The 144,179-nt window shown below is 40.7% G+C and overlaps 1 protein-coding gene across 1 annotated transcript; it reads right to left on the reverse strand.

Annotated features, from left to right (window-relative positions):
• Positions 1 to 25,394: 25,394 nt before the first annotated feature.
• LOC131228575 (alpha-L-fucosidase 1) lies at positions 25,395 to 77,829 on the reverse strand. The gene is made up of 3 exons (XM_058224330.1): positions 77,116 to 77,829; positions 36,436 to 36,675; positions 25,395 to 26,771 (listed from the first exon to the last, which is right to left on the reverse strand). Exons 1-3 carry the CDS (start codon positions 77,718 to 77,720, stop codon positions 26,018 to 26,020), a joined length of 1,599 nt encoding a protein of 532 aa, XP_058080313.1. The 5' UTR covers positions 77,721 to 77,829; the 3' UTR covers positions 25,395 to 26,017.
• Positions 77,830 to 144,179: the final 66,350 nt, after the last annotated feature.

Genomic DNA, 144,179 nt, shown 5'->3' on the forward strand with positions numbered 1-144,179 from the left:
ATCAGTGGATTAAATACTGATTCACATCTTCTCTTCAATCTCCTTCATAGTTGATTCTTCTGTACGGTCTTTCAACTCCAATTGCAAGATTTCCTCCTTTAGGAGAGCTATGCAATTCTGAATAGTTGTCCAGTTGTTAGCACGAGCCTTCAACTGTTCCTGAAGAGTTGACTGCTCTTAATTGAACTCAGAAATAGTAAAAGTGATGAGGGAAGCCTTCTCTTTGGAAAGAGCTAGTTGTTTTCCATATTCTAATATATTAGGAGCAATAGTGATATTTTCTGTTGATGCCAAAGAAATTATTGAATCACGAAATTTGAGAAGAGAATCACGTAGGACAGAAATATTGATCTTCGCCATCCTTGCAGTGCTTTTCAGGATTTCAATGGCAATATCCAAATCCAACCACTACTCGGGATCTTTAAAAATGTGAACTATCGCTGACATGGAATTCCTCATCAAAAGCAATTTATGTGAAGGAGCCTTCTCAAAAGATAATAGATCAGACACAGTACCTATGGAGTCAGAGCTTGCTACACTGCTGTGAGGAGGAGTTCCTGTAATATAAATAGGAAAAGAAATTAGAACAATGATAACAAGGCTAGGGGATGCAGAAATTCTGATAAAGCAAATGATCTGTATATACCTACTGCAGAAGCATGGGCAACTGGAGGTTAAATTTCCTGAATAAAAGAAAGGCCGGCTCCCAACATATCAGCAAAGGAAGGTGCTCTGGCCTCTGTGCTCGAATCCCTAGTAGTTAGAGTTGGTAGATCAATGGTCTCTATTGAAAAAATGATTTCGCGAGCTACTGCCTTCGGTGCTGCCAAAGGAGCCAAAGGGACCCTCGATGAAACCACTGGTGCAGCCGGAGGAAGATCCGCAAGGGAAGTATCACCTGTCCGAGTATTAACAACATGAGCACCTTAAATAAAAATATGACAATAATAATGAGATAACCATTGCAATATATATATATATATATAAGATTGTAAAAAAAAAAAAAAAGGAAGAAAATTCCTTACTTGGTGAATATCCATATTCTCCGTAATTTAGAGGTTCATCTTCTTCTTCCTCTATTACTGCAGGGTCTTCACAGGAATATCAGTATCAGGAAGAGCTTTAGAGGTTGACAGAAGATGTTCTTCGTCAATAAAAGTACCTTCTGCAATGACATCTTCCTCGCCATCGATGTCAACCTCTCCCTCCTCAAAGTCATCATTTTCATCATCTTCAGCATCTTCATATTCAGCAGAATTGGTGCCTTCAGATGAAGAGGCTGAACTTGCATCCTCTGAGTCTTCTTCATCTACTTCTTCGATCATAACTTGCTTCCCTTTAGAGGGAGAGGCCCGGCTACCTCCTGGCTGAGAATCTTTATTAACTGGGACCGAAGAAGCTAGAGAAGCCCGGCTACCCCCTTCTTAAGGAGAAGGGGGAGAAGCTTGAGAGCATGTCCGAGACCTTATCATCAGAGAAGATGGACTAGGGTGAGCAGTTCGAGGAGCAGGAGAAGGGGCTGGTTGATCTAAAGGTTCAGCAACATTTTCTTGAGCTAGAGAAGAAGCTTCTGTTACCTCTTCAATCACTCTCCCAGAATGATCCCGTGGAACCTTCTCAAAGTCCTTGATGACCCTATAAGCTATCCACCCTTCTAAAGTGTTAAAAGGTTTTCATTTATGAATGGGATCATCCACTGATATCTTAACACAGAGATGACTGGTAAAGGGGGCATGACTTGTTTCTAGCACGAAGCCTATCCCTTCCTCGAACTTATGGCCTCTGAGCCTTGGCGGCAAAATCCAAATAGGTTTAGTCACAGGTGAGCGTTTATTTACCAAATATGACTAATGAACCCACCATCTCATGTGACTATATGAGGCACGAGGGATGCGATTGCAGCCCGGGATAATGAAAGAAGATTTGACTCAGTCGCCTAAAAGTTGTTTCCATACCAGAGCCCAATTATAAGGACCTATTCGTAACTCCGCATTCGCTTGGTCACCAACCCGTAATCCTCTGGAATGGTTTGGTCAAAACCAAATTGACAAGCAAAACAGCTCTGGAAGTATGGCTCTCTTCAAAACTTTACTCCTTCTCTCAATGGGAGACTATAGGATCAGATCAACAGGTAAAATGCCCTCTCCCCGGGAGTAAGTGATCCAGTATCTATTTTATCTGTATCCTCTGTGTAGCGATACAAGCAGAAATGGAAGTAGTTAATGTTATCATCGGAAGAAATTGCATCAATGACCCAATCGTAAGATCTTTTCGCCATAGCTCTCTTCTGGAAAATCTAGAGTGGAATATAGGAGGGATGAATATAAGCATTCTCAGAAACTTCAAAAGTCCATGGAAAATTACACCGAGCTAGCTAGTGAAGTAATGCCATGGAGTGTAAGTGGAAGAAGAACCGACGAAAGGACTTTTGACATGCGAGGTAATCTCTCCAAAAGCCCTATAAATTGAGCATAAGACTAGAGGAGTGAGAGAATATTTGAACCCTTCAGCCATTACGTCGGCAACAACAAACACCGTAGGGCGAATATCATCTACCCGCTTCGAGTTGGGCAGGACCACTACACTCAGTCAATACACAAGAAATGCCACAAGTTCCCCGTCAAGAGTATACTCTGAACGTTCTTTTATATTTTCGCGAAGATCCTCCAATTCTCGCGAACGGCTGCCACTAAACCTAAAAAGAGAAGAAAAGATGAATAATAAGAAGTGTGTATCAGGATACAATAAGAAATTGATATTCTGTAAGAAAGAGAAATTTCCAGAGAGCTCTGTTGAAGTGCGCGAGCCATTGTAAGGGGGAAATCTTGTGAATGTTTAGAAATTTGAACATCTCCTTAAAAATTTTGGCAATTGTTTCTGAGATAGAAGCAACGTAGCCTGGTGAGGAGATATAAGCCAGTTCTTCATTAGTCAGCACAAACTCATCGTAGAATTTCCTAGTTATCGGAAGATCAACGATTCGATGAAGATCCCGGAGCGTGATACTCATCTCGCCCACAGGAAGATGGAAGGAGTTGGTTGAGGGACACCAATAATTAAGGAAGCCTTTTAAAATAGTGGGCTCCTTGTAGAAATGTTGTGATGTACCTTCTATCGCATTATAAAGATCAATCTTAACCAAGATTTTTGAATGCTTGGCTAAAATTGCTGCTACCCATCCAAGATATTAGTCGCGAGAAGTTAGGAGGCCTCTCGTCCTGAATTCTTCCAGACTCCAGATTGATTAACATTCTCTGAAATGTTGTTGCAGCGTCTCGTAAAAATGAGTCGAGAATAGATTGTGCAGATTATGAGAAGGGGTGAGGAAGATCATCTGGTGAACATTGCCAATCTGTTGCCTTGTCTTCTTCGGCAGCAAGATAACTTCCAAAATTCTGGGTTCCCTCGATGACCAGGACTCTGTGAAGGCCAGTTTCTCCCCATCGATTTGATCTGACAGTTCACAGTTGAGGATATACTAATGGCGGTGAAGGCTCGGTGGAATCACTATCATGCCTTGCTTATAAGGGTTATTAAATATCATAATACCCTTGATTACCCAAATGAACTCCCAGGAGTTCTGGAGTTTCTTTTTATTATGTTCTCTGATCTTCTCCTGGAACTCCTCAGCTTTGTTGTGACGGGTTTTCTTTGACCTAGATGATGGGGGAGTGTCTTCTCTCATCGGTGGCTTTTGGCTCATCGTCGGCAAATGAGTCGTCATTTTTAGCTACTCATCCCCATCAAAATCTCGACCGTGTCTCGATGGTTGTTCAATCTCACCCATGGAAATTGCCCTGTGGATAGGAGAAGGCAGTGTAGCGATCCGATCAGTGAAATCAAAGGTAGGAAGCACGGGTTCCTTTATATAAGTAGTGCACTTACTAGTGGTTTTGAAATGTTTACGTGATGGTTGGGAGGAGATGGCGATGGTTCAGTAGCTTCGAAAGATGGAGGATTTGACAGTTCTTGGTGGGAAGGTTGTGCAGTGGAAGGTTCGATGAGACGGAAAGTCCTTTTGGTGAGGGCCATGGTAAAGGGGTTCAAGTTCTAAGAAAGAAAAAACTAAGTCTAGAAAGTTTTCCAGAGAAGTTCATTACGCAGATCTTGTAAACGAAGTCAATTGCGCAGAGTCACACAATGCCTCAGTGCCTTGCGCGAACAGAAAATTTGTTGCGCAGGTCGCGCAGACAAAATTGATTGTGCGGGGAGACAGTGAAAAAGTAGGGCTTCGCTAGAAGGAAATGAAAGTGAGGAATGAAGGGAGAATTCTGATATTTATAGGGAATATGGCCTGGGTACAGTGCTCAGGCGCCCGTTGCGCAGGTCATGCAAATGATTACAGGATGTAAGAATCAGTGATTGATCCTAATTCTTTGATTCTAAAGAACAAAGAAAGGATCAAGGGGGCATCTATTAGGGCATAAGAAGAAGAAGAAAGATTGAAAGGTAGAAATTAGAAGAATGGAGTGAGCCAAAGAAGAAAAGTGTGAATTCATATGGTTACGCAGTCTGCACAACCAATATATTAGTTGCGCGGATCGCGCAATCAAACAAACCAGTTGCATGGATCATGCAAGAGTCTTATCAATTGCGCCAGCTACATAGACAATTTCACTGATTGCATGAGTTGTGCAAAGGGATAAAGGTGTTGTTTTGAATGGACGGTCAGATCTGATGCAAGGTGGGCCCCATGGCACAAAGATCGAGGGTTCACATGTGTGAAGGCCTATAAATACCCCACTCCTCCTCTCATTTGGTAGTTAGAAGATTTTGGAAGAAGATCAAAGCACTAGAATATTTTGAAGGTAGGAGAAGAGGGGCACAAGGGTTTGCGCAGGTCCGTGCAAACCATATTGGTTTCGCGGCCTATGCAACTGAGTTGTTATACATCCAGTAAAAGTTAAGAGCTATAATGCTGCCGAAATTGTTGATCTTAGCTTTCAGCATCTCCAGTTCTCCTTTTATACAAGACCATAAGCTCAAGAGAGGGAGATCAGATGGTCAAACCCGCACAATATTCCTCTTAAAGAGATGATCAAAGCACAAGTCGAAATGCTGCCGAATTTGATATTCAGATTCAACATTCGAACTTTGTCAATTTTTGTATTTTAAATAATCTATCTTAGAATCAAAGGATATTCGAGGATGTAAGTGAATTCAATGTTAATAATACAATGATTGCTCTTCATACACTCTCTCTGTTATATTTAAATAAGATAATCTCTTAAATCAAATGCATTTGTTTCTTGTTCGAAACATGGAGTCCATCACAAGGGACTTCTATCCAAACTAGTCTCACATATAAATTTGGATAGCTAGACTCAATGTGGTAAACTCCTGATCTCAGGTTAGTCGCGCGCCCAACCGAAATCTGGCATTGCAAAGGTACATATAATGATTTAGTTATGCACCACCAACCTGAGTGGATAGTGAATAAATGGATGAATGAGTCAAATGCTGAGTACACAACTCCTACTCAGTAAGTCCACATATAGCCACCATAATACTTCCAACATAGAATAAGGTTCTGCCCCACTGCATGCACAGTAGCCTGTCAACCACTGGTAGCTCGCCTAGGCCCTTAAGCACCACCCACATCAGCATTCGCCCACGTGTTCCTGCCCACGTGTGTAATAGAGATCGGATGTCACAATATCAGAACCGTGCACCTTTGGGATCATCACCAGGGTCTAAGACACTCCATACTGGTTGTCGCCTCCCTAGCCACACAACTCAACGAGTGGAAGAGACCTCACTACCCACCTGACCAGTAGTCTGCCAATACCTACCCGACACGTCGATAGCGGACCCATTTACGAGCTGGTCAAACTTAGCCTAGCTTAAAGCCCCCTCACTCGGGTGGGTAAGGCTACACCCCCTTCCAACCGACCACGACACAGTGGGAGACGCGGCCTACTGGTATTCAGCACTCGGGTGCTCATGTATCCACTTAGTCTAGACTTTGGAGCATCCCTTAACCACGGGGGTTTAGGGGCTTTCACCTACGGACATTGAACGTGCCCATATGCTGAGTCCCAAATATTTTCGGTGTCCCATCTACCCATCCACGATATGCCTGTGGAGGCCACGACCCTGATGTCGCTAGGGTACAAAGTGACCATGCCACACAAAATGTGAGATGCATGAGTCATAAGATCCAGTCATGCATCAAACCTACATGATCATGTGGGGCAACTCCGTCTCACAAGGAGTCTCCTGAACATCTCAGCCCAATGACATATGCTATGATCAATCATTCCTCATAACAGTCATATAAATGATGCATATGGGCATTTATCATGATGTAATACTAAGCATGTTCTCAGTGTGTCCTACTAGACTAAGTACACTAACATGATTATCAAATGTAGCAGACAATAACCGGCCCTAACCGGTATATTACATACAAGGAGTAGGAGCAGAACGATACGCCCCACTAAGTATGAAGCAGTCTATATGGTATGGCCCATGTTAGACTATCCTAACCTTCTCAAGGCACTAATTCATCATATATCCTAAGGCAGGGTCCACTGAAAGGACGGTGGATCTAACCCACAAATCCAGATAAGCTTCAACAGTGGATATATCAAATCTGATACCACATATTCTTCCATCTACGGCAAGAGGTGATGATGCACTCTCCTACAAATAATGGATGGCTTAGGTGACACACTAACGTCAAGGATGGGCCTCACACTCGTACAAAAGGGTAAGTGGACGGTGTGGATGATACATACATGACATCGATATCCTAGCACCTAATTACAAAGGTAGTACACATCTCACGGGGTGAGTCAAGCAGGTATACAACAAGGTGAGTTAAGAGGATGAGCATAAGTACAACAATGGGCTTCCTCACCCCCTCTATCATGTAATAATTAGGCTTTCTTATGGGGGCCCGATATGAATATAAGGTGGGTTTTGGTGGGTCCATACATCTAGGACTATATGTCCTTCCAAATGATCTGGGTAGCCCATTCAACATCTAAGTGGGCCTCAGGTTTGGTCTCTAAACTTAGGCAAACATATATATCTAGGTGGGCCACATTTCCTATGGGAGGCCCGATATGAACACAAGATGGGCTCCAAGGTCTGGGTACTCCTACAGGGTATGGTGGAAAGCATCATTATTAATGGGGGCCCAATGGTTTGGGATAGTCCACAAGGTAAGGTGGAAACTGCTGCAACAATGTGGGCCCAACGATTGGGATAGCCCACAAGGTAGGTGGAAACTGCTACAACAATGTGGGCCCAACGGTTTGTGATAGCCCACAAGGTAGGGTGGTCATCTCTACATCAATGGGGCCCAATGATTTGGGTTAGCCCAACAAGAAGGATGGGTATCACTAACACCAGTGGGGCCTAATGATATGGGTTAGCCCAGTAGGTTGAGATGGGTATTATCAGTGGGGGGCCAATGGATTTGGAATAGCCCAATAAGGGAAGATGTTAATCTCTACATCAATGGGGCCCAATGGTTTGGATTAACCCAACAAGATAAGGGTGGAAATAGGCTTAACAATGGGTCCTAGGGAGGTTTATAACATGGACATTTAACCACCATTGCTCCTAAGGTGTGACTCATTTAGAATATGGAATCTAGCTTATAATGGGGGGCCCACGGCCCTAATACTATTTAGAAAGTGGATGGGCTACATAAATATTATCATGTACATCATAGTGGAATCATACATCACAATTGGGCCTCACTCAAGGGCCTCATATACATCACGATGGGCCTCACACAAGGGCCTCACATACATCATAATGGGCTTCACACAAGGGCCTCATATACATGATATTGGACCTCACCACATGGGCCTCATCATGAGGGCCTCATATACATCACAATGGGCCTCACACAAGGGCCTAATGTACATCAGAATGGGCCTCATCACATGGGCCTCTCATACATCACAAAGGGCCTCATCACATGGGCCTCATACTCATCACAATGGGCCTCATCACATAGGCCTCATATACATCAACAAGTGGGCCCGTTGGGCTGGACAGACAAAGGGTGTAGATAAACAGAAACATCACGGTGAGACCCAATACTGGGTCCCACAGCGTTAGAGAACACGCTAGACAGCGTGCTATCCAGCGATAAGCTCCACCTGAGATTTGAATCTGCCTCATTCCCAGGCCCAAGTTTGGATGGACGGTGTGGATCCAATACAGCAAGGTGGGTCCACGTATGGGTGGCCCACCTGCTTTAAATAAGCTAATATTTGTGTTGTTCCTGCATCCAAATAGTCAGTAGTTTGGATGCTGTTGTTCTGCACCGTTACAGCAGATGGACGGCTGGATGAAACATATACATATCAAGGTGGCTCCCACCGTCCCACCGACTGGACAGTGTAGACACCACACACATAGGGCCCCACCATCCCTACGTGGACGGTGCTGGGTACACACGTGCAGGGTGGACCCTGCAGATGGTCAGGGAGGATAAAACACGTACATCACATGGTTCCCATGGATGCACAGTGTGGATTTAACACATATATCACGGTGGGTTTCCACCGTCAGATAGTTGGACGGTGTGGATATAAAATATATACAACACGTGGGATCCACATGTATGGACGTTGTGGATTACAACACATCCATCAAGGCAGGCCCCACCATCCGCTGTTGCTGGATGGTGGGAATACAATAGATACATCAAGGTGGATCCACACGTGTGGCCCACCAGCCTAGGATACAAGCTGGTATTTGTGTTTTCTCTACGGTCTGGGCCAGTCCAAAACAGACAACAATGGTGGGCCCCGGACATGGCAGTGAGGTGGACCCCGCTTTGGGACAGCAGTTGTAACATCCTGGATTTTCACTGTTTGAAATTCCAAAAACCCTTGAAAATTTTTCACTATAATTAGCTCGCATTGTCACTAACCGACCCATAATGCTCGTGGTGAGCCTATACGTGGGCGATACCAATAAAGAACCGCACAAATTTGATTAATCAACCGTAGGAAGCTAACGAATCCAACCGATCACTTAAACACCGAGCTCAGCCACATGATTTGTTTACATGGGGCCCAAATCTAGCTGACCTATCAGTGACTAATCAAGGCAACCGCAACTAAATGAAGACCTACCTAAAGTTGAGATAACTAGGGGTCGGATCTTAATTAACAAACCAAACTGAGTCAATATCCTTTTAGCCTAAGAATCGACGGTTTAGAGTGATTATAATCGAATTTTCATTTTCACTGGTTGCGAATAGGCCACACTATCAACTTAGGTAATCTAAACCCTAATAATTGTGTACAAGAAATCTTGACACCTAATTCATTCCAAAAATGCCTCGATTTTTTAAACAAGCTCTAGACCACTCGTTAATGGACTACTAATTCCAAAACTATAGAATAATGTTCGTCTAGCTGGGCTTGACATCCATCGCGGGTGGAGAATCAAGATAGTACCCAGAACTGCGCAACTTCAGTCAGAGGCTGAGTCTTGAAATGTGCAAATACCCTAGGTTGAAGCCTGAAACTTAAGTGAAATAAGTCCATTTGTTCTTTCACAAAGTTGTAGCTTTCGGACCATCAATTTATGGCCAAAGTCAGGGTACCGACTAAAGATATTTCTCTAAACATATTCGTATAGTCGCGGCCCCAATCGACTATCGATGACCATTGAACAGACTTCTAATCATATTTGTCAATCGGCGCATCCAAATGGTGGGCTGATCATATCCATTCATAGATCATCATTAGGGCTAACTATCCTATGGTGTATATCAATATGTACACCCCATGTGGGCCCTAGAGGTTAGAAAAATCCTCTCATAGGGCTAGAATAGTAAAAACCCAGCCCTTGGGGCCATTTACACCAAATCTGGCACTATATAAGGGCTTCATTTGGGCACCTCATCTCTCCATACGAATTTACATTTTCTAAATGAGAGAAAGAGAGAAAGAGAAAGAGAAAGAAGAAGAAGAAGGAAGAAGAAGAAGAAGAAGAAGAAAGTGAGAGTAGGAGTTAGAGGTTTTGATGCTTCCTTTCATCGGTCTCCTCCAACTAAGGCCCTAGCCTCGATCATTTTCCTTCATTGAATCCACCTCACTCGCGATTAGGAGGTAAGAAACAAATTCTACTTCCCAACCTAGGTTTTTCTATAATGAATTACATGAATCTCACATAGTTCTTGGTATTTATATAGAAATTTATGGTTTTCCTTAATCCTAGGAGTGCTTTGAGTCAAGCAAATCATTGCAAAGGTGTGGATCATTATCTCTAGGTTATCGTTCATCGACTCTTGAGGGTTTCAGTTAATGATTAAATGCTTGTAGATGAATTTGTGCATGCTAATATGTTGATATTTTGATTTTTCTATAATATATGTTATTGATTGCATATGGATGCTTACGTGTTTGATTAAAGGTCTAGGCGATTGAATGTGTTGTTTTATGGATGCTTATATACTTGATTGAATGCCCAACTGAATGTGTTATTTTGTTGACACTCACATATTTGATAAAATGCCTAAGTAGATGTGTTGTTCCATTGATGCTTACATGTTCGATAAAATGCCTAAGTAGGTGTGTTGCTTCTATTGATGCTCACATGTTTGATGAAATGCTTAAGTGATTGTGTAGTAGAACCCATGCTATAATTGTGTGATGTAATGTTTAGTCTGTAGCGATACTTAAGAGTTTTATGATGTTAGGTCAGTTGGCTAACTACCCGAACTAAAGGAGTGGCCCAAGTTAAGGCGACCACCGTAGGCTTGTTCGATCGACTCGAGTTGAACAAAGACGACCGACAGTAGCTGGACTACACGGGTTGCTTGCACCCAATGTCAGTTGTGTCATGGTTCTCCCAAGTCAATCAAATTAGTCCACTAGCCGATTGATCATGTATGTTCACAATGTATGACACGACTAAATGGAATCTAGGATACCCCGTTCCCAATAGATGTATCCATTCATCACTGTTAGTGCGATACGATCCCACTAAGACTCATAAGCCGGGCATGGTGGTATGGGACACCGTGTCCAATCTGTCGGCCTATGCTAGGGTGACGAGCCTCCCCATAGTGATCAGTGAGCAACTAAGACTCATGAGTCGGGCATGGTGGTATGGGACCCCATGTCCGAGCTGTCGGCCAATGTTAGGGTGACGAGCCTCTCCATAGTGACTAGTGAGTACTAATGGAGGTAATATATCATTGTTCGAATGGCTCCCCTCAAATTACCTAGCCGATGGTTCTGTGCCAAAGTACTGTTCTAACGACTTGAGCGTGAATGGAATTGGGTGACAAGCCCTTTTCCTTTATGTGTTTTGGTTTTATGTTACAAGCCTGTACCTCAGAGCTGAGTGATCATACCCAGTATTGGATGACGATTCATACCGAGTTGATCCTCATACATTTAGGTATCATACCGTACCTTTGAAATTATTGATTTTTGAGATAAACGGGTGATACCTAAAGTTGGATCAAGGGGCACTGGTAAGGAGTCGCTATATGCAGCAACGAGCCACATGGTCCGGATAAGGACTCGTGATATAACACCAGTATCCTAGCTTCGCCAATATGCTAGATGAATAGAACTTAATAATTACTCGGCTAATATGATCATTCATTGCATCGCATTAGTTTAAAATGTGGGAAGTGTTGTCATTTGCGAACCAAGTGGTCGGAGTCATGTGTGAGGGAGTGTTGTTTGGAAAGGGCATGCTTCATGTCATATCTTCATATCCACATTTAACAAGAGTATTTAGGAATTGTTTAATTCCTTGTCTATCATTAACTGCACTAATTAAGTCAATAGCATGTGTAACTTAGAACTAATGAAACACTGAGTTAGCTACTCACTCCCACCTGGGACGGTGTTTTAAAACACCCACCAAGCATAGCATTGATGTAGGTACTAGTGAGACCTCATACCGGTAGGTTTATATCGGGTTGTGTTAACGTCATTATGTTTTGGAGAATTGGGCATAAATTGAAAGTTTTACACTTTAATAATCTTAGGTATGTATATTGTGGCTTATATAATCCTCATTTTGGGCGATTATCACTACTGAAATTGTATTTTTGACTCTTAGTCTTATATTTCTGAATCTTTTATTATCTCTGCCTTGCTTTGGTTCCGCTAAGTTGATTGCGCAACTCTAATTATTCATGTGCGGACTTAATGTGAATTAGAACGAAGACACATGTGCATTTTATTAAGTTAACACCTGGGAACTCAAGACTGGAGTCCATGTGCTTGGGTGTCAATTTTTGGGGCATTACAGCGGTGTGGTCCACTAAATGGACAGAGTGAATAAAATACTTGCATCATGGTGGGCCGCAAATAGGGAAGAGAGAGAGAGAGAGAGAGAGAGAGAGACATGCGATGGAGGGCTCCGCCACTATGAGCCCTCCCTTAGAGATACAATACATACATCAACTTGGGTCCCAATTCTTGTAGGCCCACCAATATAAATCAATGGTGAAAATTTCTTTCCCACTAAAATTACAAGGTTTAGGTGACCTCTACATGTTGAGCATCAAATAAACATCATGGTAGAGTCCATGGAGAATGGCCTCATCATGGATTAAACATATGAATCATGGTGGGCCATTGACCACACCTTAGGTCTAAAATGAGATCCATACCATCAAACGGTAGGCCCCACTTGGCTCATCACTAAAATTACAATCTAATCCTACAAAACATCCACCAATTGAATCTTCTTCTTGGTTCCTTGGGATACTTAGCTCCTAGGCTTCTTCTTTGATAAAAGATGATGAAGATTGAAGGGTTGGATTATGAGATTTGGGGGTAGAAGTGGGCCACACACTTAGACATTTTCTCTCGTTGGAATGCTTGGACGGTTAATCTCCTTGGTTGCCTGGGGAATGGGTAGAGAATGAGAAAGAAAGAATGGGTTGTAAGGGAGATGGGATGGAGTGATGGGTGTTAGTGATATGAGAGTTGACTTTAGGGAGGGTTGCTTATAGAGAAACAAAGCATAGGTTTGTGATGGGATGTGTACTTGACTAGTGATATGAAAGATGGGTAGAGATTCTCTTGAAATTCGCAATGCACAGCGTTTCCTTGAGATATAAGTGGGCCCACTACTCCTAGCTTGGGTATCACATCAGTGCGTAAGATGCGGCGTTGGAATCGCCGCGACGGTGCGGTCGCTAAGGTATAAGTCTTGAGTTGAGTCGACGTAAATCTACAGGATGCGACTTAGGGTCATGCGCAAATGCCAAATATAGGTCACGGGTTGCCAAAATCTAACGGGGAGAATCGTGGAAGTCTAAGGAATGGTACGGTTTAGGATACGGGCCTTAAACAAAATAATCTTAAAAAAGTAAATAAATCACCTAACCTAAACTAATAAAGCAAGGGAAAACTACTCAGTCATGTAGCAAGGTTCCTCCTCTGGCCAATATCTCACTAAATTTCTCAGTAGGTTTCTCAACAAGATTATCTAAAAGCCCTTTTTTCAATAGGCTTGGAAGCCCTGGAGCATGAATGTCCACAGAAATTTATGAACCTTAACAACATATTTTCGATCCAAATTTTGAGGTTTCTTAGAATATATGATTCACCTATAATTAAAAAAAAAGTTTCAATGTTAGTACACCATGGTAAATCAAAGACTACAAGTAGATGAAATTCAAAAAAAATAGATGAAATTCAAAAAAAATCTCATTAAGTAGTGTAGTCTCAACACATTCCAAAGTTTCGGACTTTGGTTCAATTTTCAGATCCTTTAATGGTGAACATTCTCGATGCATTAAAGGAGGTGATTTAGAAAAATGATTCCCTCAGTCAGTATCAACTACTGAGGTATTGTCTTACAAGGCATCCACTATTTTCTTTATCATATTATCATTAGGATCCTCAAAATGTGTCAAGCAAACTCCTAAAGAGTCGAGAGATTCAGTTAAGAGGGGATCGTTTTCCACATCGAGGTCCATGACGATATGCTCAAGGACTCCTTCATCTTCTTTGAGAATGGAGGGAAGCATACTCTCTTGATCTTCATCTCGATGAGAGTAAATCATCACCAGATATATATCGCCTTACCCTACATAAAAAGATTGAGGATCAGTAGGTGAAGATTTAATGTGAAGAGTCGATTCTTTGATGCTAATCATTAAAGGCTTTGTATCATCCAGGGGTGGCTACTCAATTTGTGGCCTCCACCAGTTAGTTTCAAATACTGGAGTTGTATCAACCAAATCGCCCATCTCCCTAATCATATCATAATCTAAATTAAGGGAGTGAGCCGAGCATGCCTTAAGATAGTCATATGGTTCAATTAAAAGGGGCTCATCCTCCACATTGGAATCAAGTGTGTCACGTAAGTGGAGTAGGTCAACATCTCTATATTTGAAAAATACCCTTGTCTCTTGATTATTAATTTAGACAGTTATCAAGATCGACTCTTCAGGAATTTGAACCGTATACTCATTAACACAATCCAACTCCTCATTCTCAGTATTCTCCACAAGCGAGTTAGGATCACTCTCCTCGCATTGTGTTTTTAGATTGGGTTGAGGCTGGGATAAACTAGCCTCTTCCTTTTCATTAAGGCACAATTCAATCACTTCTAATGATTTTCTAATGTCTGGGACGAATTGGTTGAATTGTTCTTGAGTATCCATGAATTTTTGAATTGACTCCTCTTGGATTGTTTCCGATTCAATCTCATAAGTAGGGGATCCAAAGGAGTAGTCATTAGAATCGATTGTTGGTTCATCCCTCCAATGTTGATGTTTCCACTAATCATAGTCATATGGATCATATGTGGGAGGGTTTGATGGTTGTTAGTACGCATTGTCACCCATAATGTAATCACCCATTGTTTTCTTCTTGTCGGATGGTAATAATTGTTCTCACTCCAATAATCACATAATGTTTTCTTAATCAGTGGAGTGTAATAATTCTCCCACCTATGATCGAGTAGGGACTTCTTAACCGGTGGAGCATTATATTCTGGTTGGTTCTCAATAATGATTTCAGAAAAATTTTAAGACATAAGTTGTTTCCTAACATATCATCTGACAGCCCTTCCCGATATCTCTCATCATCTAGAAGTAGATTAGCATACTTACATGTTTGCTCTTGCATGTATATGGTGAAACCCTAATTCTGAATCTAATCCAAAAAGTTTTAAAAAAAAAAATCTACAGCAATATGGAGAGCAAGTAGAGGGAAGAAGTTACCAAAAGAGAAGAACTAGAATTGAAGATCCTACAAAAACAAAACAATCAAACTATGTTAGCAATGTTAGAAGAAGAAAGAGAAGAGAAGGAAAAAAATTAAGATAAATCCTAAACAAAATTTTGAAAACTGAAAATTCCTAAAAACCCTAGATTAGAAAAAAAAATCAGAAACAAGAAAAATCTAACTTAAAACAAAAATCAAACCTAAAAAAACATAATCCTAATTGTGTTCAACACCAGTTCCTCGGCAATGGCGCCAAAAACTTGTTCATAACCCTAAGTGTAGGGTCGCGATATAGTAATGACTCGGTGAGAACGAGGTTTAAACCACAGGGAATGAGGAACACAGTCTAGAACTAATCTAAATTTAACTTGGTTGTATGGGTTTTTAATCCAGCGAGATAAAAAGAGCTTTAGATGATAAAAGACTAAGGATCTAGGAATCCACCTATAGCAATCTCAATATTAATTTATTTGATTCAACGATAACTCAATCAGAATCAAAATCCTATCCTATCCAATCGGATGATGGAGCGGTTAAAACAGAATCTGAACTTTCATTGGATTAGTTCTCAAATATCCTTCTATTTGCAATGATGGCTAGGAATTCAATCATCCACCATGCCCAGGAGACGATGGTGAATAACGACTTATAAACATTACACAATTTAAAATAAGTAAGAAGATATTTAAAGTTCTCATAACATCTACTATAATTAGAGTCACAATAAACCATAGAAAACTAAAAATATTCTTTAAATCAAACTAGAAATCAATGAAGTTCAACATAAACTTGAATCAAAGCAAAATAAATATCAAAATAAACTACAGGTTTCATCCCTTAGTCTTATCTAAGAGATTAGCCTGAGAAGATTAACATCCTAGAAGAAAAATAAAAGAAAAACTAAAAAGATCTACTAGAACCATGAAGAAATCAAAGTGGAAGAACATTGTCGGCGCTCCACCTATGCCTTCTCTCCCTTTCCAAACCCTAGAAGATACTTTGGAACATCCTAGGGACTCCTATTTATAGTTGTGAAACTCCAACTTTGAAACCGCCTCAAATTTACATAAAAAGTTATGCTTCGTTGGACCGAAGTTGGGTTCGATCGGACTAAATTTACACTGAAAATCACACTTCCTCGCTAGACAATTCTGTGGGATTTCGGTCGGACTAAAGTTAGCTTCGATCAGACCGAATTAAAGCCAAAAATTTTGCTTCTCACTAGACTGTTTTACCCGATTTCGGTCAGACCGAAGTCTGTTTCAGGACTTTTCTGTTTTAAACTCAGAATTCTAGAATATGTTTTTTCAGGCCAATTTTCAAGATTCATTTTCTTCACTTCAAACCTTCAATTCTCTTCATTCCTCACTTAATTTCCTTGGATCTTTGGCATGTGAATTCTTCATTAATGACTTCCAAATCTCCAATTCTTCATTATCTTCTTTTGAGCTCTAAATTCCTCCTTTTAAGCACATATTTATCATAAGCTTTCGAATCACCTCACATGACAAAAATGTTTGTAATTAAATTAAATTATCAATTAAATGTCAGGAAAACTAATGTAATTGAAGGGTTAAATATGTAATATTTGAGTCTTAATACTTTCCATTTCCCACCTAAAGGTGAGATGATATATTTCTTGAAAAACATTGACTTAAAATCATTCCAAGTCTACTCATGTGTAATTGGGATAGATTACAATACATTATCCCACTACAAATTAGCTTCTATGAGACCTATATCCTAAATCGTACCGTTCTGTAGGCTTCCGCGATCCTCCTAATCGAATTCCGACAACCCGCGACCTATAATCGGCATTTGTGCGCGACCCTGAGTCGCGTCCTGTCAAACTGAGTCGGCTTGACCTGAGATTTGTACCCTTGCGACCGTGCTGTTGCCGCAGTTCCAACGCCGTGTCTCACGCACCGATTCGATACCTGGACCAGGAGTTGTGGGCTCGCATATTTTCCTATGAAACACCGCACGTTGTGGATTCCAAAAGAACTCCACAACCCATCACATCAATCTATCAAACAATCGAATCAAGTACAACCCATACCCTACCCATCCCTCTCTCACCCAAAGTCAACAAAACCCTTACTCATCCCATTCCTTTCTTACCAATAAGTCAACAAGCACCATACCTCCCATGTCATACACATCACTTCTCTCTCTCTCTCCCTCATTTCATACTCCATTTTCAAGTAACTCCCTAGGGTGGACGTCCAAGCTTTCCAAGAGGAGAGCAAGTGTGGCCCACTTCCTACACCTCTCATCTCTCATCCTAGCCCTTAAAAATCCATCATCCACCATCAAAGAGAGAGCTTAGGAGCTTGGAAGATCAAGAAGCCAAGAAGGAGCGAAATCGGTAAGTGTTCATAGTATTTGATCTCATTTTTTTATTTAGGGCCCACATGGTGGGACCCATCTTGATGTATGCATTGTATAAGAGGGGCCCATAGTGGCAGGGTCCCTCCGCTACTCCATCGCTCGTCTCTCTCTCTCTCTCTCTCTCTCTCTCTCTCTCTCTCTCTCTCTCTGACATGTGGCCCACCTGATCTAGATCGTCCGATCATGAGGCTCACCATGCTGCTGCCTTTTGGCAGGCCTTGGATGAAGGACTATATATATATATATATATATATATATATATATATATATCAGCTTGATCCAAATGTATGGCCCATTGGATGTGGGACCACTGTGACTTGTGAGGCCCACCCTACACGTTTTGTACGTGTGAGGTGTAGGGGCCCAGCATAACGGATGTGTTGTATCCTCACCGTCCAAGGACTAGACGGTGAGAGGTGGGATTGGCTGGAGTACCTCACACCTGCTTTCACCTGCTTAATGACGTCAGCAAGTTTTGACGGTCTGACCATGAGATTGTATCCATCTGTCCATCTGTTTAGCACGTGGGGCCCACCCTACATGTGTGACACGTGTGGGCTGGTGGGACCCACCTTGATGTATATGTTTTATATCCACACCGTCCATCTGGATGGTGGTGTGGGACGCACTAGGATGTATGTGTTCCTCCAACCATTCATATGATTTGAGGCGTGGACCCACCCCACGCGTGTGACACGTGTGGGTAGGTGGGACCCACCTTGATTTTTGTATTGTGTATCCACCACCGTCCAGACCCAGGACGGTGAGGCCTCACCATAAAGTATGTGTTTTCACCACGTTGTCCTCCTTTTTGCAGGACGTGGGACCCACCCACATGTGCTGTACATGTGGGGTGGGGCCCACCTTGATGTATTGTGTATCCACACCCCTTGTCAGGTTGGGACGGTGGGTCCCACGCAGCAAGGTGCTACTGTTTTGACGTCAGTAAGTTCTGTGGGTCCCACCAACTATATCACGTCAGCAAGCTCTGTGGGGCCTACCGTGATGTAGCGTTTTATCTACACCATTTGTCCAGGAGGTGGGGCCCACCTGCTGTATGATCTGGGCTCACCTGATCTATACAGGCCCACCCTTGATGGATGAATTCTATCTGGACAGTGCCACGTGGAGCCTACCATTGATATATGTGTTTTATACCCCAGTCGTCCATCCGGTCCACTAGACGTGGACCCTACCACGATGTAAGTGTTTCATACGTGCTGGCCTAGGGTCTACCATGATGTAGTGTTGAATTCACACCGTCCAAGTCTAGACGGTGTTATGTAGGGCCGACTGTGATGCATGGATCTCATCCACGATATCCAGCTGACGAACATGGATCCACCGTGATCTAAATGTTTTATCCACTCAGTCTAATCCAAGGACGTGGACCACTCTATGATGTATGTATTTCGTATCCACATCGTGCATCTATGGGACCCTTGATGCATGAATTCTATCTGCACCGTCCATTTACATGGCCCCCACGTGATGTATGTGTTTTATCCAAGTTGTCCATTTGATGGGCCCATTTGGAATGAGTAGGGCCCACCTTATTTAGATGTATTCGAGGCCCAAGTAAGGGGCCCACTGTAGTATGTGAGACCCATCTGAAGTATGTGAGGCCCATTTGTTGTGTGTGAGGCCCACTATGTATGTGTGTAAATGTGGGACTCATCGTGATGTATGTATTAACTGTCCATCATGTGAGGCCCGTTGAGATTGTACACGAGGCCCTGCTGTGTGGCCCATTGTGATGTATATCAGGCCCATGTGAGCGGCCATTGTGATGTATATCAGGCCCGTGTGAGCGGCCATTGTGATGTATATTAAGCCCATTGATTCAGCCCATTGATGCGGCCCCCTTGATGTTTATGAGGCCCATTGGTGTGGCCAGTTGATGCAGCCCACTTGATACATATGAGGCCCGATGTGATGTATTTATGGCCCATGTGACAAGGCCCATTATGATGTAAATGCGGCCCACTTGATGTTTATGTGGCCCATTGGTGTGGCCAGTTGATGCGGCCCACTTGATTATATGAGGCCCGATGTGATGTATTTATGGCCCATGTGCCGAGGCCCATTGTGATGTATATGCAACCCATGAGTGAGGCCCGATGCGATGTATTTATGGCCCATGTGCCGAGGCCCATTGTGGTGTATAACAGCCCATGAGTGAGGCCCATGGTGATGTATATCGGGTCATCGTGTGAGGCCATGGGCCCACTATATGTTTGGCTCTATGAGGGCCACTCCTTGGGAGCAATGTCGGTTAAATGTCCATATTGATGGGCAATGATGGTTACATTGTGACCTTCCCTTAGGCCCTTTGTTAGGCCAATTATCGAGGTTAATTCCAATTATTGAGGCCAATCATCGAGGCCGATTCCGATTGTTGAGGCCGATTCCGATTCTGATTATCGAAGCCGATTCTGATTGTCGAGGCCGATTGTCGAGGTAGATTTCCAATTATGGAGGCTGATTCCGATTAGTGAGGCCGATTATCAAGGCCAATTCCGATTGTCAAGGGCGATTCCAATTATCGAGGCCGATTCCGATTATTGAGGCCGATTGTCGAGGCCGATTCTGATTGTCGAGGCCGATTTCGATTATTGAGGCCGATTCCGATTGTCGAGGCCAATTTCGATTGTCAAGGCCGATTCCAATTGTTAAGGCCGATTCCGATTATTGAGGCCGATTCTGATTGTCGAGGCCGATTATTGATGTTGATTATCGGTACCAGTTGTCTATACCGATTATGAGTATGTGACAGCATAGCATTATGATACATCCTCATACGCATCATCTGCATGTTTGTTATGAGATGTGATTGACCATTGCATATGTCATTAAGCAGGTTGCTGTGAGACTCCCTAATAGGCGGAGATTGTCTCACATGAGCGCATGGTATGCGCAAGATTGATGCATGACTAGATTGTATGACTCATGCATCTTGCATTGTGTATTGTGATTATTGTACGCCCTAGCGACATTAGGGCCGTAGCATCCACAGGCATGTCGTGGTCGGACAGATGGGACATCAAAAATCTATTACTAGCATCGGGCCGCCATTGATGGCCCTAGGTGAAAATTCCTAAACCTTCTTGGTACCAGAGAATGCCCCAAGGTTGAGACCGAGTGGATACATAAGCGCCCGAGTGGCGAATACCAGGAGGCCGCATCTCCCATTGTGTCATGGTCGGTTGGGAAGGTGGTGTGGCCTAACCTGCTCGAGGGTAGGGGGCATAGATAGGCTGAGTTTGACTAGCTCGTGAATGGGTCCACTATTGACGTGTCAAGTAGATATTAGCTGACTACTGGTTAGGCGGATAGTGAGGTCTCTTCCACTTGCATGGTCACACGTCAGTGGGCAGTGATTGCATATAGAGTGTACTAGACCCCGATGATGATCCCAGAAATGTACAGTACTGATATGTGGACTTATTTATTTATTCATTATCTACTCGAGTTGGTGGTGTGCAACTATTTGTTACGTGTATCTTCGCAATGGCCACGATTTCGGTTGGGGCACACGACTAACCTAAGATCAAGAGTCTACCACATTAAGTCTGACTATCCAAATTCAGGTATGGGACTAGTTTGGATAAAAGTCCTTTATAATGGACCCCATAGCTTACGATACTGCGTATTATCATCCCGACTTCACAATCCAGCTTGATCATTTCATTTGTATCGCATATTGCATTACATCCACAAGCATATGGCATTTTAGGCTACTATGTTTCTGCACTTATATGGCCTAGGCGAAGTTTATAGGATTTACATATTGCATTGTACCCTCGGCATCTGATATTTGGCTCTCTATGACTCCTCATTTGCATAGCCGATCTGTATTGCATACTCTGATATTGTATGACTCATGGACTGGTCAGTATTTTCGCTTATTCTGATATCATATGATTCATGGTCTTGCCAGTATTTTTGACATTGTATGATTACGACATTATATTGAATACTTAGCACTTCCCCTGTGCACACACCCACACCACCCTCTAAGCTTTCTATAAGCTTATGCACAATAGATGCATGCAAGTGACGTTAGGTCGCAGCAGAGTTAAGCTTAGAGCGTGGAGCTGTCTTCTTGAGCTTTGATTTTTTATATATGTATTTCCCTTTCAGCACTGTATTCAAATGTTTATATTAGTGGATATGTGATGATGATGTTGCCTTTTTAATTTGGGTATACTTGTGGTTATGCTTCTTATGAAACAAATTGATATTAAAAAAAATCCTCCTTGTAGGATCCCAGGATCAGAACTTGGTGTATGCGCATTGGGAGCCGAGAATGGGGTACTATGGAGGCTGTCGGCACCGGATTCAGTGATTGAGAAATTTGTGAGCCCGGTTTCCAAGTTTGGGGCGTGACAGCTTCCTTCTCAAAGGCATACGTTATGGGTTCCACATGTTCGGCCTTTGAGCGTCTGAAAGGCTTAATCGATATTCTATGAAGCTAATGCTTAGCCTTAATGGGGTCACAAGAGCTAGCAAATGTAGGCAGCCTCAAATGCTGAAATCGATCGAACATCTAATCGCTACGAACTGAAGGATGACTAGGAACTGGAATAGCCGATGGAACTTGCTCAGCTGACGAAGCGGGCTCCGCTGATGGGGTTGGCACTGCCGATGGAGTCAGTACCACATATGGAGTCGATATTCTATGAAGCTAAGGCTCATCTTGGATGTGGGTCATTTATCATTAACGGTTGACCTTTGATGTGGATCATCCATCATGTGGGGCCCAACTTTAATGTCCATTTTCGATCATGTAGAGCTCACATTTGATGTGGATCGTCCATCGTGTGGGCCCTCCCTTTGAAGTGGGTCGTCCATAATACCCACCCAATTTGGATGTGGGCTATTTATCATTAGGGGTCGACCTTTGATGTGGACCATCCATTAGGTGGGCCCACGTTAATATGGGTGATCTATCATGTGGGGATGACCCTTGATGTAGAATATCCATCATGTGGACCCCACCTTCAATATGGACAACAATCCAACATGTGGGGCCTCCTTTGATATGTACCGAGAGAGAGAGAGAGAGAGAGAGAGAGAGAGAGAGAGAGAGCTAGAAAAGTGAAAAGCTACAAAGCTTAAAAAAAGAAACAAAACTTATGGGACTAAGTAGTTTTAATCATGTTTACCAAACTAACTTAAGTGAAAAAGGTAACTTAATGACTTAAGTTAAAAAGTAAATTATTTGGGGCCGTTTGGTTGGTAAATTACTTTACATAAGTTACTTATGCCTCAAGTCACTTATCTTAGCTTCTACTTATTCAATAGATAAGACATACATATCGGTCAAAAAAGTAGGAAAGTATGTTTGGTTTCCAACATCAGATAAGTACTTATCCCTCAATAGGGTTCTGGCCACCATTAATATCCACCGTCCATCATGTGAGCCAAACCTTTAATGTAGATTGTTCATTATATTAGGCCCACCTTGGCCCTGTATTCAATGTGAATTGTCCAACATGTGTGGCCTACCTTCAATGTGGACTATCCACCTTACAAGGCTCACCTTCGATGTGGGCAATTCTTGTAGGCCCACCTTTAACGTAGATTGTCCTTCATGTTGGCCCACCTTCGAAGTGGGTCGTCCATCAAGCAGGGCACACATTAGATATGGGTCATTCATTATTAGGGGCTGACCTTCGATGTGAATTGTCCTCATGTGGGGCCCACCTTTAATATCTACCGCCCATCATGTAGAGCCCACCTTTGATGTGGACCATTCCTTGTGTGAGTCCCACCTTCAATGTGGGTCGTTGATCATGTGGGACCCACCTTGGATGTGGGCCATTCATCATCAGGAGTCGACCTTTGATGTGGACTGACCGTTATGCGGGGCCCAACTTGATGTGGGTCATCCATCATGTGGGGCCCACCTTTAATGTTATTGTCCATCACATGGGGCCATATTACATATCCACCACCAAATGTGGGACCCACCTTTGATATGGACTGTCCATCATGTGTGCTCCACCTTCAATGTGGGTGGTCCATCTATGGGGCCCGCTTTAGATGTGGGCCATGCATCATTAGGGGCCTACCTTTGATGTGGGCAATTCATTATGCCACCTTGATGTGGGTCATACATAATGTGGGCCCACCTTGGTTGCAGACCCTCCATCGCATGGGCCCACCTTTGATGTGGACTGCCCATCATGTGGGGCCTCCTTTGATATGTACCATCCATCACATGAAGAGAGAAGTAGAAAAGCAAGGAAAAAAAACTTAAGAAGATAAATAACTTTTCATCACATAAGTTACTTTTATAATGATGTTTACTAAACTAACTTAAGTTAAAAATATAATTTATTAACTTAACATAAGCTAAAAAGTTACTTACTGAGTGGTATCCAATCCGGCACTTGGTAGTATCTAAACATACCCTAAAGATCATGCATGGTTGGAATTCTCAATGCATTCTGAACTAATCATCAAGGATCGAGCATCTTGGTTAGTTTCAATGCCCACCTGTATATCATATCACATAATTCCACCTCCCAAATTGTATATAATGCCAACTTTTACGCTGTCGCTTTTGCTTCTCTGTGATGGTGTATTTTGTTGGCCTCCTCACTAGTTGAACAACACCCATTGTCGAAATTTCTATCACGTGAACAACACCTATTCTGGCCTCCGAAACTCGACATGAGCTTGTTATTTATCAGAACATCGACAACGAGGAACTAAATTCTTCTTCTACCTTGTCTGGGTCTGTTTTCAAGAAAAGATTCTTTGTCAGAATGGTGTTCATCCACAACATTGTCCACATCAATCCATCCATCTGATAGAATGCTACTTGCATGATTTTGCAGCGAAAACTTTGAAGTCCCGTACCCAAAATCAATCTTATCAAGATTTCGATTCATGAGAGAGCACAATTTCATTAACAGCCCTCTTTTGCGATTCATTTTAGCCCAACCAACTCAGCCCAGCCCAGCACAGCCCGACTTTATATGTACATGTCAGACTTGGTCTCAACTCATTTTAGCCCAACCAACCCAGCCCAGCTCAGCGTACATGTCATATATCTTACAAATGAATCAAGATCCTCTGCTTGCCACAAACAAAAATTCTCATAACTGACGTTGTCAGCACTGCTGCATTAAATGCAGTGTAATGACATGGCCTAATAAAATTGCAACAAACATGAATTTTTTGTCTGTGGCAAGCAGAGGAAATAGATTCCTTACAAATATGCCATTCCAATAGTCGGTAAGTAAACTCATCCTTCTCAAACGTAGACAGTGGTTCCATTCCTTTAAAATGTCTATTTCTTTGTGCATGTCTAGCCCCCTCGATCAGCTGATACATTAATGAACATTCAAGTGGGAAATATTCAAGGTGGGTTGAGTCAGATCAGGCCCAACCCAACCAATTTTATTTTCAGGCTTGGGCTTGGGCGGGCATGGACCTTGTGCCTTAACTGTCACTATGGGCCTTGGGTCTAACTTGGCCCAGCCCAAACCTGGTCCATTGCCACCACTATTTATAATAGATCACCAATGAAGAAAATGCCAATCAAGTCTCATAATTTTTTTCAATATCAATCATCTCCAAAATAGTTTCTATTGTCAGTAACTCCTACATCTTCCCAAGACCAAAAAAAAAAAAAAAGAAGGAAAAATAATAATAATAATAACAAGACACATACTCATCAATCAAGCCCGATGCTCCACCAGGTAAGATCTATTGAGGTATCTTAGATTTTATTTCTCCAACTAAGAAAGATTTAATGATGTAAAATGGGGATGTTACTACCGTAAAGAAACCCTAAAAATTATCATGTAAATAGACTGTAGGTTAAAAGTATACAACAATAGCATTACAACCCAAGGGCTGACACCCATCACATTGATGGAACTGCAGAAAAATCACCACAACCTTATATCCAAATTGCCACACATTAAAGAAAACAAAACAAAACAAAAACAAAAACAAAAACAAAAAACAAAACAAACAATAATACATGAGACAAACAAATATTGGTCACGTGACGGTGGGATGTGAGGAGGAATTGTAGGGATCTACTCATCAACAACCATAGTCTTTGACGTGCTTTCTTGTGCAGGCCGACTGTTTGGTGATATCAACTGTTGATCTGATGAGCATTGCTTTCATGTGTGGGGCCAAGTGTTGGGTGATCTCAACTGTTGATCTTATGATCTCTCCCTCCCTCCCTCTCTCTCCCTCCCTCCCTCTCCCTCTCCCCCCTACCATAGACCACCATATTGAAATGATCTGGTCTCCAGTCTGGGAACTTTCCAGGGTATCCCCCATCAGACCAACAGTTTGGATAATCTAATCAGGAACCACGTGTACCAAATTCACCATTTCAGAAGACTATACAATGCTGGTAAGTAGGGTCCTATAATTCTCAGGAAGAAAGATGCAACTTTCTATAACTACATCGTGGCTTTGGTTGCATTGCTAGAAATGTCATATGCTTTCTGCTGAACATGGCTGCTGTCAAAATACCATGAAGAAGTGTTCAGACCAGAAAATGGGTCCAGATAAAAACCCAAATAAGAAATCAGTGGGTCTGCTCGGGACTTATCAATGACAAATCTTACCCACTGTGATTTTACCAAGGTAAATCGTATCAGCCTTTTGTATCCCACAGTCGTGCCATTTATTATTGTCCGCCATTCTCCTTCAGTTAGAAAATCAAGATGGAACTCAATAACTCGCTGCCCCATCTGAATCGGCTCCTGAACTTGCAGGACATTGAATGGTGACAGTTGCCCAAGGTCCATGTATATTGCCCAAATAGATTGACCCTCCTCAGGAGCCCAGTAACTGTAGATACCTTCTTTTAGGACATTGTAAGGGCTGAACCGAGGGTCTGCAATGCCTCCACGTGTGTTGTTTGCAGTAACAGAAGCGTTCTCTGCCAAGTTATTGGAGAATATGATGCGCCGGAGCTCAGCGAAATCTTGGAGCACTTGGATGTCTTCATCCGATATCAGACCGGAAGAATTAGGGGGCACGTTTAGTAACAAGAGACAGTTCCTGCCCACTGATCTGTAATATAGATCGAGCAGGGTGGCCGCAGATTTAGGGTGTTCCGAGCTGTGCCAAAACCAGCCGGGCCTAATGGACACATCACACTCAGCAGGAACCCAATCATGTCCTAGAGGATCTCCGTCACGTGAATACCTATTGCATACAAAAGGTCTTAGTTTCTTGAAACATTGTGATGGGTGTAAGAGTCTATCAACAACTGCAAGGATTACTTTTAGGGCCTGTTTGATTTTCCAAATCGCATGTAAATGCAATGGGACATAGTAATTATTACTACTTCACATGTTTGAAAATGCATTTGCATTTCTGTCTTCAAAACCGAGTCAAAAAGACTGGTTTAAATTTCTGGGCCCCACCATGATATATATGATATATCTGAGGTGTCCATCAGTTTTAGCGTCACATTTTAAGGCATGAGACAAAAAATGAGCCTGATCCAACACTCAGTTGGCCCACACTACAGGAAACAGTGGCACTGATATGTTTTTAACGGTAGATATTCGATTCCCTAAATCTTGTAGTGTGGCCCACTTGAGCTTTGTATCAGCCTCATTTTTTTGGTCAAGCCCTAAATTCAGCTGGCATAATAGATGGACGGTGTGGATAAGACACAGACATCATGGCGGGCCCCACATATATTTCAGTCTCCTCGGGTTTAGAGCTCAAAAAAGTAAGTGTCAAATCAAATATCAATAACAATGCTGTAATTAACCAGTAAAATAATTATTACTCACTTGCAGTGTATTTACCAAATCTTTGGAAAATCAAACACGCCCTTAAGATTAAAATGCACATATGAGGATATTGTCCTCTACTATTATGTGAATATGGTGCTTCCTTCTCACATATCTAGAGAGGAGGAAACATTCTCAAAATGGACAGTTTTAAGTACTTCTAAAATAAGATCTTTTACACGATATATTTGGCAACATAAATCATCAACGTCCATCAAATTCTAGTTCTTATGGATTTTCCTCACTCCCCAGATAGGTATTAGATACAAGCAGCAAAGATTACAAAGATGATCATGGAATTGGGAAAAATCAATTATAGATCAAGTGACTGCTACTATAGCATCGGATAAATAAAACATAGACATGCTCATTCACAGGGCAGCTTCCAATTAATGAAGAACTACTACGTGTAGAAGTACGAGAGAAGCACAACTTTCACTTTACTCTTGAAATGCAACGAGTGGATTACATAAACAAAATAACATACACGTGTACAGAATCTACCTACATGTTAGAACCATAGTTAAGGGGTTAATGGCTTGATATAACCATAGTGACAAATCCCATTCTCAGCAATTTCTTGGCATGGAAATTCTCAGGAGATTTTTCTAATATTGAGAGTTTTCTCAGGATATTATTGGGAAAATCTCACCAGAAATAAAATATTAAAAAATTATCTATCATAAATTTCTAAATAAGTTAAATATTTAAATATATTCATATAAAAAATTCCTAAATATTTTTATTATTTCTCAGGTTAATATCACGATAAAAACATGTTTTAAAACCTGCCTGGATTTTGAAAATCTGGTGATGTTTGTCACACTGGATATCACAAATGATTTAAGCTATTACAGAATAAAATGCTCAATACAAAACCATCCGAATAGGCAGATAATGGCTTCTCCAATCTTAAAAAAGGAGTTACGGGATCCTGCTCATCAGCAAAAGTACAGATTGCTGATATTCAGTCCATATATGGGCCCTGGTTAAGTGATCCAAATGGTCAATTTGATTGGTCCACAGTAGACATCAGATCCTCAGAAAAATCTTTCAGATTGAGATATTGTGACTCTTTGATCAATGTCCGGTATGGAGGTTTTAGGATAGTTTTAAACAGAACATAAAGGTTGCTTCATAACAGTATGAAAGTTTAGGGTATGGATGATGTATTCCCTCTTACGGCAAAGCATGGACTCATTTTTGAGATTGTGTTATGTTTGTGGATGCATTTGGTTGCACCAGATAGCATGAAATATCATGATATTTCATGATTAACAAATTCAATTTGGTACAAAATATCATGAAACTTAATGATTTTTGGTGTCACCAAATGCACCTGGAAACCCTTCTTTTTTCAATATGAAGATCTTTCCTATCCAATACTTCATGTGTAAATTCTATTATCAAATATGATTACTGGAAAATCAGTTTTATTAGAATTCTACATCTGAATGCTGGCAATCGGTAGAGGTGTACACGAACTGAGCTAGCTTGGTTAGCTCACTCGACTCGACTTGAAAAAGCTCAATTCGACTCGGTTCGAAGCTGAGTTCAAGCTGATTTTTTGAGCTCGGAAATGAGTTTGAGCCGAGCTCGAGCTGGCCCCAGCTCGACTCGACTCGGATCGAACCCAGCTCGAATCGAACTCAGATCGAACCAGTTCGCTGACTCGGTTACTTTGATATTGATGTTGCTCACCAAGTGTTTGATGAAATGACTCATCAAAGTGTGGCTGGTGGCAAGGAAGGTATGTATATGAAACCAATACCCTTTTTTTCTTGATTTTTATGTTGATTAGAAGGTGTTTGATAAAATACCTGTAAAACCATTGCTGCTGTCTTAAATATAGTGAGATTTTGAAGGTGCAGTCCAGGTTTTGTGAAAATGCTGCACAGGCGAACTCAGCTCGATTTTGGCTCGAACTAGCTTGAGCTGCTGAACGAACTGAGCCGAGCTGGCCAGTCAGGCTCGAGGACCAAGCCGAGCCGAGTTCGAGCTGAGGTCAGCTAGTGGCCGAGCCAAGTCAAGCTGAGGCCAGCTTGACTCAATTCGACTCGATGTACACCCCTAGCAACCGGTTCATCATCATCTAAGCCTTATCCCAACTAATTAGGGTCAGCTAAATGAATACTTTTCCACCATTCCACTCTATCAAGGGCCATAACTTCAAGGAGACCATAGGTCATTAAGTCTTTTAGCTTCTACCTAGGTTCCGATGCCAAGCGTCACTATAGGGAACACCCTAGCATGAGTTTGGAATGTCATTGTCTGGACTCGTGATGGAAGTTATGGCTTTAAGTTTGATACCGCTTGCCAACCCGAGGGGTCATTTGGATGCATGTAAAATCCTTAAGTTGTAAAGGGATTACGGAGACTGACTGGATAGCTGCATCTGCCTGTGAAAGCTTTACAGGCTATGAATACATTACAACTTTTGGCTGCAATCTGAAACCAGGCAAAAAGCCATGTTTCAAATTGTGGGTAAAACCTTTACAGTTAAAAAGACCTTATACATGCTAGAAAATAACGGTTGATACACACTCATGATGTGTGGTGGCCACCATAATATGTACCGTAAATCTAATTTGTCCATGTGCTTCCCTTGATGGTATCCTATGGCCAAAAAAAAAAAAAAAATCAGCTTGAATCATGGTGTGCCAAAACGGTTACGTATCGGCCGTACGTAACGGTAACGGTGGGAACCGTTACGCGTTTCGGGGTCGTATCGGCCGTTACCGGTTTTTGTACCCTTATCGGCCGATACGGGCCCGTTACGGGCCCGTATCGGCCGAATAATGGTAACTTTTTTTTTTTCATTTTAAGCTCTGTTTTTGCTGTTTTTTTGAAACCTCTTGCTTCCAAACTGTTTCTCACTCCCTCTACTACTAATTTCGACCAACCTTAGCTAGGTATTTGAGATAAAAACACATTATATTACGGATTTTCATGAATCAAAGCTCGGTAGGTCATTTTTCAGAAATTCGTCAAAAATAGGTATTTATATTATTTTTAATATGTTTTGCTGTTTTAATCTTGCCATATGATGTGTTAATCATAGTAGAACATGTTAATATGCATTTTACAGATTTGGGGTGCCATTTAATAATTTTTTTATATTTTTTTCTATTTACACATGAATTTTGGCCCTTTTTTAAAAAATTTGAAAAATCAATTTTTAATGGTTGTTTTGCTGTTTTAATCATGTCATTTGATGTGTTAATCATAGTAGAACATTTTAATGTGCATTTTACAGATTTGGGGTGCCATTTTATATTTTTTTATATTTTTTTCTATTTACGCATTTATTTTGGCCCTTTTTTTGAAAATTCGAAAAATCATTTTTTAATGATTCTTTTGCTGTTTTAATGATGCCATATGATGTGTTAATCATAGTAGAACATGTTAATGTGTATTTTACAGATTTGGGGTGCCATTTTATATTTTTTTTTCTATTTACGCATTTATTTTGGCCCTTTTTTGAAAATTCGAAAAATCAATTTTTAATGATTCTTTTGCTGTTTTAATGATGCCATATGATGTGTTAATCATAGTAGAACATGTTAATGTGCATTTTAAATATTTGGGGTGCCATTTTATATTTTTTTTAATATTTTTTTCTATTTACGCATTTATTTCGGCCCTTTTTTGAAAATTCGAAAAATCATTTTTTAATGATTCTTTTGCTGTTTTAATGATGTCATATGATGTATTAATCATAGTAGAGCATGTTAATGTACATTTTACATATTTGGGGTGCCATTTTATTTTATTTTTTATATTTTTTTTATTTACGCATGAATTTTGACCCTCAAAAATAATTGCAAACACCTAAATGTAAGATATTTTCATATTACATTCATTCTAATATATCTATCATTGATAGTAGATAGTTAGAAAATTAAATATATGATTTTTGTAGTCAAATTCAGGTTATCTGGTTCATAAATTCATCAGACAGTCCGATACAACTTCTCACCAAAGAGTAGACCGTTACACCACCATAAACATGTTCCAATTTATAAACGAATGCATATTTGGAATGCTTAGAATATTCCGGATTTAATCCATATTTTTTTCATATTTTTTTGGGAAAAAAAAAAAATTTTGCGCTGTTACGGGCCATTATGCCCCCATATCGCCGTTATGCCCCCGTATCCGTATCGGTTTCGGAGGGCACCGTTACACCAACCAATACCGATACGGGACACCTTGGCTTGAATGATCATCAAATGGACCACATGACGGAAGGATGGGACGTCCACTATTAAAAACTTTCAGATTGCATTTGAGGCCCACAGTGATGGGTGGAGGGCATCCAATCTATCCAGAGCATGCATGCTTTGATGCTCTCTTAGGGCCCCAAACAAAATTAAGTCATTTTCATGTGATTTGCCAATTTTGGCAGGATTTACCGTCCCAAGCTCTATGTGGTGTGAATACCTACTTTATATATTGTAAACACTTTACAGGTTAGCCAAACACATAATCTGTTTACCTGTAAACAGAAAGCCAAACAGAATAGCATGTAAACAGTTTACACCTGAAACTCTTTTCAGGTGTAAAGTGCTTACAACTTCAAACTTTACAGGCATCCACACGACCCCTGACACAACCCTTCTTTATCCAGGCTTGGGACAGGCAATGAGAACACAAAATTCTCACAAGCACAATGTAATGAGAACACAACCCCTTTTTTTGTCTGTTTTCCTGTTTATCTTGGGTTGCTTTGCTCCCTTGAATATTTTCAATCTTCAAAAAGAAAAATCACAATCAAGTTTTACATACAGTTGCACATGTACAGCTCTAGATGCATATCCTATACTCTAACATATCCTAACAGCTTAAACCTTTATTAGAACAAGAAGAAGAGAATACAAGGAAGGAGCATACACAAAACGGATGATGAGGGATCACTTTAATTACTCTTTATTATTTTTAAGTCCAGACTGATATGTATTAAGGAAAACCTTCACCTTCCGAAGAGACTTTTCCGCCATTAAGAAACAACAGGGTGTCATCAGCGTAACATGATCTGGCACAAATCCTTCAATATATATATATATATATATATATATATATATATATATATATATATATATATATATATCAAATTCAACCGAGATTGTCTCCTTTCTTGATTTCCTGCAATGGGAATACATCTGTACTGGTTTGACACCAAAGAATCTAGTGGTGCAATGCACTGGGAACATGTTGCTGTGACTCCTTCAGGCCTCATGTGATATGATCCAACATAGATAATCCTATCTCTTTTATGTCCTGTCTTATTCTGGTCTTGAATTTCAGATTTTTGCAATTATATTGTTTCAGTTCTGGTTGCACCAGGGAGACTCACAGATGCAGAGATAAAAATACCCTGCTCAAAGATGAGTTCTATTAGAACTGTGAGATCTGACAGGCGTTTCCTAAAACCAGGCCAAGCCAATGTCGGAGGCAAGGGATGAGGCCAGAAGCATGCAAGCTCACCTAAGCACATTGGGTAGAAGTACAAAGCTAGCCTGTTGAAAATAGCAGGACATGATTGAATCGGGTAAGCTAACAAGGAAGAAGACAACAGAAACAGAAAGGCTATTGTGAATCAGAGCAAAGCTTCTGCTTTATCTGGGTTCATTGTCTTAAAAGAAAAACAACGATCCTCATTTTATAGACAAATGCTTAATTCAATTAAGGGTGAATTCTGGTGCTCATGGCAGCCAAATCATTCAGTTGTGGCCTATCAAAAGCTCCCACACAGCACTAATGATGGACTCTCCTTGGTCAGCGACAAGCGTAACTAAGGGTGTACATGAACTGAGCTAGCTCGGTTAGCTTGCTCGACTCGACTCGAAAAAGCTCGATTCAACTCGGTTCAAAGCTGAGTTCGAGCCGAGTCGAGCTGATTTTTTGAGCTCGAAAATGAGTTCGAGCTGGCCCCAGCTCGACTCGACTCGGATCAAACCCAACTCGAATCGAACTCGGATCGAACCGGTTCAGTGACTCAGTTACTTTGATATTGATGTTGCTCACGAAGTGTTTGATGAAATGACTCAACGAAGTGTGGCTGGTGGCAAGGAAGGTATGTATATGAAACAAATACCCTTTTTTCTTGATTTTTATGTTGCTTAGAAGGTGTTTGATAAAATACCTGTAAAACCACTCCTGCTGTTTTACATACAGTGAGATTTTGAAGGTGCAGTCCATGTGTTTGTGAAAATGCTGCACAGGCGAACTCGGCTCGAACTGGCCCAAGCTGCTGACCAAACCGAGCCAAGCTGAGTTCAAGCTGGGTTCAGCTAGTGGCCGAGCCGAGTCGAGCTGAGGCCAGCTCGACTCGGTTCGACTCGATGTACACCCCTAAGCGTAACCTCTAGGTTAGCTGATCCAATCAGAATAACAATTCTGCATGGCTGGTACACATGGCAAGGTTGCAAGGTGACCACTTGAATGGAAGAAGCTCCCTTAAAGGTGACATGTACTTTGCAGCTAATAGGTTCAACTTTTCATGTGCTCCATCCATGTTGACAAGCTACCTGGAAAGACTGGCAAAGGACAAAATCATTATCTTTATCAAGAAAAGCCCAAGTACTAGCTGACCCACTCACTGAAGTACAACTAACCAAAGCGTATAAGATAGTGAGAACAAGCATCATCAGGTCTAGAGCACAGCTATAAGTCCCAGTCCATCAAACAAGAAAATGATGAGAATCCTCTAGGAAATGAAGAGATCAAAACTAAGGATCCTCAATGGAGATGGGAGCTAGCTGACCACTACCTCCATAACTCGACCTTGAAATCCATTGGAGGTGCAAAAGTACTTGCCTTGGTGTTGAGCAGCCTAGAGGTCCCCCTTTGGTACATAAGACACCTCAAGTATAAAGTCCCGAGAACAGAAGGGGATCATAGTTGCAGCAAAGAAGTGAAATGATAATTGCCTTAGGTGTTAAAACACAGCTTCATTCGACGCCCAAGGCAATGATGATTATGGTGAGAGGCCTTGCAAAGTAACCCCATCATTAGTTGCATGAGGTGTGAAGCGAAGCAGCAACAGATTTGGATGTGGGAGCATGAGAGCATTTGTAAATGTTATCAAGTATAAAAAGCTATGAAGCAGAAGCAGGATCACCAGTCAGAAGCACGATTTGAGCAGGAGTGGCACCTTGCTGGAAGGATCCTGCAGGCTGCAACTAAGTTTTAGACACCTTAAGGCGCATCAGCCACAGAGCCCCCACACTAATTGTTATTATTGGAGGTGATCCGTACGCCAAAGAAAAAAGCTAGCAGTTGACAGCTCTAGCAAGTAAACCAATTGAAGTAGGAAAGGTGTGTTGACGAAGAGGTACTGGGTTAATGAAGAACATGATAGAAGGGATGTAGGCTGACAACTTTTCGGCAGACCATACGATGGCCACTGCATGTTTAGGGTTGCCAACAGGCCAAGCCCAGGCTTAGCGGATGCCAAATTTTGAAGGCCCAGCTAGAAAGTCTTAACAACTTCAATTTAATAATAGATCCTGCAACCTGTCCATGCCCAACAATTGCCACCATACATGTCTGACTCGGAGAGACTGAGCTGATACTTATTAATGGCAGCTAGCTTCAGCACCAATGCTACTTTCTATATAAGGGTGAGAGGGAACCACTCACTTTTGCAACCCAACACTGAAGAATATGAAGAAAGGGCACTCCTGTCAGCATTCAGATCTCCGACGTCAATTTTCATCAACCCAGGCTTCTTAGACACTTCCAGTGATAACGACAGCCTACGGTGGAAGTAATATGCAGGTTAACTTTTTGGAGCCTCTTCATCAAGGCAAAAATAGTTTCTAGAACCTGAACAACTGCAAGTTTGTTTGCATAAAAAATGCACTGCGGAAGCATAAAAATCATCACTCGCCAGATTGGCCATGGTAATTTTCAAAAGACCATTCCAATGGAACCCCTATTGGTTGATCTCATCGCCATCTCCAATGTGACACTCCAAGATGTTAACTTTGAAGGATGGAGACTTCCTGGTGATGCAAGGAATGGATGGAGGCAGGCATGACCTGGCCTCGGATTGCAGAAACTCTTCAATAGGATGGGGTACTATCTATTGAATGCTGTGAAAAGGTAGATAGTTTGTATCCTGAATAATACCATGTCCATTTGGATAATAAGGTGCATTGGGGCACACCCACCGCCCATACATCATCAATGGCCAAGAAGTTGGATTGTCTTTTGAAGATGCACATGTCACCACTGATCTCCCTGTTGCTGATGATCAGATAGGAAATAGACCAAAGAGGCCAAAGCCCCTGAAGACCTCACTAGCATGGTGAGGTCGCAGATGGCTTTCAAACCTTCTCCTTTACATTCTAATGCTGTTTCCACCCCAGCCGCCATCCCTTGCATCATTTACTATTTATATTCCTTCTTCTTCTTCTTCGTTTTCTTTTCTTTTCTTTCTTGAGATACTATTTGTATTCCTTCAATCATCAGTTCCTTTCATCTCAAATCTCAAGAACAAATATTCATATGATGTTGGGTTCCGCCTGTCTTGATAATCTCAAACCATCTTCTTGATCACATCACACCATACATATATGAACAAACACACACATTTTGGATCCTTTAAAAAATGGAAGACTACAGCATAATAGATACTTTGTTCGAACCAGGCCATCATTTAGTCCTTCACCCTAACATAGAATTATCCACTGAATTATCATGTATATGATTAGGCTAACTAATTCATGGTCGTAAGAATGTAGGTCAAGAGAAATGCAATAATGTATCAATTGTGTATCAAGGATTGGTCATGGCTTAGCTAAAGACAATCTTCAAATGTGGATATAAGAATTATGCCTGTATGATTGAGAATACAGAGTTTGTAATAATGTACCTATATATCACATGCATGTGTACCATAAGTGGTGATTGCAAGATTGCTCATGTGAGGACATGCCATGTATGGTGTACATAAACAATGTAAGTCGGGAAATGCTTCCAAAGATTTGCATCCATGTGTCAATGTAAGATGAGAAAATAAAAAGGATGAACATCAGGAGAAAGATAGCAGCACTAACTGGTAATCATTGTTGCCACCTATGGTGACAGAGCTCTTATTGAAAAGAGACCAACAAGTAGAGCCAGCAATACCAGCCTCATCGCCGATCCATCTGCTGTCTGGGCCGGCATCGGAAAATATGGTAGCCTCAGGCTGGAGCTGATGAATGAGTTCAAACCAACAATCAAAGTAGTAGTCCATATTCTTCTCGCCTTCCCCCTTGGCACCGTCCAACCAGACATCCTTAATCAGCCCATACCTGCTCCAAACCCAAACCTAGATTTTGATCCTTGAAAGCATTGCTTACAAAAACAAATAATCAAATAAAAGGATAAATGAAATGTATAAGCATTGTATCCTATAGGAAGAACATAGAATAACAAATCAATCAGACAGTTAACAAAGCGACAAGAACCTAAACTGAAAAGGTAAATGAAGAAAAACATTGTTCCAAACTCAAGGTCATTCAGCCATGCAGATAACCCTTCAACAAAAAATCTAGGGAAAAATGATGAATTAATGTTGCCAAACCGCTTGACATAGGATGGATGAGATGAGAAAAGAAGAGGAAAACGATTTTTGAACAAACCACACAATTCAAAGAGGTTGAGTTTTGAGGCTTTCTCCCTTCACAGGAGTATTTTCTCAAAAAACTAGCACTCACGGTATTTTATTCCAATCTATATTCATCAACTCCATTCATAAATATGGCCTTAGAGATCTTATATAGACCAAAATACAAAAGATAAAGATCCAAAGAGATCTTATAAATCTAGACTATTAGTTTAAGATCTAAATCATATCCTAGGGATGGCAATGGGCCAGGCAGCCTGACCCGACTATCTAGGGCCAGGGCCTGGGTCCCTAAATTTGGCCCGAGAGCCAGGGCCCAGCTTGAAATCTAGGCATGAAGTCCAGGCTGGAACAGGTCAGGGCCAATAATGAATATCCCAGCCCATTCACTCATCCCATATATTTCCTTTGCAGTAACTAATATGTTTTATTCATTTTGGTAAAGAGTTATTTGATACTCTGGCTGCATATGATGCTTGATACGCAGGAACTTAGAAATGGTACATATGGCATATGTTACTCAAATTAAACCGTTTAAATTGTGGAAACCAGTCACGATAAGTTACCTTCCGAAAATCAGATTGGTTGAACAATCCTAACCTCTGATTCATGGACACTTGTTTGTTGAAATAAGACCATTGGACACTTTTCATTTTTCGCCATCCAAAAGATGTCCACCAATCTGATTGTTAAGTGTAATTTTGGTTATGTTACATCTAAACCACTAACAATAATTTAAACAGTTCTACCTTCCAAAAATAATAATAATAATTTGGCCAGTCTATTTAAGTAATTACTAAGTGTTTGTGCATCATCCATCAAACTGCCAAGTATCAAAGCCTCCATCTTTCGTGTGGCATACAGCTATCAGATTTGGTGAGTCAACAAGGGGCTTCAATGTACAAGTTAGTTCTATAGAGAATGTTAGTGTATAGTTTTTTTTAATGTAAGTGCATGTACACACTTTCCTCTACTCTTGCAGTGTACTATATGCTCTATTATAATAAATTATTGTTTGTTAGGGCATGTTAAGCCTAACACAACATCTTTCCCAAAACTCTCATCTTTCCTCCTCTCACACTTTTCTCCTCTTTTCTTCACACTACAATCATCAAACCATTCTCTACTTGGTATCAAAGCATAGATCCAAACATTCCGCATCCAACAGGTTGAGAGGCGACACGTCACCTTGCAGACGTCAGCGTTGTACGGACACATGGACTCCATTTGAGCTAAAAGTTTAGGGGTTTGATAGATCTTGATTTTAAAAGATATTTCATGATTTTTTCAGAATTTTTTGGACCTCCTTTCATGGTGTTTTGGGCGAAATAGAGAAATTTGAAAATCGGGTCCATCTTCCCTTTTTCTTCAATCTAACCTTAAATCGGTAAGCTTTTCTAGTTTCTTTGCTCAAGGTGGACCGAAATCTTCCTCCCAAGCTACTCATGGAGGATTTTTTTTACCTAAGATCTATGTTTGAGAGGGTTTTAACCTCAAATGGACGTGCGGCTGGGATGTTTTTTACTAGGTTTCGTTATATTTTGGATGATTGCTATTTGTTTCAGGTTCATCTCTTATTCCCTTGAAGGATTGAGTGAGATAGAGTTGTTTAAATCAACCCTTCTTACTGAGTCTCCTATGGCTAACAAAGGGCCCTCCTCTCTTGGCATGGAGTCTCTTGAATCCAACCCCTTGTAGATTAGCTCCACTAAGTTGAATGGTGACAACTATCTTCAATGGGAACGATCTGTAAAAGTGTTCTTAAGAGCCCGTGACAAGTTGTCGTATATTTTTTATGATCCTCGAAGCTCTACAAATGCTACCTACAAGTCTTGGACAAGGAGAATTATCAAGTCATTGCATGGTTGTTGAATAGTATGGATTCCTCGATTAGCCACTCAATGATGTTTTTATCATCGGCTAAAGGCATTTGGGATACGCTTCATGATATGTTCTCGAAGTCTCAGAATTTTTCACAGGTATTCCAACTTATTCAAGAAATTGGTTGGTTCCAACAAAACTCAAAATCATTAAAAGATTACTATTCAACGCTTCAGAGCATGTGGGATGAATTGGACTTGTATCAGCCTCATCCTTCCAAATGTAAAAAGGATCATGAACATGCCCATATGCAGCAGGATGATACTCGTATCATGCAGTTCCTAGCTGGGTTGAATTCCAATTATCTTCAAGTTTGAGATCAGGTTGTTATATAGGATCTTCTTCCCCTATTGACAACAATCTATGCCATGTGTCAGCGCGCTACTATCTCCGCTCTTCCTTCTCATTCATTCGTGCCACCAGAGCGTTTGGCACATCTTGCTGGTGATCAGTCCTCTCTTGGCCTTCGGGTACCATCCTTGAGTTTAGGGCGCATTTCTAGTTATGGTGGTCGTGGTAGAGGCCGCAAGGGAGATCGCAGTCATGACGGTCGTAATCTTCGTAGTCTTGATGGACGTGGACGAAGACATGATGGTTCCCGCATTTGTTCGCATTGCAATGGAACTAATCACACTATTGATTAATGCTGGCAGATCCATGATCGTCCTACGTATGTCATTGCTTCTGTTACATCCATAGTTGCTCCTAAAACACAGCCTTCCACTCCGACAGTTGAGCGGTTTACTTCAGGGGAGTCTCTCATCATTTCTCAAGCTGCATATGATGCCCTTATGCGGCTTCACATTCGTGATATTCCTGAGCCATTTCACGCAGCTTCAACCTAGTCAAGGGTTTGGTCACTTTGCCCACCAGTGTGGCACAAAAGAGAGCACCAATGTATTCTTTATTGATGGGCAAGTAGAAGTAGTGCCCCCAGAAAATGACGGTGAAGAGGAAGAATATGAGCCAGCGGAGAGCCCTAGCGATGAGGAAGAGAGAGCGCAGGAGACTACGACACTTACAATTGTCCATTGCGAGTTTGCACAAGCAAAGAATACCGACGATTGGCGCCACAACACGATCTTTTATACCTGCGCAAAATGTGGTGATAAGAGTTGCAAGATGATCGTGGATAGTGGTAGTTGTGCCAATGTGGCATCAACTAGCACTGTGAGTCGTTTGGGCTTGAAGCTTGAAGCCCATCCTCAACCCTATAGAGTGTCTTGGGTTGATGAGACTTTCATTCCAGTCTCGCACCATTGTCTTGTTCCAATTCAATTTGGATCATATAAAGACACACTCTGATATGATGTTGTTCTCATAGATGTTGCCCACATCATTTTGGGTAGGCCCTGGCTCTATGACAGGGATGTCACCATATTTAGTCATTGGTTTGAGGGCAAGAAAGTCAAGCTAAATCCTATCCCACCCAAGAACATGAATGGAAAGAAGTCCATCACAAAGAGTGGTGCGAGCAGCCCGAAGGAATTGAAGGAATCGGAGTCCAAGTCTAAGTCTCTCTATATTCTAAATACCAAAGACTTTGAGCGAGAGACTGAGTAGGACTCGATGGTGTACGCCCTTGTCGCTAGGGAGAGTGCACAAGAGGCTAGTGTAAAGTTATTCACTGAGGTTATTCCGATGGTGGATGAGTTTCGTGATGTCTTTCCTGATGATCTACCGGATGAGCTTCCCCCTATGACGGATATACAGCACGCCATTGATTTAGTCCCTGAGGAGACTCTACCAAACCTCCCTCATTACAGAATGAACCCAAAGGAGCATGCAGAGTTGAAGAGGCAGGTTGATGAGCTCCTAGAAAAAGGTTTCATTCGAGAAAGCATGAGCCCATGTGCCATGCCCGCCATTCTTACACTTAAGAAGGATGGCACATGGAGGATGTGTGTTGATAGTAGGGTCATCCACAAAATCATAATCAAGTATCGATTTCACATACCACATCTTGATGACATATTCGACAAGATGGCCAACGTAGTCTTCTCGAAAATTGACCTCAAAAGTGCTTATCATCAAATCCGCATACGCCCTAGCAACGAGTGGAAGACGGCCTTCAATACGAAGGATGGGCTACACGAGTAGCTAGTCATGCCTTTTGGGCTGACTAATGCCCCGAGTACCTTCATGCATGTGACAACCCAAGTATTGAGGTCCTTCATGGGGAAGTTCCTAGTTATCTACTTTGATGATATCCTGATTTATAGCATGACCAAGGAACAACACCTCAACCATTTGAGGCAAGTTTCTGGAATCCTTAAAGCCGAAAAATTGTATGTCAACCTAAAAAAGTGTGTGCTTTTGTCTAGCAGTGTTATCTTCTTAGGTTTTGTTGTGTCAGCTGAGGGTATATCGGCGGATCCGAGAAAGTCAAGGCCATTATCAATTGGCTTGAACCCCGCAATATTCATGAGGTGCACAGCTTTTACGGCTTGGCCACCTTCTATAGGCGGTTCATTTGAGGCTTCAGTTCTATTATGGCTCCCGTCACAGATTGCATAAAAAAAGGAGAGTTTCAATAGACGAAGGCAGCCTCAAAAGCCTTCAACAAGATAAAGTCTAAGATGACTGAGGCTCTAGTCATGTGACTTTCGGATTTTTCGAAAGTTTTTGAGGTCGCATGCGACGCGTCAGAAGTCGGTATAGGAGGAGTACTTAGTCAGGAAGGGCACTCTGTCACCTTTTTTAGTGAGAAACTGAATAAGGCGAAGCAAAAATACTCCACCTATAACAAAGAATTCTACGCAGTAGTGCAGTTGTTGCGCCACTGGCGTCACTATCTATTGTCGCAAGAACTCGTTTTGTTCTCAGATCACAAGGCCTTGAGATATCTGAACTCTCATAAGAAATTAAACCCTAGGCACGTCAAGTGGGTCCAGTTCTTTCAAGAGTACACTTTTGTGCTTAAGCACAAGGCCGGTGTAAAGAACAAGCCAACTGACGCGTTGAGTTGTCGAGTCACGTTACTCAATTCCATGAGTGTCAAAGTTACAAGGCTCAAGTGTGTCAGAGGATTATTTTGAGTGCCCAGATTTTGTTGTGTACGCATTGTTGTTAGAGAATTCGTCAGGAGCAAGCAGTGAGTATTTAATATTGGACGGATATTTGTTTAGGAGTAATCGTTTGTGCATACCTCACACCTCCCTCCACGATTTTCTTGTCTGGGAGTTACATTCATGAGGGGTCGCAGATCATTTTGTCGAGACAAGACCATTGCCCTAGTGGAGGATAGATTCTATTGGCCAAGCCTCAAGCGAGATGTGACCAAAATTATAGGACAATGTCGTACTTGTCAATTGGCAAAGCAGAAAAAGCAAAATACTGGGCTATACACACCTTTTCCAGATCCATTCGCCCCTTGGCAGGACATCAGTATGGACTTCGTGCTTGGGCTCCCCAAGACCATTCGAAAACACGATTCCATATTTGTTGTTGTGGACCGTTTTTCCAAAATAACCCACTTCATCCCTTACTCGAAGACCTTTGACGCATCCCATGTTGCCAAATTGTTCTTTAGTGAGATTGTCAAACTTCATGGGTTACCCAAAACCATATTGTCTGATTGTGACGTACGGTTCATGAGTTATTTTTGGAAGACAATATACGGCATATGATGAGTATTAGGCTCCAATTTTCTTCTACCTACCACCCTTGGACTGATGGTCAGACTAAGGTGGTCAATAGGAGCCTAGGAAATTTGCTCAAGCGTTTAGTAGGAGAGCACACCAGGACATGGGACAATGCACTACCTATCACCGAGTTTGCATTTAATAGTTCTATTAATAGATCAACAGGTTTAAGTCCTTCTGAAGTCGTTACTGTTTATAAACCTAGAGAGCCTATTGATCTTGTCCCTAGGTCCCTGTCCCATAGGCCATCAGAGTCTGCAGAGTCCTTTGCACATCATATTCATTCATGGCATCAAGAAATCAAGTGAAAGATCAATACTAGTAATGAACAATACAAATTTTCTGCAGACCAACATAAACAATTCAAGGAATTCAATGTAGGGGACTGTGATGGTTCGATCAGGCCAGAGCGGTATCCTCAAGGAACCATTCAGAAATTACATGTGCGTAGAGTTGGACCATTCAAAATTATAAAACGAAACGGTCCCAATGCGTATGTGATAGATCTTCCACCTTCCATGGGAATTAGTTCCACATTCAATGTGGAGGATCTAGTTTCATTTCAGGGGACCACTAATACATTGTCCAACCTTTCACCTAAACATCCCAATTCCCCAGATCTTTCCCTTGACCCATGGCCTCTTCCCGACCCATCTTCTCAGCCTCTACCTCCTATACCTACATTTCCCACATCCATAGAGGAGATAGAAGATATTCTAGACCATCAAATTGGAAGTCACGCCCAGCTTCAGACAGTATATAGCTCACTGAGGAGGAGCTTCAGAGACTTGATCCAAACCTCTTGGATCGGTTCAGGAGCTTTGTTTTGCCAGTGGCGAAACCTTCGCGGCCGGGGAGAGTTGATGGAGACATCATGCACACATCCCCTCTACGCACGTATTCGAGGAAGCGGGCTCCACTTTCAATTTGGATTGACGACAACATCTTTGGAGGGCTTCATAATTAGGGGGCTGCGTTATGGAGCATTGGAGTGGACCCGATCATCACATAGATTCTTCCATTGGATCTCATGATCGTGGCCCACTACTTTAGAAGATCTATGATTTTGAGTTTTGACTATTTTTGTTATTAGAAACATCATGAACGGCTTTAATTGCTTAGATTAATTATTTTATTTGCTTTAGCTTTGGTATTAGTGCGCGCACATGGCGCAAGGGTAATTGTCTTTTTTAGGTTTAGGGTTTTCTTATAAATATAGCAATCCCATGTAAGTATTGCAATGATATTTTAAAAACATTATGAACGGCTTTAATTGCTTAGATTAATTATTTTATTTGCTTTAGCTTTGGTATTAGTGCGCGCACATAGCGCAAGGGTAATTGTCTTTTTTAGGTTTAGGGTTTTCTTATAAATATAGCAATCCCATGTAAGTATTGTAATGATATTTTATTAATAAAAATTCCTGCGTTTCTTCCTCTCTCTTTGGGTTGAAGAATCGAATTAGGAGCGAAGCCCTCCCTCGAAGGGCTAACTATCGTGGCGCGAAGCCATATCCGCTCCATATCATCTCCACCTTCTTACGCACCACATCCATCACCCTCTACACCCCTTCCACCTTCAGATTCACCCACTTTCGTATCCAACTTTTCTCCTACAGCAATGCACAAACAGATTTTTAGATTCTGGCCCATCTAAGGGGCTGAAACTTCGGCGGAGTACTACGCACACACCTTGCAACAGATCAACGTGAAACTTGGAATGGAGGCAGCCCATCCCTGGTCGATCCCAACCTAAAAGTCGGTTCCCGACTTTATAGGCCCCACACACGTGCGGACGACCTGTCATGCACGTGCGTCTAGGCCCATCTGCTTTCCAACGCACGTGGCTCATCCCAGGTCCTCTTTTTCCTCTATTTCCTTCTCTTTTGACTAAAAAAATCCCTTAATCCAAACTCGTAACCCTAAAGAGTCCCAAATCCCAATTATCCCCAATTTTCAAACCCTAGATTTTTCCCCCAAATTAAAACTTGGTGAATCTCTTGAGTTGGGAACTATCCTTTGTAATGGATGATTCTTACACTCCTTTGGGCTTGTTTGGCTTATAATTTTATTTGATCCATCCCTTGAGTTGTTAGGCTTGGATCCCCATAGATTCCCCTTTTTGAATATTTGACAGTATGTAAGATGTGGAATTTTGTGACTATTTAAAATTGGTATAATCTCAAGCTTGATCTCTTACATTCCATATTTAATTTCATGTCCTACATCACAGTTGCTCCTAAGACACAGTCTTCCACCCCGACAGTTGAGCAGTCTACTTTAAGGGAGTCTCTCATCATTTCTCGGTTTACATATGATGCCCTTATGCGGCTTCACATTCGTGATATTCCTGAGCCATCTCACGCAACTTCAACCCAATCAGTTACTGCTCTTCTTGCGTCATCCTATCCTACATCCCAGGTCATAGACTCTGGAACTTCCTCCCATATGACTGGTACGTCTCAATTATTTTCCTCTTATTATCCTTCTCCCCACACTCAGTATGTCATAGTCGCAGATGGAATCCAAACTCTCATCTCTGGGATTGGTTTCATCCCTCTTTCTTCTTCCTTATCTCTGTCATCAGTTCTGCATGTGCCTCGTTTTCCATTAAACTTATTGTTTGTTAGCTCTCTTCCTAAATCATTAAATTGTTTCATTACCTTCTTCCCTTCTTATTGTTTGTTTCAAGACCTATAGACGAAGAGAGTGATTGGTGGGGGCATAAGAGAGGAGGCGTTTAGGTTCTTGATGATACACATGTTGCCGCTTCTAGTACCCTTTCTCTAGATCGAAAGTCCATGACACGATGGCACTGCCACTTAGGCCACCCATCAATAGCTAGATTGAGAATTTTATTTCCCTCCTTATCTATCACTAAACTGTTATGCTGTAATATTTGTGAATTGTCTAAACATCATCGTGCTATGTTTCCTCCAAGCTTTTTTGTGAGGAAATCTCAACCTTTTATTCTAGTTCCCGGACTAGCTTCAGTTACCTCCACTTTTGGATTTATATATTTTGTTACCTTTATTGATGATTATTAATGCATGACTTGGATTTATCTTTTGAAATTTAAAAGTGAAGTGTTTAAAGCATTTAAAGTGTTTTATTATGAAGTGTGCACTCAATTTCAACGTTCCATCAAAACCCTCCATCCTGATAATGGGGGGGAATACATGTTTATTACTTTTTTGTCCTTCTTGCAGGAACATGGTATTTTGTCTAGGACGTCATGTGCTCACACACCTCAACAAAATGGTATCGCAGAACAAAAGAATCATCATATTCTTGAAGTTACTTGCACCCTTCTTCTTGGTATGCACCTACCTAAACATTTTTTGGGTGATGTTATTCTAACTGTTACTTTTCTTATTAATCATATACCCTTACGTATCTTGTCTTATAAATCTTCCTTTACTATATTGTATCCTCATGATAATCCATTTCCTCTACCACCTAAAGTTTTTTGTTGCACATGCTTTGTTCAAATTTTAGATGAAAGTAATGATAAACTTAGCCCCAGGGTAATTAAATGTGTCTTCTTAGGGTATACTTGGAGTCAGAAAGGGTATAAATGTTTTGACCCATTAACTCGCAAGAAGTATGTCTCTGCCGATGTAACCTTCTTTAAGGATGTTTCTTTTTTCTCACCTTCAGGTCGATCCCTCTGTGATCCTCTTGCAAGTCGGGGGAGTATGACTCTTATCCTCTTCCTCTTTCTACTAGTGATCATGAAGAAACTTCTCTCCCCTCCGTTCAGCATCCTGTTGGTGATTTGGGTGACCCTAAGCCTCTACGGGTGTATCTTCGTCAAAATAAATCTTCACATGCTCAGCCATCCACCCTTCCGCCCACTTCGAATGTTGGCTCAGGTGACTCTCCTACATCGAGTTTAGATCTCCCTATTGCCTTGCGCAAAGGGTCACGATCTTGTATTCAACACCCCATTAGTAATTTCGTTTCATATGATCATCTTTCACCAGCTTTTCAGTCGTTTGCAGCTTTCCCTTCATCATAGACTATTCCTCGGTCTCTCTCACATGCTCTTCAAAGTCCTGACTGGACGAAGGCGATCATAGAAGAAATGTCTGCTCTTGATAAGAATCATACTTGAGACCTTGTGCCACTTCCTTTAGGGCATAAACCTGTTGGATGTCAATGGGTTTATACGATTAAGTTTCTTCCAAGCAGCTTCCTTGATCACTATAAAGCCCATCTTATTGCTAAGGGTTACACACAGACTTATCGTGTGGATTACTTCGAGACATTCTCTCCAGCAGCTAAGCTTAATTCGATTCGCGTTGTAATCTCCTTGGCCGTTAATTTATCATGGCCCTTGTTGTAACTTGATGTTAAGAATGCATTTCTCCATGGGGACCTTGCAGAGGAAGTCCACATGCATCAATCTCCTGGCTTTGTTGCTTCCCACAACCCTGCACTTGTATGTCGGTTGAAGAAGGCTCTTTATGGACTCAAACAATCCCCCAGTGCATGGTTCAAAAAATTCAGTCCTCTTGGAGTTAGGCTTTGTTCGTAGTCATGCCGATCATTCTCTTTATATGTCGTCAATCGACGGGCATCATGGTTCTCATTATCTGTGGATGATATTGTTCTATCCGGTAGTGATTCTATTGGAATGTGGGAGGTCAAAGAATTTTTTAAGACTAAGTTTGAGATCAAGGATCTTGGTCCTCTTCGCTACTTCCTCATAATTGAAGTTGGTCGCTCTTCATCCAGATTGGTCTTGTTACAACAAAAATATGTGCTCGATCTTCTCATGGAGATCGTCATGTTAGGGTGCAAGCCCACTACCACTCCCATAGATACTTCCTAGAAGCTTCGACCAAATGATGCTCTCCTTACTGATCCCGAGATGTATCAACGACTTGTAGGCCAACTTATTTACCTGACTATTACTCAGCCAAATCTCTCATTTGCGGTGGGTGTTATTCACCAATTCACGCAAGCTCCCCGTACCTCCCATCTCACGACTGTCTACCGCATACTTCGGTATTTAAAATCACCTCCGGGTCTTGGCCTCCACTTTCAATTGCATGGTCATACTCATCTTTCTGGCTATTCCGATGTTAATTGTGCTAGTAGTACTTATGATCGCTGCTTTACATCCGGCTTTTGTATCTTCCTAGGTGGCAATCTTATAACATAGAAGAGCAAGAAGCAACCGGTTGTTGCTCGATCCTCAGCCGAACCAAAATATCGGGCTATGGCTCATGCGACGTGTGAACGCATGTGGCTTCGCAATCTTTTTGAAGAACTTGGCTATCCCCCTTCGGATCCTGTTCCTCTTCATTATGGCAACCAAGCGGCCATCCATTTGCTCGTAACCCGGTTTTCCACGAGCAAACCAAGAGTATTGATGTCGACTACAAGGTGTTCCAAAACGATAACGGTGGCCGTAACAGCCATCACCGTTACCGTTATGGTATAGGCCATAACGGCCGTTACAGGCCCCGTATCGGCCGTTATGACCATTTTTTTATTTTTTTGAAAAAATTGTTACTGGACCGTTACACGGTCGTTACAATCCGTTACGGGGCCGTTATGGCCTGTTTTTCTGTAACAGTTGTTACGGCCGTTTCGATCCCGTAATGCATAACGGTTATAACTGTTACCATTACGTAACGACTGTTACGTAACCGATTTTGAATACCTTGGTCGACTATGCCTTTATTCGGGAAAAAGTTGGTTCTAAGGGAATCATCACCCATTTTATTCGATCCAGGGATCAACTTGCTGATGTTCTTACAAAGTCCTTGAGTCGAAATGCTCTTCATCGTGTTCGTGACAAGTTGGGCATGATCAACATCTATGCTCCAACATGAGGGGGAGTATAGAGAATGTTAGTGTATAGTTTTTTAATGTAAGTGCATGTGCACACTTTCCTCTTCTCCTGCGGTGTACTATATGCTATATTATAATAAAATATTGTGCTAGGGCATGTTGAGACTAACACAACATCTTTCCCAAAACTCTCATCTTTCTTCTTCTCTCTCACTCTTCTCCTCTTTTCTTCACACTACAATCATCAAACCATTCTCTACCGGTTCCTCTCTAAGTCCTTGAAGAAGAAGCTTATTCCTCATGTTACACGTGGAGCCCACACAAATCAAATTTGGTGGGCTCCATTGTAGAGGTCAGTTCCTCTCCAAGTTTTGTAGAAGAAGCTTATTTTGCACATGGGGCCCACACAAGTCATGTGTATGGCTTCCAACCCGTTCACAACAACAGCCCTGCCATGAAAGTTGGACAACCAAAAAAAAGACTGATCCAACCATCATTTGGGCACCATGTGAATTTAGCCCTTTTTGTATGGTAATCAATTGTTTTCTATGGTGTGGCTCACCTAATGATTTTATAGGCCTGATCTTTTAGGTATTCCATCATCATAGGGGGCTCATGTAATTCAAGGGTCGCATATATACACAAAATGGCAGGCCCCGCCACAAAAAACAATCGACAACCATCCAAAACCTCAAATTCACATGGTGGCCCACCTAATGGTTAGATTGACCTTATTTTTTGGGCATCCAAATTTCATGGTGGGGTGGCCCCGATGGACAAGTTAGATGTCACATGCACACCCCAGTGGTTCCCGCACGCAGCACTTATAGAATAAGCTTCTTCTCTGGAGACTTGTTAAAAGACCCGGCTTCGTCAATGACTCTTCGTCCTTGGAGAAGCTGCTAAGGTTTGCCAATTCAACACGCGCATGGGAGCCGTACATATACACACACAGACACACATGTCATATGTGACTCATGTGTGAGATATGAGCTTTCCATTAGGTAAGATAAGAATCAAAATCAGGCTATTTCATACCTAATGTGGGGCATAACATATCAAAACAAATGAAAAGCTAGTAAAGAATTTCGTGAGCATCAATTTACTTTGAAAGTTGAGGCCTACCCAATGAGAAGAAATTACTAGATTTGTTAGTTCAAAGATGTAGTCATTAGTCAATATTACCAACCTTATGTAAAGCTTAGATATCACACATTTTTTATGCTTCGGCATGTGCCCATGTGTAAACTTGTATGGTTCCACATGCCTTTGAAATTAGCAACCTCAAAAGTGCAATAACAACAAATGTCCCTTCATCTTTCTTCTTGCTGGATCGAGCTCGAAAATGCAATCATACATCATGTCTGATGACAACATCCGAGCAACATACCAGTGGAGGGCTGAGCTAGTTTCCTTATGGCTAGACGACCATTACATGGGGGCTACTTGGACCAATTCACATTCCTAGCCATGTCGAAGACCCAACGTGCATGTTCGTGCATCTTTGAAGACCACACACTGGGAAGATGCACGTGGGTTGCATATAGGGGCTTGATGGACACATCAGACTATTGGATCCAGTGGACATGATGATCGGACCGTTGAATCACATCATCGGACATCTTGATAATGGACCCCCTTGGACCACAAAATATTTTAGTTGTTTAGATTGTTTTGATGCTTCGTTATTTTTTATATACCTTATATTTGTATTAAGATTAGGTGAGTTAGAAACAACTTTTAATTTATTAAGCATCTTTATGTTAAGAATCTTATCTGAGAGCATCTTTTTGTCAAAGGTCTTTTCTGAGACTATAAAGAGAAATATGGGTGTGTGAAGCCCTAATGCCATTATTTTGGGGAAAAAAAAAAAAGCTTTGTGTTTTCTCTTCTTCATGTGATTTGAAGAATACTCCATATAATTTGGAGCTTGGGTGTGGTGTGATTTCATTTCCCATTCAACGGAGGTGTGAGGCTTCCATCTATCATCTTCCTTTTCTCTTCATTTCCATCCAAAAGAGATAATTTCCTAAAAACATCATCGCTCTTCTTCTCTCCCTATCCAAGACCATCCAAATCATCTTTTTCTTCAACTTTTCATCATCCAACTTCAACCCCAACTGAAATCAACTGTTAAGGACCCAAAAACCCTAGCCAACGACCCACATGTGAGAGCCCCTAGCCTAACCGTATGGGCAACCGCTTAATCCTTTGATTTTCAGATTACACTCTTGCTGAATTTTTAGTTTAGCACCCTCGGATTACCACCCTTCTGAATTTTCAACATAATATTTGAGGATAGCGACTTTCTGAATTTCCTGGTTAGTGTGTTCAGCTTGATTTCTAAGTTAGTTTTATCATTGTCATAAAATTGTCCTAGGACCTAGGTTTCCCTTTTAGAGTTCCTTTTTGTATGCCCACTCATTCTGGACGTGACTTTGGTTTACATCCCACTATGAATCTAGAGAAAATTGTTGAGGCTCTTAATGTTATCAACCACCATCCGACGGCCATTGAAGTGCGCGATAGGACCACCGCAACTCAATTGACTGTGACCAATGCGGGTGTCGATCAGCTTGAAGCCTCCCTTCAAGCGAACCCCGATACTAGGGAAGATGTCCAATCACAAATTGGGAATCAAATTGAAGGAGTTGAGACTGTGCCACTTGTAATTGTTATCCGTGCCTTAAGCCAGATTGTAGAAAGTGATGATTGGTGCAGGAATTCAATTTTCCACACTTATGCCAGGTGCAATGGCAAAAACTGCAAGGTGATCATTGATGGTGACGGTTGCATCAATGTCGTCACTGCTAGCACCATGAGCCACTTAGGTATGCTAGTCATTCCTCACCCTCAGCCCTATCGAGTCTCATGGGTTGATGCGTCTTCAATTCTGGTTTCTCAACGTTGTGCCATTCTCATCCAGTTTGGTTCTTATACGGACACGCTGTGGTGTGATGTTTTGCCTATGGATATATGCCACATCATTTTGGGCAGGCCTTGGTTGTATGACAGGAATGCAATACTACTCGGAGTCTCGGTCTCTCGAATGCATGTTCGTTTTTATATGAAGGCAAAAGGATTGTCTTGAAGCCTCTCCCACCCAAAAGCACCCCAAAAAAGAAGGAGAACTTCAAGTAACGTGGTCCTGAAGATGTGATGAAACTCCAGCTTGAGCCTCTTCCTATAGTTAATGCCAAAGAGTCTAAAAGAGAGACTAAAACTGATTTAACGTTGTATGCCCACGTGGCAAGTGAGGTAACACCTAAGGTTATTATGGAGATGCCAACTAAAGTTACACTCGAGGGTAGTGTAGACTATAGAGTTACCATATGAGGGGAGTCCGGTATTGGAGAAGTCTAGTGTTGTTATTTTAGAGGACATACCGGATGAGCTTACACCCGTGCGGAACATTCACACATTGACTCTACCAAACCTTCATCACGATCAAATGAGTCCCGGGGAGAAAGTGGATCTATAAAGACAAGTAGATAAGCCTAGGACCCCTAGAGATTGCATATCCATGTCAGTGTTCCATAGGCCTTCAGAGTCTGCACATGCATCTACACGACATATGCATGACTTGCATGTGGAGATTAGAAAAAGAATCAATATAATGAAACATACAAAATGATTACCGACTCACACCGTAGGTTTAAAGAGTTTGTTATGGACGATGAAGCCATGATTAGAATACATCCAAAAAAGTTTCAACAACCATAAAAAATTTACAAGCCCGTAGTGTTAGAACCATATAAAATCTTGAAAAGACTGGGTTCGAATGCTTACTTGATAGATCTTTCACCTAACATGAGTATTAGTTCCACATTTAATGTGGAAGATATTGTACCATTTCATGGACCTTCCCCTAACCCTTAAATGAACTTCGATGATGATGCCCTTGACTTGTCCCATAACCCATGGCTATTACCTGACCCTTCTTCTCAACATTTACCACCCGTACCATCCATACCTACAAGAAGAGTGGAGATAGAGGATATCTTAGATGAAGAAGCGGTTTCCATACAGCATGGAAGTTACTAGGAGTACCTTGTCAAGTGGAAGGGCAGACCAAAGTCGGACAATACGTGGATCACAAAGGCAGAGCTTCAGCCTCAAGCATCATTGCAACTTTATTTCACCAGAAGCGAAATCTCCTTAGCAGAGGGGAATTGATGAGGACATTCGAGCACCATACCAGAGGAGGAGGATTGAGTCAGTCTTCTTATGGCTAGACGACCATTACATGGGGCCCACTTGGACCAATTCACATTCCTAGCCATGTTGAAGACCTTACATGCATGTTCGTGCATCTTTGCAGACCACACATTGGGAAGATGCACGTGGGTTGCATATACGAGCTTGATGGACACATCGGACCGCAGGATCGAGTGGACACGATGATCGGACCGTTGATCATCATCATCGGATATCTTGATTGTGGACCCTCTTGGGCCACGAAATAGTTTAGTTGTTTACATTGTTTACATACTTCGTTATTTTTGGTATACCTTATATTTATGTTGAGATTAGGAGGATAAGGAACAACTTTTAATTTAATAAGCATCTTTATGTTGGGAATCTTATCTGAGAGCATCTTTTTATAAAAAGTTTTTTTTGAGAATATAAAAGAGAAAGATGGGTGTGTGAAGCCCTAATGCCATTATTTTCAAAAAAAAAAAAAAAAAAGCTTTGTGTTTTCTCTCTTCTTCATGTGATTTGAAGAATACTCCAAGTGATTTGGAGCTCGAGTGAGGTGCGATTGCATTCTCCATTCAATAGAGGTGCGAGGCTTCCATCTATCATCTTCTTTTTCTCTTCTTTTCCATCCAAAAGTGGTCTTTTCCTAAAAACATCATCTTCCCTTCCTATCCAAGACCATCCAAATCATCTTTTCTTCAACTTTTCATAATCCAACTTCAACCCCAACCGAAATCAACCATCGAGGACTCAAAAACACTAGCCAACGACCCACACGTGCAAGCCCCTAGCCTGACCATACGGACAATCGCTCAATCCTTTGATTTTCCCTTGCTTCCCTCATCAAAATCCCTTAATTCCCCATCCATAACCCCACCATAAACCCTAAATCCCCAATTTCCTATTTTCTCCAATTTCTAAAACCCTAATTCCAAAATCTCTAATTCATATGAACCCTAATTCCAAGATAGATCCCAAATTCCTAAACCTACAGGTCATTCCCTTGAGTATGGAACGTGCCTATGCTAAATTGGAAGGTCTATCCTTCCATCTGGCCTAGTTTTAATTGATTTATGTGATTTCTTAGAATGCGGGCATGTGATATAGGTTAAATCAGATTTTATTTCCTATTGTTTATTCTTAATTACTTGGTGGTGATGCAGGACATGAAATTCAAGTATGATGTGCAAGATTTTCAGGCTTTAAATCACACTAATTCAGAAACAGTTACACAAAATCCCACATCCCACACAAAAGTTCAAACACTCAATTAAGGGAAATCTTATGCGGATCCAAGCCTACACATGCTAGGGCCAAATCAATCAAAATTATAGACCAAACAATAATCGAAGGAGGGTAAATTCATTCACACTTGCACAGAAATAATTCCCCAATACAAGGGATTCACATATTTCAATTTGGGGAACACTAAGGTTGAAGAAAGGGCGTAAACTTAGGGATTTGGATAATTTAGGGTTAACGTTAGGGTTTTGAGTGAAATAGGAGTGAAAGAGAGAGAGACGAACTAGAGAAGCACCACACGCGTGGACAGCAGCGATGGCCCAAACGCACGTGCGTGTGATCCTGCCCGCATGCGTGTGGGGCCCACGAACCCAAAATCCCCCTCCTTGGGGCTGGTCGGCCAAGGGTGGGCTACAAAACCCCCGAATTTTAGCTCGATCCGATGCACGGTCTGTGCGTGATACTCCACCGAAGTTTCAGCCCCCCCTGCAAGGCCAGATTCCGAAAATCTACCGTAGAGAAAAAAAGGCTGCAATAGAGGGTGAATTTGAAGCGTAGATGATTGTAGGAAGAGGTGAATGTGAATATGGAAGGTAGGAGATGGGGCAATTTGGGATAGGTGTGGCTTCGCACCACAGTATTCAGCCCTTCGAGGAAGGGAGGGTTTCACACCCAATTGGATCTCTACAACTCGAAAATTTATAGCAGAAAAAAAAAAAAAAAAAAAAAAAACGCAGAAATTTTATTATTCTCAATGAGAAAAAAGACTACAGGGGGTGCCTATTTTTAATAAAACCATATACCCCAAAACTCGCGCCATGTGCGCAACCTATTACTTGGAGACGAAGTAATAAAAAATAACAACTAATCAAAGCAATCTAAACCGTCCATGATATTCCTAATAACAATAATAAGAAAAATCCAAAATACTAGATTAATTAGAATAGTGGGCCACAATCATGAGAACCCATGGTGGGATTTACATAACTATAGGGTCAACTCCAACGAACTAAAACGCAATCCTAACTAGGAGGCCCTTCCTGGACGTCGTCATCGATCCAGATCGATGGTAGGGCCCTCCTTGTGTACGTGCGTAAGGGGGGCGTACGTATGCTCATGATGTCCCCATCAACTCTCCCCAGCTGCGAAGATTTTGCCACTGGCAAAACAAAACTCCTAAACCGTTCCAAGATGTCAGGATCAAGTCTCTGAAGCTCCTCCTCAGTGAGCCACGTACTGTCTAAAGTTGGGCGTGACTTCCACTTAACCAGGTACTTCTAAAACCCGCCGTCCGACATTGATATTATCTGATGGTCCATAATATCCTCTATTTCCTCCCTGGGTGTGGGAAAGATAGGTATGGGAGGTAGAGGCTAGGAAGAAAGGATGAGAAGATGCCATGAATCAAGGGACAGGTTTGGGGAATCAGGATGGTTAGGCGAAGGGCTAGACAAAGTATTAGTGGTCCCCAGAAAAGTAACTAGATCCTCCACATTGAATGTCGAACTAATTCCCATGGAAGGTGGAAGATCTACCACATACGCATTGAGACCGTTTCATTTTATAATTTCGAAAGGTCCAGCGCTACGCGCCTGTAATTTACGAATGGCCTCCTAAGGGTACCACTCGGGCCTAATGCGGACCATCACAGTCCCCTACATTGAATTCCTTGAATCCTTTATGCTGGTCTGCAGAAAATTTGTAATGTTCATTACTAGTAGTGATCTTTCGCCTGATTTCTTGATGCAATGAATGAATGTGATGCGCAAAGGACTCTGCAGACTCTGATGGCCTATGGGACAGTGACATAGGGACAAGATCAATAAGCTTCCTAGGCTTATAACCAGTAAAGACTTCAAAAGGACTTAAACCTGTGGACCTATTAACATAACTATTAAATGCAAACTCAACTATAGGTAGTACGGTGTCCCACGTCCTGGTGTGCTCCCCCACTAAATTTCTGAGCAAACTCCCTAGGCTCCTATTAGCCACCTTAGTCTGACCATCGGTCTAAGGGTGGTAGGCAAAAGAAAATTGGAGCCTAGTATTCATCATGTGCCATGGTGTCTTCTAAAAATAACTCATGAATCGCACGTCATGGTCAGACACTATGGTTTTTGGTAACACATGTAGTTTGACGACCTCACTAAAAAACAGCTTGGCAACATGGGATGTGTCGGAGGTCTTAGAACAAGGAATGAAGTGGGCCATTTTAGAAAAATGGTCCATGACAACAAATATGGAATCGTATTTCCGAATAGTCCTGGGGAGTCCAAGCATGAAGTCCATACTAATGTCCTGCCAAGGGATGAATGGAACTGGTAAGTGTGTATAATCCTGTATTTTGTTTTTTTTGCTTTGCCAGTTGACAAGCACAACATTGCCCTATAATTTTAGCCACGTCTTGCTTGAGGCTTGGCCAATGAAATCTATCATCCACTAGGGCAATGGTCTTGTCTCGACCGAAATGACCCGCGACCTCTCCTGAATGTAACTCCCAGACAAAAAATCGTAGAGGGAGGTGCGAGGTATGCACAAGCGGTCACTCCTAAAAAAATATCCGTCTAAAATCAAGTACTCACTGCTAGCTCCTGACGGACTCTCTAACAACGATGCGTACACAACTCCAAAATCTGGACACTCAAAATAATCTTCTTTTATGCGCTTGAGGCCCGTGACTTCGATACTCATGGAATTGAATAACGCGACTCGACGACTCGATGCGTCGGCAGGCTTATTCTCTACACCGGCCTTGTGTTTAAGTACAAAAGTGTACTCTTGAAGGAATTGAACCCACTTGGCGTGCTTAGGGTTTAATTTCTTATAAGAGTTCAGATATCTCAAGGCCTCGTGATCTGAGAATAAGACGAATTCTTATGACAATAGGTAGTGATGCCAATGGCACAGTGATTGCACTACCACATAGAACTCTGTCATAGGTGGAATATTTTTCTTTCTCCTTATTCACTTTCTCACTAAAAAAGCGACAGGGTGCCCTTCCTGACTAAGTACTCTTCCTATGCTGACTCCAGACGTGTCACATGCGACTTCAAAAGCTTTTGAAAAATCTGGAAGTCGCGTGACTGGAGCTTCAGTCATCTTGACCTTTATCTCCTTAAAGGCCTTCAAGGCTGCCTTTGTCCATTGAAACTCTCCCTTTTTTATGCAATCTGTGATGGAAGCAATAATGGAACTGAAGCCTCGAATGAACAGCCTATAGAAGGTGGCTAAGCCGTGAAAGCTGTGCACCTCATGAATATTGCGGGGTTCAGGCCAATTGACGATGGCCTTGACCTCATTGGGATCTGCCGATACGCCCTCAGCTGACACAACAAAACCTAAGAAGATAACACTACTAGACAAAAACGCACACTTCTTTAGGTTGGCGTACAAGGGATCTCACAAACCTGCCTCAAATGGTTGAGGTGTTCCTTGGTCATGCTATAAATCAAGATATCATCAAAGTATACAACCAGGAACTTCCCCATGAAGGACCTCCACACTTGGGTCATCACACACATGAAAGTGCTTGGGGCGTTAGTCGGCCCAAAAGGTATAACTAGCCACTCGCATAGCCCATCCTTCGTCTTGAAGGCCGTCTTGCATTCATCATCAGGGCGTACACGGATTTGGTGATAACCACTTTTGAGGTCAATTTTTGAGAAGATAGTAGCATTGGCCATCGTATCCAACATGTCATCAAGACGTGGTATGGGTAACCGATACTTGACTGTGATTTGTTGATGGCCCTACTATCAACACACATCCTTCATTTGTTATCCTTCTTCAGGTGTAAGAAGGGAGGGCACGGCACACGGGCTCATGCTCTCTCGAATGAAACCCTTCTAGAAGCTCGTCAATCCGTCTCTTCAACTCTGCATGCTCCTTTGGATTCATTCTGTAATGAGGAAAGTTTGGTAAAGTCGCCCTAAAGACTAGATCAATGGCATGTTGTATATCCCTCATAAAGGGAAGCTCGTTCGGTAGATCATTAGGAAAGACATCACGAAACTCATGCACTACCTGAATGACCTCAATGGGTTAACTCTACACTAGCCTCTGGTACACTTTCCCTAGCCACAAGGGCATATACTATCGAGTCCGCCTTCATTTCTTGCTCAAACTCTTTGGCATTTAGAATGTGGAGAGGTTTGGACTTGGACTTCGACTCCTTCAATTCTTTTCAGCCGCTCACACCACTGTGTGGTAGCCTCATTTCCAGTCATGTTCTTAGGTGGAAGTGGATTTAGCTTGACTTTCTTGCCCTCAAACCAGAATATACACACATTCAACCGACCAAATATGGTGCCATCCCTGTCATAGAACCAAGGTCTACCCAAAATGATATAGCCAACATCCATGGGAACAACATCACACCAAAGTGTCTTTATATGATCCAAATTGAATAAGAACAAGACAACGGTGCGAAACTGGAATGGAAGTTTCATCAACCCAGGACACTCGATGGGATTGAGGATGGGCTTCAAGCTTCAAGCCCAAACGGCTCGCAGTGTTAGTCGATGCCACATTGGCACAACTACCACTATCCACAATCATCTTACAACTTTTTTCCCACATTTTGCATAAATATAGAAGATCGTGTTGCGGCGTCAATCGTCAATGTTCTTGGCTTGAGCAAAAGCGCAACGCACAACTGCGAGGGTCGCAGACTCATGCGCTCCCTCTCAATCATCACTAGGGGTTTCTACTGGCTCATATTCTCTCTTCGCCATCACTCTCTGGGGGCACTACTTCTACTTGCCTATCAATAAGGAGCACCTTGATGCCCTCTTTCGTGCCGCACCGGTGGGCAAAGTGACCAAACCCCTGACACCTAAAACACCTAGTTGCCCCACTTCCACGCGAACTAGACCTGACAATCTCTTTACCCTTATCATCCTTGGGCCTGGACTGAGAACTGTTGGAGGGTTTGTTTTGGTATCTAGTGTTGGGTTTAGCCTCAGAAGGGTTGGCCTTAGCATTAGAATCGCGAAAGTCAAACCGCCTTCCCACAGATGCTTTGAGGTATTGCTCGACCTCAAACACTACTTGATACATCTGTTTAAGAGTGTCTATGTCTTTGGCAAAGAACTCTCTCCTAATGTCAAAACCGAGGCCCGTCTTAAATCGAGCAAGGGTGAGTACAGGGTCCTCATCAACTTCACAACAGGTCAAGTACTCTTCTAACTTCTCAATATATTCAGCGACACAAATGGAATCCTGTTGAAGAGACTGCCATTCCTCAACCAACCTCAAGTGGTCAGAAAAATAAAGGTATTTTTCCTTGAGAATTTCTTTCATTTCTCCCCAATGGACTATTGGGAGCTCCCTCACTCTTTCTTTCTTTCGTTCTACAGTAGCCCAGAACCTCTTTGCTTGGCCCACAAGCTTCATCTTGGCAAATCAAACTCAAGGAGCATCCGACATGTCATACCACTCAAAATAGTGGTCCATATCCGCCAGCCAGTCTAAAAAGACTTTAGGGTCCAAGTGGTCATCAAACGTAGGGGCATCTACTCTAACTCTCTTGAGGAGTTGCACATCTGGGTCATAATGATCATGATGTCCCTCGTGGGATGGGTGCACGGGTGTGCACCCATGACCAATTCCTTAGCCATCTCCATTCCTTGGTCTAATCTCCTAATCACCTGCCTAAGATTGGGTATCTTCCCCAATGGTGGGGTTTGCCCGGGCAGAGGTCACTAGTTGGGTAACGTGCACATTAAGCTGCTCAAAGCGTTGGTCCATATGTTATTCCAAGCGCCTACCTAAATACTCAAACTGCTGGGTCATTTTGTTCATTGACTCTTGCAATTGCTTCATGTTTAGTATAGGGTGCAAGCCAAAACCATGACCCGTACGTGTGGGCATACAACTACTAACTCAAGGACCTTCTACTACGACTATATGCGCTTAGATGAGACTAAATGCTCCTATAGGACTCTATATGGGGGAAACGACACAACTCAATTTCCAGCAAACTATCTGCCCAAAGAATCTGTCAACAGAAAATCCGGTAAAGAGATATGGGGATTTTTTTATAGTAGAAAATTCAACAGATTATATTAGGAATTATGGACCTCTGAACAGCTCTATATGATGATACTTGATGCACACAAATAAACTAAACCCTAAACATGCAATGCATTCCCCTATAAGAACCCTAGGCTTTAGTACCAAATTTGATGCAGGACATGAAATTCAAGTATGATGTGCAAGATTTTCAGGCTTTAGATCACACTAATTCAAAAACAGTTATACAAAATCCCACATCCCACACAAAAGTTCAAGCACTCAATCAACGAGAATCTTATGCGGATCCAGGCCTACACATGCTAGGGCCGGATCAATCAAAATTATAGACCAAACAATAATCAAATGAGGGTAAATTCATCCACACATGCACAGAAATAATTCCCCAATACAAGAGATTCATAGATTTTAATTCGGGGAACACTAAGGTTGAAGAAAAGGCGTAAAATTGGGGATTTGAATAATTTAGGGTTAGGGTTAGAGATTTAAGTGAAATAGGAGTGAAAGAGAGGAGAGGGACAAACCAGAGAAGCACCACACGCATGGACAACAGCCCAGACGCACATGCATGTGATCCCGCCCGCACGTGTGTGGGACCCACGAACCCAAAATCTCCTCCTTGGGGTTGGTCAGCCAAGGGTGGGCTACAAAACTCCCGAATTTCAGCTCGATCCAATGCACGGTCTGTGCATGATACTCTGCCAAAATTTCAACCCCCCTACAGGGCCAGATTCCAAAAATTTGCTGTAGAGAAAAAAACAGCTGCAATAGAGGCTGGATTTGAAGCATAGATGACTGTAGGAAGAGATGAATATGAAAGGTAGGAGATGGGGCGATTTGGGATAGGTGTGGCTTCCCACCACGATAGTCAGCCCTTTAAGGCAAAGGTATCCCGTATCGGTATCGGTTGGCATAACGGTGCCCTCCGATACCGATACGGATATGGGGGTGTAACAGCGATACGGGGGCGTAACGGCCCGTAACGATGCAATTTTATTTTTTTTTTTGCGAAAAAAATATGAAAAAATATAGATTAAATCCGGAATATTCTAAGCATTCCAAATATGCATTCATTTATAAATTGGAACATGTTTATGGTGTTGTAATGGTCCGCTCTTTGGTGAGAAGTTGTACCGGACTGTTTGATGAATTTATGAACCAGATAACCTGAATTTGAATACAAAATTCATATATTTAATTTTCTAAATATCTAATTTATATACTTAACAATTTGATATCATTTCTCCCAATAGTTCTTTAAAAAAATGAAATTAAATTTAGGTAGATGGCGTTGCCAATTTGGGGCTGACTTAGAGGACCAATCCATGCCCTAAATCAGCCTCAAATTCATGCAATTTATTAGCATTATCCCACTTATGAATTGGTGGACATTTATTGGATAGTGAATCATGAAAAAAATCAAAAGGCCCTATTTTAAAAAATAAGCGTCCACAAATTAACAATTAACACTATTCAAACAATTTGATTTTGGCATTGTGAGTTAGCAACTACAGTCCATAATTTAATTGGTAAATTTTAAGTTAATACATGTCTCGTGTACAATTTTTTAAGGGCCTAAATTAGGCGGGACTTGGATTGTGAAGTGTAGCACATGAGTGTCAAAGTTTTTTGGGCCCCACCCGTGATGAATGTGTTATATCCACACCATCCATCCATTTTGCCAAATAATTTTAGGGCATGAGCCCAAAAATGAGGCAGATCCAAAGCTTAGGTGGACCGCACCATAAGAAACAACAATAATTAAAAGTCGACCATGAAAAATTTGTTGGGGGCTACAAAAGTTTTAGATCAAGCTGACATGTGTGTTTTCCTTTCATGCACGTTAGTGTGACCCAATTAATAGGTTAGATGGAAAATAAACATTACAGTGGACCCTAAGAAATTTTTAATGGTGAGCATTCTATAACCACTGTTTCCTATGGTGTGGTCCACCTGAGATTTGGATCTTACTAATTTTTTGGATCATAACCTAAAATGATGTGGCAAAATGGATGGATGCCATGGATAAAATACATACTTCATGGTGGGGCCCACGCGACACGTGGACCTTTTATTAACTCGTGCGATAAAAGCGTGCTACGTAACTCGTACGCAATCCGATTTCTTTTTCTGATACCAAATGAAAAAGAAGAGAGAGAGAGAGAGAGAGAGAGAGAGAGAGAGGGAAACCGAAAAGAAAGGAGGGAAAGAAGAGGGAGAGAGAGGGAAGAAGAAGAAGGCCCACAGCCGCAACCGCAGCAATCCGAGAAGAAGAAGAAGGAGAAGAAAGAAAGAAAGAAAAAAAGTACGTTTTTTTTTTCCTATTTTCTTTTTTTCTTTTTTTCCTATTTTCTTTAGGCCTGTAACAGTCGTTACGGGTCCATAACGGCCGTTATGGTCACAGAATCGGGGAGGTGCCCATTTCGACCCCGTATCGCATAACAGTGTCGGCCATTACTATTACATATCGGCGGTATCGTAATGGATACGAGACACCCTGCTTCGAGGAAGGGAGGGTTTCACACCCAATTGAATCTCTACAACTCAGAAATTTAGAGCCGAAAAAAACACAGAAATTTTATTATTCTTCAGTGAGAAAAAAGACTACAAGGGATGCCTATTTTTAATAAAACCCTATACCCCAAAACTCGTGTCATGTGCGCAACCTATTACTTGGAGACGAAGTAATAAAAAATAATAATTAATTAAAGCAATCTAAACCGTCCATGATATTCCTAATAACAATAGTAAGCAAAATCCAAAGTATTAGATTAATTAGAATAGTGGGCCACGATCATGAGAACCGATGGTGGGATTCACATGACTATCGGGTCCACTCCAACGAACTAAAACGCGGTCCTTTAACTAGGAGGCCCTCCCTAGACGTCGTCATCGATCCAGATCGATAGTGGGGCCCTCCTCCTTACGTATGTGCGTAAGGGGGGCATGCGTGTGCGCGTGATGTCCCCATCAGGTGGGTTAGCATCTTTTGTTAATTGAGTCTTTATGGACTCTTTCATAATCTTCATGTTGCATGCTAGCATTAAATCATGTGTCCTGCATCAATCTCCCTTCAATTTTTGTCTTGTTGGGCCCAACCCGGCTCTAACCTAGCCCCCTATAGGGCCAGGGCTACGGCTAATAAATAGACTAGGGGTAGAGTACGTCTAACCTTGGCCTGGCCCATTGACACCCCTTTCATATCATGAAATGACATCTGAATTTCAAATCCAAAAAGGGAAGAAACAACAACTAAAAATATTTTATATCTTAAAAAAGAACTTCCCAAAATAGAAAACTACTAATGACTTAATATCATGTATATCCTAGTACAGATTCACCCAAAACTTGATATCATGTTAAAATAATGGCTCCTTTTTTCTTTAAAACCAGCACCAATGGCCTCTTCTTCTTTTTTACTGTTTTTTTTTTTTTCATTCATCTTCAATTTCATTGTTCTTGAAGTGATTTTAGGCTAATTTTGACATACCTTGTGCACTCTTTGCTGATTAAAATATTCAATTTAGGCGATTTGGATGAATCAAAACTCCTTTAATCATTTTGGGAAAAAAACAAAATAAAATAAAATAAAATAAAAAATCTTATTGAAATAAATGTTGGATAAATAAATGTACAAATTCATGCCTTAGAATAATCATTTTAAACCGATTTTTTATTTTTTATTTTCTGATGAACGATGACTGTATAAAAAAATCCCAAAAAATGTGTTTTTGTTTTTTTTTAACATCGATTGTAAATGGTTGCAATAGATGTAGGATGAATGAATGTACAAATTCATTCCTCAGATTAGTCATAAAAAAAAAAAAAAAAAAACTTTTGGCTGTTTTTCGAATGAACAGTTACTATTAAGAAAAATCCCACCCACATGGCGTTTGGGTGAATGGCAAGCATCGTGGGTGTGCTCCCCATAGACGAGAGTTCGAATCCCCTCCCTAGGATTACCCGATGCACGTGGCTCGTAGGTGATTGCGTGCATCCGCATGGAATAGTCTCGCCTTAAAATGGGGCGGGGACACCATACGTCATAAAAAAATCCCAAAAAATAAAATAATTTTTAAAAAAAAATTGTTTTTTAAAGGCAACAACTTTATTGAATGACCACACAAAAGGCATAAAAGAATATAAAACACATGGGAAAATAATAATAATAATAATAAAACTTAAAAGATACAAAGCTACAGTCCTGAAAGAGTAATGAGAGTGCAAGTATCAAATCCTTGTTCCCAAATGCCCATTCGAGCACCAGGACCTAGCCTTTCAACAAATCATGCCTTTTGATTCCACCTTGTTATCAAAACAACGCCTATTTCTTTATCCCCATAAGGCCCAAAGGCAAGCCATCGCCGTTAGTCGCCACACCACCCTCCCTTCATTTCCAACTCTACCTTCATGCCAGAAATCCAAAAGAGAGGGAAGAGACTTCAGCATGACCCAAGCAATGTTAAGAGACAAGAGCAAGAAGTCCCACACCTTCCTCACAAAGGTACAATGCATAAATAAGTGATCCACCAACTCAGCGTCCCATTCGCACATTATACAAATGTTTGGAAGTACCATTCCTTTTTTATGAAGGTTATCCATGGTGAGCACTCTATTTCTTCCAGCTAACCACAAAAAAGCCGCAGCTTTCAGAGGGGCACCATATTTCCAAAACCAATAATAATGGGAGCCTAAGATGGGGGAGAAGGTTAGGGTGTTATGGAAGGAATAGACCAAGAATCTGCCCGAGCTATGAGCTTCCCAAACCAACGCGTCTTCCACCGCTTCATCGACTGCAACATATTTCATCAGTTTCTCCAACAAATTTGAGAAAGTATTTGCCTCCTTGTCCGATAAACCTCTATGGCTTGGAGGCGTCCACACAATTCCATCTCTAGCCTAGGAGAAACAACTAGCAACTGATATGTTTCTATCAGGAGCTAAGTTGGCTAAGCCCAGGAATGCATCCTTCAACAAACTATCTCCTAACCAAGGATCCTCCCAAAAACAGATGTGAATTCTGTTTCCCACAACATAGGAATGCCTTCTTTAAACTTAGCCTGCACCGAAAGAATAGCCCTCCATAACCCTAAAGCTTTGTATGTCGATGAGTCTTTGATCCACCAATCAATCACCCGGGCCCGTACCATACTTTGTTGCAACCACTACCCGACATAGACTCATACCTTAGCAAATCTCCACAACCATTGTCCCAAAAGCTCTAGATTCACAAGTTCCAAAACCTACAAACCAGCCCCCCCTTTCAATAGTCTCACAAACATACTCCCACCTCAACAAATGAAACTTCCTCTTCAATTCTTTGCTACTCCGAAGTAAGTCCAGACTTAGCATTTCGAGCTTCGCCAACACCGACTTAGGGCATTGAAAGAGCAACATGAAATATAATGGGATATTAGAGAAAGCCGTTTTGATGAGAGTCAAGAGACCCCCCAAGGATAAGTGTCGAGTCTTCCAAGATGATAGCTTTCTTTTAATCCTTTCGAGAACTGGATCCCACAAATTTTTGGCCAGTTTCCCAATGCAAAGCGGCAATCGCAGATAGGTTGTAGGAAAAGTTCCTATGCCACAACCAAACCTTTCGACTCGCTGACACACCTCCTCTTCCGATACATCGATTTCGAGTCGCTCACATTTAGAGGGATTTACTTTGGAACCTGAAACTACTTTGAAATACACTACTATTTTACTTCAGTTATCAACCATCTCATTATTCGCTTCACAAAAAAGGATCGTATCATTCGCAAACTGAAGATGAGTAATTGACTGACCCGACCGAGCCACTATAAAGCCCCTGATTTGCAATTGCGGTAATGACCGCTTTAGTTGAAGTGGGAATATGCCAATATATCCTAGAGGGGGGTGAATAGGACTTTTTAATATTTTATGGTTATTTAAAATCCTATCAATCTTATCCTAAGTAAATATGTATGCATCAGGATTTCTTCAGAGTAACTCTAATGGCTTCCAAGCCAAATAGAGGATCCAGTCATAAAACTATTTGTAAGATAAACAAGATGTCAATCATAGTTTATGATGGATGTGATTGTGTGTGAGATGTGATCTCAAATAATCAAATATGAAAGCATTCAAGGAAATCACACAAGTAATGGAAGACAATGGCAATCTCAAGCACAGTCATTTTTATAGTGGTTCGACTACTTGTCTACTCCACTTCCGGCGGATGCACTCAACCCTTGAGTGTAACGGATCTCACTAAAGGAGGTTTCACAACAGGTTCACCTCAAACCGGAGGTTTTAAATCAGGTTCACCTCTAACCAGTACAACCTACACTTAAGCCGACACAACATGTCTACACGACACAGTTTATGCTCCCATGAGCAAGGGTCAACATAAAGCACCCAAGTTTTAGACCACACAGGTCAAGGACATACACAAGGACTTAAGAGTTTATGCTCTCCACAGAGCAAGGGTCAACACAAAGCATCCCCACGTACACTCCCGCCAAAGGCCTCCTATGAGGACTTGCAAGGGGTGAGAAACACCTTAGACCCAATCCTACAAAAGGAATGACCACAAGGGTCCTCTGGACTCTAACGATTTACAGGTAAGTAGATGAGCCCCGTTTAGCACGTTGATGAAGATCTCCTCCTTTGATGACGAAGAATCTTCAGCTCCCTTGAACCGCAACTCAGAAGATGTACCAATACAAGGCGACGGGTTGGGTCAAGGTTATGATGGAATCCTACTCTATTAAATGTTTTCCTATAAGAAAGATAGAGCGATTCCAATCATCTATGCATTCAAGGCATCCCAGCTTAATGATTTGCCATTAAGGTAGTAGCTGCAGGATCCTTGAATGCGGAAGTTCATTCCCCAATCCACTCTATTGAATGTTAATGATGAGGGTGGATTGGAGGATGAACTTCCATGAGAGAAAAGGCTTAGGGTATATGATCTGGGGTTAAACACACACAAGCACTCTCTGTTTTCTCTACAAACAACCAAGGGCAAGCTCTCATTAAATAGGCAAAAGGTTCCAGTGGATATAAAACGGTCACATTTTTTTTTACAGAGTTCGATATCATCGAGCAGGGTCAATATCATCGAGCGTATACTCTCGATAGCATCGACTGGCCGCTCGATGACACGAACTCAACTGTCAAACGCTTTTGAAATCTTTTGCCAACTAGTTGAGGAAATCAAACGTGCGTCAATGTCATCGGGTTTCGAACCCCAATTTCATCGACACGAGGTTCAATTCCTTGACATTTGAAAATGTGAGAGCACTTGCCTTTGAAATATTTCAGGTGAATGATATGATCGAGCATCACTCGATATCATCGGAATTTGAATATCGATGATATCGAGGGCAGTGTCGATTCATCGATAATTCCAAGGAATTTTCCTATAAGCTTGCTGGACAGTTTTTCTCCACTTTCGATGACATCGACCATGCCTTGATATGATCGATATTTAAATATTGATTTTATCGAGTGACCCTCGATCTAAGAAAAACAACCTGAAATCTTGCTAGATAGATTTGTGTCCCAATCCGATATCATCGAGATTTGAATTCCAACGATATCGAGGAGCTCTTCAATATATCGAGGATTACATGATTTGCCTTAGCAGAACTTTGGACACAACAGTCCAAATGTCGATTTTATCGAGTCGGCTCGATGGACTCGAGATTCAAACTTCGATGATATCGATGAGTCCATCGAACCATCGATAATTCAGTCCAGATATCTTTGTGGTTGCTGGATATCTTAGGTCCTCATTTCGATAAGATCGAGTGAGCTTCGAGGATATCGACAACAGGGTTCGATTTCATCGAGCCATGTATCGATAAATCGACAAAGGTAGAAAACTTAAAGATTTTCCTGTTTTTTGAAAAAGTTTTCTAACTAAAAACCGTAGGATGTTCTATCCAATTTTAAGGGTTTTAATTACCTGGTGTTTTGAGACATGGGATGTGAGGCTAAGATTTACCTGTGGCGAGTTTGGGCACACATCCAGTTGAGGCAGACGCTTGATCAATCTTCCTATGGGGCTTCTTTGTCTAGCTAACTCAACACTCACGCTAATTGACAAACCAGGGCAATTTCAATCTACCCCTTTGTCAATTACGTGACAAAACACCAAAACACCCTAAATTGTGTGTACATGAACTTTACACAATTTTACAAAGCTATCTAGTTCATACACACAGATGACTCTATCATTCAGTAGCTGCTCCCACTAACAACAATCTCCCCCTGTCTTCTTGCAGCTACTCCCCCTAACACCTGCACCACCATCCACACACAGATACACAATTTTCCTTTGGGGTGTGGATTTGTTCTCCCCCTTTTTGTCAGTCATTGGCAAAGGATAATGTAACAATGGATATTGACTGAAGTTGAAGCATATGGGAGAACCACAATTCAGATAGCATAATCATAATAGATAGATGTAAAAGGACATCTCGTTACAAAAAAACATGTATGCATATTAGGGAAAAGAAGAGCAGTGTAGTAAGCAGATAATATGGAGATAAAAATCAAGCATCACACGGAGCACACACCACAGTCGATATAAACCAGATATAACGGGATCGCAAAACATAAACATGGCAGTAAATAGATACGAATTATAAACAGCCATAACCCAAAATATCCAAAATATATACTGCCCAAGGTTGGCAGTAGTATAACCTCCATCCCAACCAAAATAAAAATCAAGCCCATCCACGGGCACCCAAAAACAAACACAAGTATCTAGCCCATCCGTGAGCATATACATATCCAAAAAAAAAAAAAAAAAAACTGGTCAAACTATGTGAGTTAGTAATCTAACACATACACTCATGTGAGCATAGGGCATTCAACAAGATACCAATGCCCATACGCGGAGATGAGAGTGGAGTGTATGTGACAGCTCCCAGATGACAGCACTATGGCGAAGGAGCGGAGGAAGATGGTGTTGTGTCGTCGCCACGGCAGGTGATCAAATCTACCAATTGCTGCACGGACTGCTGCACCCCGTTCACCAGACGTTCCAGGACAGTGAACCTGGCATTCACAGACTCCTTTAGCTGGGTGACTTCTTGCAGCATTGCTCCAATCCTATCCTAATGTAGCTTGAACCGTTTAGCTTGCCCAGGGTCGGATGGAGACGGAGCTTGTTGGGGCGCGAGAGGGTCACCTTCAGCCATTCCGACGCCTTCGGCTTGAGCAGCCCCTTCACCACGTTCTCCTTCTTCGTGAATCCCTTCCTCGGGTAGGTCTGCGGGAAATTTGTGGAACTTTAAATCCATCCTTCTAATGTTGCTCTTGTTGAAGTGTTGAAGGGGAAGTTCCAGATCGTTTGTTGTTGGAAGACAGATCGCATTGCACACAGTGTGAATGATCCAATGATAGGGCAAGTGAACATCCCGAGACGTAGGAATTGCATATACTAGCTGATGCACAATCAGAGTAGGAAAGCAGATTTTGATCCCTGTAGCTACGGAGTACACTACCATGGCCATGAACCTGGTGAGATCCGAACGATTGGTGCTTCAAGGATATATGTTGGATGCAAAGATACCATGTAGAATACGGTACCGTGGTTCCATAAATTTTGCTTTTAGCGCATTGCCTTGATACCAGGGAATATCACGACCATGACAGAGAAATTTTGTAACCATGGACCAGGTTTCAACATTCTCAAGGTCCATGTCAGGGAGACCGATGGGTGATAGAGTAAGGCCAAGAATGTTTGTAACGGATGCAGGAGTAACTTCTACATCATCACCATCAACAGAAACAATGATGAACGGAGGTTCAAGCATGGGAGAGTAACTGGATGCAAAGAAGTTGTAGGTCCGTTCATAGTGACACGAACCGCCAAAATCAAGGAGAGGTAGCCAACCAATTTCGGCTAACAAGGGTTCCAGATTATAGGGTTTTAGACATTCCCTATCTACCCTCCTTTCAAGAACAAACTTCCTTCCAATGTATTTGGCCAGCGCCGAATTGACCCTAGCAGGAGGAGGGGCCGGTGCTTCAGATTGGGACCCGCCACGCGATGTCTGGCTTGTGCGTTGGCGAGTAGGAGTCCCATGTTCAGGAGCCCTTGCCCTTTCCTTCAAGGCAAGAACCTTTTGCCTGGAGGATCTCGAAGATTCTCCAGGACCGGACAATTTCCCTTTGTCCTTTCCCATTTGCTAGTACTCACAGAGAAGGGTTTGATGAGTTTGGAGATAAACGGACAGAACTTTTCTTGAAAATCAAGAAATACCCAAAAAGAGCAAGATGGAATCTTGATGTAAGGAGGAAATGAAAGGGCTATTACCGGATCTGAGTGACGTCTAGGACTCCCTGGTGAAGCTTCATGCAGACCTGCTGAGAGGAACGAGCGGGGAAGAAAGAAAAATGATTTTTAGAAGTGAAATGCCATTTTTCCTCTCGACCGCCTTTTATCGGGCACACTTTGATATCATCGAACATTGTTTCGATGATATCGATAGACTCAATTCGATGTTATCAAGGCTGTCTTCGATAACATTTTCGATCATGTGACTCTTCACATTCCAAAGAGGCGTCGATGATAACGATTCTTGGTCGATTTAATCGAGAGTCTACATGATTTATCGACAGACATATCGAAGGTGTATATTTTTCATTTTTCAGCATTTCGACAATCTTCCATGCATAATATAGTATATCTTTATATCAACCAGTAGACATAGCAAAAATTTGTACAAGCATTGTACAATTCAAAATAATAAACATCAAGATGTTTATATACAAAAAGATTGAGGTGGGGAACCTCAGATGTATCGTTAAAAGTTCATCAAAATTGCATCTTTTCAACATCTATCCAGATCCAGATGCATGATCTGGACATGTTTTTCCATGCTCAAATGTTTCTAAGCATATGGATTAGCCCTTCCTTTGCCTGTAATGACATAGCAGTGGTTATTTGTGCGACAACCTTTCATCACTGATTTACCTGATAGGTTTAGGATTTCGCATTCCTGCTTGTTGAATGTAACCACATGCTCACTGTCACATATTTGAGAAATGCTCAGAAGATTATGCGTCAATCCTTTTATGCAAAAGGCATTCTCATTTTTGAGCAGATTTATTCCTTTGATAATTGCTTGTCCAATTACCTTAGCAGTGCTTCCGTCTCCATAGGTGACTATCCCATCATCAAGATTTGAATAATTTCTAAGGAGAGATTTGTCACCTGTGAAATGTCTAGAGCACCCGCTATCCAAGTACCACTTAGTATCATTGCTTGTTATATGATTTGAGTGAGTAACAAGGCAATTTTTCTTTTCTTTCACTATCTATTTTGTGACAGGATTTTTTTATTATGGTAGTTTGTGTTTCTTTTATCAAGTTAGGTAACTGAATCGTGTTTCCTTGTCTCATACATTCATTAGTTTTCTTGTTTAATTCAGCCACTTGATTCAATAACTCTTTCATTCTGTTAGTCATCCTGGGTGATGATGGATGTGTATTTCCTCTATCCATATTCCTATGTGGACTCCTGACATTTTGTATTGTTCTTCTGGTTGGTCTGTATTAAGCAGTATGATTTTGACCAGAATCGTGTTGAGTCCTCCTAGGAGACATGCATTCAAACTTATAATGACCAGAATCGCCACATGAATGACAAGCAGGAGTAGTTTTTGTTTTACTTCTTGAAGCCGCAGATTTTTCAGCCATTGGTGCTGCATTTTCAGATTTTGTCTTGAACTTATCATATCCTAAGCCACTTTTGTCTCTTCCGGGTCTTCCCATCCCTAAGAGTTTTTCTAATTTCTCACTACTCTGGGAAAATTTATAGTTTAACTTAGCAGATTTTCTGGATTCTTCTAAATCAAACAGGAGTGTGTGATTTTCATTTTGAAGGAGCATGTTCTTATCTTTTAATAGCTCAACCTATTTGCTTAGTTTTTCAAACTTGGATTTAAGGAAGATATTGATTCTTTCTAGTCTATCATTATCTGAGTGGTACTGCTGTAAATCATTAATTAGGTGTGTATTGAGTTCCAATGTTTTATCCAGATCTTTTTGCGGCAATTCATTTTTATTTTCAGTTATTCCAAGTCTTTTAAGGATATTGATGCTATGAATGTACAGTCGATTGTAAGCATCTTGTAGTTTATCCTGTTCTACTTCGTCCTTCTCAGTTTCCTCATTATCTGATGAAAATGATTCAGTGGCCTGCAGTTCTTCATCGTTCTCAGTTTCGATAGGAATAGTTGAGGCAGTAAAGACCATAAGAATTTTCAGAGATTTATGGTCTCCATCACTCTCTAAGTCGCTACATTCTGAGTTTGACTCTTCCGTGTCATCCCATGTGGCTGTCATTGCCTTTCCTTTGGTTTTTCTATTTGGGCATTCAGTAGACAGGTGTCCAAACTTTCGACAGGTATAACATTGTGGATCCTTGGACTTTTTACCAGATTTACCTGTGAAATGTTCGTTGTCCACCTGTCTTCCTTTAAATGGACGGCCACGATTTTTCTGAAAGAACTTTCTGAATTGTTGTGCCAACAAGGCCACTTCCTCATCTTCGTTTTCTCTTTCACTTTCAGAGTCCTCATTTATTGTATTCTTTGAAGTTTTGAGGACAGTAGTTTTGGATTTAGGGGTTTGTTTGAAGTGTAATTCAAATATGTGCAAGGAACCTACTAGTTCTTCTACTTTCATTTCATCTATGTTTCTACACTCTTCAATGGTCGTTACTTTAGAATTAAACCGTCTCGGTAATGATCTTAGTATTTTCCTACGGATTTTTGGGATCGGAACTTTTTCACCTAATCCACCCATGGAGTTGCAAATGATGTTCGGTTTTGTGAAAAACCCCATGAAGGTCTCATGCTCTTCCATTCTGAGACTTTCAAACTGTGATGTTAGAAGTTACAATTTGGATCTCGTCATAGTGTTTGTTCCTTCATGGGTTGTTTCCAACAAGTCCCATGCTTCTTTGGCTGTCCCACACATACCCCATGCTTCTTTGGCTGTCCCACACAAACTAATTTGATTGAAAACTTTTTGAGACACAACACAGTAGATAGCATTCATAGCTTTAGCTTCAGATGTTTGTTTTTCTTTATCGAATGTTGTCCACATCTCTTTGGATTTTGGTTCAGTGATAGCTGTGCCATTTTCAAGTACTATTTGTTTAGTTGGTGGCACATATCCTCTTTCAACAATATCCCAAACATCATGATTCAAAGATCTCAGAAAGTAATGCATTCTAGCCTTCCAGTATGCATAATTTGATTCATCAAATACTGGAGGTCTAGTGACCGATGAGTCCTCTCCTTTGGCCATATTACCAACTTCAGTCAAGATCACTTTCTAGGCAGTGAAGCCCTTAAGAGAGACCCACTCTGATACCAATTGAAATTGCAGTAATGACCACTTTAGTTGAAGTAGGAATACGCCAATATGTCCTAGAGGGGGGTGAATAGGACTTTTTAATATTTTATGGTTATTTAAAATCCTATCAATCTTATCCTGGGTAAATATGCATGCATCAGGAATTCTTCAGAGTAACTCTAATGGCTTCCAAGCCAAATAGAGGATCCAGTCATAAAACTATTTGTAAGATAAACAAGATGTCAATCATAGTTTATGATGGATGTGACTGTGTGAGATGTGATCTCAGATAATCAAATATGAAAGCATTTAAGGAAATCACATAAGTAATGGAAGACAATAACAATATCGAACACAGTTATTTTTATAGTGATTCGACTACTTGTCTACTCCACTTTCGACGGACGCACTCAACCCTTGAGTGTACCGGATCTCACTAAAGGAGGTTTTACAATAGGTTCACCTCAAACCGGAAGTTTAAAATCAGGTTCACCCCTAACCAGTACAACCTACACTTAGGCTAACACAACGTATCTACACGACACAGTTTATGCTCCCATAAGCAAGGGTCAACACACAACACCCGACTTTTAGGCCACACAAGCCAATGATCCACACAAGGAACCTCACCAGTTTATGCTCCCATGAGCAAGGGTCAACACAAAGCACCGAAGTTTTAGACCACACAGGTCAAGGACATACACAAGGACTTGAGAGTTTATGCTCTCCACAGAACAAGGGTCAACATAAAGCACCCCCACGTATACTCCCGCCGGAGGCCTCCTATGAGGACTTGCAAGGGGTGAGAAACACCTTAGACCCAATCCTACAAAAGGAATGATCACAAGGGTCCTCTGGACTCTAATGACTTACAAATAAGTAGATGAGCCCCGTTTAGCGCGTTGATGAAGATCTCCTCCTTTGATGACGAAGAATCTTCAGCTCCCTTGAACCGCAACTCAGAAGATGTACCAATACAAGGCGACGGGTTGGGTCAAGGTTATGATGGAATCCTACTCTATTAAATGTTTTCCTATAAGGAAGATAGAGCGATTCCAATCATCTATGCATTCAAGGCATCCCAGCTTAATGATTTGTCATTAAGGTAGTAGTTGTAGGATCCTTGAATACGGAAGTTCATTCCCCAATCCACTCTATTGAATGTCAATGATGATAGTGGATTGGAGGATGAACTTCCATGAGAGAAAAGGCTTAGGGAATATGATCTGGGGTTAAACACACAAAAGCACTCTCTGTTTTCTCTACAAACAACCAAGGGCAAGCTCTCATTAAATAGGAAAAAGGTTCCAACGGATATAAAACAGTCACATTTTTTACAGAGTTCGATATCATCAAGCAGGGTCGATATCATCGAGCAGGGTCGATATCATTGAGCGTATACTCTCTATAGCATCGACTGGCTGCTCAATGACATGAACTCAACTGTCAAACGCTTTTGAAATCTTTTGCCAACTGGTTGAGGAATCGAACATGCGTCGATGTCATCAGATTTCGAACTCCGATTTCATCGACACGAGGTTTGATTCCTCGAGATTTGAAAATGTGAGAGCACTTGCTATTGAAATATTTCAGGTGAATGATGTGATTGAGCATCACTCGATATCATCGGAATTTAAATATCGATGATATCAAGGGCAGTGTCGATTCATCGATAATTCCAAGGAATTTTCCTATAAGCTTGCTGGACAGTTTTTCTCCACTTTCGATGACATCGACCATGCCTCGATATGATTGATATTTGAATATCGATTTTATCGAGTGACCCTCGATCCAAGAAAAACAACCTGAAATCTTGCTGGATAGATTTGTGTCCCAACCCAATATCATCGAAGGGCTTTCGATATCATCAAGATTTGAATTCCGACGATATCAAGGAGTTCTTCGATATATCGAGGATTACATGATTTGCCTTAGCAAAACTTTGGATACAACAGTCCAAATGTCGATTTTATCGAGTCGGCTCGATGGACTCAAGATTCAAACTTCGATGATATCGATGAGTCCATCAATCCATTGATAATTCAGTCCAGATATCTTTGTGGTTGTTGGACATCTTAAGTCCTCATTTCAATAAGATCGAGTGAGCTTCGAGGACATCTACATCAAGCCATGTATCGATAAATCAACAAAGGTAGAAAACTTAAAGATTTTCCTGTTTTTTGAAAAAGTTTTCTAACCAAAAACCTTAGGATGTTCTATCCAATTTTAAGGGTTTTAATTACCTGGTGTTTTGAGACATCGGATGTGAGGCTGAGATTTACCTGTGGCGAGTTTGGGCACATATCCAATTGAGGCAAACGCTTGATCAATCTTCCTATGGGGCTTCTTTGTCTAGCTGACTCAACACACGCTAATTGACAAACCAAGGCACTTTCATGATTAACCCTACTTCTTAACCTTTCAAAAGCATCCTACTGAGAGCCTTGGCAACAACCATGAACAAAAATGGGGATAAAGGATCACCATGGTGCAAACCTCTTGTGGCTTTAAAAAAAGCCTTTAGGAGATCCATTGAAAAGGACCGAAAAATGTACCGAGCAAATAGATTCCCGAATGTAAGATCTCCACTTGTGACCACATCCAAACCGCCCCAACATATAGTCCAAGAACCCCCAATCAATATGATCATAGGCCTTCTCAAGATCTAACTTGCACACCACCTCCGGACTACCATATTTGTACTTAGAATCCACGTATTCGTGCGCATATATATATATATATATATATATATATATATATATATATATATATATATATATATAAAATAGACTGTTGGAATAGATGTAGGATGAATGAATGTAGAGATCCATGCCTAGAGTCATTAAAATCCCATTTTGTATTTTTTTATTTTTTATTTTCAGCTGACATTCAGGCGAACAGGGGACTGTCAAGTAAATTCCCTAAAAAAATTACTTTTTATAATATTTATTGTAAAAAGTTGAAACATATATAAGATGAATAGAAGTACAAATTCATGCCTTATATTAGTCATTAAAATCCCATTTTATACATTTTTGTATTTTTTTAAAATTTTTGTCTAATTTTTGAATGAAAAATTCCCAAGAAACTTTTTCTTTCTTTTTTTTTTTTTTTGCTTCAATATTGTTTGTAAATGGTTGGAATACATGTAAGATGAATAGATGCACAAATTCATGCCTTAGATGGCTCATTTTATTCTCTTTTTAATTTTTTTTATTTTCAGTTGATTTTCAAATGAATAGCGACTATAAAGAAAAATCCTTTAAAATGAATGTCTTGATTATGTAAAGGTAAATAATCACTCTCTCATTATTAGTATTATGCTTATGCTAATACAATCTTATCATTGTTGTTAGATATTTAAGAAATTAAATATAAAAAATTTGCAGTCAATCTAAGCCTGTCAAGTTCAAAAATCATGAGACAAGCCGAGAGAGCATTCTCACTAAGAGTATACTGTTACACTAACAAGACTACGATAACCTCACATAGACAAGCTGCCCAAGACTAATCTTTTGCTGCGGAATTCATTCCCCAGTATTTATCTTTCCTGGAGAATGTTAGAGTTGGCTTAGAATTTCTTGGGAAATTATTAAATTTTGTTAGGTTGATTCACTCTGTTCCCCAAAAAATCTAATTTTTTTTTTTAAATTCTCTATATTTTACATTCCCCAGCTAAAAGCTGGGACAAGTTTTTTGAAGAACAGCTCTGGAATGTTAAATATAGGCCGAATTAGAAGCAGAATATTGTCAGTGCGCTGCCCACTTGGGCGGCATGCAGGATGCCTTTTTTTCTGTCTTTTATGCCCAAATCAATATCCGAAGAGTTTCAGGTCAGAAATGAAATGCAACCAATATTGATTTAGGTCGTAAATCATTCCGTCTAACCCCAAAACGACCTGAAAGATTAAAGAAAAATAAAGAAAGAAGATGGAAGAAGATATGTAGAAGTCAGTCCACCTAGCTGCTTACCCTGTTAGCAATTCAGTCATCTGCCCTATATAGTACTCATTATACGCCAACGTTTTCCCATAACACGCCTCGTGCCGGTCCCAAGGAGATAGGTAGAGCCCCAGACCGAGGTCGGCTTCCCTCGCAGCAGCTGCCAGATCAGCAACGACATCACCCTTCCCGCCTCTCCAAGGGCTGGCGGCGATGGAGTAATTGGTGTAGGAGGAGGGCCAGAGGCAGAAGCCATCATGGTGCTTGGCAGTGAGGATGATCCTTGAGAAGCCAGCATCCCTGGCGACCTGGGCCCACTGGGAGGCGTTAAGGGTTAGCCCCGGATCGAAGATGGAGGGGTCGGCGTGGCCTGTACCCCATTCGGAGTCAGTGAAGGTGTTAGTGCCGAAATGGAGGAATAAGGCCATCTCTCCCAGTTGCCATGACAGCTGAGAGGATGAAGGGAGAGGCAGAATGGGAAGAGGAGGGGGTATTTTCGTAAAATGGTAAGAAGAAAATGAGTCTGCAATGCTGGAAAGTGAGAAGATGATGGAGATTACTAGTCTTGCTATTACCAAGGGAGGGAGGAAATCGGTACCCAAACTACCATTACTACTCTTCCGAGGATTCCTCATTGAAATGGGTGATGGTGTTCAATCAAGGAATCCGCGTGAGAATATATTTTTTCATCTGCTACACCACTGTGCCATTGCCAGATATATCAATTCTCCGTACTCGAATAGCCTGGGCACTGTGCCACGGGAAAATCCACTCCGTCCATCAGTTTCTGAAGATCACAACAGGATTCTAAAATTAAGGCGGATTCAAAACACGGTTGGGCGATATCACAACAAACAGTGGATATTGAACGTCGACAATCGTATCAGGATGATATTTGTGTGCGCAGTTTATCTGAAAGGTAATAACCCTATTAACGGTTGGATGGCATATAAACATCATGGTCAGGTTTCAACAGTGTCGTTTTGCTCTCACTGTTTCATGTGGTGTGTCCCAAATGAGTTTTGGATCTTCCTTGTTTTTGGAATATTAGTGAAACTAACCGAGTAAGCTCCGTTGACTCGGTCGACTTGACTCAATAAATCTTGATTCGGTTTGAGCCTGAGCTCAAGTCAAGCTGATTTTTGAAGCTCGAAAAAATTTCGAGCTAAGCTCAAATCGACTTGGATCGAACCTCAACTCGAATCAAACTCAGATCAAACTAATTCAGTGACTCAGTTATTATGATATTGATGTTGCTCACCAAGTGTTTGATGAAATGACTCAACGAAGTGTTGTTTTGAGTGGATACATTTTTCGTAGGATCGGCCCGTGGCGAGGAATGTATGGATGTAAAATAAATCACTACCAAAAAAACAAACATTACATGATAAAACTAACCTTAGATCTTGATTTTGATGCCGCCTACTGAGTGTTTGATGAAATACCTGTAAATTGTTGTTGTTGTTTTGCAAACTATGAGAAATTGAAGGTGCACTTCATGTGTTTAAGAAAATGTCGCATAGGCTCAAATTGGCCCGAGCTACTAACTGAACCGAGTCGAGCTGGCCAGTTAGGCTTGAGCACTGAGCCGAGCCGAGTTCGAGCTAGGGTCAACTAGTGGCCGAGCCGAGTTGAGTTTTGCCAAGCTCAACTTGGTTCGACTCGTGTACAACTCTAATCCCAACTCCTTGGGTTGTACTACTTTCCTCAACGAAGCGGATTACTCATGACTCTGTGGCCCAGGGCCGCGTGGGGTACACAGAGGTGTCCTTGACAAATCAGTTCCGTCCATCTATTTTTCAAGACCATAATATGATAGGAATTTAAAAATCAAGCATATCAAAAACTCATGTGAGTCATACCACACAAAACAGTGGGGAGTGATAAGTTTTGTATCAAAATGATATTTATGCATACATTTTATCTGAGTGGTATTAACTTTATGAGCGGTTTGGATGACATACAGACATTATGGTCAACTCCATGAAGGTTTCAAAGGTGGAGGTTTCTATTCCCACAGTTTCCTTGGTGTGGCCTACATGAGTTTTGTATCTACCTGCTTTTTAGAATCATGTTCTATTATGTTCTTTCAAAACGAATGAATAGAGTGGATTTGTCACGGACATCTCTGTGGAACCCGAACAGCCCAACCACAGGTATCTCTATGGGTCATAGCTAGTTGCGTTTTGGTGGAATATGATAATCCAGATACATGCACGCTGGTTAGCAGAGAAAAGGAAAAGAACAGATGGAGTAACTATAGATGATCATTTGAGATGAAAGAAAACGATGCATATACCATAGTCGACGAACACATGAATATTAGATCCAATTTAGTCGCAACAGTTTAAATCCAAAGGAATGCCACTTGCACTTTTTAACTTTAGATGCGCCGTCGTCCCACTCCTACCATACCAAATCCTCTCCAACAACAGTTTTGCCACCCAAGCTCTGTTAGGCCACCGTGTTGCTCACGTGACTTCCCTCCATTCTGAAAGTCTGTGCGAAAGAGTGAGCCCTTAAGATCTGACGGTCTACACGATATGAGACTTCCATAAAGCCAAAGATGAACGGTCCAGATCTAGCGGTCCGCTTAACCACTACTGGAGCAGATGGGTCTAATCACCCCTCTGATTCTATGATACAGATGGCCTTGAATTACGCTCTATGGCTTAGATCATCCCCAGGACAAACTAAATGGACAAACATCAATCTATCACTTTCCTTTTTTTACTCTCGTTGTTGCTTAATGTTTGATTCACGAGAGAGCCTCTTCCCATTTATAAGGAAGGATAGGGAGTTTAGATGAGACCAGAAATTATCCGGTCTTATCCTTATCTCCTCATCTAAATCTTCATTTAAAGTTGAATTTGAAATTCAATTTCAAACGGAATAAAGAAAAATTATTAATTAAAAAAAGGCAAAACCTCATGGGACCTACCCATTAGTAATTGCCCACCAGTGGGCCCCACTAGCCTATGTCCAACATCTCTAACTCAATCACATTATGGGATAGGCACCAAAAAAATTTGTCCATCTAACTCGCCTAATAACAATCAAAACCAAACATCGTGATCAAAAGATTCAGAGGCGTGAGACCAACTGGATCACCATAATCTTCTCATAAGTGTTTAAGTACTAAGTGACCACTTAACAGTATTTAATAACTCAAGCTTTACAATGCTTGTCCTAGTCCGCATGATCACACCAGATGGAGTTAACTCCCGATCTGGAGTACTCGGCCAACATACGCACTTATCCAACTTATCGAGTTATTTTAAAAACTTGGTTTTCATAAATTTCGACTTAAATCAATTTAAAGCAATACTTATATATATATATATATATATATATATATATATATAACACCCCAAAAATCGGCACCCAAGTACATAGACTTTGATCTCGAGTTTCTAGGTGTTAACTTAATAAAATTCAAATGTGTCCTGATTCAAATTCACATTTATTTCACATATAAATAATTAGAGTAACGCATTTCAATTTAGCGGAACGAAAGCGAGATAGAGATGGCAAGATCAAACAATATAGGGCTAACACCTAAAAGTTACAATTCCAAAAGTAGCAACCACCCGTGTGAGAATTATACAAATCACAACAATTACAATAGGGACAGAAGGACAACTATCAGGCGGGAAAAAGCTAGGGATCTACTCGCCCCGAGCACACCACCAACTAGTCTTATTTCTGAGTTATCTGCATATGTCAAATAGGAGGCATTAAACGCCAACATAGAGAAGAAATATCCCCAAGATTGTTACTTGGGACATTTCAGTGATTAGCAGGTTTACAACAAATACATATTAATACATATTATACACTCAAGCATGTTATCTCTAACGCAAAATTATTAAACAAGTTACATATATTACTAACACAACAAAGTGCAAGTAATGATAGCATAACAAATAAATAATTTCTTAATATATATGGTAAGTATATTAATGCGATGATGAAATGATACGTGCTCCTCATAATCCAACACTCCCTCACAAGTGACTTTCATGCCTATTTCACAAATGTCAACACTCCCTCACAAGCGACTCCAACGCCAAATCACAATCTATCCAAGGGTATGCATGATTAGCCAAGTGATTATTAATCACAGTTCATACAGCAGGTTGGCGAAGCTAGGATACTGCTATTATATCACGAGTCGTTATCCGGATCACGTGGTTCATCACGGTATGTGGCGGCTCCTCATCAACGTCCCATGATCCAAATTAAGGCATCAACAAGGTACGAGTCGTTACCCAATACCGAGTATGAACCATCAATTCAGAGGTATAGGCTTGTCACTCAAACTAAATCAATACAAAGGAAATAACTCGTCACCCAATTCCATTCACGCCCCATCGTTCGAACGGTACCCTGGCACAGAACCATCGGCTGGATAATTTGACAGGGGTCATTCAAATAATATATCATCACCTTTATAAGTACTCAATGGTACTATGAGGAGGCTCGTCATCCCATCATAGGCCGACAGCTCGAACACGGTATCTCATACCACCATGCTCGGCTCATGAGTGTTTGGGGATCGCAACGCACTAATGATTATGAGTAGACTAAATCAATGGTAATGATGGTATCCAAGATTCTACTAAATGTTATACAATCATAAAGCACAAAAATGATTGAGCTTACATTAGACTGATGCGATCGACTATGGAGGATCTCGGGCAAACCGGCATTGGGTGTAAAGCATCCCACGTAGCTCCAACTACTGTCGATCATCCGTGTTCAACTCCGTCAGCCGTATAAACCTAGGATAGTCTCCCTAAGGCAAGCTATTTACATATTTAGATAATTTTCGAAGCTCGATCCACTGCAACAACACAATTCAATCATATTAGCATTTGTAAGCATTTAACATCGAAAAATTATAATATTAAGAGTTTCATATTATTCAAGTATTTCATTGAGCATGTTATCAATTGAATAGAAAATAAATGCATTTAATTATTCTAAACTGCTACGTAGAAGCTTGGGGGGGTGGATCTTCACCTTAGAGTCAAAATCCTTGACTCGGATGGGGCCCTAGCATTAGAAATTTGGGAAAAATGCTCCAAACCCTAATTCATTGACAATTTCATTATTAGTGATGTGAAATTTAATATAATTAAGTTTTAACTAAGGTTTAAGGGTTTTACCTAACTTAGTTTAAGCAAATCCCAACTCGATTAGATGAGTCGAGGCCCAGGATTGGCGTACTATGGTATCCACATGAGGTCATGCCCAAATACGGCTCTCACAATAGCATGAGTCAATCCTAATCCATTTTCGAGACCCCAAATCCTAGCATGATTAAACCCTAGTATTAGGATTTTTGAGAAATGATGACAATGAAAGAGGGTTTCCAATCCTAATGGCTCATCGGCATCCTATCCCAAGACAGACGGCTTGTAAGGCCTCATGCATTCGATTCTCAAAGAAAAATCTTCATGAAAGGATTTGCTATTTACCTCAAATTGTTGCTGGTGAGATTTCGACAATACGATGTGGTGTGGCGATGTCACCGGCTAGTGACGGCGGGGAGGATCCTCCAAACCAATCCCTCTCTCACACCTTCTCCCTTCTCTCCTCTTCTCCCTCTCCCTTTCTTGCAACTCAAAATTATTATGGGAGTGAGAAAGAGAAAACGGGGGGCTATTTATATTGTCAGAATGTGCACAAATAGCCCTAGTGACCCTTTCTCCAATAAACTTGCCCTATGGTAGGTTGTTTTTGACTTACACGGCCTTACGGGGGCCCACTGGCTTATCTACACCATGGGGCAGGTGCCCCATTATGGGATTGTTAAGGCATAAAAATAAAGGACCAAGAATGTATTAGAAAAGGGAAAGATAAAAGAAAGAATCATGAAAAGCTGTGAAGAAAATGCAGGACAAAGGGAAAAATCATGGCATTGTGCTGACCCGCGCAAAGGGTGTTAGTTGAGTGGGCCTGCACAGAGGCCTTTCTCAGAGGAGCGAGCCTGCACAAGCGACAAGTTGATTTAGAAGATTGAGGCCATTATGTCAGACCACACAATACTATGGTGTTGCGCGGACCTGTGTAAAAGGTGTGAGGTGTTGCGCGGATAGGCTTAAATGAAGATCTGGGTATGCTGATGTGGACGGCTGAGATTTGATGAAAAGTGGGCCCACGACACGAACTTTGAGGGTTCACACGTGTGGAGGCCTATAAATACCCCACTCCCCCTCTCATTTACACAGATTGAAGATTTTGAAGAAGATCAAAGCTCCGAAGAAGAAAAGAAGACTGAAGGTATTAGAGGAAGAAGGAAAGAGAAAGAGAGGGCTTTGTGCCAGGCCGCACAATAGTACACTGTTGCGCGGTCATCAATGCTCAAGGGTCGAAATGCTGTTGAAATTACTATGGATTAATCTTCGTAGCTTTCATAGTATTCAGTTTTCCTTCTGTACAAGAACATGAGCTCAGGAAGGAGAGATCGGATGATCAGATCCGCACAACATTCCTCTCAATGAGATGACCAAATCACAAGCCGAAATGCTGCCGGATTTGATATCCAAATTCGATATTCGAACTCTTGCGATTTTTTGAATTTTAAATAATCTATCTTAGAATCGAGGGAAATCAAAGGATGTAGATGAACTCAGTATGAATAAATATGATGATTGTTCTCCATACACTATCTCTGTTATGATCGAATAAGATAGTCTCCAAAATCGAATGCATTTGTTTCTAGTCGAAACAAAATGACGACTCTGCTAGGGAACATCCTTCCCTTCATCTCTAAGATAGAATGTATTATTATCACCATACTAATTGTAATTTTATGTTTTGTCTGAAGGTTATTAAATAAAACTGCAAATTACGATCAATGGCAAGCGCAACAAAGATGTAACGTCCTGGATTTTCACTATTTTGGATTTCCAAAAAAAATAAACCCTTGAATTTTTTTATATAATTAACTTATATTATCACTTACTAACCATTAACACTCAATGTTAGTTTATACATGGGTGTTACCAGTAAAGAACTGCACAAATCCGATTAATCAACCGTAGGAAGCCAATGAATCCTGCCGATCACTTAAACATCGAGTTTAGCCATATGATTTGTTTACATTGAGCCCAAATCTAGCTGACCTATCACTAACTGATCAAGGCAACCGCAACTAAATGAATACCGACCTAAAGTCGAGATAACTAAGGGCCGGATCTTAATTAACAAACCAAACTGAGCCAGTATCCTTTTAGCCTAAAAACTGACGGTTTAGAGTGATTATAATTGAATCATCATTTTCATTGATTATGAATAGGCCACACTATGAACTTAATTAATCCAAACCCTAATAATTGTGCATAAGAAATCCTGATGCCTAATTTATTCCAGAAATGTCCCGATTTTCCGAACAAGCTCTAGACCGCTCATTAGTGGGCCATTAGTTTCAAAACTATAGAATAATGTCTGTATCGCTGGGCTTGACATCCATCGCAGGTGGAGAATTAAGATAGTACCCATAACTGCACAACTTGGGCCAAAGGTCGAATGCTTGAAATGCGCAGATACCCTAGGCTGAAGCCTGAAACTTAAGTGAAATAGACTTTCTGCTCTTTCACGAAGTTGTGGATTTCTGATCGTTAGATCACAATCAAACTTGAGGTATGAGTTAAGGATATTTCCCTGCTCATATCCGTATAGCCGCGACCCCAATCGATCACCGACGACCAACCATCATAAGCGGGGACCCCACGGTTGATTGAAGAGTCCGATTGCCGTCTGATTCTAACAAACTATAGATCCTATAGTGGGACAACTTTCTCCTGACGTGGATGAGCCAGTGGGCCCCCAGAAAGACCCTATAAGTGGGAAACAACCTCCCTTAGGGTTAATATAATGGATAAAGGGCCAATAGAGCCATTTGCACCACTTCTTTCACTATATAAGGGCCTCACTTGGGCACCCCCTTCTCCCATACGAATTTCATATCCTAGGTTGGGTGAGGGAGAAGAGAAAGAGAAAGAGAGAGAGAGAGGAAGCTTAGAAGTATGGGGGTTTGTGTACCTTCACCCTCTCATCTCCTCTATAGTAACATTGTCCTTCATTGGTGTCGATTCAGCGACGATTGAAGGTAAGTATTGAGTTATGTTTGTAAGTTTAGGTCTTGTTTTTCATTCCTTCAAATTCTTACAATCTTGCATGCTTAGATAGGTTCTTGATGATCTTTCCCCAACGCCCAAACCTTACGAACACCGTGAATTGGGTGAAACGTCACAAGGTGTGGACCATTATCTCTAGGTTACCATTTATCGACCATTGAGGGTCTCAGTTAATGATGTCTTATGTTGAATGGATGGTAGTAGCTAGCATGCTCATATTTAATGTCTGATTGTATTATATGTTATTGGTTTGATATGGATGCTCACATGTTTGATGAAATGTCTAATGGTAGAATGTGTTGATTTGTTAATGTTCACATGCTTCTTTTATTTCCCAAGTGATTGTATTACTTTATGCATGCCCACATGTTTGATTTAATGCTTTAGTGAATGTGGTACCCTATGGATGCTCATGTATTCGATGAAATGCCTAAGTGGTTGCATAGTTAAATTTACGCTATAATTATTGATATAAAGTTTAGTCCATAGAAACCCTTAAGATTGCTAAGATGTTAGGTCAGTCAGTAAATCACCCAAATAAAGAGGTGGCCCAAGTTAAGGCGGTTACCCTAGGCTTGTTTGATCGACCCGGGTTAAACACGGATGATCGACAGTAATTGGACTACAGGGGTTGCTTGCACCCAATGCCGGTTGTGTCGTGGTTCTCCTAGGTCAATCAAATTAGTTCACTAGCCGACTGATAATGTATGTTCACAATGTATGACATGACTAAATGCAATCTAGGATACCCCGTTCCCAATGGATGTATCCATTCATAACTGTTAATGCGATACAATCCCACTAAGACTCGTGAGCCGGGCATGGTGGTATGGGACACCGTGTCCGAGCTGTCGGCCTACGCTGGGGTGACGAGCCTCCCTGTAGTGACCAGTAAATAACTAAGACTCATGAGCCAGGCATGGTAGTATGTAACACCGTGTCTGAGCTGTTGGCATATGCTAGGGTGACGAGCCTCCCCATAGTGACCAGTGAGCACTGATGGAGGTGATAGACCATTGTTCGAACAACCCCCGTCAAATTACCCAACCGATGGTTGCGTGCTAGAGTACTGTTTGAACGACTCGAGCATGAATGGAATTGGGTGACGAGCCCCTTTCCTTTATGTGTTTTGGTTTTATGTGACAAGCTCGCACCTCGGAACTGAGTGATCATACCCTATATTGGGTGACGATTCATACCGGGTTGATCCTCATACATTTAGGTATCATACCGTACCTTTGAAATTGTTGATTTGTGAGATAATGGGTGACACCTAAATTTGGATCAAAGGATACTAGTAAGGAGTCGTTACGTGCGGCAACAAGCCACGTGATCTGGATAATGACTTGTAATATAACGTCGGTATCCTAACTTCGCCAATATGCTGAATGAATGGAACTTAATAATTACTCGGCTAACATGATCATTCATCGCATTGCATTAGTTTAGAATGTGGCGAAACAGGCGTTGAAGTCGCATGTTAAGGAAGTGTTGTCATTTGCGAACCAGGTAGTTGGAGTGGTGTATGAAAAGGCCAAGCTATATATCCTAGAGAGGGGGTGAATAGGACTATGCCAAATTAAAACTTAACAGCGGAATTTAAATAAATTAATATATAGATAACAATAGATAATCCCATAATGCTGAATTTAAAGACAACCTCAAAAGAATGAGTATTAATAGGTTGATACAAATGTTGTTCTAATGACAACCTTACACCATAAAAACCAAGGGTTTATGGCAGGACAACCTTACTAGAACGGTTTGTGTATCAAAAACTCAAACTTGATATAGAGGAATAAATAAATAAATAGCAAGAAAGGAAATTTAAGCTATTATAACATTCCCACACATCCACATAAGGATTATAACATTCTCCACAAATGTAATAAGGGAAATTACAACCATTCACAAAAAGAAATAAACATTCAAACCACAACACCAGAAATTATAGTCGTTCGCTTGTGTGTACACCAATTTTTTAGAAAAACAGCCACACAACTACTTCACTCCTAATATCCTCGCATAGTGGATATTAGCGTTCACTATGAAAATAGGTTTTTCCAGGTTCACCTAAAACCCTCACAATTGTGTCTTTCAAGTGGGCTTACACAATTCAAAAACCCCACACTCTGAGTTTTCTGGATCACCTCAGACAAATCAAAACAGAGATTTTTCTTGTACAATCTTAAAAATCAAAATAGAAATTTACAATAATGTAAAATACCTGAATATTCTCTTTTTGATGTCGCCCAGTAGAACCAAATCGGAGTAGAATTTCAACGTAGAAGTTTAATGTCCAAACTCACTTATGAAATGGTTATAAGTTCTAAATTGATTTTAAATTAAATCAAGTTGGGCTAGCTCTATTTGATTTTGATTCCAAAAAGGGTAATCCTCAATCCCTTCTTCAAATATGAATGGAATATAAAATACAAAATCAAATATAATAAAGCTAAATTAAAAGAATATTAAATGAGCACAATATAGCATAAAAAAAAAACACTAACTTATCTCTCAGAGTCGCATATTGATTTATCTTGAACTGAATGAAAAACTTTGAAATTTGTGTTCTATTTATAGGTGAAGAAATTACGTTCACGACTAGTCTTATAAACACTATGACTAGTTGTAGGACCAACTAATTTTTGAAATTTTGAGCGCGATAAGATAAAGCCGTTCCATGACTAGTTGTAGGCCTTCCACGACCGTTCGAGAGACCTCCACGACTGGTCGTGACCTGTCCACGACTGGTCCTGTGGAACCTGGAATAGTTAGTGGGCTCTGAGTCGTAGCTGTAGGACTGGTTGTGAACGAGTCGAGCACTGTTCACACGACTGGTCGAGCAGTCTCTAGGACTGGTCGTGGCTTAACAAAATTTTTTAAAAATCTGCAACAAACTTAGGACTGGTTGTTAAATTTCTTCGACTGGTCGAGCCAGTGCTAAGACTAGTCATACAGAGTCCAGGACTAGTCAAGAAAAAGTCTATTCACTTATAAAATGATATAATTGAATTATGTATTCAAAATGACCTACCCTAAGGTCAATCTAAGGTCAGTCATACCTTAACCATGATGTATGAACATTGACATCTCTTTTTCTTCAGTTGATAGTCATTCTTTAAAGTTCACGAAGCTTGAAATCTTATTAAAGGATGAAGCTTGAACTTGAGACCTTTTGAAGAATATTCAAACTTGAATTTGTAACCTTAAGAAGCTTGAACTTGAAATATCTTGAATCTTGAGCTTGAGGTTCAAAGTACAAAGACTTTGTCTTGACTTAGAGCTTGAATTATGAATCTTGAACATCGAACACTCACTTGATGGTGTGCTCGAACAAGACCATGTAATATTGTCTTTCTTGAAGTAAAGACCTTTGTTCTTGAGTGATGCAAAGTCTTCATGATGTAAAAGAGCTACACAAGACAAATTTCAAGAGAGGTTTTGGCACTACCAAATTTGACAATTATTGAAGCTAGAAACCATAGCATTTACAATCTCCCGCTTTGTCAAATTTGTGACAAAACACACTCCATATAAACATAAGCATTATATGCATAAAGAATCATGCACCAGTTATAAAAAGAAAGCAAGCATTGCATTACTTCCACCAACAATCAATTTCACAATACTCCCCCTTACTTAACTAGCCTTCACAAAAATAGAATCATTCATAATCAATCTAGAATCATTCACAATCTAGAAACCATCCATAATCCACATGCCATACCAATATATCACAATCACCATATATTACGCATGCCAAAATTCTCCCCCCTTTTGTCACAATATGACAAAGGAAGGAAGGAAGAGATAGAAGTGGAATTATATAAAGAAGGAAGAATAAGAAGAGTATTGATGAATAAATGATCAAGAAAGTCATCATATGAAATCCATAAGCATGTCATTGTAAAACATACGGAACCAAGTTCAACCATGTACTTCAAAGTTAAGTTAAGTATAACCTCACAAGACAAAATCCCGCACATAGGGAGGATCATCTTCGGGTGACCGAAGGTGGCGCCTTGTGATAGGTGTCAATCTAGATGTTGAAGGACCACGAGTATTTTTCTTTTTACCTCTACTATCTGTTTGCAACCAGGAATATAGGAAATCAAGAGGTTGCAAAAGATGTAGAGTGGGTTTTCTTAAAATCAAATTTTAGAGAAAAAAACCCCAAAAACCTCAATGAAACAAGAAATAAATCATTCCAAGGATGAAAAAGAAGTGATATGGACTAGAATCTATAAGGAAAATAGAAATAAGCCACTAACCATGAAGATCAATGGAGATGGGTTCGACCGGTCGTACTTAAACCCGTTGGAGAAGAAGCCCAAATGAAGAAAAGAGGGATTTTCCCCCAAATATAGTCAAACCCGTGATTCCACGACTGGTCGAGTACGTGCTCGACCGGTCGTGCCATGACTGGTCGAGCATGTACTCGACTGGTCGTGCATAGCCAAAAATATGCATTTTTCACAAAATTTTGAAATTTAAACAAACAAACTAACAAGTATATACATTATAATACAAAAATGCATGAATAATTAATTTGAATTGCACATACCAAGCTCAAATTTCAATTTAAAAAACCTACTTTTGTCGAGTGGTTTTATGAATATGTCAGCAAGTTGAGTCTCGGTCGGAATGTATTCTAAAGAAATTGTCTTTTCTTCCACTAATTCACGAATGTAGTGATATCTAATGTCAATGTGCTTGGTTCGTGAATGCTGGATTGGATTTTTAGATATATTAATTGCATTGAAATTATCACAATATAAAATCATAGAGTTTTGTGCAATTCCGTAATCGCTTAACATTCTTTTCATCCATACAAGCTGAGTGCATGCATTACCAGCAATAATGTATTTAGCCTCAGCAGTTGAAAGCAATACGGAACTTTGTTTCTTACTTTGCCAAGAAACTAGACAGTTCCCAACATAGAAACAACCACCACTGGTTGATTTCCTATCATCAACATTACCAGCCCAATCAGCATCAGTGTAACCAGCTAATTAAACATTAGTATCATGTGGATACCAAAGACCTAAATTAGCTGTACTTGCAACATATCGCATAATCCGCTTAACATCAGTTAAATGTGACTCTTTAAGGTCAGATTGATATCTAGCGCAAATTCCTATGCTAAATGCAATATTATGTCAGCTTGCAGTTAAATACAATAAACTACCTATCATACTGCGATATACTTTAGGATCTACTTTCTTACCTGTAGAGTCATTTGAGAGTTTTAAAAACGTACTCATAGGAGTATTAAAAGTTTTTCCATTCTTAAATACGAACTTTTTAACTAAGTTCAGAGCATATTTGGTTTGAGAAATGAAGAAACCATCAGGTTGCTGTTTAACTTGTAACCCTAGAAAATAATTCAATTCCCCAACCATGCTCATTTCGAACTTAGATTTCATAAGATCTGTAAACTCAACAGTCATATTAGCACAGGTAGATCCATAAATAATATCATCAACATAAATCTGTACAATTAAAATGTGATCATTGTGTTTTTTTACAAATAAAGTTTTATCAACACTTCCTATTATAAAGTTATGACTTAATAAAAACTTAGTCAATTTTTTATACCATGCCCTGGGAGCTTGTTTTAAACCATAGAGAACTTTTTTTAGGCGATAGACATGATCAGTATTCTTAGGGTCTTTGGTTGTTCAACATACACTTCTTCATGCAAATCACCATTTAAAAAAGCACTCTTTACATCCATTTGATAAATTTTGAACTTTTTAAAGCAAGCAATGGATATAAATAGTCTGATTGATTCAAAACGAGCTACTGGGGCAAAGGTTTCATCATAATCGATGCCTTCAATTTGAGTATACCCTTGTACAACCAGTCTAGCCTTGTTTTAAATTATATTACCAAGTTCATCAGACTTATTTTTGAAAATCCACTTAGTTCCGATAATATGTTTATCTTTTGGCCTATGAACTAAGTACCAAACATCATTTCTTACAAATTGATTAAGCTCTTCTTGTATCGCAACTATCCAGTTTTCATCAGTAAAAGCTTCTTTTACGTTAGCCAGATCTATCTGAGATGTAAAGCACACGTAGTTACATCTTCTAGTTGTCTACGAGTGCACACACCGGTGAGAGGGTTTCCAAGAATCTGATTAGTTGGATGATCTTTAACAGTTCTTAGTTCAAAGTTGTTTTGACTTGATGAAGAATCTGGTTTATCAATTAGAAGTACTTCATCATTATCTAAACTTGAACAGGTGTATTCAAGTGTGACCACATTAATGGACTCTTGAATAACCCGATACGCTCGACTATTCAGAGCATATCCTAAAAATATCCTTTTATCACTTTTGGTGTCGAACTTACTAAGATTTTCTCGGTCACGTAAAATGTAACACTTGCTGCCAAAAACTCGAAAGTATTTGACAATAGGTTTCTTATCAAACCACATTTCATAAGCCGTTTTACCGTTTGATTTTCTAGTGCAAACACGGTTAATTATATAATATGCAGTATTTACGGCTTCAGCCCAAAGATTTTTAGGGAGCTTCATACTGTTTAACATTACATTTGCCATTTCTTGAAGCACTCTATTTTTTCTTTCTACTATACCATTTATTGTGGTGTTTTGGGCGTAGAGAATTCATGTGATATTCCCTGATCACTGCAAAACTTCTCAAAACTACTATTCTCAAATTCTGATCCATAATCACTACGGATCTTACAGACTTGATTCTCTTTTTCAGTTTAGATACGTCTAAGTACCCTTTTAACTTCATCAAGAGTTTTTGATTTGTCTCTTAAGAAGACTACCCAAGTATACCTAGTAAAGTCATCAACGATTATCAGAACGTACTTTTTGCTACCTCAACTCTCCATTCTAGTTGGTCCAATAAGATCCATATGGAGGAGTTCAAGCGGTTTAGATGTGACATTGGAGTCCACTTTTTTGTGAGAACTCCTATTTTGCTTGCCAATCTGACATTCGCCACATATTTTATCTATTTTTTATATTTTGGGTAAGTCTCTTACTAACTCTCTTTTGCTCAATCTATACAAATTACGGTAATGTACATGTCCAAGGCGTTTATGCCATAACTCAGTCTCATTGGTATGAACCATGTAACACGATAAATTAAATGAGCTAGAGTCACAATATAGCAGCTTTCAGAAGTTCTGCGATTAGTTAATATTACAGAACCGTTTTTATTTAAAATTTCACACCCTAGGTTAGAAAATTTTACACTGATTTTTATCACATATTTGAGAAATGCTTAATAAGTTGTATTTTAAACATTCTACATATAAAACATTTTCAAATAAAGGGAGGTTAGAAAGTTGAACCGTACCTTGGCCAATAATCCTGCAGTTGCTACCATCACCAAATTTGACTGAACCATCAGTCATGTCTTTAAGATTGGTAAACAGACCTTTGTCACCAGTCATGTACTTGGAGCATCCACTGTCTAGGTACCACTTTGAATGGCTTTATGCTTTGAAAGACTTGTGGGCAACCAAGCAAGTAACCTTAGGAACACATTTCATAACTGTTTTGGGTTTAGGAGTATAGTTGGTCTTTTTATGATTGTAGTTGTTATAAGACCGACCCATTGAGTTAGATTTTAAGAGCTCCTTAAGTAAATCAACAATTTTCTCATCTAAAGGATTACGATTCTAATTCGTATAGTTAATGTGGTTGCTTTTAGGTTTTAAGGATAGAAAAACTTTAGCATTTTTAGAATAATTTTGATTTGAACTTTTTCCTTTTAAGTTTGAAGACTCTCATTTCATAAACTTAGGAGGAACATTCTTATATTTGGGAGAAATATTTTTGTCGTAGCCCAAACCGGATCGGTCGCCATATTTTCTGGATCCGGATAATAGTTTTTCTAACTTAGGATCTCCTTGGGCATACCTCCATGTATCCTTTAAACTCAAAAGTGAAGAGACTTCAAGTTTTAGTTTTTCATTTTCAGATTTTAGATTTTCAATAATGGAGGTTTTGAAATCTAACTCGCATTTAGTTTTTTCAAAAGAATATGAAATATGGGATTTTTCTAAAACAAGAGTATCAAATTTTTCTTTAAGTTTCAAAAACTTTTCTTTCTGAAGTTTTAGTTTTATGCCAATTTTACAACTTTCCTTGTATAGGGCATTGTAAGCATCTTGAAGATCTTCTTCATTTTCATGATCATTATTTAGATTTTCTTCACTAATTGAATCATCATGATCTGCAAAAGTGAACTTGGCTAGAGTTATAAGGGCTTTGACTTCATTCCTCGACTCGGTTTGAGAATCTTCTAATTCAGAAGAGGCTTCAGAGTCAGAAGATTCATCCCAAGTAGCCAACATACCTTTCTTTTTTAGGTTTGTCCTTTTTAGGACACATGTTTACTAAATGCCCATATTCATGGAAGTTGTAACATTGACTATCTTTTAAAGATTTCCAAGTTTTAGATTTTATTTTTTTCTTATCATTAGAATTTTGAAAATTAACCATCTTTTTACTTTTGAAAATCTTATAAAACTTTTTAGCTAAAAGGGCCATATCATCTTCAGAATTTTCTAAATCAGAATTACTATTTTCTTGAGAAATACATTTAGAAGACTTAAGGGCGATGGATTTGCCTTTAGGAGCTTTAAAGTTTAACTCATAGGTTTGTAAAGAACTAACTAACTCTTCTACCCTTATATTATTCGTATCACGAAGTTCCTGGATCGCGGTCACCTTTGAATTGAACTATTCAGGTAGTGAGCGTAGTATCTTTGCACAGACTTTACTTTCTGGTATTTTATCACCGAGACCCCACATAGAGTTAACGATGTCATTTAACCTAGTATAAAAGTCCATGAATGTTTTACTTTCCTCCATACATATTTCCTCAAATTTAGTTATGAGGATTTGGACTTTAGATTTCTTGACGATTATTGTTCCCTTGTGTGTCATTTTCAAAATATCCTAGGCTTGCTTTGCAGTATCACATGATATAATTCTTTTGAATTCATCCAGTGATAGTGCGCAAGTTATGGCGTTTAAAGCCTTTGCATTGACACTACTTTCATTTTTCTGAAGATTGGTCCAAGAAAAATAAGGTGTGATTTTCATAGTTTTAGATCCATCGATACCAATTACTTCAGTGGTAGGAGGGGTCTATTCAGTCATTGTGGCTTGCCACACGCTCTCATCCATGAATTTTAAGAAAATCCTCATTCTGGCATTCCAATATGCATAATTGGAGCCATCAAATGGTGGAGGCCTAGTGACTGAAAGACTATCAAAATTTGACATCTTAAATAGCTCAGATCGATTAGCTCAAGAAATAAATCCAAATAAATTAATTAAAAACGAGCTAATAGGCTTTGATACCACTTGAAAAAGCTGAGCTATATGTCCTGGGGGGGGGGGGGGGGTGAATAGCACTATGCCAAATTAAAACTTAACAGCGGAATTTAAATAAATTAAATATAAATAACAATAGATAATCCCACAATGCTGAATTTAAAGACAACCTTGAAAGAACAAGTATTGAGAGGTTGATACAAATGTTGTTTTAAAGACAACCTTACACCATAAAAACCAAAGGTTTATGGCGGGACAACCTTACTAGAACGGTTTGTGTATCAAAAACTGAAACTTGATACAGAGGAATAAATAAATAAATAGCAAGAAAGGAAATTTAAGCTATTACAACATTCCCACACATCCACATAAGGATTACAGCATTCTCCACAAATGTAATAAGAGAAATTACAACCATTCACAAAAAGAAATAAACATTCAAACCACAACACCAGAAATTATAGTGGTTCACTTGTGTGTACACCAACTGTTTAGAAAAACAGCCACACAATCACTTCACTCCTAATATCCTCACACAGTGGATATTAGCATTCACTATAAAAATAGGTTTTTCCAGGTTCACCTAAAACCTTCAAAATTGTATTTTTCAAGTGGTCTTACACAATTCAAAAACCCCACACTAAGTTTTCTTGATCACCTCAGACAAACCAAAATAGAGATTTTTCTGGTACAATCTTAAAAACCAAAACAGAAATTTACAATAATGTAAAATACTTGGATATTCTCTTTTTGATGCCGCTCAGTAGAACCAAATCGGAGTAGTATTTCAACATAGAAGTTTAATGTCCAAACTTACTTATGAAATGGTTATAAGTTCTAAATTGATTTTAAATTAAATCAAGTTGGGCTAGCTCTATTTGATTTTGATTCCAAAAAGGGTAATCCTCAATCCCTTCTTCAAATATGAATGGAATATAGAATACAAAATCAAATATAATAAAGGTAAATTAAGAGAATATTAAATGAGCACAATATAGCTTAAAAAGCACACTAACTTATCTCTCAGAGTGGCATATTGATTTATCTTGAATTGAATGAAAAACTCTGAAATTCGTGTTCTATTTATAGGTGAAGAAATCATGTTCATGATTGGTCCTGTGGACACTACAACTGGTCGTAGGACCAACTGATTTTTAAAATTTTGAGCGTGATAAGATAAGGCCATTCCACGACTGGTCATAGGCCTTCCACGACCGGTCGTGACCTATCCATGACTGGTTGTGTGGAACCTAAAATAGTTGTTGGACTTTTAGTCGTAGCTGCAGGACTGGTCGTGAACGAGTCGAGCACTGTTCACACGACCGGTCAATCAGTCTCCAAGACTGGTCATGGCTTAACAAAAAAATTTAAAAATCTGCAACAAACTTAGGACTGGTTGTGGAATTTCTTGGATTGGTCGAGCCAGTGCTAGGACTAGTCGTGCAGAGTCCAGGACTAGTCAAGAAACAATCTATTCACTTATAAAATGATATAATTGAATTATGTATTCAAAATGACCTACCCTAAGGTCAATCTAAGGTCATTCATACCTTAACCATAATGTATGAACATTGACTTTTTTTTTTCCTTCAGTTGATAATCATTCTTTGAAGTTCATGAAGCTTGAAATCTTGTTAAAGGATGAAGCTTGAACTTGAGACCTTTTGAAGAATATTCAAACTTGAATTTGTAGCCTTAAGAAGCTTGAACTTGAAATATCTTGAATCATGAACTTGAGGTTCAAAGTACAAAGACTTTGTCTTGACTTGGAGCATTTGGGGCTTAAATTATGAGTCTTGAACATCGAACACTCACTTGATGGTGTACTCGAACAAGACTATGTAATCTTGTCTTTCTTAAAGTAAAGACCTTTGTTCTTGAGTGATGCAAAGTCTTCATGATATAAAAGAGCTACACAAGACACAGATTCCAAGAGAGATTTTGGTACTACCAAATTTGACAATTATTGGAGCTAGAAACCATAACACTTACAGCGTGTGAGGGAGTGTTGTTTGGAAAGGGCATGCATCATATCATATCTTCATATGTACATTTAACAAGAGCATTTAGGAATTGTTTGATTTCTTGTTTATCATTAATTGCGCTGATTGTGTCGATAACATGTGTAATTTAGAACTAATGGAACCATTGAGTTAGCTACTCACTCCCACCTGGGATGGTGTTTTAAAACACCAACCAGAAGTATCATTGATGCAGGTACTAGTGAGACCTCAGACTGGTAGGCTTATATCGGGTTGTGCCAACGCCATTATGTTTTGAAGAATTGGGTGTAAACTGAAAGCTTTATACTTTAACCGTCTTGGGTATGTATATTGTGACTTGTATAATCCCATTTTAGGCGATCATCACCATGGAAATTGTATTTTTTGACTATTAGCCCTATTATTTTAAATCTTTTGTTATCTCGACCACGCTTTGGATCCGCTAAGTGAATTGTGTTACTCTGATTATCTGTGTGTGGAATGAATTTGAATATGAATGAGGACATACGTGTGTTTTCATTTGGTTAACACTCAGGAACTTGGGATCGGGGTCTATGTACTCGGGTGCCGATCTTCGGGGTGTTATAAAAGAAGATGAATTTCTACTTCACTGTGACCGAATTTGTGGTGGAATATGCAACAAATCAGCTTACAGGCAATAAAGCCTAATCTCCTGCAAGCAAGAATGACAAACCCCAAGTTATGGCCGAAGTCATATCCACTTAGCCACTGGCACAAGAAAATGACAATGATTGGATTGTCGTAGCATCTCGAAGAACAAGGACCCGAAATACAGTAACTTTCAAGATGAATTCATCTCCACATAGAATCAGGAGACTGATAACACAGAATGCTGCTAAAAATAATCCTGAACTCGCTCTCCCGGCTCTGTATCCAGGGATATCTCTTCCTTCTCTGACATCACAAGATTTCCTAGTGCTACCTATTATGAAGACTCGATGGACGAGAAAAGAGAAAGGAAAATCACCGATGAATAATGCAGTTTCTGTTTCACCTCAAGATACACCTCAGTAAGAAATCTCACAGTCGACCGAATTTTGTGGGAGTACGGAAGGTCTGAATGGAACCCCTCTCTCAATAAGTCCCATCATACCAAGATATTCTACTTTTGCGACTGCCTCTTCAAATAATGTAGAAGCCACTGTGCACATGGTAGGAATCAGTCAAGGTCCCCCGTCAAATGTTGATGAACGTATGACTGAGATGGCCGAAGCTCAAAGAATCTTAATGGAGGAGTGTCGAAGCCTCCAAGAAGCTTTATGTCACTCCCCAAACTTGGAAACCGGGCTCACAAACTTCCTAATCGCCGAATCCGGTGCCGACAGCCTCCATAGTACCCCATTCTCAGCTTCTAGCACCCATATTCCAGATTCCGATCTTGGGATCCTACAAGGAATATTTTTCAATGTACGTTTATCACATAAGAAGCATAACCACAAGTTTACCCAAATCACAAAGGCAACATTATCATCACGTATCCACTAATATAAACGTTTGAATACAGTGCTGAAAGGGAAATACATATATATCAATAATCAAAGCTCTAGAAGATAGATGCACGCTCCAAGCTCAACGTTACTGCGACCTAACGCCACCTGCACGCATCTATTTTGCATAAACTTATAGAAAGCTTAGAGGATAGTGTAAGTGTATACGTAATGTAAGTGCCAAGTATGCAATATCAGAGCAATGCGGAGACATGCTAGTAAGTGCATAAATATCATCAGCCTTATCCAGGCTATGCAATGCAAAAACATAATAAGCCAATATCATATACTAAGGAAGTAATGTAGGTCAACTATACAATGCGGAGACATAGTAACCCAAATTGTCATATACTGCGGATGTAATGCAATATGTGGTATGAATGAGATGACCAAGTTGGGGTGTGAAATTGGGATGATAGTACGTAGTATCGCAGGCTATGGGGTCTATCATAAGGGACTTTTATCTAAACCAGTCCCATACCTAAATTTGGATAGTCAAACTTAATGCGGTAAACTCCCAATCTCAGGTTGGTCATGCGCCCCAACCAAAATTCTGGCCTTTATGAAGGTACATATAACAATTAGTTGCGCACCACCAGCCCGAGTGGATAGTGAATGAATAAATAAATAAGTAAGATGTTGAGTATGCAACTTCTGCTCAATAAGTCCATATATCAGTACTGTACATCTCTGGGATCATCACAGGGGTCTAGTACACTCCACACTAACTGCTGCCTTCCTAGCCGCACTGCTTAATGAGTGGAAGAGACCAAACTATCCGCCTACCAGCAGTATACCAATGCCTACCCAGCTCGTCGATAGTGGACCTATTTAGGAGCTAGTCAAACTTAACCTAGCTTATAGCCCCCTCACTCGGGTGGATAAGGCCACACCCCCTTCTAACCGATCATGACACAGTAAGAGACGTGACTTACTGGTATTCGGTACTCGGGCGCTCATGTATCCACTCGGTCTAGACGTTGGAGTCTCCTCGAGTACCAGAAGATTTTGAGACTCTCACCTAAGGACATCCTATGTGCCCACAATGCTAGAACTAAATATTTCTGGTATCCCATCTAGCCATCCTGATATGCTTGTGGAGGCTACGACCCTGATATCGCTAAGGCGTACAGCAGTTATATCACAAAATGTGAGATGCATTAGTCACATAGTCCAATCATACATCAATCCTGCGCATACCGTGCGCTCATGTGGGACGACTCTGCCAATCAGGGAGTCCCATGAACCACTTGCCCTATGACAATGCAATGGTCAATCACATCTCATAACAAACATGCAGATGATGCGTATGAGCATGTATCATGATGCTATGTTATCACATACTCACAATCAGTATTGATAACCGGCACCAATAATTAACATCGATAATCGGTATCGATGATCAACATCGGCACCGATAATCGGTATCGATGAGAATGGGCCTAATAAGGCCTAAGAGAAGGTCACAATGTGGACATTAATTTAACCATCATTGCCCATTAATGTGGACATTTAACTAACATTGCTCCCAAGGAGTGACCCACATAGAGTCAAACGTATAGTGGGCCTACGGCTTCACACAAGGGCCTAATATACATCACAATGGGCCTCACTCAAGGGCCTCATATACATCACATCGGGCCTCATCATATGGACCATAAATACATTATATTGGGCCACAACAGATGGACCACAAATACATCACATTGGGCCTCACTCATGGGCCTCATATACATCACATCGGGCCTCATCATATGGGCCTCACATACATCAAGTGGGCCGCATCGCATGGGCCTCATATACATCAATGGGCCACATCGCATGGGCCTCATATACAATCTCAATGGGCCGCTCACATGGGCCTAATATACATCACAATGGACCTCATATGCATCACCATGGGCTGCATCACATGGGCTTCATATACAATACATCGGGCCTCACTCATGGGCCACATATACATCATAATGGTCCTCGGCACATGGGCCATAAATACATCACATTAAGGCAGGCCCTGCACACTCCAAATGGGCTACAAATACATCACATTGGGCCTCAAATATGGGCTGCATATACATCACGATGGGCCTCAAATATGGGTTGCATATAAATCACATTGGGCCTCAAATATGGGCTGCATAAATGGACGACATAGATATACAATACATTCATCACGGCGGGCCGCACAAATGGACGACATAGATATACAATACATACATCACGGTGCATCCCACGACACGTCCAGATGGACAGTGCTGATGTACAAGGTATACATTAAGGTGGGCCTCACCTCAGAAAACAGATGGGCGGCGTGGTGAACAAATACATACATCAAGGTGTGCGCCACATAGCACACACATACATTGCAAGGGCGGGGGGCGGGGGGGTCCCACCATCCTGGACAGATGGACGGTGTGGCTGAAAGTCACATAAATCATGGTCGGCCACAGAACTTGCTGGCACCTCTGCAGTGGGCCCACCATCCTAACATTGGACGGTGTGGATTTAAAATACATACATCAAGGTGGGTCCCACCCCACACGTGCCACATGTGTGGGGTGGGCCCCACACCATGAAAAATGGATGGACAGTATGTATAAAATACATACATCATGGCAAGCGTCCCACCGTCCCAATCCAGTGGACGGTGTGGATATAAAGTAAATACGTCAAGGTGGGTCCCACCCCCACATGTGCCACACGTGTGGGGTGGGTCCCACTCCTCAAATAGATGGAAGGTGTGGATACACGCGTGCAGAAATTTTGAATCAAACTGGTATTTGTGCACCCCAGTGTCCAGGCCTGTGTCAGGGTGGAATCCACCGTCCAGTAAATGGACGGTGGAGATATAACATCTACACCATGGTGGGTCCACACGTGTGGACACCACGTGCCATCAAGGCAGGCCCCACCATTGATGGCAAGTGTGGATAAAACACATACATCATGCAGCCCTATGGCCCGAATAAGGTGTTTGCACCTGGTGCGTTCAACACCGTCCAAACATCTGGACGGTTAGGATGATACACATACATCATGGCGAGCCCCACCGTCCAGCTTATCTAGACGGTGGATACAACAGATGTGACAAGGTGGGTCCACATGTGTGGCCCACCAGCTTCTAATACAAGCTGATATTTGAGTTTTCCTTCATCTAAGCCCACCCAAAAATGGGCAGCAAAATGGGCCCCTAGATGGACAGCGCCGTGGTCCATGTGGTAGATGGCATGGATAAAAAAAATACGTTATGGTGGGCCACAAGATGGGAAAGAAAGATAAAGAGAGAGAGTGGTGTAGTTGAGGGATCCCGCCACTATGGGCCCCTCTTAGATCACAACACATACATCACAGTGGGTCCCATCATAAGTGGGCCCTAAATCAAAATCACGATCTAAAGCTACGAACACCCACCGATTGTAAATCTTCTAGGCTAGGGAGTGGGCCACACATGGCTCTTCTCATGGAGAGCTTGGACATTTCCTCTCCTTGAGTAGCTTGGAATAGAGTGAGAAATGAGAGAGAGAGGAGTGGTGTAAGGAGAGAGGGATGGGTGATGGATGGAGTGATGGGTGATGGGTGATGGGTGTACTTGAAAGGTATGATTGTGTTAACTTTTGGGTGAGAGAGGGATGGGTGTGATGGGATATGTACTTGAGTTGTACATTGATTGATTAATTTGACATTTGGTAGAGATTCTCTTGCGCGGCATTTTTCTCAAAATAAATGCGGGCCCACATCTCCTGGCCTGTGTATCGCATTGGCGTGCAAGACGCGATTGCAAGGGGACAAGTCTCGGGCCGAGCCGACTCAGTTCTACGGGATACGACTCAGGGTCGCACGCAAATGCTATCTACACATCGTGGGTCGGCGGAATTCGACCAGGAGGACCGCGAGAATCTAAAGAATGGTACGGTCTAGGATAAGTGCCTGATACTTTAGCTACTCTTACTCAAAATGTGGCTCAAGTGATGGCCCCGCCAGTAGTGGCCACTATGAATGAATAAGAGCAACAACCCGAGGGTTCATTGCCACATAGAGTAGGATCGTACGGATCTACTCTAGCTGCTAGGGCAATAACACGAGGAAATGCGACAGATGGTTGCGGAAGTCGTCAGAGAGAGCGAACATACTAGGAGATTCCGATATAGAACACCGTATCCAAGAGAGATAGAAGATGTTCCCTTCCCAGTAAACTTCAAGCAACGAGATTTTTAGAAATTTAATGGAGAAGGGTGTCCAGAGGAACATCTCATACACTTCATCACTACCATGGGGAACTTCTCTACTGTTTCACAATACTGCTTACGGCTGTTTGGTGCTTCCTTGACTGGCAAAGCATTTCGATGGTATTATAATATGACACTGGAATTAATAAGAACTTGGGAACAGATGCAAGACGCATTTATATCCAATTTCTTCTCATTAGAACACAATGTTAGTGTTGCAGAATTCACTTATTTCAGACAGAGAAAACGAACTCATGGAGAAATTCATTTATAGGTGGAAGACTTTGGGATCCTCATGCAGACAGTTGCCAGAAGAGAAAGAACAAGTAAACGTGTGTTTAAATTCTATAGAGATAGGAATTGCCTTCAGGCTCATAAGTGCTAATATAAAGACTTTTCGTGATCTTGTAACGAAAGCACATGCATTGGAGTTGATGGCCAAGAAAATGCCAGCATTTCAGATAAGGACAAAGAAGAGGATCCAACAGATTAATGGTGAATACTATTGATCAAGAAAAGAAAAAGAATACTTTTTACAGTAGGTGAGAGACAAGGAAGAGAGAGGATTCAGATCGGTATAAGGATCGAGTAAATGATAAGCGAACTCGATCGTACGACTATCATAAAGAATATGATTTTGAAAAAGAAGATGTCATACTAATGATGGAACAATTACTGGCCGCTGGGATCATTCAATTACCTCATCCCAGGTGTCACTAAGGATAAGAGATATTGTCGTTATCATCGTTATGTGGGACATCCAACGGAAAATTGCTTTACGCTAAAGGATATGTTGCAAAGGATGATAAAAAAAAGGTGAGATAGTAATGACAAAGAATGAGAAGCGAGATAAGAAAGTGACTGTGAATGCAACATTTGTAGGAAATCCATTGAAGATGGGAAAAGATAAAGGGAAGGCTATTGCGACAAGAGAATGGCCGGCATCATGTGATTCACTCAGAAACTCTCATTGTGATTCACAATTGTTGAATTATCGTCTAAAGAAGTTAGTAATGGTTTAACTTCTATTCGACAAAGAGAAGATGAACCAGTCAAAAAATTTATTAATCGATGGAGAATACTGGGGGCATCGTGTTTACAATTGGTAAAAGAAGATGTAACGCCCTGAAATTCGGGGGTCGAGCATAACTCAGCTCCCGAGTTCCAAAACATCACTTATGCAACATATTTAATGATGGATGTATGTTGACTGTATTAGTGTATAAAACATGGAATAGATTAAGCCAAAACACAGATATGATTCAGGGACAAGTGAATAAAGCAAGCGGAAGACTTATAGTAAAATGTGTACAAGTGTAAATCCCTGAATTACATATACAACCAGATCGTGTAAAAGTGTTATTTAACAAAATTATAAGTATCAAATTACATCATTTCAGTCCCCAAAATATATCCCAGAAATCCCGCGCATCAGACCGAGGCTCGCTAGAACCCGTCTGAAAACTGCATATAGGAGAAGGCAGCCTCGTCGTCATCCAGCTCCCGCTCTGCCTCAGACGTCGCATCCACATCTGCAACATCAGGGCCTAAGACAGAGTCTGGTGGGTGTTTAACACCGCCCCAGAAACGTGGGAGTGAGTGATCAACTCAGTGAAACAATAAGGCACTGGTTAACATGTTATCAGTTCAATCAAACAGTAATGATAAAGCAGAACAATTAAATAAATCCTAAGTACTCTTGTTAATGCAAGGATGAATGCAATATGATGCGTGCCCTCACGCGTACACCCTCAGCGTCTTCATCTTACGTTACGCATGACATCGCCTCAAAGTGCGCCACATCTACAAAGCACATGCAAATGCGGTGCATGGATATGATTACCAAGTTGTTATTAGTCCAATTCATATAGCAGGATTGGGAAGCTAAGATACCTTCCTCATATCACCATCCAAACAGTGATCCATACTAGGGTCGTCAATCCTAGATATCTCATACGATCATATAGTTGGGGTCGTAGCAAAGGGCTAGTCACCAATCAATGCACGCCTTTCATGCCCTTACTACCACAGATCGACTCGTCACCTCCTTGCGGTATCCAGGTATGCTCGAGGTCACTACAAAGGGCTCGTCACCAATCAATGTAGGCCGACAGCACGAATATAGTGTCCCATACCACCATAATCGGCTCACGAGTTTAGTTGCTCACTGGTCACTACGGGGAGGCTCGTCACCCCAGCGTAGGCCGACAGCTCGACCACGGTGTCCCATACCACCATGTCCGACTCATGAGTCTTAGCGGATCAGGTACCATGGTTATTAAGATTTCACTGGTAAGTTCGGTATCCTAGATTCAAACAGTAGCGTCCATACATGGTTAACATACATCGGACAATCGGGTTATTTGACGAACTCGACTAGCACGAGCGCACGTTGAATTGAACGACATAGAGTGCGCAAACACTCCGCGTGGCCAAACCACTGCCGCCAACTCTAATACGGCTCGGGTTTGTCTAATATGTCCTACGTGGCGAAAGCAATCTCAACCACGAATATAGGGTCAATTACCGATCTCCTGGACTAAGGCATAGTCCCAAATATCCTACACTACTACAGATATTCATATGGAATGTAAAACAGTAATGGAACAATAACTCAAATCATGGCACAAACGCATCTGAAGAATATCAACTTAACATAAATGTAAGCATAGGAAATGCTTGAATTTAAATAACTTAGAATGTAACTGCATAAAGAAAATCATGTGCATCAATAGGAGTATTGAGAATCACTTCTCAACGCCCACAATAAGTGTAATTAGTTACACTTAGATCATTCATGCATTTCTACCAACACTTAACATACATGGAACAACATACATGGCGTATGTTGGAATACATGCACTTAGACAATTCCTTTTACCAAGGAGTCGTCATACATGCATCTAGCATACATACATGACAAATAATCATGGCAAACATAAGTGCATAATATATACGTATACGGTACTTTATAAATACACCTAGAATACACAAATCTCAATATAGCACATGCGTATCAGGAAAGCAATGTAAACACAACATTTGGCATGTGAAATGTCATCCATAACAAGAATAAATCACTAACTGGGATTGAAAGCCTTGAAAACCATAACCTATACACTTAAAGTCCGCACCTTAAGCGAAGAAAGAACCGCCGAACTGATTTAGACGAGTAGTCTTTGTCAACGGCGCTAGAATACCCTAAAATAAGGATAGAAATGAGATACAACAACACCAAGTCTAGTCTAAGCTCTAACACAGGTTAGGGTTAGGTTAACTTACCCCAAAGGAACTCAGAATCGTCAGAAGAACGATTCAAAGTGAAGGTTCAAAGGTGAAGAAGAACAAGGAAGAATCAAGATGAATCACCAACCAATCTCTCTCACTAACTCTCTCTTTTCCACTCTCTTTCCAAGCTAGGGTTAGAGAAAATTCGTATGGAAATGAGAGCTAGGGTTTAAGGACTATATATAGGCCTTAAAATGATGGAAATAACCCCAGGGTCAAGGTATACTTAGGTTATAACCAAAATAAGCCTTTCTCGATCCAACGAAGCACTTCTGGTGGGCCTATAACCACGAAAGGTCGGACTTAAGCTCATTGACCATGGATCTAGGTCAGGCTGAGTTTTCGTACTGACCGGCTCTTCAGATCAGCCGTGGCGGACCACACTCAATTTAACGGTCACGGAAACTCGATCAGGTCCACAAGCACTAGGATATGCCTGGGCCAACTATCCTGATCAGAGGGTGAAATTGGGTCAGAATCCAACGGTCAGATAGCTTAAAATCGTCGCGCAAGCGACACGACTCAGATTTCAATAAAGCTTAATAAATTCCAACCGTTCTCACACTCTTCACTCCGAGCTCAACCAAATCGACCCAGAACATCAGATCGACTTTATTTTCGAGGTGAAGATCAAGCCCAACTCGGTGACCGCAACAGCCTAAGATCATCGCTATCGGACTTTTGACGCGCGGTCCAGGTCCGATCCAGATCCTCCAAAAATTCCCCAGAACAACTGGATTTAGCGATGGATCCCAGATTTCAGAGTAACGTAGCGCTCACTAATCTACACGTTTAGAGCCATGCAGATACAATTTAAAGTGATTGATGCGAATTTCACAAGCAATCGAGTAAAGCACTAATTACCCCAAAACAACTACTTAAGGAAAGATTAGCACAAAAATTCCAAGGTCGTTACAGAAGAAAAGGAACAAATCAAATTATGTATAGAATGAGGCCAAATACTGCATTAAGTCTTTTCAGTCTGAATATACAGACATTTCAAGATTTGATTGAGAAGGCTTGCAGTTTAGAAAGGATCAGTGCGAGAGTGTTACATTTCTATATAAGCTAACTATCCCAAAACTTAAGAGAAATTCGGCCAATACAATCGAAGAAGAACAGAAAGTGAGGAATCGACAAGATGAGCAAAGAAAATCTAATAGAGGAGACATGAACAAGCCTGCGGTTAAGAAAATGAAGAAAGAATTCGGATAGTCCAAGGATTATGGAAGGTATTCGTTCGAACAAGATGATATACTTCCTATACTGAAGAAATTGCTGGCAGCAGAAAAGATCAAATTGCCATGGCCAAAACGTCTAAAGGAGATGAAGAAAATAAGTGGAGGTGATTATTGTTATTCTCATCATTTCCTCGGACATCAAACTGATAATTGCTTCAGCTTGAAGAATAAATTGTAGAAAATGATTAATAAAGGCGAAATTGTCACAAGGAAAGTGTACGATATAAGAGAAGAGATAAGAGTACACAAGCCTGATTATTTGGGAACTGGGGGCAATTCTAATCTCAGACAATTCGTATGAGGTAATGCGACATCAATATATTTGTTAAAGATCGCAGCATCGTGATTTTAATTACAAAGATTGTTGAGGCATAAAAAGAGAGAGACTCTTGTTGTGCACAGGAGCATTGTGCGCTACATCAGGCTGGGCTACACAAAGGTGGTCCACATGAAGGGTAGTGCATAAAGGTGGTCCGCACAACAGGCAGCCGCGAGGGTGGTCCACACAAAGGGCTGCGCACATGGGATCGCCCATAGAGGCGCCCACACAAAGAAGTGACCGTGTACTAGGGTTTAGCGCACAATGGACGCGTTGCACGTTCGCATGTGTGGAAAGGCTATATATACCCCATCACCCCTATATATGAGTCATTAGTGCAAGGTCCAAGAAGAGGAAAAGGAGAGAAGAAGATATCGAGTGGATACACATATCATCCACACCCATTGTGCGGAACAAGTGTTGTGCGGCGCACAACTATGCCAATGCACAACACATGTGAGCACACATTGCATATCAATGCACAGTGTGTATGCCAGTGCCCATTGATAATTATGTACGCATGACTCCTCCAACATTTAGAGAATAGTGAAAAGCTTCAGGTCAGATCGAGGAGCCAATTAAGACATATGTCATGAGGGAGCATTGATGTCAACATATCAAGAATTATTGAAATCATAATTCAATTGTGCTATGTTTTCATATTGTAATTTTGTAAACATTCTACTTTGGAATTAAAATAGAGAAAGGATGTGAACGAATTCGGAATGAATAATATTGTGATTATCCTCTTTATCTTCTTTTGTTAACTATTGAGTGAATGAAATCCTTCGAATCAAATGCTTTTGTTTCTTATTCGAAACAAAATGGGGACTCTGCTGGGGATATCATATTCACTTAATACTAACTTATGATTATATAGAGGATAGTCACTATTGTTTGGTGCCATCAAGGTGCCAAAATGGCGACTCTCAGCGGGAACATCCTCATCTCCAAAGTAGAACGTAATTTAATTCAAACATTGACTTATGTTGTCTTTCATGATCAAACAGATTTAAAAAAATTATTACAATCAATCAATGGCAACCATTCAGAAGAAAACAATCTTCTACTTCACTGCGACAGGGTTTGTTATCGAATATGCCAATAAACAGGCCAAGTGTCGCATAGGAAAAGCAGTGTCAGTCAAGTGCATAGAACTATGAGCAGCTATTGCAGTCATAACCGCTTCGCCAGTAGCATAGGAAGAAAGAAATGACTAGATCGTTGTCACTCGTAGGAGGACAAGAACCCGGAATGTCACTGCTACCGGGACAAGTTCACCAACGAGAAGAGCTAGGGGATCGATAATATGAAATATAGCCAAGAAACACCCCGAATGCGCCCCGCCGGCAATTTACCCTGAGCGAACTGTCATCCCCTTAGTGATACGTGATTTTCCTACTCTGCCTACTAGAAACTCTCGGTGGACAAGAGAACAGAAAGGTAAGTCGTTAATGACAGGCTCGCCAATCTCCGCATCACCAATCTTCATATCGCCCCGATCAACTGCTTATTCTGGAAATACAAGGAGATCAGACGAGTCTCCTCTTTCAGCAACCCCCATAACATCGATGCATTCTTATTCGGCCTCGACTACCGCTTCATCAGGGAACAGAGAGGCTGTTGTCTATATGGTCGGGACAAATCAAGGGTCCTCCCCAACTACAGAAGATCTCATAGCCGAAATGGTACAAGCACAGAGAGCGCTGATGGAAGAATGCAGAAACCTTCGGGAGGCTTTGGGAACTCTTGCACATAACGTAGCCCGAATGGCGGTGCCCCCAGTGGCTGATAATGCGAATGAGCGAGAACAGTACCCCGAAGGGTCACAGCCGCCAAGAACAGGATCACACGGATCTGCCCCTACTATGAGAGTAATGACTCAGGAAGAAGTACGACAAGTCGTTGAGGAAGTGGTCAAGTCAGAAAGGGAACGTGAGGGTATAGGAAGGTTTAGATATCGGACACCATACCCAAGAGAGGTAGAAGACCTTCTATTCCTAAATAATTTTAAGCATCCTGATTTTCAGAAGTTCAACGGGGATGGATCACCGGAGGAGCATCTAATGCATTTTATCACCAGTATGGGAAATTTCTCCACGGTGCCCCAATATTGCCTTCGACTGTTCGGGTCTTCCCTGATGAGCAAGGCATTTAGATGGTATTCCAGTTTAACACCCAGATCGATGGGGACGTGGGAACAAATGCAAGATGCATTTATGTCAAATTTCTTTTCTTCAGAACGTGATGTCAGTGTCACGAAACTAGCTTCAGTGCGACAAAGGGAAGGAGAGCCAGTAGAAAAGTTTATAGATAGATGAAAGACCTTGGGGGCTTCTTGCAGGTAGTTGCCATAAGAGAAAGAACTGGTGAAGATGTGCCTGAATTATATGGAAATAGGAATAGCATTTGGTCTCACTAGCGCTGACGTCAAAACTTTCCTCGACTTGGCCACAAAAGCGCACACTTTGGAGTTGATGACTAGAAAAATGCCGACATTCAACTATGAAATAGCTAGAAGAGGACCTCAGAAATTGAATACAAATGTGGTCGATCATGAGAAAAGAAGCCAGGATATGAGAGAAATAAGGGGCAAAAAGACAAAGAAAATAAGAGTCGAATCGTCCCAGAGGAAAGTTATATGACAAAAAAGCTCCAATTGTTGAATTCTCACGAGGGTTTTGCATTTGAGAAAGAGGATGTACTCAACTATGAAATAGCTAGAAGAGGACCTCAGAAATTGAATACAAATGTGGACGATCATGAGAAAAGAATTCAGGATGTGAGAGAAATAAGGGGCAAAAAGACAAAGAAAAGAAGAGTCGAATCGTCCCACAGGAAAGTTATACAACAAAAAAGTTCCAATCGTTGAATTCTCATGAGGGTTTTGCATTTGAGAAAGAGGACGTACTCCCTATGATGAACCAGTTGCTGAAAGCCGAAACAATCGAGCTACCTCTGCCGAAGTGCCCCGAAGAATCGTCGAAAACAAAAGAAAGATATTTCTGTCATTATCACTGCCTAGTAAGACATCCGACAGAAAATTGTTACACACTGAAATATATTATAAAGAGGATGATAAATAGGGGCGAGATAATAGTTGGAAAAGAGAAAGAAAGAGATAGAAGAGCGACAACAAATGTGCTTACTATGCGAGAAGACTCTTAGGGAAGAACGAAGGCAAATAATCAGAAAATAATGGGGAAGGTTGCAGTGACTACCTTGTGATCGGGGAAGAAAATAGTCAGTCGGCCAAATCCGAAAGGTGAAAAACCAAGAGTAAAAGCAATCAAGAGCCATTCCAGCAGCAACAATGGCAAGGAAGAAAAAGAGAATGAGACAAGGAAGGTGACTTACGATATCATAAGCCATTTGAAAGGCATACCAACTCGGTTGAGTGTCTATGATGCACTAAGATTGTCAGAAAACTCCTGATAAAGCATGATTAGAGCCTTATCTGACAATGATATTAGGGAAGTATTACTGACCAAGATGAAGAACGAGGAACAGGGAGATTATATGCCAGTTATCTCCTTTTCTGATGATGACCTAATTTGTGATGGGGAACATAATAGGCCATTGATGATCATGGGTCATATCCGCGGTAAACAAGTCAAGCGAATAATGCTTGATAATGGGTCAGCAGTAAACCTATTACCACTAACAATGTTGAATGAATTGGGTTATCGATGTTCGAACCTGCGCCCTAGTGGAATGATGATACAAGGCTTTAATCAAGACGGACAACGTACACTTGGTAAGATCACAATAACACTGGAAATAGGAGAGTTAACTACAAATGTTGTCTGCCACGTTATAAATACAGTGATGACATATAATCTCCTTTTGGGAAGACCATGGATGCATCAGTATGGCATCATACCTTCCACCTTACACTAGTGCTTCAAATACTGCAAAGACGGGGTGCAACATAAAGTGCTAGCTAATGTGAGGCCGTATACAGAAGCTGAAGCCTTCTTCGCAGATGCCAGTTATTACGATGAATTTGCTAATAGAGAAGAAAAGAGAAACGGTGAGAATAAGGGCCTATAAAATGTTTGTATGGAAATAGTAAAGGAAAAAGGGACTAAATCGTCTGGAACAGAAAAGATGAGAAAAAAGTTCTATTTTGTACCAAGGCATTTGCGATAGCCAGGACAACCACTGTTAACATTATTGTCACCGGAATAGTTGGAAATTTTACAGTCTAATTACATAGTGCCACTCCCATTTGCTGAAAGGAGTAAACCGTTCCCTCTCATCCCGAAAAGATTTCTTGTCAAGCCCAGTGCAGAATACCCAGAGCCAATTGAATTCTACACCCCCTCAGAAGTAAAGATAGAAGAAACAGTCGACATTGATGTGAGGCATGAAAAATTAACATCCGAAGATATTGAGAGATATAGTCCGACAAGTAGGAAAATCATGAAGAATATGGGCTTTGATTACGAAGAACCAGTTGGCTTAAACTACGGAAAGGGAATTCAAATTTCGATCGAAGTTGATCAGAAAAGGCAAGAAAAGTTTCGAAGAGAGGGGACAGAAACTTCAGTAAACATGGTTACAGTCAATTAGGTAGAAGAAACAGACTCTGAAATGGTCAGAAATCCCGAAACAGCATTGAAGCAAATGGAAGACGAGGGGCAACCGACAATTGACAGTTTATGAGAAATAAATTTGGGAACATAAGAAGAAATTGATTGGTATGTCATGCTTCTGAAAGAGAATAATGATGTCTTCGCCTGGACATACGTGGAAATGCCAGGCCTAGAACCGTCAGTGGTAATACATCAATTGAATATCTTCAAAGATAAGAGGCCGATCAAACAAGCACAAAGGCGATTTCATCTGGACTTGGTCCCTCGAATAGAAGAAGAAATAAGAAGATAATAAAAGTCGGGTTCATCAGAGAAGTCAAATATCCTAAATGGATATTGAATGTCATCCTAGTAAAGAAGAAAAGCGGACAGATCAGGGTTTGTGTCGAGAGATCTAAAGGAAGCTTGCCCGAAAGATGATTTTCTTCCATTGCCGATTACTGAACTGTTAATTGACAGTATGATACAGTATGTTGTCATGTCCTTCATTGATGGCTATGCTGGTTATAATCAAATAAGAATGGCCCCCGAAGATGAAGAAGTAACAACATTCAAAACTTGGGAATTTATTGTTACAAAGTCATCCTATTTGGTCTTAAGAATGCGGGCGCAACATATTAGAAGGCAATACAGAACATATTTCAAGATATGATGCATAAACATGTTGAGTGCTATGTGGACGATTTGGTGGTCAGATCTAACAATCACAAGGAACACTGCGAGCATCTGGCTTCGGTATTCTGCAGACTCCAAAAGAAGCAGTTAAAGATGAATCCAGCCAAATGTGCATTCGGGGTATCGTCAGGAAAATTTCTCAGTTTCATTGTAACACAGAGAGGAATCGAGTTGACCCAGGGAAAATTAAAGCTATTCAAGATATGCCACCCCTGAAAATTTTGAAGGAATTGAAAAGCTTGCAAGGGAAATTAACATATATTCGCCGCTTTATGTCAAATTTGGCAGGAAGATGCCAATCATTTTCTCACTTAATGAAGAAAGGAATGGAATTTATATGGGACAAGTCTTGTCAGCATGCCTTCGACTTGATAAAAGAATTGTTGAAATAACCTCCAATGTTAAGAGCTCTGGTGAAGGGTAGACCTCTTATCCTGTAAATATCAGCGGCTGAGAATTCATTAAGAGCCTTGTTGGCACAAATGAATAAAAATGGGAAGGAAGCAATACTTTATTATCTGAGTCAAACTTTAATAGGTGCGGAATGCAACTATACGTCGATTGAAAAAGTATGCTTGGTATTGATATTCGCGGTCCAGAAGCTAAGACATTATTGTCTGTCTCATGACATAATCTTGGTATCTCAAGTAGACCCCATCAAGTTTTTAATGACAAGGCCGATGTTATCAAGAAGATTGGCAAAGTGGATGTTGTTGCTATCAGAATACACGATTACGTACGAGTCAGCGAAGGTGATAAAGGGGCAAGTAGTGGTAGACTTTCTGGCAGCTCACCCAGTAACAGACAGCGAAGTTATTCTTGATGAATTTCCCGACGAGCAAGCCGTGATGATCGAATTGTCAAATTCATGGGAAATATTTTTTGATGGTGCGTCACGAGCAACATGAGTAGGTGCCGAAGTGATATTTATCACCCCCAAGGCGATTTATTGCCCAATTCTTTCACGTTGGGTACTGCATGCACGAATAATGAAGCTAAGGTGCCCTCATCATTAGAATGGAGATAGCCAGCGAATTGAAGATAAAGACACTACGAATTTATGGGGATTCTAAGTTCGTTATAAATTAGCTGCGACTGAATTTGAAAAAAAAAAGAGCTTCTGTCGTACTATCGAAAAGTGCAACATTTGTTAGAACAATTTCTACACGACGAAATCAAACACGTACCACGGTGCGAGAATGCAAAGGTAGATGCTTTGACTAGTTTAGCAGCGGTGCTATCTTGCCCAGATCGAAGCCCCTTACATGTGACAATTGAAGAAAGAAGATTTTTACCCTCAGCAGAAATCATCAGTGAAACCATTAAAGCACTCCCCATATCATGTCTAAAGGTGACAACAGACAATTGACGTAAGCCTTTTGTTGATTATCTCAAGTATGATATCCTGCCAAAAGATCAAGTGTTGAAATTGCAAATTAAATAGAGATTGAAAAGATTTATTATGTATAGCGAGATGTTATACAGAAGATCTTATAATGAAATATTGTTGCGATGTCTGGACGAGGAGGAAGCAGGTTAAGTATTGCGAGAGGCACATTCCGGGGAATGTGGGGCGCATCAGGCTGGGCGAAATTTATTCCATCGAGTGCATCGAATGAGATATTATTGGCCCACAATGTTTAAAGACGTTATAGATTATGCGAAGCAATGCCACAAATGTTAGATTCATGGGGATATTATACATATACCCCCTCAAGATCTTCATCAGAAGGTTACTTCCTGGCCTTTTACCACGTTGGGACTTGATGTTATTAGCCCCATAAATCCACCGTTGTCCAAAGGAAAACAATACATATTGGCAGCAATAGACTATTTCTCCAAGTGGACTGAAGCAATTGTGTTGCGAAGTGTTAAAGAGAATGACGTCGTTAATTTCATCCGACACGCAATAATTTATTGTCATGGCATCCCGAAGAAAATCATCACTGACAATGGTACTCCTTTCAAGAATAGGAGCATGGAGAAGCTATGTCTCAACTTCAATAAATATCATTCGTTCTCGACACCCTACTATCCACCAACCAATGGATTAGCAGAGGCATTTAACAAGACGATTGTGAAAATACTGAAGAAGACAGTGACGGGTAATAAACGTGATTTGGATGAAAGGTTGAAAGAAGCTTTATGGGCTTACAGGACCACTCATCGGACGACAACACAAGCTACCCTATATTCACTAGTTTACGGTGTAGAAGCAGTCGTACCAATTGAAACACAAGTCGCCTCACTTAGAGTAGCAGTCCACTAGGCAATTACAGATGATGAGAATACATGAATAAGACTAACAAATTGGACATGCGTGATGAAAAATGACTAGCGGCTCAGCAGCGATTGCAATTATATCAGGCCAGGATTTTCATTGCCTTTGACAGGAAAGTTAAGCATCGATCTTTCAAGAAAGGTGACATAGTTTTGATGTTAAAAAGACCAATAGTGTTCACTTGCAGAACAGGGGGCAAGTTCGACCCTAAATGGGATGACTGTACATTATAATGGAAGTATATTCTAATGGGGCATATAAAGTAACGGATCAGGATGGATGAGGCATCAGTATACCGGTCAACGCCCGCTTCATTAAGAAATATCGTCCCTAACAGCGGAAAAGATTTTGATCCAGAAGATTATCAGAATAATACTTCTACATCAAAAGGGGGCATCTACAGATGAAATGATGAAACAACCTTAAAAGGTGGAGCTTTGTATTCTTCCTCTCATATACGATGAATAAAAGGCGAATTCTCAAGCATATTAAGACTAACCATCAATGACTATCATTGAAATCATAACCATCACTATCATTACTACTCACCTATCAAAATTGTTATTATCCCCAAGCTAATTTGATAATCGAGATAGATATCATCAGAATATTATCAGCACTAGCAAGCAAAGACGATGTATCAATTATTGATTCACCATTCATGGCAGTGGACTTGATTCACCATTAATGGCAGTGGGACAGTCTATGCGGCCAAGCTCATGCAGATCTTTATGGCAGCTCATCATTTAAAGTCGCCTAGTCAAGCGCTATACGACCAATTACGCATAAGACCTATATATTATTTGGGACAATAGTGTGGAGCCAGCGGCCCTAAAAAGCCCGTATAAGCCTGTTTCGAACAAGAAACAAAATGTATTCGATTTGGGAGATTATCTTATTCAAATATAAAAGAGAGAATGTATGAAGAACAATCATCATATTATTAATATTGAGTTCATTTACATCCTCGAATATCCCTTGATTCTGAGATAGCTTATTTAAAATACAGAAATTGATAGAGTTTGAATATTGATTCTGAATATCAAATCCGGTAGCATTTCGACTTGTAGTTTGTTCATCTCCTTAAGAGGAATATTGTGCAGATTTGATCATCCGATCTCCCTCTCTTGAGCTTATATCATTATGCAAAAGGATAACTGAAGATAGTGAAGACCAAGATCAACAATTTTGGTAGCATTTCAGCCCTAACTTTTACTGGCTGTACAACAACCCTGTTGCGCGGGCTGCACAATAGATATGGTTTGCGTAGACCCATGCAAACCATTGCATCCTTTTCTTCTCATACCTTCAAACTCTTCTGGAGCTCTGATCTCCTTCCAAAATATTTCAACCCCCAAATGTGAGGGGGAGTGGGGTATTTATAGGCCTTCACACGTGTGAACCCTCGATCTTTGGGCCATGGGGCCCACCTTTCATCAAATCTACCCATCCATATAAAATAACATCTTCATCCCTTTGCATGGATAGCGCAATCAACAAATCCTTTACGGGGCTCACACAACTAATGTCTTTTGCACGGCTCGCGGAATCTCATAAAATGATATTCTTTCTCATTTTTATTTTATCTTCTACTTTCTTGATCCTTTCTATCTTCGTCCTTCTTCTTTTATGCCTCAACAGATGCCCCCTTGATCCTTTCTTTGTTCTTCTGAATCAAAGAATTAGGATCAATTACCCTCTTTTTATTTCTTGCAATCATTTGTGTGGTTCGCGCAACGGGCGCTCGAGTACCGTACTTGGGCCCCAACCCCTATAAATACTAGTCGCCTTTACTTATTTCTCATTTTCTGCATTTCTCATAGCGAAGCTCTGCCTCTTTGCTATCTCCCCATGCAATCGGTATTGTTTGCGCAACACGCGCAATAGGATTCCTGTTCGGGCAAGCTCTTCAAAAGTTACACTGCTCCGCGCAACCCATTTCGTTTGCGTGACCCGCGCAAACCCTTTGTAAGACCCGTATCCCAACCCGTACCGTTTCGTAGACTTCCGCTATTTTCCCGGTTGAATTTCAGCAACCTTTGACCCTTAACCGGTATCTGCGCGCGACCCTGCGTCACATGCCGTCAACTCGAGTCGACTCAATCCAAGACTTATATCCCTACGACCACGCCGTCGCCGCGGTTCCGATACCGCATCTCACGCACCGAGACGATACCCGAGCCAGGAGATGTGGGCCCATGTTCATTTCGAGAGAAACGCCGCGCATTGCAAATCCAAGAGAACATCACATTAAATCCCATCAATGTCATCAATCAATTACACATCACCTCACATGTCAAAGTACAACCCCATCCCCGAGCAACCCCAAAGTCAAACTTTCTCTTACACAAAGTACACCCACCACATCACTCACCCATCTCTCTCTTTGAATCTCTCTCTCATCTCTCTCTCCCTCATTCTCCTCAAGCAACCATCCATGGCTTCCATGGGAGAGAAACTAGTGTGGCCCACCTTCCTACCTTCCATCTCCACCATCCAAGTCTGATCTCAACCGTTGAAGTCCATCCATTTGAGCTCTAGCCTGCATTGGCGGCAGAATGAAGAAGAGATCTAACGGTGGGTGCTTCTCTCTCTTTCTCTCTTTTTTAGATGATGTGTGTGGCCCACCTAATGATGCATGTAACATTCAGACCGTCCATCCAGTGGAATCGGTCCACCCTGTTGCCCGTTTGGGGCCCTGCATGACCGATCAGCCATATAGGCCTGGATGAAAGGAAATCACAAATATCAACTGATCTTTTAGTGGGTTGGCCCATTCACGTGGACCCCACCTTGATGTATGTTGTATCTCTACCATCCATCTCAAGACACCAGACCAGTTGGTCCAGATGGGCCAGGAGAACTGGACGACCTGCTATCCAGACCGTCCAGCAGGCCTGGACGCCGGTGAAACAAAAAATATCAGCTGGATCCCAGCCTTGTGGCCACCGTGTGGACCCCACATGTGGATCCTACTGTGATGTATGCATCTTGTATCCTCGCCCTCCATTAGTCTCTCGCCCAGAGCATAGGTATATGGGCCGTGATTAGCTGGTCCTGCTGCTGTTCAGCAGCAGGCGCTGATGGAGTGGAAAACACGGATATCAGCTTTGCTTCGAATGCTGGTGGGCTACATTGGCTTGGACCCCACTTGATATTTACGTGTGTATCCACACCGTCCACCTTTGAAGAGGTTATTTTAGGACCTGAACCCAGATGGGTAGATCCAATGGTCTGGATCCAGTGTGTTGTGGGCTGCCCGTTGCAGCAGAAGAACCGTCCATCTGCTGACTACTGACAAGAAGGGAAAATACAACACCATCTGCCCCTTTTCGCTGGTGGGCCACACGCACGTGGATCCCACCCTAGCACACGTGTGTTGCACCTACACCATCCATCTCTAGATTCGGAGGCCTGGACAGTTCCTGCTGGGCAGAAATTTACCCAGCCGTAGGACTGCTGTGATGGTTAGGCCTTCCATTCTCATGGCCCATCTAGTGGGTGGGACCCACTGATGTAAGTGTTCTATTCCCACACCGTCCAACAAGGGACATGGGGCCCATCTTGATGATTGTGTTTCATCCACACTTTCCAGCACCTGGACATGGGATGGTGCTAGACGCACCTTGATGTGTGGTTTCACCTCCACTGTCCAGCAAGGGACGGTGGGAACCCACCTGATCGAATGTAATATATCCACACCATCCACCATTTTTAGAACATGGGTCACCCAGATCGTCCAGATCATGGGGCTCACCTTGCTGAATGTGTTGTATCTGCACCACCCACTGATGTGGGCCCCATCTTGATGTATGTGTGTTGTGTCCACATCATCCAATTAGGGAGATCATTTTATTTTCATGAGCCCAAAAATGGACAGATCCAGCGGCAGCATGGCCCACTATGGTGTATGTATTTTAACGCTCATGCCCGCCTAATGGGTGGATATGTCGGGCGGCCCATATGCATGGACCCCACCTTGATGTATGTGTATCACCCCCATCCCATCCATTTTAAGAAATCATCAGGGTGCGGGCATAAATTTTTGGGCAAACCCAGCGGCAGGGGAAAGGATGACCATTGGCCCACTTTGTTGCATCTGTTTGGCCGCATTGCCCACCTGATTTATGGGAAGTTGAGGTCGGCCCACCTCCTGGGTGGTCCACATCCTTGTGGGACCCACTATGATGTTTTCACTTCTCATGGGACCGGCCCAGCAATCAGGCAAATCCACAGTCTACTGGACTGGCGTCCAGCAGCAGGTGGGCCTGTTGTGATGTTTATGTTTAATCCATTCCATCCATCCATTTTGTGGCCCATCTAAACTGGTCCCATGCCTTTGATGGACCGTCCCCAGGTGGGGCACACCATATATATGTGTTTTATCCAAGCGGTCCACTTGTTGTACGCCCAATAGGCCCAAAACGTAAGTGGGCTAACCGCCTAGCAGATGGCCCACCTTGCTACATGTTTTGTAGATGCCTGCTAGCCATTATTTGTGGGGCCCATTAGTGATGTGTGGGGCCCCCACACTCCCCACCAGCCTCTCCCAGGCCCACTCTATGGTGTGGACCCAGATTGTATGCACCCGACTTAAACCTCGAATGGATGCCCACCCGAATAGGTGTTGGGCTGGGGCACCCAATCGTTGTGAGGCCCACCTTGTTGTGTGTATTGGAAACACATTGTTTATCAGTTCCCTGGCCATGGGCTGCCCCATGAGGGCCTGTTATGATGTCTGTGTTGCACATGCTACTCATTTATTTCGTTGGATTTTATGGACCGCCCCATGAGAGCCCAATATGATATAAGTGACTGAATCCTTACTGCCTACCCAACTTGCCTAGTTTTGGGTGAATTGAAGAGCACACATTGCTGGATGCTGGTTACACTTTGGCTATTTAATTGGGGCATTTAGGTTGCCCATGAAGTCCAACATAATGCATGAGCAGGATGTTCCCCATGGCCATGATGTTTTTGGGCCATGGGTTACCCCTCAAGAAGCCCATTTGTTGTATTTAGACCTTCGGCCATTACTTGGAGCCCAACATGGTGTGTAGAATATTATAGATAATGCCCATTTATTTTATTTTATTTTTCTTTTTTTTAGCTTTGTGTGGGCCATGGGCTGTTTCATGAGAACCTTGTATGAAGCCCATGGGATGTGGCCCAAATATGATGCATATGAGGCGCTTGAGTGAGGCCCAACATGATATATTTATGGCCCTCGAGGGAGGCCTGATATGATGTATTTATGACCCTTGTCGAGCCCATTGCGACGTATTTCCAGCCCGTATGTCATGTCCCATTATGACATGTTTCCATCTCAGTTATCGAGGCCCAACTTGATGTGTATAAGGCCCATTAGTGCGGCTCGTTGATGCAGCCCACTTATTGGATTGACGCCCATTGATGCGGCCCAATGTATCGACCCACCGTGATGTGTAGGCCCACGTGCTGCATGTGTAAGGCCCACCTGTTGTATATATTTGAGGCCCATGTGTAGGGCCCACCTATTGTGTATTTAAAGCCCATAAGTCATGGCCCATGAATGATGCCCAATGTGATGTATGTGTGGCCGTTACGTTGTTTATGAATTCCTTATGTAGGCCACTCCTTGGGAGCAATGTTGGTTAGATGGCCACATTGATGGGCAATGACAGTTAGATGTCCTCATTGTGACCTTCCCTTAGGCCTTGTTAAGCCCATTCGATTGATCCCGATTGTCGTGGCCGATTTGTCGATTGACGTGACTGATTTACCGACTCTGATTATCGATCGATCTCAATTGTTGTGACCGATTTACCGATTCTGATTATCGATCAATCCCGATTATCGTGACCGATTTGTCGATTGACGTGACCGATTTGCCGACTCTGATTATCGATTGATCCCGATTGTCGTGACCGATTTGCCGATTCTGATTATCGATCGATCCCGATTGTCGTGACCGATTTGTCGATTGACGTGACTGATTTGCCGACTCTGATTATCGATCGATCCCGATTGTCGTGACTGATTTATCGATTCTGATTATCGATTGATCCCGATTGTCGTGACCAATTTGTCGATTGACTTGACCGATTTGCCGACTCTGATTATCGATTGATCCCGATTGTCGAGACCTATATGGTGTATATGCGACTCGTAGTTGAGGGCCATTGCGATGTATATTCGACTTGTGTTTTAAGCCTAATATGATGTATATGAGGTCTATGTGATAGGGCTCATTGTGATGCATTTGAGGGTCAGGCGATGGAGCCCATTGTGATGTATGTTAGGCCCATGTGAAAGGCCCATCGTGATGTGCATTAAGCTCTTGAGTGAGGCCCATGGTGTTGTATATTTGGCCCTCGTGTGAGGTCATGGGTCCACTATATGTTAGGATCTATGAGCATCATTGCTCGAGGGCAATGTTGGTTAAATGTCCACATTGTCGAGGTCGATTGTCGATGCCGGTTATTGATACCAATTACGAGTATGTGACAGCATAGCATCATGATATCTACCCATACGCATCATCTGCATGTTTGTTATGAGGTGTGGTTGATCTTTGTATATATCATTGAGCATGTTGTTATGAGACTCCCTGATAGGCGGAGGTTATTGTAAGTACTATAGTTTATATCCCTGTCTGTTGTCAAATTTGTGGTGCCAAAATCACTATTATATATAACCTTCATAAGTGAAGCTCTCTCAAGGATCAACATTCATAAACAAGCTAAGCTCACAACAAGCAAAGCTCACAAGTACAAGGATCAATCTTGAATGCAAGAACTGCTCACAAGATAAGACTCAAGCTGCAAGACTTCAAGAAGAGTACAAGGCAGTTTGTAAAGAACTCAAGACTCTTTCAAGATTGAGCTACGTCAAGATTTCAAGATTGAACTACATCAAGACTTCAAGGCTCTTACTTCAAGGTCACTAGTTCCTAATGTTTCAATGTCCTTACTTCGTGGTTGAGGTTTGACTGACCTTAGGTTGACCTTAGAAGTAGGTCATTTTGGATACATAAGTCGAATGTTTATTTTACGTAAGTTTGGTCTGTTCTTCGACTAGTCCTATGCCTTCTTCGACTAGTCCTAGAGTTGCTTCGACCAGTCTAAGAAATTCCTCGATCAGTCGTGAGTTTGTTACAAATTTCGGATAAAATCTGTTAGGCTTCGACTAGTCCAGGAATCTGTTCGACCAGTCGAAGGAACAGTGTCGACTGCATCTTCGACCAGTCGAAAATCTTCGACTCAAAATCCAGCGATGTTTTTCAGGTTCTTCGACCAGTCGAAGGAGACCTTCGACCAGTCGTAGAACGGTCAAAGCTTATCGCGCCTGATTTTTCAAATATCTGTTATTGCTTCGACTAGTCGAAGAGCTCCCTAGACCAGTCGAAGACGCGATCTGCTCACCTATAAATAGTGCACGAATCTCAGAAGATATCATTGAATTAATTAATCCATTCAAGCCAATCTTCGTCGAACTTCTGAGAGATAATTTTGTGCTCCATCTAAGCTAAGTGTGCTTATTTAATATTCTCTTTCCTTAGCTTTATTTAATTGATTTTGTTTCTGCTATTCCAATCTAATTTGATAAGAGGAATTGTTATTGCCTTTCTTTGGAATCAAAATCAATTAAGGCAAGCCCTATTTAGTTTAATTTAAAATCTATCAGAATTAGAACCATTGTAATTGAGTACTGGACATTGAACTTGGACATTCAATCATCTACTCTGATTTGGTTCTACCGGGCTGCTACAACGAAGGAGATAATCAGGTATTTTACATTTAATTGTAAATTCCTTTCTGTTTTGGTTTCTTTCAAGATTTGCAAGAAAAATCTTGTTGTATTGGTTATCTGAGGAGAGCCAGGAAAACTCAGAAGTGGGGTTTTTTTAATTGTGTAAGCCCACAGACAAAGACACAATTGTAAAGATTTTGGGTGAACCTGGGAAAACCTATTTTGTTAGTGAACGCTAATAGCCCCTGTGTGAGGATATTAAGAGTGGAGTAGCATTCTGTGTGGCTGTTGTTTAACAGTTGGTGAACACACAGGCGAACCACTATAATCCCTTGTGTTGTGGTTGAATGATTTATACTTCTGATCTTTAATTATTCTTTTGTGGGATGTATGTATGGTGGTGAATGTTGTAATCATTTAATTCAAGCATTGTGAGAATTTTGTAATAGTTTAGAATTTATTTTCTGCTATTCCTTTATCAGCTTGATATTCAATTTCCTTTAAAAGTTGTTCCAGCAAGGTTGCCCTGCCATTTTTATGGTGTATGGCTGTCCCTAAAACAATACATTTATGATTACAATTTATTTCAATTCAGTTTGTATTTATTTCTGTATTCCTCTTTGGTTTGAGATTTGATACAAAGATCTTTCTAGAAATAAGGTTGTCCTACCATAAACTCTGGTTTTTGGTGAAAGGTTGTCCTTAGAACAACATTTGTATCAACCTCTCAAGATCTAAATTTTGAGGCTGTTTTACTTTCCTGCATTGTGATTTACTTTGGCTATCATATTCTTTTTAATTCATGTTATAAGTTTTATTTGGCATTGTCCTATTCACCCCCATCTAGGACATATAGCTAGGCCTTTTCAAGTGGTATCGAGCCTAATAGCTCTTTTTTATTCTTGGATTTAATTCTGAGCTAACAATTTAAGCTATTTAAGATGTCAAATTTTGATAGCCTTTCATCACAAGGCCTCCACCCTTTGATGGCTCCAACTATGCCTATTGGAAAGCCGAATGAGGATCTTCCTCAAATCAATGGATGAAAATGTGTGGCAAGCCACGGTGACCGAATGGAAACCTCCTATCATGGAAGTTCTTGGGGTTGATGGTTCAAAATCTATGAAAGTCACACCATATTACCAATGAACCACTCTTCAGAAAAGTGAGAGTAGTGCAAATGCTAACGCACGAAATGCCATTACTTGCGCACGCTCACCGGATGAGTTCCAATGAATCATTTCTTGTATTGCAAAGCAAGCTTGGGATATATTAGAAATGACACACGAGGGTACTACAATTGTAAAAAAATCTAAAGTCCAACTCCTCACAACCAGATTTGAAGAAATTCATATGGAGGAAAATGAAATGTTTATGGACTTTTACACTAGATTGAATGACATTGTAAACTCAATGTGGGGTCTTGGCGATAAAATCCCAGAAAGTAAAGTGTGTGCAAAAATATTACGCTCACTTCCTGAACGGTTCAATTCTAAAGTAACCGCGATCCAGGAACTTCGTGATACGGATGATATGAGGGTAGAAGAACTGGTTGGTTCTCTACAAACCTACGAGTTAAACTTTAAAGCTCCTAAAGGTAAATCTATCGCACTAAAATCTTCTAAATGTAATTCAGAAGAAAATTCTGATTCAGAAGATGATATAGCTCTTTTAGCTAAGAAATTTTACAAGATTTTCAAAAGCAAGAAAATGGTTGATTTTTAAAAATCAAATGATAAAAAGAAGTTTAGACCCAAATCTCAAAAATCTTTGAAAGATAGTCAATGTTACAACTGTCAAGAATATGGGCACTTAGCAAATAGATGTCCTAAAAGGGACAAACCCAAGAAGAAGGGTATGTTGGCTACATGGGATGAATCATCTGATTCTGAAGGTTCTTCTGAATCAGAAGATTCTGAAACTGAGTCGGGCAATGAGGTTAAAGCTCTTATGACTCTAGCCAAATTCACATTTTCAGATAATGACTCATCAAGTGAAGAAAATCTGAGTAGTGAATGTGAAAATGAAGATGATCTTTAAGACGCTTACAATGCCCTATATAAGGAAAGTTGTAAAATTGCTGTCAAACTTAAACTTCAAAAAGAAAAGTTTTCTAAACTCAAAAAATGTTTTGAATCACTTGTCTTAGAAAAATCACAAATTTCAGATTGTTTTGAAAAATCAAAATGCGATTTGGAATTCAAAAACTCCCTAATTATTGATTTAAAATCTAAAATTGAGAAACTTAAAACTGAAGTATCTTCTCTTCTGAGTCTAAAGGACACATAGAAATATGCCCAAGGTGATCCAAAGTTAGAAAAACTGTTATCCGGATCAAGAAAATGTGGCGATCGATCCGGGTTGGGCTATGATAAAAATCTACCTCCTAAACAAAAGTATACTCCTCCTATGTTTGTTAAAGGAGAGTCCTCAAACTCAAAAGGGAAAAGTACTTATCAAGATATTTCTAGAAATTCAAAAACTTTTCAAAAACCTAAAAGCAGCCATGGCAACTTTAATTAGAAACGAAATCCACTAGCTGAAAAGATAGTTGATTTACTCAAGAAGCTCTTAAAATCTAACTCTATAGGTCATTCCTACAAATATACACAAAAGAAGACCAACTATGTTCCTAAACCCAAAACAGTTATGAAATGGGTTCCTAAAGTTACCTGCTTGGTTGCTCACACTGCTTTTAAAGCAACAAGTCATTCAAAGTGGTACCTAGACAGTGGATGCTCCAGGTATATGACAGGTGACAAAGCTTTATTCACGGATCTGAAAGATATGACTGATGGTTCAGTCACATTTGGTGATGGTAGCAACTGCAAGATTATAGGTCAAGGTACGGTTCAACTTTTTAATCTTCCTGTGTTTAAAAATATTTTATATGTTGAAGGCTTAAAACATAACTTGCTTAGTATATCTCAAATATGTGATAATAACCATAATGTTCGGTTTTCTAATCAAAGTTGTGAGATACTAAATAATAAGGGTTCTGTAATATTAACTGGACGTAGAACGTCTGAAAATTGCTATATTATTAGCGAATCCAGCTCATCTAATCAAACATGCTACATGGTCCATACAGACGAGACTGATTTATGGCACAAACGTCTTGGACATGTACATTATCGAAATTTATATAGATTGAGCAAACGAGAACTTATAAGAGGTTTACCCAAACTTCAGAAATTAGATAAAATATGTGGTGAGTGCCAGATAGGCAAACAAACAAAGAACTCACACAAAAAGGTGAATTTAAATACCACATTAAGACCACTCGAACTTCTCCACATGGATCTGATAGGACCTACCAGAACAGAAAGTCGTGGTGGGAAAAAGTATTTCCTGGTAATAGTTGATGACTTTACTAGATTTACTTGGGTAGTCTTCTTAAGGAATAAATCTGAAACCCTTGAAGAAGTAAGAAAAGTTTTCAAAAGGATTCAAACTGAAAAATCTTCTCAAATCAGTAAAATTCGTAGTGATCATGGATCTGAATTTGAGAATAGCAATTTTGAGAAGTTCTGTACCGACCAAGGAATATTACATGAATTCTCTGCTCCCAAAACTCCACAACAAAATGAAATTGTAGAAAGAAAGAATAGGGTGCTTCAAGAAATGGCTAATGTCATGTTGAATAGCATGAAGCTCTCTAAAAATCTTTGGGCTGAAGCAGTCAACACAGCTTGCTATATTATTAACTGAGTCTACACTAGCAAAGATAATAATAAAACGGCTTACGAATTGTGGTTCAATAAAAAGCCTACTGTTAAATACTTTCTAGTTTTTGGCAGCAAGTGCTATATTTTACGTGATCATGAAAATTTGAAAAAATTTGATACGAAGAGTGATGAAGGTATTTTTCTAGGATATTCCTTAAACAGTCGAGCTTATAGGGTTCTGAACAAAAGGACTGGTGTGATTCAAGAATCCATTAATGTTGTCATTGATGATCATTCAAACACGCCAATTTCTAATTCAGATAATGATGAAGTACTAATCATTGATAAACCCGATACTTCATCGAATCAGACTGATTCTGAGTTGAGGACTGTTAAAGATCATCCAACCACACAAATTCTTGGAAACCCTTTCACCGGTGTTCGCACCCGTAGACAACTTGAGGATATATGTAATTATGTATGTTTTACATCCCAAATAGAACCATCTAACGTAAAAGAAGCTCTTGCTAATGAGAATTAGATTGTTGCGATGCAAGAAGAACTCAACCAATTCGTAAGAAATGATGTTTGGTATCTCGTACCAAGACCTAAAGATAAACACATCATTGGAACAAAATGGATTTTCAAAAATAAGTCTGACGAGTGTGGAAATATAATTAGAAACAAGGCTAGACTAGTGGCACAAGGTTATACTCAAATTGAAGGGATTGATTTCGATGAAACTTTTGCACCATTAACATGTCTTGAATCTATCAGACTATTTATATCCATTACATGTTTTAGAAAGATAAAGATCTATCAGATGGATGTGAAAAGTGCTTTTCTAAATGGTGATTTACATGAAGAAGTCTATGTTGAACAGCCAATGGGTTTTGAAGATTCCAAAAATACTGATTATGTATATCGGCTTACAAAGACACTTTATGGATTAAAACAAGCACCTAGGGCATGGTATGAGAAACTAACGAAATTTCTTTTAAGTCATAATTTTCAAATGGGATCTGTTGATAAAACTCTGTTTGTTAAAAAACATAATGATCATATCTTAATGATGCAGATTTATGTTGATGATATCATTTATGGATCAACTTGTACTGACTTGACTACTGAGTTTGCAGATTTGATAAAATCACAGTTCGAAATGAGCATGGTTGGGGAATTGACTTATTTCCTTGGATTGCAAGTAAAGCAACAACCTGAAGGAATATTCATTTCTCAATCTAAGTATGCTTTGAATCTAATCAAGAGATTTGGATTTGAGAATGGCAAGAATTTCGATACTCCTATGAGTACTACCCTGAAACTCTAAAAAGACTCTAATGGTAAAAATGTTGACTCAAAACTTTATCGGAGTATGATTGGTAGTTTGTTATATTTAACTGCTAGTAGACTGATATTTCTCTAAGTGTTGGTATTTGCGCAAGATATCAATCTGATCCAAAAGAATCTCACTTGATTGCTGTCAAGCGAATTATTAGATATGTCGCAAGTACTGTAAATCTCGGTCTCTGGTATCCTCATGAGACCAGTGTCCAATTAGCTGGGTACTCGGATGCTGACTGGGCTGGTAATCTAGATGATAGAAAATCAACCAGTGGTGGTTGTTTTTACATTGAAAATTGTCTAGTTTCCTGGTTTAGTAAGAAACAAAATTCTATATCACTTTCAACAGCTGAAGCTGAGTATATCGCAGTTGGTAATGCATGTACACAGCTTGTTTGGATGCAACGAATGCTAAGTGATTATGGAATTAAACAGGATTCTATGTTATTACATTGTGATAATTCCAGTGCGATAAATATTTCAAAAAATCCTATTCAGCATTCTCGTACTAAGCACATTGACATTAGATTTCATTATATAAGGGAATTAGTAAAAGAAAAAGTTATATCTCTAGAATATATTCCTACCGAAGATCTACGAGCTGACATTTTCACAAAACCTCTCGATAAAAGCAGGTTCAAAAAGATGAAATTTGATCTTGGCATGTGCATTTTAAAATGATTATTTATGCCTACTTGTATTATAGTGTATATATTTGCTAGATTGAATTCCAATTTTTGTATAATTTGCAAGAAATATGAATTTTTGGACATTTTTTGACCAGTCGTGAGTATACTCGACCAATCGACCTTCGACCGGTCGTAGATATCCACGACCAGTCGTAGAACTCGGGAATCACTTAAAATTTGGGGATTTTTGCTTTCTTCCTCATTCCGTTTTTTTTCTCTCTAAGGAGCCGTGCTTCGACTTGTCGAACCCATCTGTTCATGTGCTTCAAGGTTAGTGTTCCAATTACGTTTTTCTTACAGATTTGTGTCTAGAATGTTTACTTTTCAAGCTTTAAGCTTTGTATTTTGGATTTCATTGAGATTTGGAGTTTAGATTTTGGAAAATCTGTTTTGTGTAAACCCACTTCTCAATCCTTTGCAACTTCTTATTTCCTTGATATCCTTGTTGTAAATGGCTTCTAGAGGTAGAAAAACTACTTCCCGTGGTCCTTCTTCTTCATCCAGATCGACCACAATCTCTAAGCGTCATCTTCTTGTTCCCAATGATGATCCATCATATGTTAGGGACATTAGATTACGTAATGTTATTATTGAACATCCTGTTGATGTTAATCATATTGCACCTTTTGACATCCTTCCTATGCTTGAAGCTGTAGGTTGGGTTAACTTATTACATTGGGGTGGGCCTGCATACCGGTCCATTGCCCAATCCATGTTTACATGTATTAGTGCTTTCTCACAGGATAATTTAACTTTTACAATATCTACTAGAGAAGGGCCTTTTGACATTGATCTTCATTTAATTTCAGCCCTTATGGATATTCCTGTGAATGATGAGGGTATTCCTATCCATAACTTAACTGATAAACCCTCAATGTCTGAAAAACGCATGCTCACTAGAGACTTGTGCAACATGGATGTTCAATGGATACAAAAAGGGAATGCGCTTCCCGCAAGGTATTTGTTACCCAAATACAGAATTCTCCACAAAATCTTTGTGTCTAATCTATATCCCCATTCGGGTAATAAATCTGACTTGACTTCGTTTATGGTTCGTGTTATCTATGCTATTTCCAATGGTACTCAGATTTGTTTACCATCCTTAATCTGTCATTTCATTCTTCAGTTTAGACTCCATCCTTGTCATAGTGACATTCCTTTTGCCTATTTAATGACTGTATTGGCTACACATATGTTAGTCGATATGCCGGTTGATGAGGCACCAATCCATCATCTGATCTTCAACAATACTAATATCAATAAGATGAAGCTGGATCTACTTCCTGAACTAGGTGGTGATGGTGGTGGTGGTCATGAAGAAGCTGGTGATGACATTAATATGGATGGCATTTTTGAGGAACTGGATTCTGACTCAACAAATGATCTAGATTTTGAACCATCTGATGTTGATGCTCGTCTGAGTGCATTAGAGGATAAAGTTGAGAATATAAATGTAAAGATGGAAAACATGTCTGTTGCTCATGATTTATAATTCAAGTACATGCGCAAATATCTTAGGCGATTGAACAAAGGCATGCACCAACTTGATCCCTCTATTCCTGCTCCGTCATCTAATTCTGGTTCTGACTAGTTTATATGAGACTTCTGGTCTGTAATAACTTTATAACTTAGCACTTGGTTGACTGATTTTGAGTTGGATACTATCTATATTTTATGCTGGATATTTATTCTATGTGAAGCTATGCTGAGTATCTCTATCTCTGTTTTACTATACTCTCATAACTCCTCATGTTTACTCTCATATATCCCTTTATTTAGTTCTCCTTTATTGTTGTTTCCTTTGTCATATTGTGATAAAAAGGGGGAGAATGGTTTGTTCTTAACGATGTGATTGTGAGAGGAGTGGCATTGGTTATGTTACTCAGGGGGAGTATGTTTGAACTAGTCGAATGAAACTGGTTGAATGTTGAATATTGAATATTGATTTGCAGGTAAGCCAGTTGATATGACCTGGTTCATAACTCTTTAACCAGTTGTTTTACTTTATGTTTATCTTGGTTATGTGTTTTGTCACTAATTTGACAAAGGGGGAGATTGTAAGTGCTATAGTTTATATCCCTGTCTGTTGTCAAATTTGTGGTGCCAAAATCATTGTTATATATAACTTTCATAAGTGAAGCTTTCTCAAGGATCAACATTCATAAACAAGCTAAGCTCACAACAAGCAAAGCCCACAAGTACAAGGATCAATCTTGAATGCAAGAACTGCTCACAAGACAAGACTCAAGCTGCAAGACTTCAAGAAGAGTACAAGGCAGTTTGTAAAGAACTCAAGACTCTTTCAAGATTGAGCTGCGTCAAGATTTCAAGATTGAACTACATCAAGACTTCAAGGCTCTTACTTCAAGGTCACTAGTTCCTAATGTTTCAATGTCCTTACTTCATGGTTGAGGTTTGACTAACCTTAGGTTGACCTTAGAAGTAGGTCATTTTGGATATATAAGTCGAATGTTTATTTTACATAAGTTTGGTCTGTTCTTCGACTAGTCCTAGGCCTTCTTCGACTAGTCCTAGAGTTGCTTCGACCAGTCTAAGAAATTCCTCGATCAGTCGTGAGTTTGTTACAAATTTCGGATAAAATCTGTTAGGCTTCGACTAGTCCAGGAATCTGTTTGACCAGTCGAAGGAACAGTGTTGACTACATCTTCGACCAGTCGAAAATCTTCGATTCAAAATCCAGCGATGTTTTTCAGGTTCTTCGACCAGTCGAAGGAGACCTTCGACCAGTCGTATAACGGTCAAAGCTTATCGTGCCTGATTTTTCAAATATCTGTTATTGCTTCAACTAGTTGAAGAGCTCCCTAGACCAGTCGAAGACGCGATCTGCTCACCTATAAATAGTGCACGAATCTCAGAAGATATCATTGAATTAATTAATCCATTCAAGCCAATCTTCGTCGAACTTCTGAGAGATAATTCTGTGCTCCATCTAAGCTAAGTGTGCTTATTTAATATTCTCTTTCCTTAGCTTTATTTAATTGATTTTGTTTCTGCTATTCCAATCTAATTTGATAAGAGGAATTGTTATTCCCTTTCTTTGGAATCAAAATCAATTAAGGCAAGCCCTATTTAGTTTAATTTAAAATCTATCAGAATTAGAACCATTGTAATTGAGTACTGGACATTGAACTTGGACATTCAATCATCTACTCTGATTTGGTTCTACCGGGCTGCTACAACGAAGGAGATAATCAGGTATTTTACATTTAATTGTAAATTCCTTTCTGTTTTAGTTTCTTTCAAGATTTGCCAGAAAAATCTTGTTGTATTGGTTATCTGAGGAGAGCCAGGAAAACTCAGAAGTGGGGTTTTTTTAATTGTGTAAGCCCACAGACAAAGACACAATTGTAAAGGTTTTGGGTGAACCTGGGAAAACCTATTTTGTTAGTGAATGCTAATATTCCCTGTGTGAGGATATTAAGAGTGGAGTAGCATTCTGTGTGGCTATTGTTTAACAGTTGGTGAACACACAGGCGAACCACTATAATCCCTTGTGTTGTGGTTGAATGATTTATACTTCTGATCTTTAATTATTCTTTTGTGGGATGTATGTATGGTGGTGAATGTTGTAATCATTTAATTCAAGCATTGTGAGAATTTTGTAATAGTTTAGAATTTATTTTCTGCTATTCCTTTATCAGCTTGATATTCAATTTCCTTTAAAAGTTGTTCCAGCAAGGTTGCCCTGCCATTTTTATGGTGTATGGTTGTCCCTAGAACAATACATTTGTGATTACAATTTATTTCAATTCAGTTTGTATTTATTTCTGTATTCCTCTTTGGTTTGAGATTTGATACAAAGATCTTTCTAGAAATAAGGTTGTCCTACCATAAACTCTGGTTTTTGGTGAAAGGTTGTCCTTAGAACAACATTTGTATCAACCTCTCAAGATCTAAATTTTGAGGCTGTTTTACTTTCCTGCATTGTGATTTACTTTGGCTATCATATTCTTTTTAATTCCGCTGTTATAAGTTTTATTTGGCATTGTCCTATTCACCCCCCCTCTAGGACATATAGCTAGGCCTTTTTAGTTATCTCACATGAGCGCACGGTATGTGCAAGATTGATGCATAACTGGATTGTATGACTCATGCATCTTGCATTATGATTGCTGTACGCCCTAGCGACATCAGGGTCATAGCCTCCACAGGCATATCGTAGATGGCCAGATGGGACACCTAAAATTTGTTCTACATGGGGTGCTATAGATATCCCTGTGTGAAAGTCCCTAAACCCTCTTGGTTCTAGAGGTTGCCCCAACGTCTAGACCGAGTGGATGCATGAGCGCATGAGGGCCATATACCAGTAGGCCGCGTCTCCCACTGTGTCGTGGTCGGTTGGAAGGGGGTCCAGCCTTACCTGCCCGAGAGGAGGGGGCAATGCTAGGCTGAGTCTGACCAGCTCGAGGAATGGGTTCGCTATCGACGAGCTGGGCTCGATATTGGCAGGCGGATAGTGAGGTCTCTTCCACTCACCTTATTGCACGCGATGGGGCGGCAATCTGGTTTGTAGTGTAATAGACCCCGGTGATGATTCCAGAGAGTAACCGTACTAATATGTGGACTTATTGAGCGGGAATTGCATATTCATTCATTCATTCCTTCACTATCCACTCGGGCTGGTGGTGCGTAACTATTTGTTACGTGTACCTTCGCATGACCAGGATTTCGGTTGGGCGCACGACTAACCTGAGATTAGGAGTTTACCACATTGAGTCTGACTATCCAAATTTAGGTATGGGACTGGTTTGGATAGAAGTCCTTTATGGTGGACCCTGTAGTCTGCGATACTACGTACTATCATCCCGACTTCACACTTCAGCATGGTCATTACATTCGTACCGTATATTACATTGCATCCGCAGTACTTAGCATTTTGGGTTACTTTGTCTCTGCATTTATATGGCCTAGACGGACTTAGCAGGATTTATGTCTTGCATTGTACCCTCGGTATCGTATCTTGTCAGTATTTCTATTTATTCTATTGTCTGATTTATGGCATTGTATTGTATACTTGGCACTTACCTTATGCACACACTTTCACCACCCTCTAAGCTTTCTATAAGCTTATGCACGATAGATGCGTGCAGGTGTTATTAGGTTGCAGTAGCGTTGAGCTTGGAGCATGCAGTTGTCTTCTGGAGCTTTGATTTCGATATATGTTTTTCCCTTTCAGCATTGTACTCAAATGATTATATTAGTAGATATGTGATGATGATGTTGTCATTGTAATTTGGGTAATCTTGTGGTTATGCTTATTATGAGTTAAATGTACAGAAAAAAATCCTCCTTGTAGTATCCCAGAATCGGAATCTAGCATATGGACACTAGGAACCGAGAATAGGGTATTATGGAGGCTGTCGGCACCAGATTCGGTGATCGGGATTCCTGTGAATCCGATTTTTGAGTTTGGGGCGTGACACCCTTTCTTGCAGAATTTCTATACTTAGATTTTTTTAGACTTTTCCTAGGACTTGAACTTTTACCATGGCTTGCACTAAGAGGATTTACCGTCTTATTGAATCTTCTACTGCATAACCTTCTCACCAAGAATTGTCAAATCCCTCATCTTCCCAAGCTACTGAACCATCATCGTCTCTAGCCCAACCATCACGCAAACATTTTAAAACCACCAGTAAACATCCTGCTTATATAAAGGAACTGTGCTTCCTACCTTCGATTTCATCGATTGGATTGCTACACTGCCTTTTCCTATTCACAAGGCAATTGCTATGGGTGGGATTGAATGACCATCGAGACATGGTCATGATTTTGACTGGGATGAGTGGCTAAAGACAACGACTCATTTGCCCATGATGAACCAGAAGCCACTAATGAGAGAAGACACTCCCCCACCATCTAAAGTCAAAGAAAACCCATCGCAACAAAGCTGAAGAGTTCTAAGAGATAATCAGAGAACACAATAAAAAGAAACTCCATAACTCCTGGGAGTCAGTTCAGGTGATCGAGGGTATTATGAAATTTAATAACCCTTATAAGCAAGGTATGGTAGTGATCCCACTAAGCCTTCACTGCCATCAGTCTATCCTCAACTGTGAACCGTCAGATCAAATGGACGGAGAGAAACTGGCCTTCACAGAATCCTGCTCATCGAGTGAACCCAGAATTTTGGAAGGTATCTTGCTGCTAAAGAAGCCGAGGTAATAGATTGACGATGTTCATCAGATAATCTTCCTCACTCCTTCTCATAATCCGCACAAGCTATTCCCGACTCATTTTTATGAGACGCTTTAACAACATTTCAGAGAACGTCAATTGATCTAGAGTCTGGAAGAATTCAGGACGAAAGGTCTCCTGACTTCTCGCAATTACTATCCTGAATGGGCAGCGGCGATCTTGGCCAAACATTCAAAGATCTTGGTCAAGATTGATCTTTATAACGCGATAGAAGCTACATTATAACACTTCTACAAGGAGCCCTCTATCCTTAAAGGCTTCCTTAATTATTGGTGTGCCTCAACCAACTCCTTCCACCTTCCCGCGGGCGAGATGAGTATCACGCTCTAGGATCTTCATTGAATCGTTGGTCTTCCAATAATCAGGAAATTCTACGACGAGTTTATGTCGACTAATGAAGAACTGGCCTATATCTCCTCACCAGGCCGCATTGCTTCTATCTCAGAAACGACTATTGAACTTTTTAAGGAGATGTCCAAAGCGCATTTCAGTAGAGCTCTCTGGTAATTTCTCTTTCTTGAGGACTATCAATTCCTTATTGTATACTTCTCATTATCCATCTTTTCTTCTCTTCCCAGGTTTAATGGCAATCATTCATGAGAATTGGAGGATCTTCGTGAAAATATAAAAGAACGTCCGGAGTATACCCTTGATGGGGAACTTGCAGCGTTTCTTGTGTATTGGCTCAGTGTAGTGGTCCTGCCCAGCTCGAAGTGGGTAGATGTTATTCGCCCTACGGTGTTTGTTGTTGCCGGCGCAATGGCTGAAGGGTTCAAATATTCTCTCGCTCCTCCAGTCCTATGCTCAATTTATAGGGCTTTTGGAGAGATTGCCTCGCATATCAAAAGTCCTTTTGTCGTCTCTTCTTCCACTTATGCTCCATGACATTACTTCACTAGCTGGCTTGGTGTATATTTTCCATAGACTTTTGAAGTTCCTAGGAAGGCATATATTCATCCCTCCTATATTCCACTCTGGTTTTTCCAGAAGAGAGTTATGGCAAAAAGAACTTACCATTGGGTTATTGATGCAATTTCTTTCGATGACAACATCAACTACTTCTATTTCTGCCTGTATCGCTACACGGAGGATACATATGAGATAGATACTGGATCACTAACCCCAGGGGAGAGGGCATTTTATCTGTCGATCCAATCCTGCAGTCTCCCATTGAGAGAGGGAGTAGAGTTTTGGAGGGAGCCATACTACCTGAGCCGCTTTGCTCATTAAATTGGTTTCGACCAAACCATTCCAAAGGATTGCAGGTTGGTGACCAGGCGAATGCGGAGTTACAGGACAAGCCCTTATAATTGGGCTATGATATGAAAACAGCTTTTAGGCGACCGAGTCGAATCTTCTTTCATTATCCCGAGCTGCAATCGCATCCCTCGTGCCTCATACAATCATATGAGATGGTGGGTTCATCAGTCATATTTGGTGAATAAATGCCTACCTGTGACTCAACCTATTTGGGTTTCACTGCCAAGGCTCAGAGGTCGTAAGTTCAAAGAAGGGATAGGCTTCGTGCCAGAAACAAGTCATGCCCCCTTTCCCGGTTAGGTCTGTGTTAAGATATTAGTGGATGATCCCATTCGTGACACTTTAGAAGGGAGGATAGCTTATGGGGTTATTAGGGACTTCGAGAAGGTCCCATAAGATCGTTCTGGGAGAGTGACTGAAGAGGTGACAGAAGCTTCTTCTCCCGGTCAAGAAAAGGTTATTGAACATCAAGTTCAATCAGCTCCTTCTCCTGCTCCTCAAACTGCTCACCCTAGTCCATCTTCTCTGATGACACGATCTCGGACACACTCTCAAGCTTCTCCCCCTTCTCCTCTGGAAGGGGGTAGCCAAGCTTCTCCAGCTTCTTCAGTCCCAGTTAATAAAGATTTTCAGCCAGGAAGTAACCAGGCTTCTCCCTCCAAAGGGAAGTGAGTTATGATCGAATAAGTAGATGAAGAAGATTTAGAGGATGAAAGTTCAGCCTCTTCATCTGAAGGCACCAATTCTACTGAGTATGAAGATGATGAAAATGATGACTTTGAGGAGGGAGAGGTTGACATCGATGGCGAAGAAGATGTTGTTGCGGAAGCTATTCTTATTGACGAAGAACATCTTCCGTCAACTTCTAAAGCTCTTCCTGATACCAATATTCCTGTTAAGGCCCCTGCAGTGCTAAAGGAGGAAGAAGATGAACCTCTAGATTACGGAGAATATTGATATTCGCCAAGTAAGGAATTTTCTTCCCCTTTTTTTTACAATATTATATATATATATATATATATATATATATATTGCAATAGTTATCTCATTATTATTGTTAAATTTTTATTTCAGGTGCTCATATTGTCAATACTAAGACGGGTGATACTCCAACTGCGGATCTTCCTCTGGTTGCACCAATGGTTTCACCAAGGGTCTCTTTGACTCCTTTGGTAGCACCAAAGGCGGTAGCTCGTTACTAGTAGAGACCACTGATCTTCCAACTTTGACTACTAGGGATTCGAGCACGGAGGTCAGAGCACCTTCCTTTGCTGATATGTTAGGAGCTGGCCCTTCTTTTGTTCAGGAAATTCAACCTCCTGTTACCCATACTTCTGCAGCATGTATGTATATCATTTGCTTTATTAGAATTTCCACATCCCCTAGCCTTGTTATCATTATTCTAATTTCTTTTCCTCTTCATATTATAGGAACTCCTCCTCGCAGCGGTGCAGCAAGCTCTGACTCCGTAGCTACTGTGTCTGATCTATTATCTTTTGAGAAGGTTCCTACACATAAACTGCTTTTGATGAGGAATTCTATATTAGCGATAGTTCACATTTTTAAAGATCCCGAGTAGTGGTAGGATCTGGATATTACTATTGAAATCCTAAAAAGCACTGCAAGGATGGCTAAGATTAATATTTCTGTCCTACGCGATTCTCTTCTCAAATTTCGTGATTCAATAATTTCTTTAGCATCAGCAGAAAATATCACTATCGCTCCTGAGATGTTAGAATATGGAAAACAAGTAGCTCTTTCCAAAGAGAAGGCTTTCCTCATCACTTCTACTATTTCTGAATTCAACCAACAACGATCAACTTTTCAGGGACAGTTGAAGGTTTGTGCTGACAGCAAAACGACCATTCAGAATCACATAACTCTCCTAAAGGAAGAAAGCTTGCAACTGGAGTTGAAAGACCATATAGAAGAATCCACTATGAAAGAGATCGAAGAGAAGATGCAAATCAGTATTCAATCTGCCTATGCTGAGAAATCTAAATTAATAAAAAATGAAGAGATAATCGCATTTGGAAAGCAAGTTAGCTGGAATTCCAGATCAAGCAAAAATTATTCTTGAAGAAAAGTCAAGACACATCGCCGTTCAAATTTAGTTGAAGGAAGATTTGCAGAAATATCTAGGAATATTAGGAGTCACAGATGAGCTGTAAAGAATTTGTTTTATTTTGTTTTATTTTGTGTTTTGTGTTTTTCTTTTTTCTCAGAACATGCAGCTTCTTTTGATTTTTAGCATGCATATATGAGTGAAGACATAATGATATTTTAAGATAATTTGCCTCTTCGTAAATTTCCAAATCATAATTCATTTTAAGCATATTTATTTATGCAATCGTCTAACATGATATTTAATGAGGGTTGAGAAAAAAATATCAATATATTATGATTGTAAGTATGGGATTTCCTATATGATTTTTGTTTTAATAGGCGACACTAGATTTCAATTTTATAAGATAATCACACATAGTTCGAGCTCTTGAGTAGTGGAGCAACATAATTTCTTAGACTCATCGGGAGTTGGGTCTTATATGAATGGTTGTTGTAACTCTCTAGAGTTCATGGGACTTATCGCAGCCGGGGAGTTCATAAACTGCGATCCATCAGAGAGGCCCAATGAAGCTATCGGAGCCGTGAAATCGGTGGGATTTACGCATAGGGCTGGCCTCAATAACTCTCTAGAGTTCACGGGGGGCACAAGTGCTACCTTTAGGTACTAAATCTAAGGTTGTCAGTCCATGAATGAGTAGACTAAAATTCCTTCCTCATGAGTTACTACTAGAATCAAACCAGGAATCTAGGGGGTCTTACGCATGGTTGGCCTAGAGCACATACTACGACTCGCTTTTTCTTCACCTGCAAGGTTGGACCCATTCATGGGAGGGTATTTTCATCCTTCCCCGTGACACTATCGAAAGCTCTACAGGCGGCATTGGTCTAACGCGTGATTGGCCATTGGGGACTTTTAGTTATTAGCTCTGTCCGCTTCCCGCATGGGTATGCATGTGATGTGGCCTATATGGGCTTTTTAGGGCCACTGGCTCCACACTGCTGCCCGAATAACATACAAATAACGCTGATGATGATAAGTCTTATGCATAGTTGGCCGTTAAGGGCTTGACTAGGCTGCCTTAAATGATAAGCTACCATCGCTGTCATCAACTTTATATGTGGTCGGATATATAGTTTATTCCGCTGTAAAAAATGGTGAATTAATAATTGATATTTTGCCACTGCTGATAATGTTCTGAGAACATTCATATTATGTTTAAAATAGTGTATCAGCTTAGTGATGATAGCAATTTCGATAAAATGAGTTTGCATGAGCGATTGATGACGACAACCATAGTTGCTAATTTTGGCGATAATCATCGGCATGTGGCGACAATCATTGACACTTAGAAAATGCGACGAAAATCATCGACATGTGGCGATAATCATTGTCACTTGACAAATTCGATGAAAATCATCGGCATGTGGCGATACTTGACGAAATTCGTCAACGTTTAACGAATTTGACGATGACAAAAGCTTGACAGCAATCATTAATGCTTGACAGCAACCATCAATCCTTGATAGCAATTATTAACATGCTCAATCTTGATATGCTTTGAGAAGCTTTGCTTGAAAATTCATGCCTTCTATTCATTATCATGAAGGAGAGTACATGACTTCGTCTTTTGCGTTCCTTTCATCCCTCTACTTGTCATGCCCCCTTTTGATTAGGAAGTATTATTCTGATAATCTTCGTAATCAAAATCTTGATGTTGTGACCTTTAACAAATATACTGACACTATATCATTTCGTATTGATCGTCCGAGATTAGCATTGCCCCCATTCCTGCACTAATCTGTCCTGTATACTCTTATTTCTTCTTTTATTTCATAAACTTTCCTTATAACAATTTCACCTTTATCAATCATCTTCTGTAAGTTATTCTTCAAGCTAAAACAATTTTCCGTTCAATGTCCAAGGAAATGATGGTAATAACAATAATCACCTTCACTTATTTTCTTCATTTCCTTTGGACGTTTCGGCCATGGCAATTTAATCTTTCCGGTTGCTAGCAATTTGTTCAGCATAGGAAGTATATCATCTTCCTCAAATGAATACTTCATACCATCCTTGGGCTATGCAAATTCTTTCTTCATTTTCTTGGCTATATGTTCATTCATGTTTCTTACATCTGAACCTCCTTGCTCATTTTGTTGATTCTTTATTTCTCTTTCTTCCTCGGTCATATCAGTTGAATTTCTCCTGAGGTTCAAAACCAACTGGCTTATATAAAAGTCAGACACTTTTGTAATAATCCTCTCTAAGCTGCAAGCCTCTTTAATCAGATCTTGAAATGTTTGTATATTCGAATCCACGAGACTTAATGCAATACTTGGCCTTATGCATTCCAAGCATAACTTAACTTGTTCTTTTTCTTCTTTCACCAATCACAAACGTGATGCCCCCAGGATTCTCCATCGATTAATGAATTCTCCAACCGGTTCATTCACTCTCTGACGAATAGAAGCTAAACCATGACTGACTTCTTTAGAGGATCATTCAACAAATTGTGAATCACAACAAGAAATTCTGAGTGAATCCATCACTGCTAGCCATTCTCTTATCGCAACAGCCTTCCTTCTTTTCCAATCTTCCATGGATCTCCTGCAAATGTGGCATTCACAGCTGCTTTCTTATCTTATTTCTCCTCTTCTTTCAATACTACTTCACCTTGCTTTATCATTCTTTGCAACATATCTTTTAACGTAAAATAATTTTTTGTCGGATGTCCAACATAACGATGATAACGACAATATCTCTTGTCTTTAGTCATTTCAACTTCCTCTGGGCACCTGGGCTGAGGTAACTGTAAGTGCTATAGTTTATAGCCCCTTTTTGTTGTCAAATTTGTGGTGCCAAAGACATTGTTATGAAGCTTGCATATGTGAAGAACAAAGCTCTACTTAAGATCAGCTTTGATTGACAAGCACTGTTCACAAGTCAAGACTCGAGAAAGTGAGATTGTTCGACTTAATTCAAGACAAGGATAATGCAAGATCGCAAGAAGTTTTCAAGTTCAACCTCAAGATCTCAAGAAGCTTTCAAGTTTGAGCTACATCAAGACTTCAAGCTTCATTACTTTCAAAGGTCACTCGTCTCTAAGTTTCAATGTCCTTACTTCACTATTGAGGTATGACTGACCTTAGGTTGACCTTTAGAGTAGGCCATTTTGGATACATAATTCATATGTTTTATATAAGTGAGTTTAGGCTGTTCTAAGACTAGTCCTGGACCTTGTTCGATTAGTCCTATCACTGCTTCGACCTGTCTAAGAATTTCCTAGATCAGTCGTAAGTTTGTTGCAAAATTCAGAAATTTTCTGTTAGGCTTCGACTAGTTTTAGGGTCTGTTCGACTAGTCGTATAAATAGTGTCAACTGTTGCTTCGACTAGTCATAGACCTACGACTCAAAATATAGTGTTAAAATTCGGCTAGCTTCGACTAGTTGTGAGAAACCTACGACCAGTCGAAGGAGACCTACGACCAGTCGTAGACTACCTACGACCAGTCGTGAAACTGCCAGATCTTATCGCGCTCGAATTTTCAAATATCTGTTGGTTCTACGACTAGTCGAAGAGTTCTATAGACCAGTCGAAGACGTGATTTTCTCACCTATAAATAGAGTACGAATCTCAGAATAAAACATGAAATTCAAGCTACTTTAATTCGGCCTTCTGAGAGATAAGTCTGTGCTCCATTTTAAGCTAAGTGTGCATATTTAATATTCTATTTCTTTAGCTTTTCTTATTTGATTTTGTTCCTATATTCCAATCTTATTTGAAAAGAGGAATTGTCGTATTCCGACTTCTTAGAATCAAAATCAAATAGAGCTATGCCCCATTTGGTTTAATTTAAAATCTATTAGAACCTAGAACCATTATAAAGTGAGTATTGGACATTGAACTTTGACATTCAAATCTCTACTCCGACTTGGTTCTTCTGGGCTACTACAACGAAGGAGAAAGTCAGGTATTTTACATTTTTATAATTTACTTTCATTTGGTTTTCTTTTGGAATTTGCCAGAAAAATCTCATTGTATTGGTTATCTGAGGAGAGCCAGGAAAACTCAGAAGAGGGGTTTTTTTAATTATGTAAGCCTACAGAGAAAGACATAATTATGAAGGTTTTGGGTGAACCTAGAAAACCTATCTTTGATAGTGAACGCTAATATCCCCTGCGTGAGGATATTAGGAGTGGAGTAGCTATGTGGCTATTTATTAACAGTTGGTGTACACATAGGTGAACCACTATAAACCCTTATGTTTTGTGGTTGTGTGATTTATAATTCATATCTTTAATTATGCATTTGTGAGATGTATATGTGAATGTGAATTACTGTAATCATTTTATTTCAAAGCTCAGTGGGGAATGTTGTAATAGTTTAGATTTACATTTCAGCAACTTATTCCTTGCTATCTCTTTATTAGTTTGAGCTTCAGTTTCTCTAATTGTTCTAGTAAGGTTGCCCTACCATTTTTATGGTGCATGGTTGTCCTTAGAACAATCAATATTTTGAGATTGCATTCAGCATTATGTATTAATTTATTTGGCTATCTCAATTTCTTTATTTTCGCTGTATTTATTTTAAATTTGGCATGGTCCTATTCAACCCCCCCCCCTTAAGGACATATAAGCTTAGCCATTTCAATAACTGAATAGTTCTAGTGGCTAATAGTTGTTCCATCATTGGTACGACATCTTCTTTTTCAAAATCATACTCTTTATAATAGTCGTTTGATCGGGTTCGCTTATCATTTACTCGATCTTTATAATGATCTTAATATTCTCTTTCTTGCTTCTCGCTTATTATAAAAAGTATTTTTCTTTCTTTCTCGAACGACGGTATTTACCAGCAATCTATTCGATCCTCTCCTATCTGTTCTGATCTAAAAGTTTCAATAGTCCAAGCAATTGACCTAGGGAGTGGGCTTACAATGGTCCCTAGGGAGATTTGCAACGGTGGGCCTTTAACCACTATTGCTCCTAAGGTGCGGCCCATTTGGAACTTGGGATTGACTAACAATGGGGCCCACAACCCTTATACTATTTAGAGGATGGATGGATAGTGCGTGTATAACACACACATCATGGTGGGCCTCACAATGCAGCCCATAGCCTAGGAAGAATGGGTGGATAGTGTGTGTAATACATACATTAAAGTGGGCTCATGGGGAAGCCCATGGCTTGGAAGAGGTGGATGGACAACATGTATACAACTCATGCATCATGGTGGGCCCTATAGGACAGCCCACACGCTTTCGAAATGGATGGACAGCGTGCATACAACACATGTATCAGGGTGGGCCCTATGGCTAGACGTCCAGCACTTGGACGACTTGGGCGAAACATATACATGGTGGGTCCCACTGAATGTGGGCCACCCAGGAGGTGGGTCGACCTTATAAACCCACCCAATCAGTGGGCCTGGGTGGTTAAAACACATACATTACAGTTGGGCCTGCTGCCGTTGGACGGATCCCTGTTACTGGGTCTATCCAGACCTTGGGCCCAGTCCCAAAGTGATATCTCTGGATGGACGGTGGATGTACTGCACATCGTGGTGGGGTCCATGTGAGTGGGCCATCCTAAAAAAATGCAAGTTGAAATTGCAACACCTCTATCCAATGGTCCTGTTGCTGGACAGCAGGCTGCCCGATTGGCCCATTTCGCTCACGCTTTGGGATGAGCAGAGGATGGGTGATGTGGATATAGATCACATACATCAGGGTGGGGTCCATGTCAGTGTGGCCCACCTGGTTTGGATCAAACTGATATTTGTTATTTCCAGCATCCAAGCCTGCTGATAGTTTGGATAGCAGACGTCTAGCATGTCCTGGCCCATCTGGTCATGCCCTTCAATGATCTAGAAAACTGGACGATGTGGGTACTGCACATGTGCAACAAGTGGGGTCCACGTCAGTGTGGCCCACCCGTCTTGAGTCAAAGTTGATATTTGTTTTGCCTTATGCATCAGGGCCTGCTACTGGACAGCAGACTGTCAGCAGAAAGTGGCCCGCCTGCCCCATTTCCTGGGTAAGCAGGGGATGGACGGTGAGGATAAAACCCATACATCACAATGGGGTCTATGCGGGGTCTAAACGGCTAAAGACCAAGCTGATATTGGTGTCTTCTCATCATCCAAACAGCCCAACTGGATCGACAATTCAGCAAGGTGGACAGCAAGGCCGTCAAACCTGCTAGATGGTCTGGATCGTCCCTACATGTCTAAAGGGCGGTCCAACAAACTAGGAAAAAGAGATATATATATATATATATATATATATAGAGAGAGAGAGAGAGAGACGTGTGGTAGAGAGGAGCTCCACCACTATGAGTTCCTCTCTATCATACAATGTATACATCAAATGGGTCCCACCACATGTGGGCCCTTAAATCACAAGGATCAATGGTGGAAATCCCTTTCTTACCAACAATACATGGTCTAGATGACCTTCTTACAATGGAAACAAAATAAACATCATAATGGGG

This window comes from Magnolia sinica, chromosome 16 (assembly GCF_029962835.1).
Source record: "Magnolia sinica isolate HGM2019 chromosome 16, MsV1, whole genome shotgun sequence".
In the NCBI taxonomy this organism is placed as follows: Eukaryota; Viridiplantae; Streptophyta; class Magnoliopsida; order Magnoliales; family Magnoliaceae; genus Magnolia; species Magnolia sinica.

Excerpts from the sequence above, each read along its gene's own strand:
- LOC131228575 (XM_058224330.1), bottom strand. The coding sequence starts at position 77,720 with ATGAGGAATCCTCGGAAGAGTAGTAATGGTAGTTTGGGTACCGATTTC. Across the intron at positions 36,676-77,115 it reads ATGACTGAATTGCTAACAGG|GTATGGGCTGATTAAGGATG; the intron begins GTAAGCAGCTAG and ends GGTTTGGAGCAG. Across the intron at positions 26,772-36,435 it reads GGTGGCAACAATGATTACCA|GTATTCACGTGACGGAGATC; the intron begins GTTAGTGCTGCT and ends TGTATGCAATAG.